Raw genomic sequence first — 142,874 nt, forward strand, 5'->3', positions numbered from 1 at the left:
TTGCCTTCTGGTAGTTCAATCCCCTCAGTTCTGACTACCTTCCCTCTCTTTGTTACCATCCGACTACACTTCTCCAGTCCGAACGACATTCCAATGTCATTGCTGTATAGCCTGGTAGTGTGGATCAGTGAATCGATGTATATATGTATATGTATGTATATATATGTATATATGTATATATATGTGTATATATATATATATGTATATATATGTATATATATATGTATATATATGTATATATGTATATATATGTATATATGTATATATATATGTACATATATATATATATGTACATATATATATATGTATATATGTACATATGTATACATATACATATATGTATATATACAATATTTCTCACAATGTTGTTGGGGGCCTAGGTAGCTGTAAAATTATGTACTCTTCCTTCAAATAATACTGCCTAGAGGGAGCATGTATAATGTAAACAGAACTACCACCAGCTGTAGCTCAGGTGGTAGAGCAGCTACAAACCGGAAGGTTGGTGGTTCGATCCCAGGCTCCACCAGTCTGCATGCCAAATATTCTTGGGCAAGATACTAACCCCATGTGAATGTGTATTAATGTTAGACAGTAAGCACTAAACAGTTTAGAAAAAGTGCTTGTGTGATTGGGTGAATTAGTTGTATAAAGTGCTTTGAGTGCTTAGAGTAGAAAAGCACAATATAAGAACCAGTCCTTTTACTTTGTAGTAAAGTCCTTATGAGACAGTTGTAGTTCCTTTCCTTTGACATTGGCCACAGTTCTGCTTGTGAGGGACTTTTCTACCACACTTTAACATTCCAGTAAACTGCCCATTACTAAGTTTCAATATAGTATTCTTTGAACAGACAATCTTTTACCTTCCCGGTTCACCCTCTATGTTTATAATCATAATTTGGACATGTCTAAGTATGTACTGATCTACACTGAGAGAAAAATAGAACTAATCTGTCTGAATAGAGATTTTCTCACGCTTGAGATACACTATTAACATGAGATTTTTCTAAGTTGTGGGCCAACTGTACAACTCAAAATACAAAAAGAAGTCTTGAAAAATCACAGTGTGTTTTACAGTTTGTCTGTGTAAATACATTCAAATTTCACGTTCTTAACTGCGTGAACATTGAACTTTTTATGAAATTCAAGGTTTTTTGAGGCATACTGTATGTGTGTGATTGTGACTTCTTTTTTGTAAGTAGTATTCCTTTTAATTTCACTACTTCACAAGCTCTACACTTATTTTGCCATCAGTCCAATGCCTTTCATTGTGTTGCTCGTGTGACTACACTCAGCCCTCTGTGGGTTCTTTTAACACTGGCTGTATACACCTGGTTTATATCCAGTGCCAGAAAATCTCCTGACATTTTATGTTTGTGGTTATCAATTTGAAAAAAACAAAAGCCCCCCAAAATACTGAACTCGGAAAAAAAGCAAAATAAAAATAGCAGCTTTTTCTTTAAAAAAAAAAGAAAGAAAGAAAAAAGAAGTATATACCTTCCAGCCCAAAACCACATATTTCCCTTCCCTTCCTTTTCGATCATTCCAGTCATTCCAAGCTCTTTCTAAATCCACACAGGAAGCTCGTCAGCGCTGGGAAGACATCTAGATCAGTGAGGTTTAGACTCTCATGGCGGCACTGGTAAGACCACCCGTAAGGATCAGATAAGTATATGTGGCAAGCCTGGCCTAACTCAGGATGGCATTTGGAATTACACTGATGTTAAAGTACCACCCCACCCCCCAAACATTCCCCACTACATAACCACACTGTTCCCTTGTAACAGATTTCAGCAGTTTTTTGCTCCCCTCTAGGCTTGTTTATTATTGTTCGAAATGACAGAGTGCAGAGTTTAAGGTGGAGGAGCAGGGCTGATGGTGGTGGTATCAGTGTGAGCCTGCTTTGAATTATCCTTACCTATAAGAATTAAGTGTTATGCCAAGAATTGGAAGAAGAGAAAATTGAGGCTACCTGAGGTCTTTGCAAGTACAGATATACTTGAAACCAATAACTGTCAAAGATAGATGGCAACTGTCAGTTCACACTCAAGGCGTTGAGTTTTAGGCCTGCAGCTCAGCAGGTTTATGGGGTTTTAAAAGCCCCATATCCTGACTGTGCCATCTGTCTGCTCATCTAACTGTCCTCAGTCTGATGGGCAATTTGCTACCCACGATTCTCCCACATGCCACCTACACAGAAACACAATGTGTAGAATTACTTTTTCCCCTTCTTGCCCTCAGTTTGAGCAGCTGTCAAAGACTCATAGTCTTCATGAATTCTCATCTTTTCTCTAATTTTGTCACAATTAACACTTCAGTGATGATTTACATCTCACATAACCACACACTTTGGTAAACGCTGACTGGACTTGTACCTACAGTACATAATGCTTTTCTGCTCATAATGAGAATACAAATTTATACTACCAGTCACTATTCCCATCTATTCCCACAGAGCATTTGATTGTATGCATTTAAACATACCTTTGGGTGTCATACTTGATAATACTCTTTCATTCCAGTCTCACATTAATTACATAACCCGGTCTGCTTACTTCCATTTACGTAATATTAACCGACTCCGTCCCTTCCTTACCCCCCATGCTGCTGCCATCCTTGTCCATAGTCTTATTACATCCCGTATTGATTACTGTAATTCCCTCCTATTTGGTCTCCCTAAAAGGTCCCTTCATAAACTCCAACTTCTTCAAAATTTTGCAGCTCGGGTCATAACATGCACTCCGTTAAGTGCTCATATTACCCCAGTTCTTCAGCAGCTTCACTGGTTGCCCATAGAAGCCAGGATAAATTTTAAAATCTTATTTCTTACACAGAAGTGTATCCATAAATCTGCTCCTTCATATTTGTGTGACCTGCTCCATATCACCACTGTTTCCCGCCCTCTCAGATCATCATCTGCTATTCATCTTACTGTTCCATCCTCACACCTTATTACTATGGGGAACAGAGCTTTAAGTCGCTCTGCTCCCCGGCTCTGGAACTCTCTTCCTCCTGCACTAAGAAATATTGACTCTCTCTCCGTATTTAAGACACAGCTCAAAACACATCTGTTTAAACTGGCTTATTCGCTTTAATGCTGATTTTATCTGTTGTCAAGCTCTGTTTTGTAATTTTAACTTATTTTATGTATTTTATGACTACTGTTCCTTTTATTAATTGTGTTTTTTGTAAGGTGACCTTGGGTTTCTGAAAGGCGCCCTCAAATAAAATGTATTATTATTATTATTATTATTATTATTATAACTATATTATTCACAGACACACACCCTATTTAACCAAATGATTTAATTTGAATATTTGCAATACTGACAGCAAAAATATAGGGTAAATTTATAGGGTAAAACATACTAATGAGATGCATTTGGTGAAACAGGACTTGTCCTGTTAGGAAACCATCCAGTGAATATCAGAATATATCAGGTTTTGATCATTCTCTTCTTTAAATTGTGATGATCTTTTGGGTTTTTAGAGCGAAACATGTTTCATTACTCTCCTGTATTAAATGTTTCCTAGATTAATAAGGCACAGGAAGCAACATGAATCCCATGTTTTAAGAAAAAAGGTGTGTATTTTTTAAAATAAAAAATTAATATAAAAGACTCAGGAAAAGCCTAGACTAAAAGTAAAATACTCCAAACTAAATAATAGCAATTCAACTGTCTGAGATGCTAGTTGGTAAGTTAAATAGCTTTGCCATGCCCCTTCTTTCACGTATCATATGGGGGGAGGAGGGTCTGTTTCAGACAGCATTAAATTGCACTATATTGCACTACTATTTTACACCATAATTGGCCACGTTTGAGCAGGTGGCAAAAAATGCACTTTAAAAGCTATGTTTCCACAACAGCAGCATCCCCCAAGATGCAAAACCTTTAGAGGATCTTATTGTGTTTTTAACACAGGAATCAGGATATGTTTGTGGATGGATTGACTTTAGTCTATTTTAGTCTAGTTTGTGGTAAGCCTGGTTTGTTGTTTATGGCTCTATCTTTTCTCTTGTCTCTTTCCCCTCAGCCCCCAGCTGGACCCCCTGAACCTGGTCCTGTTGTAGGTCTCTTACTGTTAAGAAAATTCTTCTTCCCCACCATCATGAAATGCTATGTTATCGCTGGTGCTTGGTGCTAATTAAATAAAATTACACTACAGTATTTTAGCTCATGGCAATTTTCCACAATAATTAATATAATTCCATTATATAATCAGTTTATTCACTTTAGGTCCATCATTTGGGAAATTGCACTTTCCCAGGACAAAAAGTTAACGTAGAAACATGGCTTAGTGGTGAGACTGGGTGGCACACCATTATCTCCAAAATACAAAAATGTAGCACATTACACAGACTCATACAGACACACACACACATGTTTTCATATCTTAGAGAGGTAATCTAGTTGACATAATGCTTTCCCTAGCTGCTTACCCTAACAATCAAAAATGAATGCCTAATCCTAACCCTCAGCCTAAACCTAACCATAACCTAACTGTAACCATGACACCTAAACCACATTTTGAGGCATTTTGTCCCAGTGAATGACTGTTAGTCCCCATAAGTATAGTAGCATGCCAATTTTCTGTCCTCACAAAGATGTCTAAACATGTACACACTAATGTTTTCTGTCCTGCAGCCTTCTCTGTTGTAAGTAATTACAGGCTGCTAATAAGTCCATTCTAACTGACATGGGATTAGGTGATGCCATGGGGTTTAAGTCAGTTGGCTTATCTAAGTGTTTTTCAGTAATTCCTCAGGAGATGCCGTTTGTATTTGTATTGACATGTGACCTACTTGGTACAGCTGTCTGTAAAACAATGGTTCATTCCGATTGTACACAGAAACCCAAAATCAAAGAATGCTGTGTTTAGTAAAATTATTTTTTTGAAAAATTCAGTTTGAGTGAAAGAGCAAAAAAGCAGTCTTATTAATCCCAAATGTTTTAAGAACCACTTAACTTTAAGTCTTTGAAAGAATCAAAGCGCAACTTGATATGGACTATAGCAACAACTGAATTTTTAGAATATCATTGCTCAGCAGCAGAAAGCAGCCCACATCTCTTTAGCAACATGAGGGAACTTTATCCCAGAGTTCTCGCTACACTGCGCCTGGGCAGAATGGTTCAGTTTCACTGCTGATTTAATAGAAATAAAACAAGATGGATTTGGGGATATTTCATTAATCTCCTGTCTCTTTCTTTGCAGAGGAAATTAAGGCAAATAAAGTTCAAACATACCTTGTTACCTCGTCTCTCCTCTCTCAGGCTGAACCATGCCAGGAGCTATTTTCGCTTTCTCTTTGGAAAATCAAGACCCAATTAGCTGGCCAAATTCCTGGCTAATCCCTCTGACTGGGTGGATGTGTATTCTGCTGCAGGTGTAAACAGAAGTAGAAGGGTTAAACTACCAGAGATTTATGCGCAGGCCTTCCCTTTAACACGCTCAAAAGCGGGAATGTCAAACATTCTGAGTGTTTTCTTTCTTTAAATCCAACTGCAAACTAAATCAGGGCATTCAATGTTCAGGCATAATACACTGCATAGGTTTGTCTTGTGAGACACACTTACTAACATGGCATTTGCGCTTTACTTTTCTGGTTTGATGAAGTTCATCCAGCCTATCAAAAAGATGCTATTTTACCAAAATGAACCACTCTAGCTATTTCTGGGATTAATGGGGGGTGACTGCAGCTCAAGAGGTAGAACAAGTCATCTAATCAGAGGGTTAGTGGTTCAATCCTTGGTTACGCCAGTCTGCATGCCAAAGATACTAATTCCAAGTTGCTCTCCGATGCATCCATCGCAGTGTGATTGTTAGATACTAAGCACTTAAAGAAAAAGAGCATAGAAAAACGTGCTAGTGTGAAAGCACTTTACGCACTGTGCAAAGTACTCAGTTGAAGTAAAAAAGCGCTGTATAAGAACCAGTCCATTTACCAAATGCATGTTACAAGCATCTGCATCTATTTTTAAGATTGCCCTTTGAATATTTTCCTGTAATATTCCCATTTTAATAATGTGATTTCACCTCAGATTTACACAGAGAAGAGCTCAGTTTCAAACTAATGTAGTTTTCATGTCCAAGATCGTTATTGTTGAGGAGACCAGCATTTTGCAGTAGAAGAGTACAAAGTGTCCAAATACAGGCAGCCAGGTAGACACTGGGAGCACTGCGCATTTGTCCCCAGGGTCAGACTGTGAGGCGGAGTCTAATGTAACAAAATCTTTGAGATCTGGCAAATTTTGAAATCAGGTGTTGCTTTTGAACTTTGTAATCACATTTTATCTGTTTTTTGCAAACACAAATTCCACAGAGCACCTTTAACCTCCTCAGACCTGAACTCTTTCATGGCATGCATTTTTAATTTTTCTTTGCTGTTTGGGCTGATTGGGACCTGATGAATGTAAAAACAAAGAATTAAGTGATTTTTTTCTTTTTTTTTAACCTGATTTTTGTTTCTGAGAAAAATGAGATCCACATATGAGGACATTTGCTTTAAATTTCGATAGAACAGTGGCAGTATAATGTCCTCGTAAGTGGATATCAAGGATTCAAGGATTCAAGGAGCTTTGTTGTCATTTGCATCACATGTTAACATGAGATGGAACGCAGTTATGTACACACATTGTCCCAGAGTTATAAAAAAACAAAATAATGAAGAAACACTTTTTTTTTTTTTTTTTTTTTGTATAAAGTAATAAATAAATAGTTGGGTTTAGTTTTGTGTTTTGTTTTTTTGTTTTTTTTAAACAAAGAGGAATGACAAGTAATAAAACAATGCAATAAATAATACTATAAGTAGAGTGCAACAACCTGAGTACCAGTATGGAGTATGGGTATAGAGTGTAGGTATAAATGTAGGTGTAAATAAATACTTTAGCAGCAAAGGGCATGTTGACCAGCATTGATAAAGTGACAGTGTCAGTAAGTGTCAGTAGTGATTAAGGTGCTACAATAGCAGTTCTTGTCCATTTATGTATTCAGAAAGTCTCACAGCTTCAGGAATGAAGCTGTTTCTCAGTCCGGTGGTTTGCCATTTGATGATCAGGCCGTTGTAGAGCAAAATTTAGTATTTTGGTCTAGACAACCCTAAAATGTGATGTTCATATATGTGGACGCTAGGTCCTAGGAGGTTAAAAATAGCAGTAGTTAGAGGAGCTCTATGTAACACATTTCAATTTTTATAATAAGGTTCATATTCAAGGTGTAGTAAAGTTACAACTGCCTAGCATGTTGGCTATTTCTGTGGACAACAAATGGTACTCATACATCTTTGCTTTTGGCATTATATGGTTACACACTGGCCAAAATCAACGATTCTGGAGTTTATACCGTTTTAATTGACTTAATTTCAGTTCAGACATTTTAAATATAGAACCTATTCACAACAGCAGTCACCTCAAAATGCTTAACATTGTAAGGTGCTATGATATTAGAGAGAAAAACCCGAACAACCAGATAAGCTGCACTTAATGACAATGGGAAGGAAGAACCCCCTTTAAGCTGCAACTTGTAATAGCTAGTTTGTAACATTAAAAGACAAATTAATTGACAAAATGGACAACAAAGTTATGAGATCAGCTTTGATATTTTCAGTGAATAAGCCGACTCCAAACAATATTTCGATGTGCGTTAAAGCAGGTAATCATCCATGTAAAAAGGCATGCATCAGGCAAAAGAAACACCGCTTGAATGACTTGTCCCCAAGCTATATCATTCATTAGTTTGTTAGTGGACTCCACTTCTAAGCTACAGTTAGCTAGTTTTTTCTGACACAGGAATTGCAAAGAGGCTTGGGACTTGAGCATGAGCAGCACATCCTTTGGATTTTCATGAAAAACACAAGACATCGTTCACGCTGAAACAGGTGTTAGAAAGAATCAAGAGAGTTGAGGAACAACTTGTATTTAAAGTTATGTCTGAAGCCATGCACAATAGCGATAGCATGTGAATATTTCATTGAGAACTGTATGAAGCACTCATTTATGATTTACAGGCATTACACATATCAAGTTTCCTTTGAGAAAACATTTGCAACACTGTGCTGCTTTTTCTCAGTTTAAATTTATCTGTGTATCTTACAGGTTTTTCCCATAAATGCATATAAAAAAAACCCTATTACATTAAGCATAACATAACCCAGTGAATTGCTTCGAGGCTATCTTCTTATTGAATTACAAACCTGCAATAGAAATCTGCAGCAGTTGTGTGCCAAGAACAATATACTGGGAGGGGTATATTTTAAGAGAGTGCAGTTTAAGGTTGAGTAAAAGTTTTAAAGCATTACCAGGCATTGTTTATTGCAACAGATATGCTTGCTGTAATGAAATGTTATGTTGATTTTAGGCATGAAGTGTTTTAAACAGGGGAGACATAGCAGTGAATTCCATCCATCAGACACAGACTCCACCACTTGCTAATAAGATCTGTTAAATGCCCATATTCCCGTTACAGTACATGAATATCTGCAGAGAACTGTATCTTTTGTGTGTTTTCTCTTCCTAAAACAACATTTGTCTACATATTTAAAATGCATTATTATAGTGGTTATTGGAATTATTCCCAAAACCAAGTTAGTAATTGAATTTTACACAGATTTCTGAAGTGAAAGCCTCTTTTCCTCCCTAAGACTGTGCTTGGAAAGGAAGTTAGGAAATATGGAAATTGACCTTGTAAACTCCTGGGAGACAGAGTACAGATTTCAAGCACTGCAGGGCAAGGCTCTGACAGTTTTCAGCTGCATGGGAATGTTAATATGTATTTCCAGGATTATTGAATTATGTGTATGACAAACATCTCAAGGAACATGCAGCATTAGCTTCGGGTTTATGAGGCTGGTCATCTCCACGCTCCAGTTACCCCTAATGATGGTAATTATGACATAGCTTAACTATAATACTGGATTGATTCTCAGGCTCCTGAATAACCCTTCTTGCTGGCAGGCAGCACCAACCCAAGCCCCTCCTTAGCTGCCCAACAAAGGCTACGTTGAGGCTGGTAAACACTTTGTGGTCCTTGAAGCGGGCTGGCAACCTGTGTGAGCGTTTTTGACCAAGGTTAATACTCTAGCCATATAAAGATGGGATTAAGGCCCAGGCTTACACAGTGACTAAGAAAATTGAAAGTTTTGAGGGAAATATGTGGCTAATTCCATTCTGTCATCAGTGGATATTAAAGACTTTTAGCTGCTGTGTCAAATTATTTGTAAATCACAATAGTGGCCCTGTTTTAAATCAGATTTAATTTCCAGGGGCAACTAGACCTGGAAGTATAAGGAGGGTATCATTTCATATCAGTTCCTCGGAAGACCTCGAGGTTTTAAAGGGAGTTACATCAATTTGTTGATAATAATATCCTTATTTTCTGCTACCTGATTTAGTTCATTTGCTGAAACATTGCGCTATGGTTTTCACCCATTTTCCGTGTCTTAAGGAAAATATGCAAGCTTTGCCAAGCAGCCATGGAAAAGAACAAAAACAAATTACAATGTGTCCAAAAATGAATCCAAACGTGTACCAGATTTTTTTCCTGCTGCAATGTGGAACCTGGCTGTTAAGCACCTGTACCGGATTAATGGGCGACCTCTATCGCACAACACGGTTAAGCTTTTAGATTGAGTTACACATAGGGGTGGGACCCAGGCAGGCCAGGTGCTGGCTGGGGAAAAAACATCCCAGATCTCAACAGTCTTGTTCTGTTTTAGAGCTGCTGTGTGCTCCCCTTTCCCTGCTGTTCTACGTCTTGCTAGTACGCCATCACACTTGATATTTATCTGAAAGTAGAAGAGGAAGCTCTGTGAATCACCAAGAAAGGGATGCTAGATTCTCAAGGCCAGTCCTAAACTCAACTGCACCTCTGCGAGCATTTACTAAATAAAATGCTGACTTTTACCGACACATTCATATTATCAGGCAGTGAGCAGTTATTTGACTCAGTATCAGTTATTCATTAAACAAAGAAGTAACTTGATTTTTTGTTTTGTTTTGTTTTGTTACCCGGCAGCCAAGGTGCTTTAATGTGCGGCTTCATTCACTGTTTTTGTGCTTTAAACTTACAGGACCAAGAAGTGACCAAGGAGTTTGTCACGAAAAGTTGTGCTTTAAAATCCATCACAGACATTTTACCTTTAGAGAGAACATGAGACAGCTTAGTTCACTGGCTGTGACAGATTGTGGCTGGTTAGCATTCACTAAGCAACTGATGAATGAAATGTAGGATAAAGAGAGGTGGAGCCTTAAACTGAATCCACATCCTGCAATTAGTAGACGAGTGAATGTTACTGTCTTAAAACAGGGCTGGTTGACAGCAGCCTATACCTTTAGTATAGAGTCTTGAATAAAATAATAGATGTTCATTTGGTGAAGTTACATCTCTGTACTTCCTAATTCAAACTCAACATGTTACTGAAGTATGTGAGCTCTTTCTTTGTCTCAGATTACCTGACTGATGTGCACGTGAAAATGCAAATAACAGTGAATGGCTTTTAACTTGCCTGTACTTTGTAATTATAGTAATAAAATACTTGTGGTGTGTACTTGCATCAATTTTAGGAATAGTGCAGGTAATATTACAGAGAATTCAAAGCTAGCAGGTGGCTAATCCACACAAAGTATTTCCAGCAGGGAGCTGTGGCTCATGCTGCATCAGTTTACCTGATTCTCACAGAATTTTCTGTTGGTCATGTGTGAAGGTGCTTTCACAACTCAGAGCTGAGACTTTCACCCAGGATAGTGGGATTCAGCTGGTCTAATGGAACTATAACCTTACAATATAAAGCGCCTGTCGTTGTATTTGTGATATTAATAAAACTGAAGGGAACTGAACAATGGGGCAATCAATTTTCCATTTCAGGGCTGAGAGTTAGGCAGTTTTTTAACTTGGCAGAGCAGCTATTGCCACTTTTATCTGGGCACCATTGATTTTGTTCGTAATGAAAACTGTTTATTTATTATTATTTTAAAAATGACTAAATATTTTACTTTCCTCACGTTTTGCAGCTCAGGTCAGGTGCAGGTCCTAATTTCCAAAGCATAGTTGATATTAACCATTTCTTTTTGACTTTCCAATAAGCACAGATCTTAGGCCAGTAATCTGTGATACAATTGATTACAAGCAACCCTGGATGCTTTCAATGACTGGGCCATTTACCAGAGCTACTGGATGCAGAAACACATGGTGAAATGCAGCTGCCTCAGAGCTGCTTCATGTCAACATGTCACCTCAGTCCTGTTTCATTTGGTCTCCATATCTCTGATAATCACTCGTCTGAAAATACTGCCTTTATGAATGAGAGTGTGTGATCAGTTTTTATTTTCCTGCTTTTTATGTTGTGGCTTAAAAATGTTGAGATTAGTTTAAAACAATCAGTGAATTAATTACAGACAGTCGACAAATCAAAAATAAAACCTGAACACTTGACCTTTGCACTTTGATGGACTGGTTCCTTTTAGTCTCTTTAGAAGGAAGGGGCACTGCAACTCAGCACAAAGTGATGAAACACTTTTATCCAGGTGGTACTAACAGGGGTTTGGATAAAGGGAGGGCTGGGTGTTGCAAACTCTTATTAGAATAAAACTTATTTAAAACTGTAACCAGACTCCTTCACTGTGACTGCCATATTGTTCTGGGCTATGCTATATCTCCTGATGTCTGTTTAGATTTTTGGGGGAATTTATATCTTTGATGTTTTAATCTTCTGATTAGCCATGGCCACCTTATGACTGCTCACCCACCTACCCACCCTCCTAATGTGAGCCCACAATCACAGTCCCTCCATGCATAAGGAATATGGGCTCACTGATTGTGTATAAAATGCTGTGAATCACAAACCATGGCCTTCGCAGAAATCAGATCTACCCCTAATTGAACACATATGAGAGATTCTGGACCAACGTGCTAGAGAGAGCTCTAAGCATGTTCATTTTCACAAGAAAATGTTGTTTTTCCTTTAAATTGTCACCCATCTGTCCCTTTATGCAAATGTACAAACGAATATACAAAGGATGTTATAACATTGTATCCTTTGTGTGTGTGTGTGTGTATGTATATATATATATATATATATATAGTGTTTGGCAAATCTTTATAAAACTGCACACAACATATGATCATAGGAGGAAACCTGTGGATTACAGAAAAGCGTCATGAAGTGAAATGCATATTGTAATGTCAGATGTGATAGAAGTGTAGGTGACATTTTCCAAACATTGCCATGACAATTCCATGTGGAACACTGGAAGACATCTGAAACTACTTTGCCGTGCTGTGTTAAGACAGGCCTGAGGTTTAAATTCTAGTGTGTTCAATCCATCCTGGCTGCATCTCTTCTGGCTTGTTTTGATAGAATAATTCTAGGTTCCATTATGTTCCTGCCACAGCCTGTAGAGCTGATTTGAATTTCTTATAATTCCAAAGTGTGTTAAGTAGCACCTCTTTGAAAAGAGGGGGGAGTCGGAGCGCATGTTTCAGACCTTCTAATGTGCAAATGTGTTTCTGATTCCTGACACGACACAAAGTCAGATGGCAGTGTGTGTGTGTAAGTGTGTGTTTCCTTGATCCCTCCATATGACTGGCTGCCTGTAATCAGTAATTACTGGGATTGGTTGATGGATTCTAGTTATAATGAATGATTGATGACTGCTGAAAGAGAGCGGCCAGGCCATTTCTGTCCTCTGACAGCATGACGTTAGCACTGAATTGAAACCATTTAAGTAGAAAATGACTGGACACAAGCGAGGGCTCAATAGCAGGTACCATGTTACCATTTTGGAAATAGACATGTTTGCATTCACCCTGTCTTTGAATACTGTGTATATTCATGTGCATCTAAAACCTGAGCTCTTGCCGCTGCCAACTGTTCACAAGTGTTCATAGGAAAATCAATCCAAGCCCGAGATTAACTTAAATGCTTTAAAAGTGTCTTTCACTCAAACAAACAAAAAACAAAACAAAACACTAATTTGTTTGTTTTCACCTCTAACACATGCTAAAAAATGACTAGAAAAACAAGTTAAACATTTAAATTTCCACTGTGTGGACATCTTTAATGGGAGTACTTTTTATACCGTACCTCTTGTTTTTTATATCTGTGGTGAGTATTTTCAGGCACACTGACCCCACAACACAATTGAGAGTGGCTTTCCTGAATGGCAGCATCTGGCAGATGCTACCAAATTTGTACATTCAAGTGGTAAAGGCCAGAGTCTGTCCAGATATTTATAAGTTATGCTAACACTTCATAAAACAGCTGTGATCAGGCCTGTGAATGTGACAGCAAAGCACCTCCTTTTGCAAGCTTGCCACCACACAACTCAAGTGTGTTACTGTCTGCACCCCAAATAGTGTTTAATGTTTAACTACAGTGTAATTAGGGAGGTTGGGCTACTCTGTGATATAGCCTACAAGAGTGATGAGTAATTACAGTCTAGGAAGGGGAGATACAGCCCACTCCTGTTTCATTATAATTTAAGAAAGGAAAATATTATTGTTTTTCCTATAAAAGATCTTGAAGGTATTTGTTACTACTTAAAATAACTAATTACAATGAAATTTATGTCTATATGCTTTTAAAATACTCCAAAGATACTCACTGCTTACTCTCCGTTCCTTTAAAAACTTTTTGAATCTATTTACACCGCACTGAAAATAACACCATGCATTCAGAAACATGACATAAATGTTTAGAAATTACACCATAAACCCCAGGCTGAATAATGAAGGGCTAACTCTGCTTTTACAAATCTAAGTCATCATACTGTCACACTACCACTAGGAGTCACCACAGTCAGGCATTTTAAAACCCATGCAGATGGACTTAACCCTGGCTGTATTTTTAATCGTTATCATACACTGTATTAAAATTTCCATCATATTTATCTATGAATCATTTTGGGTTTTTTTAGATTGAATTATGTACTCATCACACTTTTTATACGTGTGTGTATCACACATGGTTAGGTTAACTGGTAGTTGTGCATAATTATTAATGTGAGACTAAATGATGGTCTGTTAGCCTTGCAATGACAGCTGATCTGTTCACTGTGCATCCCGCTGCTCTTTGCCCAGTGACAGCTGGGATAAGTGGACGGATGAATGGATGGATTTGGCTGGGATGTAAATGACATGGTATTTTGTCTGAGCAGTTTTGCATAAAACTCTGCATGCACTGCACTCTCTGCACTGCAGGGTTGTTGGGATCCATTTAATGGTTTCAACTCATATTTGTGACGTTGTTTGACAAAATTTTTTACATGATTTCAATTTATGCAACACAAAGCAAAAAGTGAATTACAGATTTGTCTGGAGACTGGATTGTCGGGAAGCATCATTCATCACTTTTTTTTTTCTAGTAGGCCGGCTTTTTGTGAAAGGATTATTGTGTGTGCAACTTACTTGAAGCTCATGTGTGAAGAAAATGAGTGCTGAACAAAATGACATTTTGTGATTCGCGTCCTTTCATGTGTGAGGCAGATATTAAATTTGTGGTCAGGTTACGGGCACTTTGTGGTTTGCTTTGAGCAAAAGATGGTTTGCATCGGGTGGTGGTGGGAATGATGAACGGAGGAAGGGTGGGCTGCCTCCTTGAACCTAGCAAGTGGTTCTTAGAAACACATGGGTTCCATAGTGGATCCCTGATCCAACAAAAGGAACCAGACTCTACATGACAGATCTGACATGTACATATGTAACTGTGTGTGTGTGTGTGTGTGTGTGTGTGTGTGTGTGTGTGTGTGTGTGTGTGTGTGTGTGTGTGTGTGTGTGTGTGTGTGAGTGAGAGAGAGAGAGAGAGATTGAATTTACACACACACACACACACACACACACACACACACATTCCATAATATTCATTTGTTAACGCTGGTACTATGTGTGTTTTTTAGGTTTGTTTATGCATTTTCCTTTGAATTCACATCACTTATGCAATGCTGTTTACAGTAATTTTTCATTTTATGATTTATACAGTTATGGTAGAGTAACAGTATATACAGTGCAATGACAGTAATATACACTGATATGCCACAAGAACTGAACACTGATGACCTTGTTATTACACTACAGTGGGTTTCTTACCTTCATGTGGCTACTTTAACACACACCACACCCAAAAACGCTGTTTGAAACCACACAAATTGTTGCTGACCAAGTGGTTTCCTTAACCAGGACAAAAACAACACATGGACAGTTTGAGGAATGCAATAAACGGCTGAAGCTGACCCATCCTCCAAACTTCATCCATCCATCCATCCATCCATCTATCTATCTATCTATCTATCTATCTATCTATCTATCTATCTATCTATCTATCTATCTATCTATCTATCTATCTGATAATGTAATTATTCAGCCTTACCATATATTTATCACCTCTTGGAGGGAAGCATTAACAAGTTTGTCTGTTTTTATTTACCCTGTTTAAGCAGGTTTTAAAGATCAGGGCTCTGATATATAAAAGATGCATCTGCTATTGCAGCTTTGTGAGTCTTCTTCAGCTTCCATCTGCAGCCTGATTGACGCTTCTATTCACCTGTAAGTGCTGCCTTCACGGTGCTTTTCAACGGCTTTTAATTTCAAATGGACATTTCGTTTTGTGGCAATCCCTTTTGACTCGTTGCTTTCACTGCCACTTGGAAGTAGAAATATAGAAAGAAATGTGAAAATAATAACAGCACATGGTCCTGTTTTGCTCTCTCTCCCGGTCTCCTCTGAGCTAGAATCAAAGTGTGACTGTATTACAGAAAAGGCTTTCAGCCGCGGGAGCGTGTTTCCAGACCCAAAAAAGTCACACTGATTTCCCACTACACACAAAATCAAAATGTGTCACAATCAAATCAATCAATATCCACTTGAATTTTTTTTCATCTGGAATGTAGATAAGGAATGCATTTTATGTATTTTTTAAAAACGAAAAAAAAAAAAATCATCTTTTGCTTCTTATACTGTATATATGTAATAACCACAGTCATACCAAAGGCCTGACACTGCACACTGCTCGTGTACGCATGATAAAGAACAGAGTAAGTTTAGTCTTTGTCCTGTGAACATCCCCGTGTCCACATCGGCTCCTATCTAAGGTTCGCTTTGTTTTGGTTACATGGCTGATAGATTTCAGATCAAGTGTCATACTTCGAATTTCCCATGCACGCATGCTGCGGCGGGATGAAACGGAAGCAAAAGCTTTGAAAGAGCTTCTTTCTGGATAAAAGGCGCATTTTTTTTATAACATAAGATGCAGTTTTGGGGTTGTTGGCTCAGAGTGCTGCCGTGCACTTATCTGTAAAACAGCGTCCTCAGAGCAGCAGGTTGTAGTTTAAAGGTCAGGCTGCGGCTGAACGGCAGGAGTCAGCCTAGCCTCGCCGGCACGAGCCTATGAGGGCTGGCAGCAGCGCGCTTAGCTTTCACGATTTTTGCAAAACTGTCAAAGCAAAGAAGAGAGAGACACACACGGCCCCGGAAAAGCGCCCAAACACAACGTGACAAAAGAAAGGAAAATGCATCTGTGATCACAAACAGTGTCTAAAATGACGCTGAAGGACCAACGCATTTTATTTGCCTTTTTCTACTCTTCACGCGAATTGTTTTTACCTTACAGAAAAGCCATCGTGCTTATCCCAGTGTTACTGTACAGAGGTTTCAACGGAATATCTCTTTCAGGGAAATTTCGTAGTAGAAGGTTAGAGATAATAAATCAATCGTCTTAAATTCAATTGCTCTAAAATTAAGAAAAGAAAAGAAAAAAAGAAAGAAATTTTTTTTTTATTTCACCCGATATTTCAAACAATTGCAAAAATGTTAAAAAATAAACGTTTCTTTAAAAAAAAAAAAAAGTGCAGTGTCTTCGTTTTCCGAAACAGGCTGACATGTACAGGGGTATTTCATCCACATTTTTAAAATGCTGTAAAAACAATTTGATGGATGGTCTGCAGGTAAGAGGAGTGTAAACTTAGAACAGAGCTTGTGTGTAAACTGTGCGGCCACACAGTGCTAATCACCTCCGTATCTTCACAGCTCAGGCTTATCTGGCCGCCTGACAGCAGCATGTGCGAACATCCTGCAGAGTGTTAAATGCAATCATCGTCCCATTAAGGTCTGAGCTGGAATCCACGTTCCTCTGCAGCAGCCAGCGCCCGTTTCCCGACCGCTAAGTCTATGTTGATTAGCCATGTAAATACTTAATAAGTTCCCCTTTCCTTCACTGAATGGAAGCGATAATGGGCCGTTACCTTCGCCCGGTCAGGGGGAAAGAAAGACAACTATGGAGGAAAGCGCTGACTTCCTCCCCACGGAACAGCGAGGGTGGATAATGAGATGACCCCCAGCTTTAATACAGCGTGTTTAAGGGTGACATTTTCATTTAGTCATGCAGGAAGGCAGAGGAGGTAACAGGTAAAGCCCCGGTCACACTTTCACCGCACTCATGCGCACAGATTGTTAATCTAATGGTTTCTTTGTTGTTAAGTAGTCCTAAATGGGCCATTAGTGATAGATATTAATGAGCAACAAAATAACCGTCATGTCTGCTCACTGCTCGAGCTTTAGTGCTTTTCTTGCTTTGAGTCAGTAATGATGTCAGAGTGTCCAGAGTGATGGGCACAGCTCACGGAGACCGGTGCACTGGTTTTATGAGGACTTTGATCTGTGCTGAGGGGCACGTTGAAGCAGCCTGTAAACGCTGCTGTGATGTCCTGCACAAAGTCTCGCTGACACCGCGATAATCGGATTACTCTGTAGGAAGAGCCCCCGCGGCCCAGTGACACGTTTCTAAAAGTCTGCAAACACTCTGGATTATCTTAATTGAATTAATTCAATACACAGCTCCGTGGCGCGTTCACGCAGCAAGACGAGCGCAAGGAGACTTGTTGCTGTGACGTCAGCAGTGTATAAGAACAGCCCCGGACTCAGGCAGTTCCCCCAAACCTCCTGTCCGTATTCTCCAGCAGAGAGAGAGAGCACACACGAGTCCCGGAGCCGCGATGACGCAGTTGTAGCTTACGTTCTCCCGGAGCACGGAATCCCGTCAGTCCAGGACGCTCACAGCTGGTTCCCACTTTTCGGAGAGTTCCCGCCGCACACCGGTGTGATGCCCGCCGGGATGTTCAGCATCGACAGCATCCTGTCCGCGCGGCCGAGCTGTAAGGAGCCGCTGCTGCTTCACCGGAGCGGCCCGGTGGTGCTGTCCGCCGGCCTGACGGACTCTCTCTACACTGACTACAACGGACTGTATTCAGCCACGTGCGGGCCCGTGGCCCCCCCGGTGCAGCCCGTGAGCGGGAGCAGGATCGGATATAACGGCTACTACTACAGCCAGCTGCACGTCCAGGGCGCCGCGGCAGGGCCCCCGTGCTGCGGCTCCGTGCCCGGCCTCAGCCCGCAGCAGTGCCCCTGCATCCCCACAGGTAACACGGCCAGTCACAGAGTGTCACAGACTCAGCTAAGACCTACGCAGTGAAGGATCCGCCACGGGAACTTTTTTTCCCCTCACACTCTGTATTTCTCAGAGAAAGCATCTGTGGAGCGAAGTAGCTTCCAGGCCAGAGGGCCCATCAGCCTCTAGGTCAACGCGCGTAATTCCACCGTGAAGTAATTATTCGTTATTAATACAAATTAATTACAATCATGCGTAATATTTCATCGCTTGCGAGCACTATCTTACAATTAAGATTCAGTGTAAACACGCCTGAAATACGCGTTTGTAAAATTATTTCAGACTCCATGCTGCATTTCAAAGCTTTGTAAAAACTCGCAAATGTTCACGTGTGAAGTCTTTTTGTGAGACATTACTGTCGCTGCTGTTTCGCAATCAGGACGAATATCACCGACTTGTTCTGGATTCATACACAGGAAGCAGAAGCGCTCAGGCACGTGCGCGAGCTTAACTTTGAATACAGGAAAGACTGGAGCTGAGCTTTTCCATCGCTGGGATCTGTTTTGGTGTTTCCACACATTCTGTCATGCATAAAACAGCCTCTTCCACAGTTTATTTAATGTATTTTATTTTATTTTTTATTTATTTTATTTGTTTTGTTTTGTAGTAAAAAACGGAGTGCTTTTAATACGCCAAATAATTGAGTGTATATATAGGATTTCCACCCAGCCATGATGTGTGCTGTCTGTCCGTCATGCAGGCTATGACAGCCCGGGCTCGGTGCTGATCTCTCCGGTTCCCCACCAGATGATGTCCTACATGAACATGAGCAGCCTGTCTCGGACCGAGCTGCAGCTCCTCAACCAGCTGCACTGCCGCAGGAAGCGAAGGCACCGCACCATCTTCACGGACGAGCAGCTCGAGGCTCTGGAGGGCCTCTTCCAAGAAACTAAGTATCCGGACGTCGGCACTCGCGAACAACTTGCCCGCAAGGTCCACCTCCGCGAGGAGAAGGTCGAGGTCAGCGCTTTTATTTTTAAAAGCTATCTTCTTTCAAAGCTTTCACTCCACTCATAAACACACTCACGTGCAGTGAGTTCTAAAACCCGGCTGACACGCGCTCACAATGTTATTATTATTATTATTGAATAATAATAACAATAATTAAAGTTTGCTCACCTTTATTATTATTATTATTATTATTATTATTATTATTATTATTATTATTATCTTTTTTTGTTGCTTCAACAAAATTCACAAAAATCACTATGTTAGAGGTTGTATAATATTGAACAGAAATGTAATTTAATTCAATTTTATTAAATGTTTCTGTTTGCAACAGTTTATCTTCTGCCCTGATTCTGAAAACAAAGTCGATGCTTATCTACAATGTGCAGCAAGTAACACTGCTTCAAAGCAAAAACAAAACAATAACAACAACAACAACAACAACAAAACAATAATCATCATCATCATCATCATCACCATCACCATCGTGATAGTTATAGTAATCCATTGAAAACAATAGATTAAGAATAAGGGGCCGGAGACACTGCCAGGTGTGGCTGAGCTGTGGCCGTGCTCAGCATCAGTCGCCACACAGACACGTTCAAAGTGTGCTCTCTCTCTGTCACGCAGGTGTGGTTCAAAAACAGACGTGCGAAGTGGAGGAGGCAGAAAAGGTCTTCATCGGAAGAATCAGAGAACTCTCAGAAATGGAACAAATCCACTAAAACGTCCGCGGAGAAACCCGAAGAGAGTAAGAGCGAGGTGGACTCGGACAGCTGATAACAGAGCGGACCTAACACGGCCTCATCGGCTTGTCCCGTGGAAATCGATGTGGACCCCGAGACATTGTGGTGGTGTGGTGTTGCCATGTTGCACAGTTGTATATATATCTACATTTTATTATTGACTGTGTTCATTATTTAAATTTAATTTAAGCTGCTTTTGTAATGTTCCACACACAGGGATGAGACGCCCTCTGAACTGACTGACATGTGTGAATATATCGTGATGTTCTCTATATGTGATATTTGGATATTAAATGTTGTAATTCTATCATTATTATTACTGTTCTTTTGTCTTTGGCAAAAATAAGAGAAACGTATAAAGGACAGATAAATGTGCGCTCATTTAAACAGTGTGCGCTTTCATTCTGCGCTCGGCGGCAGAACCACAGACTGAAAAGAGCTTGTAAACAGGCTGTGAAATATAGCGCGAAGAAAACGAACGTTCTGGGGTTTTTTGTTTTTAGCTTCCAAAACGTCAGGGCGAAAAGCTGCTGCAGGCCTCCACATATAAAAGCCTTTATGTGAAAGTCAATGAAATGAAAGATGATTTTATTGTTATCACACCTGAACTGTGGCTCTTTTATGTCCCGCTGACGATTTGGGGTTTGTTTAAAACATCTTTTGGGCAATTAGTTAAAAAAAAAAAAACCCAGAACAGGACAGGTTAGAGAGGTCAGGTCGATCATTTTAAATGGAAACCGTGGAGAAAACAACCGCCAACAAACAACTGCAGCTATTTCCTTCATTTTTTTTAAACTTGGTACGTTTATTATCATTGACAAACCAACAACAACAACAGTCCAGAAACGTTTGGCCCGCTCAGCAGATCTGGATCAAAGTGTCAGTGTAAGCTGAAACAGAGGAGCAAAGAGACACCGAGCAAAGAGAAGGTATGAACGCTATCTGCAGAGTGTTGAAGTCTCTCTCTCTCTCTCTCTCTCTCTCTCTCTCTCTCTCCATATACATTGTAGAAAAAATATTATTATTATTTTATTTATTTATTTTTTTACAGTGCCTTTACATTTGCCCTCTTTATGGCCTCCTCTCGATTATTTCCCCCAGTTACAGGGCTCAGCTCACATTGAGCTCCTCATGTCGTTTAGAATGAGCAAACATGAGCAAATGCAGCTGCTGATAAACACAGCATCAAGGTCAGAAATGCCACATACGAGATAAAGGTCAATGTGATTATGAAATAGAGGGCAATGTGATTGCATCAATAAACTGATGCAGTAAACACACAGCTAAATATAATGATTCATTAAATATATCTTCATAGAAATAAAAGTGGCCAGATAAACGAATGGAGTCCGGGCCTCCACGCTTTCGCAATAGCAACTTAATTTTTCGATACAAGTGGAAAAACAATCAAGCTCTAAAATCGGGTTCACCTTTCTCTTTTCAAACACGTGTGGGACATCCACTGTCTTTAAAGTCATAATTCCATATCAAAATGGACTTCTCAAAACTCACCTCTTCAACAAAACCCGCAACCTTTAGCCTTCTTTCTTTTTCTTTTCTGTTTTTTTCCCTACTCTTGTGTAAATCGTCCTCGGGGTTCTTCAGAAAGGCTATACAAATATGTTATTATTATTATTATTATTAATAATAATAATAATAATAATAATAATAATAATAATAATAATAATAAAAACTAATAATAATAAAAACAATGATAATAATAATAAAAATAATGATAACAACTGTGTTGCGCTGGCTATTGCTCTTTTCACATTTTTCAGCTGGAGGCAACAAAATTAAGTGACCCGGACACTCCAGTATGCTCACAGATGAAGTCTGGCAGGTTCTGCTGGTTCTGGTGTGCTGGTTTGGTTTGAGTCTATGATTCTGAGCGATCGTCTTTAGGTGTAGGTATCATTCACGACTCTTTCCTTGATGAAAATGAAACAGTTGGTCACATGTTCTCACCTTTACAGTAACCAGAGCAGCTCTCACACATGTGGCGGTGAGCTCGGAGTTCTGTTTCCATCTTCTGAAAGAATGTTGCCTGTCGCTTCAGAGCAAATTTCAGCAGATGTGGACTATCTGTGCTGAGGAGTAGAAAGATACGGCGCTGGTTTTTCCTTTAGTTGGTTGCTCATTTGTATTGGAAAAAACAATCACGTGTAAACTGACACTTTTATATCAACTGTTAAATCTTACACGAATAAAAGTGTATTCATGAGTAGTTTAGCTTCTATATTTCTGAAAGTTTGTGTTTGTGTACAGCAATGGCGTTCTAAAAGCTATTAAAACTTTGAAATCCACACAGAAAAGACTGCTTGTGATTGCTGTTAGGTCATATTTATTAAAAAGAAAAATTCACACACTTTTTGTGTGTTTTGTGTTGTACCCTTTATTAAAGGGTTTGCGCATTTGTATGTGAAATTTCAAATTTGCTTTATTAAGTGTTCCTAATGAAAGGGTGTTGCATTGGAAAAAGTAGTCTCCATGGCATACTAGGGGTAAAGACTTCTGCTGCATGCAGGTTCTGTTGTAATATAAATGCTAGCACAGCAACGATGACACATTAAGTTAGAGCAGATGAACCAGTCCTTAAGTACATTATTTCTTTCTTATGAATTCAGTTTTCATCAGAGCTCTGCAGACCTGCTGCCTGACCGTCACGCTGTATGCTGTCTGTATCCAGAGGTGAGTGTCTGTGGTGTTTTTTCATGAACACGATTGATTGCAGACTCAGCGATCAATCGATCGCTCTTGATTGATTGATCGATCAATCCACCATCAATCAATCATCTTTCTGACACCATTTTAAAGGAAAATTACTATTAAAACAAAGGTGTTTAATTCACTGAGGACTGAAGTACAGCTGATGTTGCACGAGTTGCTTTATTTAAACGCAGATATTGTTTTGAGGATTTTTACAGATGACACCTAATTATTTGTCATTAACGTTCGCATACTTTCTCTAATTTGTGTTTTGTTCTGTTTGCTGTTCTGTCTTCTCTTTTCCTCTCCATGCCTAACCAGTCGTAGCAGATGCCTCTCCTGGTTCTGTGAGAGGCCGTTTGCTCTAAAAGAGGAATTATTCTCGCACCACACTTTCACATCAAGCTAGTCTGGTTGTTGGGATTTTCTCTCTAATATTGTAGGATATCCATCGTACAGTCTGGAGACTGGAGACAACTGTTAGAGTCAGCTGGTAAAAATAAAATGTAATTGAACTATATATCGACATTCAAACTGGGTAAGATTATTTAATTCCAATTTACATTAAATTAAATTGACACTTAACCTTTCCTTTAAAACTCCAAATACCTAACAGCAGGTAAAAGACTGAACTGAGGATTCTTGCAGGAATAATGAACCTAATACAGCACCAGTGTTATTTTACTTGCAGCCAAACTCTGCTGTAGTGCCAGCATAGATGGAGTCCTCCACCTGTGCAATAAACTGCTTTTATCCAAGCTATGGTTTTAACTACATATTTAAATTTAATTTATTATATTTCACTTAATCTCACTTTATTAGGTCCTACAACGGAGTGCAGAGTCACACTGTCCCTCTGTCATTTTGAGTCAATTTCTCCCCACTGACTTAATATTGTTTTTCAGCTTTTTGTATAGTGTTTTTTTAGCCACACGGTAAAGTCCTCGAGGCACTCAATCCTGTTTGTGCAGTTGTATTAGCTGGGACTATTTACTGAGTTAATGCTTGCCATGTGTTCTCATTTTAAAATATTACATGTCATCATTTTAAAATATTACATATCAAAGGGCACTCTGCCACTCATCCTGAAGCAGAGACATCAGCACACACATGTATCCTTATGCTCTGTCAGTGACCATAAGTGCTGCTTTTCTGGAGGCAGATGATATTGAAAGTCCAAAAAGAAATGTTCGATTTCACTGCAAAAATGATGGCTTTGTATTAAATGTCTTTTATTCCCCCAAATGTTTGTCTTTTCAAATAACATAAGAATTTATGTTTATATTTTTGCTATAATGCTCACTGTAATTTATTCTTGGTGCCTCTGAGAACTTCAGTCGCTAGTCTTATATTATGTCATTTTTGTCATAAACTAGGACCAAGTTTCAGTTTTCCAGAAAAGCAAACAAAAAAAACCACAACCACAACAAAAAAAGCCCTTTAAATATAATACTTTAATAATATGTAAAAAAAAAATAAAATTATATTATACTGAATTAGAATTTTGAAAATTAAAAAAAACATTATGTTAAAAAATGTAGTAAAAATATTGGCACAGTTAAAAATGACAAACAGATCATATGTTTTTATGCATTTATATAGTTATGAACTTGGAAGATTTGGGTTTAATGTTGCATTTTTGGTATAATTCATTTGCCAAAAAATGACAAAACAAAATAAATGAAGTTTAAGATGAATTTGACTGGAAGTATTAGAGCTATTTTTGCAGGTTTTAGACAGACATTAGCACAACAATTATGAAGTGAAAATCTGATATTGTGACAGCCCTAATCTAGACAGAAAAAGCAGTGAAGCTGTGAATCACTTCTTTTGACAACCAGGAGAGAAGCTGGAGTTCAAAGAAGGGAACACAGCTGGCATCAAGAGGAGCACAAACCCTCAAACTAATGAGTACACCACAACACAAACCACAATGTTCAGCTAAACAAGCACGTTGTAAATTAAGAAAGTACAATTTACAGTTATCAGATATCAATTTTTTACACTAATCAGAGCATGCCTAAACATGATGAGGAATCACATCAGGACAACCCAAAGCCTGGTAATGTAGAACAACAAATATGGTTTGAAGTGCATGTTTTTGCTGCCCAGATCCCATCAGTCTATTATACAAAATCAGCTCTAAAAATCATTGTGTTTTCATGGTTATGTTTAGGAAAGTCACACACATGATCAGGGAAAATTATTGCTTAGTTAAAGATTGCAAATAAGTCAATTTCTTTTTAGTTTGACAGAGCATATTTACATTTTCAGTATTTATGCAAATCTTGGTCTAACCTTGACCATTCCAACATGCAAGGACACACAACACAAATCTTCATCGCTGCAGCTCGTGACCTCTACGGTGTCATTCCTGTACGAAACAAAAACATGTAACAATCATATCTCTTTAGTGCATATAGCTCATATAATTGCCATTTTTATGAGTTCGGTCAGGTTTGGGTGGCAAGAAGGTTTCTGGTTTGAACCCCAGCTGAGGTCTTTCTGTGTGAGGTTTGCACGTGTCTGTGAGCCCAGGTGGTTTTTATTCCCCCCACTGTTCAAAGACAACATGTTAGGGTGGCTGCTGTTGAAATTTTTAGAGGATACAATTGTATACAATACTATAAGAATTTATGGTTACAAGTGCTTTGAGTTGTCAGTAGGACTTGAAAGCTCTACATAAATGCCATTCCATTAATCAGAATGAGAGTATAACGTGAAATTACCCAAACGCTGTCAGGAAGATGGTGTACAGAGAACCCTTTGTTCCCAATCTTAAAACCCTAGAACAAGGAACCATTAAGTTCAAAGAAAGTCATGAAATTAAGAAATCATGAAAATGTAAACATTTAAGGCAGCCTTTTAATGTTTTTAGATCAAACACCTTAATTTTTCTCTCTGTTTTTTTTTTTTTTTTTTTATTTTTTTTTTTAGATTTTTAAGTATTTTTATTACATACCACAACAACAGTTTGCTTATAATAATTTAGTTTTAGGTCAACTCAAACACAACTTTGTTTTTCACATCATTATCTTTTGTAGTCACTGAAAAGCACTGCCTCACTGTAATCACAGTCCTTTCAGCAATCACTGTAAAATAACAATAGCATCTTAAATTAATTCACTCTTGGTAACACAGCCAGAAATTCACTTTAAAAAGCTTGGTATTTTACAAAGAGAGCATAAAACATTTTCTGTTTCATTAACTCAGAGAGAAAACATCGCAGAAATTCAAAGCTTTAAGTAAAAAAATAATTTTATACCTGATGACCTGCCTCTTGCCCTATGACAATTGTGATTGTCTCCAGCACCCCAGTGACCCTGAACTGGGTAACTAGAAGAAGATGGATGGATGGGTAATTAGGTTTTCAGTGCCTAATCTAATTAATCACTTTGGGCATTTGTCTTTCCACCACTATAGAGTATAGCTTTTACTCGAGTAAATTTAAAAGAAATTAGAGATTTTTTTTTTAAATTCTCCATCTTTTTTTCCTAACATTATCCTAACTGTCCTAACTGTACATGAATTTAAATAATAAATTCATGTACAGACTTAAATGAAATGGATTACACTTAGTTATTTGCTGACAGAACAAATAAACAAGAATTTTCAAAGTTAGCATTAAACATTTTTCTGTTTTCCATTTAAAACAGAGAGCTATACATGGCTTTTCAATTATTAATAGTACAAAGTGGTGAAAAGTACCTTACATAGATTTTCTTGCCGATCTTGCTTTGATCAGTCTATCAACATTCATATGCCACACAGGCTCCCGTCAAAGAAGAAATCACCTTGCTTTGTGGTGGCTGTACTCAGATCATGAGGAGAGTAACATAGAAGCAGGCTGCTAAAGAGACTTTTTAAAAAACAGATTAGAGCCTGGATCAGTTCAAGCTCCCTGAGACTTGGCACCCGCACAAATAGTGAAAAACACCATCCCAATTAACTCCTTGTATGGACACCAGTGATTTATTAAGTACCTCTGTACAGAGCTCCAGTGAGATCCACAAAGCCCACAGCTAGAGCCATTTATCTTTTTTTCAGCTGCAGTAATTTTCTGTTTCACAAATTTAATGCAACCAGTTTTAAAAAAAAAACATTTTCTTTCTTTGACCTTTTTTATACTGTTCCCAGCACTTGGAAAAACAAAGGTGGAGTCCAAGAAAAATTAGGTATTGAGTTAACTTTCAGAGTAGATAAATCTTTACTCCTTGTGCAAGCATTTTAGGGGAAAAAAAAGAAGTTGTTTTTCATTTTTTTTGGATTCTGTGTAATTTTCTGTGGGTGAGCTGCACTTACGTAAGCCCAGCTGATGATGCTGAGGTCTGATTTATTTACTTTTTTCTAGTAAATACCACCACGTCTATAGTATCTGAGCCTGTGCGTGCGTGTGTGTTTGCACGTATACATACACATATGCATGCATACACATCTGCAGACAGTCAGACACATGCACAAGTGTGTATGCATTGTGCGTGCGTGGATGTGTGTGTGTGTGCAGATGTCTCTAAATGACGCTGTTAGTGTTTGGGGGTCTGGAGAGTTTTAGCAGTCCTGGATTTGGCGGCTGGACTGACAGCTCTTGGGTGGATTCCCTGCTCTAAAGATAGACAGGGGTGTTGGCTGCTCTGTGGTCCACGTCCAGAAACATTTGAGAAAATGGCCTCCCTCATCATGGCAGGCTCAGCCAGTCATAAATGAAAGCTAAGACAAATAATGCATATTTTTACAAAATGTAAACTTCCTCCTGTATTATTACCATATATCACTGGGATGACGTGTGGTTTGAAGTTTGTTTTTGTTTTTGTCCACGACTATCTTTTTGGCCTCTGGATCTTTCTAGAGAGCCTGACTCTTGAGGCCAGATTAAAGTTGGTTGGATACATGGCTACACATAAAGGCATGTACAAATACACAGTGGAAAAAGTCATACCACAGCCATTTAAATACCCAACATGTGGCTGCTCTATGGAGTTGCCTTTTCACTGTCTTACCATCCCTGGTTTTGCTTCCACAGAGATTTGTTGGATTAAAAGCGTTTTCCTTTCATTTACTTTATTGTGTTAGTTATTGGATTTACTGCAAAACCAATAATATTTCAGTTCAATTCAATGCAGTTGTATTTCTCTAGTGTCAAGTCACAACAACTCAAGTCAAGGCAGCTATCAGCTCAATATTTTCACCCTTATTTAGGCCATAGGTTACACAGTACTCAAATAAAACATGCTTTGGTCACAAATATTGTCTGCTGTTAATGCATAAACATGTCAGCATGTGTATGTGGCTGCAGCTCAGGAGGTATTGCAGGTCACATACTAACTGGAAGATTGGTGGTTTGAGCCCTGGCTGCTCCAGTCTGTGTGCCAAAGTATCCTTGGGCAAGATTCTGACCCACATGCTACGCATCCTCCAGAGTATGAAATAAGTTGAACTAGACATGTAAAATGTTGTGATAAGAGTAGAGCAGAATTATATAAGAACCCCTCCATTCAAGTGTTAGCCAGTGCTTGCACTGTTTAGACAGACAACATTGTGTTACTCATGCTGACATCGTGACACTACTTGTAGGTGTGCTACACTACCAAATAGCTGGATGTCCATTTAGCTGGTTAAATTTGTATTTAACCTTTGTACACAGAAACCAAAAAAATAACCAAAATGTTCATTCTGTTCTTGTAACAAACAACAAAAAATAAGATAAAAATAAATGTAAAAATAATAGTAAAAATAATAATAATAATAATAAAAAAATAATAACAAAAAAATTTAAAAAAAAGATATGCTGGATATGAGCGGTGACTTTGTCTTCTTCTTATGCACAATCAGTGCAGACAAGATGACTATTACAAATAGCAAAATCGAATTGAATGCAATTAAATCTAAACATGATTTATCATCTCCCTAGTCTGATATGTACTGATTTATGTCTTTGTGTTTTCCACTTTTCAGAGCTGTTTGAACTTTAAAACTGCCTTTAAACTATGAAATATAGTTATTGTGTTTTAGTTACTAGATGAGTAAAGTAAATATAGAACAGATGTTGGTGCTAAGCTTTTCAGTCAGTCAAAATGTGTTGGACATTTTCTGTCTAGTCACATACAAGGACTGAATTCAAGACCAGTCTTCATCATAGGTACCATAGTTTCCATTATTATAAAAAGAAGAAAAGTATCACCTTTACATGCATTAAAAAATGTCATGTGTCTGAAGAAAACAAAATTGCATCTCTGGGGCACACATGGAATTATAATTTTAGCTCTGTCTGAAAATTCAGAAAGGGAAAGGGAATTTATTATGTTTTACTCACTCTGTCCTGAAACCTCTTTTAACAGAGATTTTTTTTAGAGATTTCTTGGTCCAAGGAAGGATAAAGAAATGTACTTACACTGCAGATGTACACCCCACCACAAACATACATTGTATTGAGCAGCGTCGCAGCACTCCCCACGATTTACAAATACCAAAATGTAAGTATCCTTTTATTGGCCGAGTTAGTGCCCGTGAAACCCCTTAACTACTGTAATGTTCTTTCTGACCAGCCGTGTAATTACACTGCTTGTCACCACACAAATCACAGCACACCCGCCATCTGCTGACTTCAATTAGCCGCTCCCCCTGGCACTCCCGCCTGGCTGGCTTAAAATCACTGAGGAACCTTAAATCTGAGGAGCTATAGTGCAGGTCAAAGCCAGGTGCTGCCAATGCTCACTGATCTCTATGGTGGAGGAGGAGATTATAAAGCCTGTGACAACTCAGGTTTAAACCACCGTAAAAGATTTCAAGGTAAAGCCACGGTAATTCACAAGCCTCCAAAAGAAAGGTTCGTTCTAAAATGTGCATGCTGTAACCTGTAACCATAAATGAAAACTCTGTACTTTCCTGTCATTCTCCTCTTATTTTCCTGTCATTTCTATGTAGCATAAAACTCAACTTAAAGCTTGCTTGTGTTGGGTGATCCAACACTGCAAATATAAACTTTGCTTTCCCTGTTATCAATACATTATTGCTGGCTGTTTCACAGTGGATATTGACTGAAAAGTCTGCAGCCAATTCCTTCAAAGTGACAAAATAACTTTGACATAACTGAAAAAGGAGAGAAGGGACAGAAAAGACGCCATCAAAATATGTTACCGTGGAACTGAATCTCTTAATTTTATTTCCAAGTCACAATTCACAAGCTAAATGTTAATTTTTTTTTACATGCCTTTAAACGATCGAGATTTTTCAGTAATAAATAAAATTATTATTTTTGAATTTTCAAGCGCTTTACTTTATTATTATTATTATTATTATTACTACATCTTTAAAAAAACAAACCAAATGATACAATAAGTGTGTGTGTGTGTGGTTTTTCTTTCAGTTTGTGAGAGAAAGCCACTGGGATGAATGTCTGACCACATATCACCAGCTGATATTGCAGTTTAGAGGGACAGGTTGTGGTTTGGGGGCTGCAGGTTATATAGGGAGAGAGGCAGCAAGAAGAAAGGGAGATACTGATGATGAGTAGGAGGCAGAAAGCAGATTTAAAGAGATACAATGAAAGCCTCTCTAAGAGCAAAATGTGTAACAAGTTGATCAACAGAGAACAACCCTAAAGCATGATTTTTTTCCTAACACTTTGGAGGCTGAGTAAAAAAAACACAAGGTAAGTGTAAAAAGAGTCAAGTCTTAATCGTCAGATTCCACAGCAGCACAAACAAAGTGAAGCTGTTTTCATTGAAAAGCAACTGAAAAGCAAAGCAAGTATAAAAATATCAGAAACACTTCTTACGTAGTTTTCCGATTGTGGAGCCTAAATGCGTTTGCACAGTCAAGTTATGACGACGACTAGTATTCATAGTTAAGATTATAGCAAGTCTCCTGGAAAAGAACATATGTTAATGTAACGTTTAAAAGAAGAGGAAACCAGAGACTGTAATTTAATTTTCTTAAAATGTTTCAACGTGAAAAATACTAAGTGAACAGACAAAATTCACAGAAATGAGACCATTTTGAGAATTACCAAACACCACTCAACATAAAACCAGCTACTGGGTTTTCTGAGAAAGTAATTTCATTGCAAGTTGAAAAGTAGTGTTTTGCTGCCCTCTATGGCTGAAGGTTTCAGGTCTGTTTCCTCTCTGACCCATTGAGAAATAATATCCTCTGGGCAAAATGTTTGCACCAAATTTTGTTATGATCCATTTAGTCAGAACAGATACTGAAACTTGGTTTCCGGAGGTGACTGAGTTTGGGTTTGACCTCTGAAACCAGGCTAAAGTGACTAATTTGACTGCTTTGAACAAAAGTTTCAATATTTTTAAACACAAGTCTTGTTCTTCTCACCTTTTTATTTATAAAGTATTAAGGCTGAAAGAAATGTAGTATAACTGCCAGCCATGGCATTGCTGCAATACAACCGCATGAAAATACTCAATGTAAAAGATGTAACATAATTACAGCACTGACAGAACGAGCTGCAGAGCTTGCATCATTTTATGTGCTACGTGCAAAATTTGATAGTACAACAATGTGACATAAAATGTGTTACATTTAAAATTTCCTAACTTGGCTGTTCAGAGTGTAGGAATACATTCATTATGCTCTACTCACATCAGAAAGTTATTAAAGTGTAGATAACAAGTGTGACTCTATGTGACCACAGGAAGAAGCTGTTGCACTGCTGGGGCTGAAACCTAACCACCTTCAGTCTGAACTGAAGCATCATTTGCTGTTTGACTGTGAACAATCTTGTCTTTGTGTCAGCGAATATAAGCAAATTCTGTAATTACTGATGTAAAGCTCAAGGTTCATGAAAGAAGTCTGCGTGTGCACTGAAGACATACATGCTTGTTGTTACACTCTGTTGTGTTTATGGATCAGCGATGGTGCTGATGTGGATACAAATGTTGAACATTTTAATAAGGAGCAGATTTGAGGATTCTATGATATTAGTTTGGGTAAAATGAGGCTAAATGCATCAGCTCTGTGCTAAAAACAAAGCAGAAATGTTACTTGATTTTTTACTTGCTTTTTAATTCTACTTCAAAAATGAAAGCTAACAAAAATGTTTTTTATTCCATATTACATTATTATTATTATTATTAACTGACTTTTTTCATCATCATTTGTTTGACCCCTCACCCAGGAGCAATTTGCTTTGGGAGACCCTACCAGGGGGCAACAAAAGCCCCCCAACAATATAGCATCTGGTATCACAGTAGAAACAGTGATACCAATAAATTAATGTGAGCCTTGACCCAAACAAGAAAAGCCTGTAGCTCTTGATTTGCTGGGTACGTTGATAAATGACAATGTGGTGATTGAAGTGTTCTTGCAACTTGTCTGGGCCCTTGTGTTTGGCTTCTGGGGGTGGGTATTGCAGTTGTAGGTGTACATGCCCTGCTGACATCTGGGGGAACGCTCACCCTAAGTTCAATCCCACCCTTGGGCTTTCTGGGTTTTTAGCTGCTGCTTGCCTCTGTTACCAACATGATCCAGAAAAAAATTACCACAGCACCACCTGAAACTAAAAAGCAGCATGTTTATGTCAGCCCATCCTCCCCCCACCTACCTCGACTCTATAAGCAGGGGCTCACAGTAGATCACTTGTTTTTGACCCCAGAGTGTCCCCCCTTGTCCTCCTCCACTCTGTCTCCTAGTTGCTGAGAGCAAGGGGTAAATAAAACAATGTGTGGATTAATGATCATGTGATTTGATGGCTATGTTCTTCCAAGGGCCAGAGCAAACCGCTCTCTATTTACCCAAAGGATAAATCAAAATTATGGGCTGTATCAACAACAGAATTGCACTCCCTGGACACACACACACACACACACACACACACACACACACACACACACACACACACACACACACACACACACACACACACACACACACACACAAAACCCCAGAAAAAGATCATCAATGGAAAAGACTACACCATGAATTGCAAAGAGTCTCTTCTGTCTACTTATCTGATGATAGGTGCTTCTTCACATGCGAGAATGTGATACATTTTTCAGTTAAATGCACAGAAATTAAGAAAGCCACTGCTGCTTGTGTTACATAGAATTTTTAAAACACCTATTTAACCTTTATTTTTTTTTTATATAACTGATTATGTGTTTTTTAGTCCGAAAAATCATTTGCACACTTTATTTAGGGTCTGCTCACAAGTCTTTTTCCAAGCTATTAACCACCTTTCATGGTCTTCATCACTGAAGACATGGACTTTTTCCAGATTTATTTGTCACTTGATAAGAATGGATGAGGGGTGGGGGGTTCTGGCACATCAGGCACAATCTGTTCATATGATACCAGCAATTGCAATGTTTTTGTGTAGTTGGCTAGTATTTTGCAGGTCACAAGTAAGTCTCATATCTTTGCTATGTAGTCATGTCCCAAGCCAAAACCAACAAGTCAAGCCAAGTTCAAGTCCTAAACAAGTCAATATTTGTCCATCAGCTCATCTACACTGCCAAATGCACCTTTTCCTTCTGCAAAACTGGCTGACAAATTTACTCCACTGAGTGTTAGTTCATACTCCCCACACATTTATAACACTGTTTTTAGCATAATATTGTAATGTGACTCATTTGAGTCAATGAGTGTGAAAAAGGCCCTTTTCCAACAAGACAGTTCCATAGCTTCCACACAAAAAGTTTTATAGTAAATTAAAAATGGACTGGTTCTTATGTAGAGCTTTTCTACTCTGCCCGAAAACTCAAAGTATTTAGGACTTTGCAGTTACTAAGCCAGGAGATTGTTGGCAACTTTTATACACTAGCAACACATCAACTTTGAGTGTCGACGCGCTGCTACCACCTGGTGGCTGAGTTTCTGTGGTTCGTAAATATCTCCAATTTATAATATTAACACTTGTTGAGCATCTTGAAAGGAAGAAATTTCACCAACTCACTTGCTGCGGTGGTGACAGTGATACTACAGTACCACACTCGAATTCAGAAAGGTCTTCACAGCAACCCATTCTGTCACAAATATTTGTTACATTTAAGACTGCATGGCTTGGAACTTGAATTTATACATCATTGGCAATGGGTCTGAAAACACTGGAATTCAAAGATTCAGAGATTAGGAGTTTTGTCCCAAGAGCTAAAACTAACACAGAACCTAAACACATTCAAGCAGTTCTATAGCCTGTGTCTCAACCTCTTCTCCTGTATCAGAGAAAAACGCTTGTACTTGCAGATTCTCTGTATTAATACTAAATACAAAATGGTTGAGAGTCCCAGGTGTTTAAGCCCTAGTGGGAGTTCTCCCTTAAGAAGGTAGTTGACCCACTATTGATCATCTGCCTCATGAGCCAAAGTGTGAAAAAAGGCATGGGTCATTATCTGCAGAGGTTTCGAGTGAAACCCTTGTGAAACAAAAGGATACAAAATTTCTGGGTGTGATAATAGATAACAAAATCTGCTGGAAACCTCATATAAAGTATGTACAAGCTAAACTGTCAAGAAGTGTCTCCATACTGAGTAAAGTTAAATATTTTTTGCCTTCCAAATCACTCCGGGTACTTTACTGTTCACTTATATTGCCATATTTGGAATACTGTGCGGAAATTTGGGGAAACACATATAAAACTTCACTTCAACCAATATGTAAAATTTTAAAAAAAGCAATCAGGATAATTAGTAAAGCTGGATATAGAGACCATACTAACACCATGTTTTTGAAATTAAAAATATTGAAGTTTATGGATCTTATAAAATACAAAACGGCAAAAATTATGTATAAAGCTAGATACAATATGTTACCAAGAAATATACAGAGGATGTTCTATGACAGAGAAGGAGACTATGAACTAAGGGGTAAATTGAATCTGAAGATTCTTAAAGCACGGTCAAATGTTAAAACCTTTTGCGTAACTATTTATGGAGTAAAACTGTGGAATAGCTTTACTGCAGAATTACAGCAATGCTCAGGAATTGGCAAGTTCATAAAGACACTTCGAAAATTACTCTTGGAAGGATATGATATTGAAAAAGACAATCACCCATTGTATGTATAAATATGTCAACTCGTATTTAAATTATAAATATCGTGCCAGCCTTGTTGATATAAGTTTTCTTGTGTATTGTGTGGAATATGTGATGAGGAGAATTAGGTAAATATGTGGGATTAATAAGATGTTGAGCAGGGGTAGGAGTTAATAAGTATGTGCATACTTCTTCCTACTCCTTTTCAGACCAAACAACTGTTATCTCATGTTAGACGAATGTGTTTTATTTTATTATATTTTTCTTGTTTGTCTGTACAAATACGTGTGTGTGTGTATATCTACACATATATTCATATTCGTAAATGAAAATACATGTAGACGAGTATATATTGGGTTTTTTTTTGTTTGTTTTATTATGTCTGAAATAAATAAAGATACAGATACAAATACAAATACAAATACAAATACAAACCTTGCCTCACTGTATCATGTGACCCATTGAGATCAACTGATGCAAGATGTAAGTGGGCGTTAAGGAAGGGATCTTAAATCTCTATTATAGAGGTGGCAGACAGTTGGCGTCCTAAGGCACCTCCTCTGTTTATCATTTAGATGCAAGTGTAAATAAATTATCTTTAGACTAAAGACCTATGCTCAGTGTTTCATGTCTTTCAGCATGTATGTCCTATAGAGCTTCTCCTGAAGCTGAAGAACAGCTGCATCTGCTTGAGGCTGACATACAGGGAGTAATTACTAATTGACTTTTGCATTAGATTTGCTTGTCAGGCTGCCAACTTCTGCTTTAAATAACTAGTGGATGGATGTTTAGTGCTGAGGAGAGAGCATGCTCTGGATGCAGAGATGCAGAGGCATATTCAAATCACAAATGTTTAAACTGTTGTTAAAATCTTTGTCTACACAGGCTGCCTGTGCCCTCTTGTGGAATAAAGCTATAATTACAATGAATAAATGATCCGACTTGTGTAAATATACAACACCTGCCTCATTTCTCTCTTAGAGTGTTTCCTTATTTTTACACTTGTGATTCTAACATGTATATAAGCAGACACGACTAATTCCTATCATCAATCATGGGCTATTATACTTTATAGATGAGTATATAATGATCATAATCTTATGTCACTACAATTCCTCAGCCAGTTTCTTCTCACAATTTGCATGGATGTGAGGAAAAGTGTATGAAATGTGCTACTCCCTGAACAGAACCAGGCTCAGAGAGTGGCACAGTTTATCAAGTGCTTGTTTATACAATATAATACATACATTACACACTTATAATTAATTATACCATCCTCATTATCAAGCACTTTTTAACACACACACACATGTAAAGATAAAACATTGTATGTTTGCTTTCTCTCTTTCAGGTGCTGTTATCTCTGAGACTGTGTTTTGTTGCAGCACTTGGTGAACCGTTGTGCTCATCCCCTTTTTTCTCTTTATTCCTTTTTTCTTCCTCTCTGTCAGCTCTGGCATTATTACACAAGATATACATTAATGAGAATAATAAAAAAAAAACTTTGAAAAATAAATAAAAAGAATAAGAAACTGGGCAACAAGAGGAGCCTGTGCAGATTTTATAGAGCTCCTCTTAGCAAAGCAAGTGTTCTTGGCACATCAGGGCATTTAGATCATGACACTGCTAAAGCCAACAGCCTCCCACCTAAGCAGCTACGCTTCTTCTTCTCAGCAGGCTCGCCACAACTTAGTGCACTGCTTTTGTCCTTCTGGTGAAATAACATCATTGTTTGATTTGTTGTTACTTGATTGCTTTAAAGCAGGTTTTAGATGTATCCTTGATCCAACACAGCTGATTTAAATGGTTAAATTACTTCCTCAACATGTTTTGACATTCTCCAGAGTCCTGGTAATGAACTAATCATTTGATTCAGGTGTGTTGACCCAGGGTGATATCTAAAACCTGCAGGCCCTTGAGTTCCCCAACCCCTGCTTTAAAGGCACAGTCTGTAAAATTTCACAACTAGATGTCAGTAGATTGCAGACAGCTGAATTCTTTGTTAGTGATCTTAATTCATGTGCATAATTGTAGCTTTAGTGACAGCTGTACTACAAACATATTTTAGTCAGCCATGTTTTCACTAGAAATTTATTAGGAATAAAATTATCTTAGTGGGTATCTTAATATCCCCTCGGCTTGCTGCCTGTACGTTGAGGTTTCTCCTGGTGGATAAGAGTGTTTGTTCCCTGCACCATCAGGTCTGGGAATGGGTCCTGGTGGTTTTCTGAGCTTATACGCTGAACAACGGAACAAGAACAACTTCTTGGAGTTCCTGGGCGGGGTTTGAGGGTGTTCCACCTAGGGACTCTGTGATCCTACTGGGAGACTTCACGGCTCATGTGGGCAACGACAGTATGAACTGGAGGGGAATGATTGGGAAGAACGGCCTGCTAGATCTGAACCCGAGTGGTATTCTGTGCAAACCACAGTTTGTCCATAAAGAACACCATGTTCGAACATAAGGTTGCCGTTACGTGCACGTGGCACCAGGATACTCTAGGCCAGAGGTCAATGATCCATTTTGTAATCATACCATCAGATCTGCAGCCATATGTTCTGGACACTTGGGTGAAGAGAGGGGCTGAGTTGTCAACAGATTACCACCTGGTGGTGCATTGGGTGATGGAGCACATCTTCAACCTGAGCCTGAGGGGAGAGTTCCACAGCTCTGGAAAACCTCTTGTGTGGTACCAGTGCCAAAGACTCTACGTCCCAAGGACCTCAAGAGCTACAGGCCGGTGGCTCTGACATCCCTGATGAAGATCCTAGAGCGGCTGGTCCTGGCTCAGCTTCGGCCCCTGGTGAGCTCATTATTGGACCCACTTCAGTTTGCCTACCAGCCTAGAATTGGAGTGGATGATGCCATCATTCACCTCCTGCATTGTTCCCTCTCTCACCTGGAGACCACTGGGAGCACTTTGAGAATCATGTTCTTTGATTTCTCCAGTGCCTTCAACACCATTCTTCCCACAGTCCTGAAGGACAAGCTGGAGAACACAGGAGTGGACCATCACCTCACAACATGGATACTGGACTACCTGACCAGAGTACGTGAGAATTAAGGGCTGTGTGTCAGACAGGGTCATCTACAGTATGGGGACCCAACAGGGAACGGTTCTGCCTCCATTCCTCTTCACCATCTACACTGCAGACTTCTGCCACAACTCCACCCAGTGCTTCCTGCAGAAGTTCTCTGACGATTCTGTAATAGTTGGCCTCATCACTGATGGGGACGACAGGGAGTACAGAGAACTGACCCAAGGCTTTGTGGACTGGTGCTAGCAGATCAACACTAGAAAAACCAAGGAGCTGGTGGTACACTTCCACAGGCACAAAAATCCTCCAATGCAGCCACTAAACATTCAAGACATGGACACTAAGGCTGTGGACAGCTACAGGTACATTGGTGTTTATCTGAACAATAAACTGGACTGGACTCACAATTCAAATGCTCTCTACAGAAAAGGCTGTACCGCTGCGGAGGCTCAGGTCTCAGTGAAGGGCCCACTCCTGAAGACCTTCTATGACTCTGTGGTGGCCTCAGCCATCTTTTACGGTGTGGTCTGCTGGGGCGGCAGCATCTCTGCCCGGGACAGGAAGAGACTGAACAGGCTGATCTGGGGGGCCAGCTCTTTTCTAGGATGCCCTCTGGACCCAGTGGAGGTGGTGAGTGACAGGAGAATGGTGGCTAAGCTGTCATCCCTGTTGGACAACATCTCCCACCCCATGCAGGAGACTCTGACACCACTGAGCAGCTCCTTCAGTGGCAGGCTGCGGCACCCACGATGTGGGACGGAGAGATTCCGCAAGTCTTTCCTGCCAACTGCTGTCAGACTCTACAACAAAGACTTTACAGATGATCACACACACACACACACACACACACACACACACACACACACACACACACACACACACACACACACACACACACACACACACACACACACACACATCCAATACACCAAGACAGCCTTCACCCAGTCTCTGTAATGTGCAATAGTACCAGTGCAATTTTATTCGAACTTGTATAGTATTTTTATTCTATTTTGTATATTACTTTATTCTATTGGATAAAATATTTTATCCTATTTTGTATAGTATGTTGTTCTATTTTATTTTATTCTATTCTATTGGGGGTTTTTTCTTAATTTTTGCTGCTCCTAACTTTATACTCTCCACTTTCGGCCGTGACCAAAACATTTCCCACTTTGGTACTTATAATAATGGTTTATCTCATCTCATCTTACCTTCATCTGTTAGCCTCTGACTATATTTTTCCTGAGTTTTACACTTAACATAAAATTTGCAGTTCATTTATCTGAGCTTTTCAACCTAAAACAGCTGTATGCTCCGGCAACCATTGATCACTGGTTGATGAAAAGTATGAGGTAAAGCCTGGAAAGCTGTAAGATTATTGATCGTCTCGTTTAATACTTAACAGGTTTCAAGGCAATCTGAGTTCCAGATTTTCGGATCTACTTGACAATCACCCAGTGTGTCCCAAAAATGTGTCATTTGATCTGGGTAAAAGAAAAGCCAACACTAATCCAAAAACCGGTGTGATGTTTCATGAATTCACTTAAATGGCAGCTAACATGCATGTATAAATATTCAATGTTAATTTTCAGGTGAGCTGAGTACAAGGACAGCAGGATATGTTTAAAAAAGTATGGGGGGATAAAGTGTTATAATTTGTGACTGCAGTCTTCTCCTCTGACCCCAGAAATAGTGCGGTGTTGGCATCAGTTCTCATGTCTAATCTCCAACTGCTAAGTGAGTAATTGGAAGTGAGAGCTTATGTATTTTGGTAATGAGCTGACAGCATATTTCCACTCCTTGCCCCAAAGGTTTATCTAATCAACATGGTCACTCAGTTTCTCTGTTAGTGACAGCTCTCGCCACAATGACCATGAGAAAACAAAGTGTCAAACAGTGAAAAGGGTGTGTGTGTGTGTGTGTGTGTGTGTGTGTGTGTGTGTGTGTGTGTGTGTGTGTGTGTGTGTGTATTTTGGGTGGGCTTCAACTTCTCCCCCAACAGTGTTTCAACATCACTCCTTTTTGTCCGTCTGCAGCACTGGACAGGAAGCTGCACATGATAGATAACTTAGATGAATATGCTTAGTATGAATGCAACCTTTATATGTTGTGAACTGGAAGCCCCAAGTTCACAGACACATACCGCAACATTTAGTACTAGATGATGAGTGTTTTCGTGAGAAAAACTGGGGTGGCTGTAGCTCAGGAGGTAGAGCTGATCATCTACTAATCGGAAGGTTGGTGGTTTGATCAACAACTGCTCCAGCCTGCATGCTGAATATCCTTGGGCAAGATACTAACCCCAAGTTGCTCTCTGATATATCCATCAGAGTATGATTATGTGGGAATTTTAGATATAAAGCATTTACAGAGAAAACGCACAAGAAAAAAGTGTTTGTGAAATATGTGAATGAGACATGTCATATAAGGTGCTTTGATTGCTCAGTTAGAGTAGAAAAGTGCTATATAAGAACCAGTCCATTTACCAAAATGTCTATGGTGACTATTTAAGAGAAGAAAATGACTGCATGTGCATAGCATTGGGAAGCCTTTGGAGACAAGATTTAACATGCAAGATTTAAATTTCCAATCTATAAAAATTTACTTGCTGAACAGTTCTTACATTTAAAAATAACTTTTCATCTTCGTCTCTTTATCTTGCTTCTTCTATTAGTTTTGCATATTAACAATTTTCCCTTCCTAGGAAATACAGCAGCTGTATCTTTGACTAGCAGACACATCTGGTGACAAACCCTCAGTAACCATAAGTAACAGTTTGTGTTTTTGAAAAGTTTAATGCGAAGTTACCTGGCACTGAAACTCTTTGGTCACTCCTCTTCTGCAACTATCTAGATTCACACAAGTTTAAAAAATGATGTTTTGAGGCTGTAAAAAATGAAAATGTTCAATCGCAAGAGCTTCCAAACTAGGAGTATTCCTTCATGTTTATTATGCAATGAATTAGATACAACAGATCAGAATGAAACCGTCACACTGGCAATTGATTTAAAAAAAACACAAAACATTTGTGCTCGGTCTGTGTTCTTAAAGTGAACTGCTTGGGAATTCTTGTTGGATTAAGAATGCTAAAACTGAGAATACACAGAGCTCAGAGGTGAAAAGGCAAGTGGTACAATCAGGATCCTGTCTTTTTAATCTGTAACTCAAGCTGATGGGCCTATGTGGGAAATCAGCTTTGGCTGAAGGCTTCACGGATTAGACTCTATCTTCCATGCTCCCTCGGTCCCTCAAGGCCAGTGCTCCTGACCGCAAAGCCTCAGCCCCATATCTCCATTTAGGGATACATAGGCACATGAGAGGTCACAGTGGATTGTATATGGAGGTGTTCCATTTTAAATACCAAAACAATTTCCCTCTGGCCTGTTGAAAGCCTGTTTTGAAGGTCATCTGCCACTTGTGACATCAGTGAACCCAGAGTAACCTGCAAAGGGGTTTAGGGCTGCTCTGGACCTGCTGTGGGACTCAAATGCTGCAAACCATAGGCAAGAATGCATATAATACAGTTGTGTCATCAACATCAGAGGCTATCCCAGTGAGTGTTATATGTTTTCTGAAGTAATTACAATCACAGCCATGAGCTCCCCCCCCCCCCTCCCCCCCATTCGTCCTTGCAGTAATCTGGAGTACTGGCAATTGTACTGCTGAGGATCTGCTATCTGCAGCACAGGGCACCAACCCATGCGTGACCATGTGTAATATAATCAAAAAGTCAGAGCTGTGTTTTATACAACCAATCAGAGCCAATCAGTGTGAGCCCAATGTGTGATGGGAAGGTAGAAAGGGGAGTATAGGGTTTGCTGGGGCCCCAGTTGAGTGTGTTACTCATCAGTCTCCAAGGCACAGCGCTCTGTTTGGATTGCTGTGTTTGGATAAAGCAGATTGGTTTGCACTTAACCCTGTAATATATGCAAACTATTCTCCTGATAATACTCTTTAAGGCTGCCCAGTCACCACTGTGGCAGATACCGTAAACGTGACACAGCTTGAAGAAAAATGGCACATAATAAATTGTGACAAAGTCAATGAGTCAGGCAGAGTCTGTGTAGCCCCCCCCAACACACACACACACACGCACACACACACACACGCACATGCACACACACACACACACGCACACAAACACAGTTATATTTCCATTACATCATAGGGCATTTCATTGACCTATTTTTTTTTTACAGACTAACCTTTTTCTCTCTTAAACCAAGTTAATTAAAAAATGTATTGATTTATGGTGTGGAGGTTGTTTCTTGCATATCTAGAAGATGGATGTGCCAACAACATTGATGCGTAACTAGATTAATGTTCTCACAACATGAGCAATATAAGTAAGCAGATACAACACTCTCCTCTGTAATGTTTCCAGTAAGGATATAAAATATGGGATTGCGATTTACAGATGCCGGTCAAGAGTGTGTATTTGCATTATAGTGCACATTTAAAAATAAAATTAAGTAAAAATTGTTCAAGTTTTAAATTGCAATTTTCATTAATTTCTCACCAGACTTATATATAACAATAAAGCATACATCAAAATATTAATCATAGTATTCATTACTGCAAAAACACACAGAGAAGTCTGTATAAACAGTAACTGATGATAAACATGCTGGATTCTCTATGAGTCATGATAAATACAAGGGAAAGTAAGGCCCTGATGCTCCAGAGGAGACATGCAAATTAAACAGGCAAATAAATCAATTTTTTAGTTCAGTTCAATGCTAATGTATATATTTTTATTTAAATCACAGCAAAAGTCATCTAATGGCACTTTATATTGTAAAGGAAAGACCTTACAATGAGTCGTAGATGAAGGGAAATTGTCTTAGCATGGTGTGAGGGTAGAATGGAAATCAGATGGGTTGGCAAAATCAAAGCCGCTTCAGGTGTTACACTCTGGAGTATGTATTATATATGGTTAAAATACATCAAATGTAGGAATTATACACAGTAAAGACAGACAGGAAAGTATACTATTCTTTCATATGAACATAGTCTGTAACTTTGTTATTACCATATTTTTTGGGCTATAAGGCACACCCAAAATCCTTTAATTTTCTCAAAAATCGTCAGTGCGCCTTATAATCTGGTGCGCCTTATAATCTGGTGCGCCTCATAAGGCGCATTGAGCAAAGCAGAAAACAGACCCATTATAACAATAATAATAATAATGGATTGCATTTATAAAGCGCTTTACAATTCCACTATTCATTCACTCTCACATTCACACACTGGTGGAGGCAAGCTACAGTTGTAGCCACAGCTGCCCTGGGGCAGACTGACAGAAGCGAGGCTGCCATATCGCGCCATCGGCCCCTCTGGGGCGCTGAGTGCGCTTCATGGTCCGAAAAGTACAGTAGCTTTAGACCAAAAGATTCAACATTTCAGTTACATAACAAATTTGAATTTTGATGTTATGTACTGTATAGCCTATATAATAAATAAGCATGTAGTCCTCTGTGTCCCTCTGTTCCTGTCTTGTTATTGTCTAATCCGTATGTGTGTTTCCCGGTTCAGTTCAGTCAGCTTATGTTCTGTCCATCCAGTCCTTATAATAAACACTATCCACATCCTCAGCCAGCAAGTTCTGCATTTGGGTCCTCTCTCTCCACACTGATGCTGACAAAACTAGAGTGGCAGTAGGGGTAGGAAGAGATTAGTGACTCTACTGTGACTCTGCTGTGGTATAGCCCACCACAGCAGATCTGCCCCACCTACAATACTAGAAACAGTAAAATGTAAAAACTGCTATATGTACAAAGACATTATTTATTACTATTTGGTGTTATTCTTAAAAACCACATTTACTTTACCGTCCTCTGTTAATGATCTGCGGGTGCAGATCATGTGAGGCAAGGTGCAGACCCAGGCACAGACAACGCATGGAAATGGGGAACTTGAAAACAAAAGTGAGCCTTTTATTGAGTGTTGATAATAATAATGGATTGCATTTATATAGCGCTTTTCTAGACCCTCAAAGCACTGTACAATTCCACTATTCATTCACTCTCACATTCACACACTGGTGGAGGCAAGCCACAGTTGTAGCCACAGCTGCCTCGGGCAGACTGACAGAAGCGAGGCTGCCATATCGCGCCATCGGCCCCTCTGGCCATCACCAGTAGGTGAAGTGTCTTGCCCAAGGACACAACGACTGAGACTGTCCAAGCCGGGGCTCGAACCGGCAACCTTCCAGTTAGAAGACGAACTGCTAACTCCTTGAGCCACGATCACAAGAACACAAAAATAACCTAAACTGCAAAAGTACTAAGAAACCTGAAAACCTTAAAGAAATGAGAGGAGGGGAGCAGAGACTTGGACAAAGGGACAAGGGAAGTCTGAAACAATTTTTACACAGAGGGATGACAAGGAAAGCAACAAATTAAGTATAATGAGACAGGAGAAGCCACTGAACACAAAGCACATGAGACAAGGAACTGGCACCAAAGGTGGAAAGTAATGAATTACATTTATTTGTGTTACTGTAATTGAGTATTATTTTTGTGTATTTGTACATTTTAAAGTAGTTTTTAAAATCTGTAATTGTACTTTTCCTTAAGTATGTTTTTGAAAAAGTATTGTAATTCACTACATTTTCAATCACACCTGTTACTGAGTGAAAAAACATAGCGCTTTGGACTCGGAAATACTGCAGGGAATAATGGGTAGAAGAACAAACTGGCGCTAAGGTCAGAATAAAGATGGAGACGGAGGCCGAGGCCGCCTCAAAAGGGAAAGGACCCAAATGCTGGGCGCCGAACAGCACGTAAGTAGTTTCAGTGACAACGTTTATTTTCTCAGTAAGTGTTCACAATCAGGAAACTGGAATGTGAGTTTAACAAGTGCTAAATGCCACAATTAAACCAAAGGGGTTTTAAGCAGCCTGGGCTAAGTAAGCAATCTGGTTGTTGGTCAGTGGAAACAGCTGTTCCAGGGATTGGGCTGGAGGGAGACTCAAACTGGGTCCGGGGCAAGGGTCAGAGTCACTGTAAATAGAGTACAGACGTTCAGGTATGGTTCGAGCAAGCTATTCAATTCAATTCAATTCAATTCAATTTTATTTATATAGCGCCAAATCACAACAAAAGTCGCCTCAAGGCGCTTCATAGATACAGAGAAAAACCCAACAATCATATGACCCCCTATGACCCCCTATGAGCAAGCACTTTGGCAACAGTGGGAAGGAAAAACTCCCTTTTAACAGGAAGAAACCTCCGGCAGAACCAGGCTCAGGGAGGGGCGGGGCCATCTGCTGCGACCGGTTGGGGTGAGAGAAGGAAGACAGGATAAAGACATGCTGTGGAAGAGAGACAGAGGTTAATAACAGATATGATTCAATGCAGAGAGGTCTATTAATACATAGTGAGTGAGAAAGGTGACTGGAAAGGAAAAACTCAATGCATCATGGGAATCCCCCGGCAGCCTACGTCTATTGCAGCATAACTAAGGGAGGATTCAGGGTCACCTGGTCCAGCCCTAACTATATGCTTTAGCAAAAAGGAAAGTTTTAAGCCTAATCTTAAAAGTAGAGATAGTGTCTGTCTCCTGAATCCAAACTGGAAGCTGGTTCCATAGAAGAGGGGCCTGAAAACTGAAGGCTCTCCCTCCCATTCTACTTTTAAATACTCTAGGAACAACAAGTAGGCCTGCAGTGTGAGAGCGAAGTGCTCTAATAGGGTGATATGGTACTACAAGGTCATTAAGATAAGATGGGGCCTGATTATTTAAGACCTTGTATGTGAGGAGCAGGATTTTGAATTCAATTCTGGACTTAACAGGAAGCCAATGAAGGGAAGCCAAAACAGGAGAAATATGCTCTCTCTTTCTAGTCCCTGTCAGTACTCTTGCTGCACACTTTTAGGAGTCCTCATTCACTTCCGCAAGGAACCTGTAGTGGTGGCAGCAGACATAGAACAGATGTTCTATTGTTTCAAAGTCTGCCATGATCACCGGGACTTCCTATATTTCCTCTGGTTTGAGGACAATGACCCCACCAAGCGCATCACGGAGTATAGGATGACCGTGCACGTATTCGGCAACAGCCCCTCTCGCGCTGTTGCCATATACGGCTTGAGAAGAGCAGCTCTGCAAGGACAGGAAGACCAGAGTGCAGAAGCAAAGCAGTTTGTTCTAAAGAACTTTTACGTGGACGATGGTCTTGCTTCCTTCTCCACCAATGAGAACGCCATCCAAGTCCTGAAGGAAACCAAGGAAATGTTAGCTGATTCCAACATACGGCTACATAAGATAGCTTCCAACCACAACATAGTAGTGGAGGCGTTTCCACCTGAGGAATGTGCTAAAGAGCTGAATGACCTAGAGCTAGGTGTGGATCTGTTGCCTATGCAGAGAAGCTTAGGTCTCAACTGGCACCTTCAAACCGACAGCTTTACCTTTCTTGTCTCTCAGGAGGAGAAGCCTTTTACCCGTAGAGGTATTCTCTCCACAGTTAACAGCATTTTTGACTCATTGTGGTTTGCGGGTCCTATAAGTAGTCCAAGGCAAGGCTTTATTCAGAGAGCTATGCATTGAGCATTGCAATTGGGACGCCCCAATACCTGCTGTAAAAGTGGAAGTCTTGGAGAGACTCACTGAAGGCACTCAAGTAACTTCACATACCAAGGCCATACCTACCTGTTTCCCCTGCTTTCCACACGGCACAGAGAGTTATGTGTCTTTTGCGACGCGTCCACCATGGCCATCTCTGGCAGTTGCCTACCTCAGGGCAGTTTATGATGAAGGACACTGTCTTGTAGGATTCTGCATGGGGGAATCTAAATTCCCATACTGTGCCCCGTCTAGAGCTTTGTGCGGCTGTACTAGCAGTTGAGCTGGCCGATATCTTGAGGGATGGGCTAGATGTGGAAATCCACACAGTGAAGTTTTACACTGACTCCAGAGTTGTGCTGGGCTACATCTGCAACACCAACCGGAGGTTTTATGTGTATGTTGCTAACAGAGTAGCACGCATCCGGAAGTCTTCACAGCCTGAACAGTGGCACTTTGTCAGTTCAGAACACAATCCTGCTGACCATGGTACCAGACCAGTTCCAGCTGCACTGTTGAGAGATACAAACTGGTTTTCTGGGCCGATCATTTCTTGAAAACGACGAGCGAGTTGCACTTACCCCACCAGAGTTCTTTGAGCTCGTTGAACCAGACGGGGATGCAGATGTGCGTCCACTGATAGCAACCTTTGCTACAGGAGCTTCTGAAAGACAGCTTGGTTCACACAGGTTCGAGCGTTTTTCCAGCTGGAAGACACTTGTATGTGGCATAGCAAAGCTCATCCAGAAAGTCAGATCCTGTGCTAAGATCCTGGAGGGAGATTTGACAAAGGTAGATGAGCGTACACAGGCAAGAACAGTGCAGGGAGTGCAGAATTATTAGGCAAATGAGTATTTTGTCCACATCATCCTCTTCATGCATGTTGTCTTACTCCAAGCTGTATAGGCTCGAAAGCCTACTACCAATTAAGCATATTAGGTGATGTGCATCTCTGTAATGAGAAGGGGTGTGGTCTAATGACATCAACACCCTATATCAGGTGTGCATAATTATTAGGCAACGTCCTTTCCTTTGGCAAAATGGGTCAAAAGAAGGACTTGACAGGCACAGAAAAGTCAAAAATAGTGAGATATCTTGCAGAGGGATGCAGCAGTCTCAAAATTGCAAAGCTTCTGAAGCGTGATCATCGAATAATCAAGCGTTTCATTCAAAATAGTCAATAGGGTCTCAAGAAGCGTGTGGAAAAACCAAGGCGCAAAATAACTGCCCATGAACTGAGAAAAGTCAAGCGTGCAGCTGCCAAGATGCCACTTGCCACCAGTTTGGCCATATTTCAGAGCTGCAACATCACTGGAGTGCCCAAAAGCACAAGGTGTGCAATACTCAGAGACATGGCCAAGGTAAGAAAGGCTGAAAGACGACCACCACTGAACAAGACACACAAGCTGAAACGTCAAGACTGGGCCAAGAAATATCTCTGTGACTGATTTTTCTAAGGTTTTATGGACTGATGAAATGAGAGTGAGTCTTGATGGGCCAGATGGATGGGCCCGTGGCTGGATTGGTAAAGGGCAGAGAGCTCCAGTCCGACTCAGACGCCAGCAAGGTGGAGGTGGAGTACTGGTTTGGGCTGGTATCATCAAAGATGAGCTTGTGGGGCCTTTTCGGGTTGAGGATGGAGTCAAACTCAACTCCCAGTCCTACTGCCAGTTTCTGGAAGACACCTTCTTCAAGCAGTTCCACTTTTTGTTCACTTTTTCTTGCTGAGCCTGAGAGAGCACATGCCTGTAAGTAGTTGCTATATGTTGTGTAAGCTTTCCCGCGATAGTTATGCGTAGCAGTTTAGAGTTTTGTGTGAGAAATGGCCGCGATGCTAACACGTTAGCCCGTCTATGGGATTTCCGGACTCCCGGATGTTTATTGTGGCCCTGTTAGCTATCTGTCAAGCTAGAAACCACCCTAATGAGGGCAGAATAACGACCTCTAAAATTTAACAAGACCTGTGACGGATGACACTAACTGAGGTTAGCAGATCACTTGGCGGCAAGTAGTGGTGAATGCTGGTCTTAAATGCCGGCAGCTCAGTTGCTCGCAGGTGTGTGGTAATGCAAGTGCAGGGTGACTCCGCCCAGGGGTGGTGACCACGCTCCAGTGGAAAATCCCAGCACTCACCCGGACCATGACAACTAAATATTCCACAGTCATGTGTTAGTAATAGGGCTGCCACAAACGATTATTTTGATAGTCGACTAGTCACCGATTATTTTTGCGATTAGTTGACTAATCAGATCATGCATCCACTGGACCTAAAACGTACAGCTTACTGCACAAGCATGCATCTGCTCTTATATAACTATCATTAGCTTACAGCTTTAAGTGTGTAAGGTCTGTGCTAACTAAAAATAAAGACAAGATGATAGTTTATTAAATTTTAATGAAATTTGCAGATTGTTTCGGTGAAGTTTAATAAACTCCTTGCTATCTAAAATATAACAGGACACCGGAGTATATTCTCCAGCATCTCACACTTCTGATAATCAGTTGTCTGCTTGACGTTTATCCATCTGTGTAAAAACTATAACTTTAATCTCAGCCAAACCGATTTACTCAGGAACAAATAAAATACAAAAAAAAGCCAAACAATAACATTTTTAAGTTATCTAATTGACTTACATATATTTAACCTGAGTAGCGAAAGACGGCGCTGGGTTTGAAAACGATTTGTTGGGAGTCCGGTGTTCTCACGGGCTCTAGTGAGCCTTGCCCCCGGCTAGCTATCCAGCTAGTGGGTAACAGACGTCTCCGAAAACGTCAGAGCGCTTTTGAAAATATGTGGTGTCTTGATAAACTGAGCAGATATTTGAGGTTTATACAGTTACATTCTCGCCTGAAAATATGTTAAAAGTTTATTTTGTGACCCAGAAAGAATAATAAGAGTAATAATAAAACTAACTAGCTGCCGCCATTGTTGGAAACTGAGCAGGGCCGCGCTATGAATTCTGTGACACAGCTTCTTCTTCGGGGTTTAACAGCAGCTGGCATCCTTGTACATGCAGTGCTGCCATCTTCTGTTTCAGTCCGTTATTACACTCTTAAATCCTACTACTTATTCTTGCGTCTTTTGTGATCTTACAAAGCTTCAAACGACGTGTCGACTATTAAATCAGTCGTCGACAATTTTGATAGTCGACGTAATCGTGACTAGTCGACTAATCGTGGCAGCCCTAGGTAGTAATATTATAACAAATTTTATAACATTAATATATATAGTATATAATATTATAACAAACAGATCACAAAGTGGGGGTCTAGTGCACATAAGTCACCAACTTTCTGCAGAATCAATTGCTACAGACTTCCAAACTCCATGTGGCCTTCAGATTAGCTCAAGAACAGTGTGTAGAGAGCCTCAAGCAATGGATTTCCTTGGCAGCAGCTGCATCCATACCATACCTGCATCCGTGGTCTAAAGCATGCCACCACTGTACTCTAGAGCAGCGGTCCCCAACCCCCGGTCGTTTGGTACCGGGCCGCGAGAGTTGAGGCTCAGGTGTGAAATATATAGTTTTCAGGGTTTTTATCGGTTTTCAGAGTTATTTTGTTATCGTTTTTATCGTTTACTTGGTTTTCCTGGGTCTTTTCACGTGTGTTATGAATAAATCTTCTACCGGTACTAGTTTTATTTTGTTGTATTTATCCGCGACACCTTAAAGGCCGGTCCATGAAAATATTGTCGGGCATAAACCGGTCCGTGGCGCAAAATAGGTTGGGGACCGCTGCTCTAGAGGAGTGGAGATGTGTTCTCTACAGTCACGATCACACTTCTGTGTCTGGCAATCCAAAGGACGAGTCTAGGTTTGGTCATTGCCAGGAAAATGGTACTTGTCTGACTGCACAGTGCCAAGTGTAGTTTTATTGTTGGGGAGTTATGTGTAGAGTTATTTTTCAGGAGTTAGTTCCAGTGAAAGAAGCTTTTAAAGCTTCAACATACGAAGACATTTTGGACAATTTTATGCTCCAAGCATTGTGTAAACAGTTTGTAGTTTGCCTCTTTACCAGTGCACAAAGCAAGGTCCACACTGTAAAATCTAATTAGTTCCCAGAACTCAAAAAAATTGAGGAAACTCGTTGCCTCAAAAAAATTGAGTAAAGCTTAGCTAAAAATGACTAAATTAGAACAACTTATTTATTTTGAGTACTCTGTACAAGCTCATTTGTTCCCAGAACTCAAGAAAATTGGATCAAGTTTACGTAAGATGACCAAGTTAGGGCAACTTACTCATTTTGAGTACACTATACAGCCTTGTTAGTTCCCAGAACTCAAAAAAATTAAGGAAACTCGTTGCCTGAACAAAACTAAGTAAAGCTTACTTAAGATGACTGTTAGGACAACTTATACAGTGCAAGTCTACAGTATTAAGAATAACTTGATACTGACTGTACAATACTAATTGTTTACCTACTGACAAACATTTCAAGTTCAACTAAATGAAAAAACAATTTGTGGTAACCTGAATATGATTAAAAATAATTAACAACACTTTTTGTAACGATGTTAAAATCAGCCCAACTTTTATTTTCGAACACAACAAAGTATAACAGCCAACATACTGGACACTGTTCTGCTGAACAACAAACAATTATATTGCCATCACTGTTGTAATCTTACAATGAAACAAAGTCTCAGATGTAATTATTCTGAAAATAAGTTTAGGCCTACCACAAGTTTGTTTTGTACTTACATTACTTATATAATCAAAATAAAATATTTGTTGTTCTGTCACAAGTGCAGTCTCTGATTTAAACAACACATTTGTTTTGCATTCCAACACATGAGCTGGAATGTTGTAATATTTTAAGGATGGCTTGTTTCCAGTCCAGGCATTACTGCCTGAATGACTATCATGGATCGAGGTGATCCAAATGTAGGTGCAGAAGAAAGTCTTTAACTTCCCTTAAGTACAGTGTCACTGGATGTGGGTTGGAGATGCAATGAGCTTGAACCTGCAGGCGACCATCTTCACTGACCACACCATCTGTGACGGAGGACTCATCTCTCCTGTTGTCCTGCAAGCAAACAATCATATTTTTTGGAACATGAACTTAATTGCTTTCTTAAAACATTTTTTCTGCATTTGGTATAAACAGACTCAAATTTAGACAATCTCAGGCTCCCTCCCCACCGGAGAGGTGACATTCAGTGTCCCAATTGTCAGTCTGGATAGCCCTGACCACCACCCAACACACAATAATGTCATGAAAGCATCATTTTAAAAAGGGCTATGCAAACATGGCCAATAACTTTCATTCTAATGATGTGCAAAATGATTTGGGCACAAAACAAATTTTGTTGTTAGAAAACTTGCAGACTTCACTATATACAGTGTAGACCCTCTAAACTAAGTTTGGGGGATGTGATCTTTCAAGAAATGCAGACCAAACTGTTGTTGTTTGTTTACTTACACAGCATGTCTTGTAGAATTAACTGGAGTCACCAGCAACAGCATCGCGCAGTCATATCTCAAGTCTAATAACAGAAGACAGGAAAAGATCAGTAAAGAAACAACTTCCCCAAACCAAAGCACAAATAAAACAATAAGTAAAACAGGCTGATCTAAAGTATGATTAAAGTTCAGCCTGATTATTATAAATGTCACTGACAGTTGCTAATATATTGGAAAACCAAAATACTTACCACTGAGTTGATGTCTTTCTGTCCAACAGCAGGAGTACTGGTCCCGAGCCTCAAAGACAGTAAGAAGCAAGCAGAGGGAGAAAAAACAGAACATTTTTCAGAAACTGATTTGATCCTTAATGACTGTGCAATCATTGTAACATGGAGTTTGCTTATGTTGTTAAATAAAGGCTAGATTTGACATTAATAGATGCCACAGATGTTCAAAAGCTGCCACAAAGCATGAAAAAAATGGACGTCTCCGAAAACGTCTGAGCATTTTTGCAAATATGTGATGTCTTGATAAATCGAGCAGATATTTGAACTTTACACAGCTACATTCTCGCCTGAAAACATCTTAAAAGTTTATTTTGTGACTCAGAAAAAGTAATAAGTTTTTTAGCCGCGCTCCTCCGCCATTGGCCAATAAGTACGCACAGGCTCCGACAACCGCAGCCGACAAATGCCATCCTCCTTTTCCCCAGACTACCCTTTCTGGGTCACAAAATAACCTTTTAAGATATTTTCAGGCGAGAATGTAGCTGTGTAATGCTCTAATATCTACTTAATTTATCAAAATATCACATATTTGCAAAAGTGCTTCCACGTTTTCGGAGAGCTCTGTTATCCACCAGCGCGATAGCTGACCGGGAGGTCAAGGCTTGATAGAGTCCATGAGCACAGCTAACTCCTGGCTTATTGTTTTCAACCCCCTGCGGTCTTTTGCTACTCAGGTTAAACATGATATATATAATTAGTTAGTTAGTTAGTTATGGCTATGGATTGAAAATACCCCCCACACCACACCCCTAATGGCTGCACCTCCCGAAGAATTTTGTCTGGGCTCTTATCTCACTTTTTTATTTCAAACAATCAACAGAAAATTTCACCGACATAGTTTTATGTAAGGTTTTTAAGGGTGTGTTAATTTTTAAGTAACATGAGCCCAGCGGCAACAGCAACGCTAGGCTAACACTAACTAGCTAGCAAGATTATAAACTTGCTGCTAAACTAAGAGAAGCCACAAAATCAGTTTGAATAAGAGTAAACATTTACTCACCAAGTCAGTGTATCAGGTAAAGATTCACAGCAATGACAATAATCTCTTGAGCTGACGCTTCTCCAGGTTTGCTCAACATATTCCATAACAAATGCTGGCACAATGAACATGCGGACTGATCCAAGAGGGAGGAGGACGGTAGTGACGTGGCATTTTCAAAACACATCTTTCATCCTTCCGCACTGAGAAGCAAAACTTCCAGCTTATTTAGTTTTTCTAAGTTAAGACAACTCAAATAAATTGAGTTTATCAGCGTTTTGCATAAAAAGTACTTGTAACTTATTTAAATTGAGTTCTAATAACAAATTGATAAAAATTGAGTTCAGCTTATTTAATATTTTTAATTAAACACAATATTACATTTTACAGTGCATAAAGACATGATTAAGTGAGTTTGGTGAGGAAGATTGTGAAAAGTGCGCTTCTGGTCAAAAATTCCAATAAACACACTCCTAAACCTTGTGGAAAGCCTTTCCAGAAGAACTAATCCTGTTGTAGCTGCAAAGGGTGGGCTAACATCATATTAAACCTACATATTAAATCATATTTTAATGAATTAAAAATAAAATGTCACTCACATTTATATGCGTGGTAAAGCAGATGAGCTAATACTTTTGGCAATGTAGATAATGCTTTGTTAAGCAAAGTTGGCTCTGACTAAAACAAGTTAACAACATAGTCTACAGCCATCCATCCATCCATTCGCTTCCGCTTATCCTTTTCAGGGTCGCGGGGGGCGCTGGAGCCTATCCCAGCTGTCATAGGGCGAAAGGCGGGGTACACCCTGGACAGGTCGCCAGTCTGTCGCAGGGCTAACACATAGGGACAGACAACCATTCACACTCACATTCACTCGCACATTCACACCTAGTGGCAATTTGGATTATCCAATAGTCTACAGCCAAAAAGCAATATTATAAAAGTAATACATTAAACTAGGCAATAGTTTTTTGCTTCTATGAAGTTAGAATTTCTTATTGCAACAGACATGTTGCATGCTTCACTGACTGTCCTGTTAAATTCATTTCTCTTTTGACTTCAGCCTTTAGGTTGTTCTTTCTCTGTTGCTCTTCATCCTTTCGTTCCTTTGCAAGTCTCTGTTTCTCTTTCTTTGAGGCCTTCTTTGCCTTTTTCAACATGTTTACTGTGTAGTGACCCCCACAATTCTCCACAGTCATTCTGTCAATTTTCTCTAGAAGCTGCCTGATTTGTTCTGGGTCTTCCACTTCGTTATTGAAGACATGATATCTGCCATAGACACCCTCAATGAGCTCTTGAAGTCGTTAATTTTTTGAGATGAAATTTTCAGTAGTTTGTTTCTTTAGTTTGTCTCCATGTGTGAACAGAACTAGCGAGTATTTGGCTGCCTCTTTACCAAAAGTACTTTGAATCATCTTCACAGTGTCTTCCTCTTCTTGTGTGAACCTACCAAGCTTTAGGACCATCAGGAAGGCATGAGGGCCAGAAGCAGACAGAGAAATAGATATTTTAATTTTTTTAACACTTCTTCTTCAGTCACATTATTGTCAAATACCCCCAGGAGTGTCAATGATGGTCACCTTTCGACCTTCCACATCTCCCTGAGCTCTCTTGCACTCAGATGTCCAGGACGATGGGGACAGTTCAGACTAGAGATGGACCGATCCGATATTACGTATCGGTATCGGTCCGATACTGACCTAAATTACTGGATCGGATATCGGAGAAAAATAAAAAATGTAATCCGATCCATTAAATATCACGAAAGCACCTCACAAAACTTGCAACACGCCGTAACTCGCCTCAGAACGTTAGCACGTCGGAGCAGTATGCATCACGTGATAGAGCGGCTGTGGCATGCGGGATCTGTCGGTGGTCTGGATAGCATTTGGAGCTTCGCTAGCAACCCGGCATTTCATCTCCGACAAAGTTATCCCCGAGAGAAGTAAAGCAAGTGTGTAAGTCCATCTCTGAATGTTTGTAAAGCATTCCTGCGTTAAGCTTAACGAGCGACTGCCTCTTCTTGCTGCTACTTCAATCATGAAACTGCTTAATGATCAGCTGATCGGCTTTTCTGTCGTGAGTCCGTCTCTCTTGTTTGCCCTTGGCCCACTTTGCACCAGAAAGAGGAAACCAGCGGATAAACAACAGCAACACGTTTAAGCTTGATAAGCTGTTGTTAGAATTTATTTAATATTACTTTCTACTCCAGGATCTTTTTCTACGTAGCTGACGGCTTGTAACTGTGCAGGGGCGGATCTAGCAAAGTTTAGCCAGGGGGGCCGATAGGGCATGAACAGGGAAAAGGGGGCACAAAGACATACTTTTCTTTCTTATTCTCATTTAAAATGTCTAGCTTTTAATAAATAATTATCTGACACCCAAAGTTTTAATTTGATGTAAAAGGAATAGAAGTCAATTACTGTATATAGTGACTATTAAGTCTAATATATATACCCTAGTAAGATATAGTACTTTTTCCTTTGGGAAGGTACCATCTGTGCAGTCTGCAATTTTGTTGAAGAAAGATGTTGAATCTATTTAATATTTCTTGAAAAATAATTGATTTCTGTGCATTTTTTTTCACACTGCATCAAATTAAGGTTGATTACGTCGATTAAGCATCATGAGGTGGAGCATGAGGGGTGGTTCCCTATTTTTTATTTATTTATTTTTGTTGTTGCTGGGAGTTGGAACCCTATTAGTTAGGTTGCTTAATATTTACGCTAAGTACTCTTTAAAATACCAGAATAGGGAGGATGGTGTAGGTTTAAGTTTATTAGATTGATCAGTATTGCTGAACTATGAAATATTTTGTTTTGCATACAGGTATAACAGAATAGCTTTAGTGTAGTTGTTGTTTTAAACTTGAGTATGAACTTATACAAAATGCAGCAAGATATTTAAAAAAAACAGTTTTGTTGATTAAAAAACACTATATCGGATTCATATCGGTATCGGCAGATATCCAAATTTATGATATCGGTATCGGTATCGGACATAAAAAAGTGGTATCGTGCCATCTCTAGTTCAGACTGAAAATCTTTTCTTCCTAAGATGCTGTTTCCTGTTGCACTCTTCCCTCCTCCTGTTTTTCCCACCAAAATAATTCGTAGTTCATCACTCTTCTTCTGCTTCCTAGAACCTGCAGACATAAAACATAGGAACATCTTTTTTCTTTTTCAGTTTTTTTTTCTTTTTCTGCCGTCATTGTATAAAATATTGAACTTTAGTGTAGATTGTACAGTGTACAAGTTATTTGCTCACCATCACAGTGTAAGATAAAAGCTGGCCTTTCTAGACTGTCAAGCACCCAATTCTAAGAGACTGAAAAAACAATCTCCATAAACTAATAAAATATGAGTGCATAAATTGGTGCCGACCCTCATTAGCAAATAAGCATTTTTATTTTAACCTCTATCTACCAGGCCACCCACAACAAATCTAGGGTTACGTTACTGACCCTTTTTTTAAATCGTATTTTTACCTATTTGGAACACCCAGATGGAAAAAAAGAAACTTTAAATACAAAAACCCTAATGACACAATGTAAGCAACTTAATTTAAAAGGTTTTGTTTTCACCCTACAAGAACATGCTGACTTACAATTTCTTTAAAACATTTGTGTGTGTATAGAATAGAATAGAATAGAATAGAATAGCCTTTATTGTCATTGTACAGAGTACAATGAAGTTGGAGTGCCACTCCCTTGGTGCAAGATAAATAATAAATATAAATGTAAAATATAAAAAGTACAATAAAATAATCGCAAGTACTCAAACAATAGTAAGTACGATATATACAGGATAACACACACACACTGTGTGTGTGTGTGTGTGTGTGTGTGTGTGTGTGTGTGTGTGTGTGTGTGTTTACAACCCTTCAAAGGTCTGTGTGAGGTTCAAGCCTTGATTTTACTGTTGAAGTCCTTAGAGAGACTGCCAGACAAACATGTCTATACACCTATATACCAGGTTGAGCAGACAGTCACTCTAGGGCAGGGGTCTGAAACTCAAATGAGCTGGGGGCCACTGCTAGCACTGTCATCTCATTGGAGGGCCACTCAAGTGTTCGAGAAGTACAAAAAAACAAAACAAAAAATACACTGACAAATATTTATGAAAATATAGTGGGTTTTTTAAATTTTAAATATTGTATAACACAAAACTGCAAAAGTGAGTGCAAATCTTTTTTCCTTACTAGACCCCTGCTCTAAGGCAATCACCGATAGCCAAAACACAACAACCATATATCAGTATATCCATGTCCAAAAGATGAACACTGAACATTTTTGAATTGGGTTCAGGTCATTTAAATGGTGACACATATTTCAAAATAAATGAGTTTCTTCCATTTCAAACACCAGCATCAAAAGAATTAATTAGAATTAATCAGGAACTTTGAGTTGAATGTGCAAGTCCATTGTTGATCAACAGCAAGGCAAAATCCCCAGAATATTAGAGAGAATAGTATAGAGGCCTGCGGTCCCCAACCTTTTTTGCGCCACGGACCGATTTGTGCCCGACAATATTTTCACGGACCGGCCTTTAGGGAGTTGCGGATAAATACAAACAAAATAAAACTAGTACCGGTCTCGAAAAAAGAAGATTTATTCATAACACACGTGAAAAGACCCAGGAAAACCGAGTTAATGAAAAAAACGATAACAAAATTACGCTAAAAACCGATAAAAACCCTGAAAACCATACATTTCACACCCAAGTCTCAACTCTCGCGGCCCGGTACCAAATGACTCACGGACTTGTACCAGTCCGTGGCCCGGGGGTTGGGGACCGCTGGTATAGAGATTTCACATAGATAGCTACATCTCTCCTAGAGCTCACATGTCCAAGGTTGTGGAATATCGTACCAGCATGACTGGCTGGTTTCATGTTTGTGCTTGAACAAGCTTAGAATCAGAGATGGGCAGTAACGCGTAATCCGATTACTTTTTTCAAGTAACTTGACCAACACTGCTTAGAATGACACTTTTTCAATCCAGTCTGACAAAAAAAATACAAAATATTCCCAGAACAGAATTTATATAGATACTGATATTCCATTAGTGATTGTAATCATTTACAAATAATAGTGAAGTTATTAACAGTTGAGTATCTCTCACTTGTACATGTTCAAATTATTTCTCTAAGTATTAAAAAGTGATTAGGAAAGTCGTATTCTTTATTTGTGCAAAAATGTTTCTTGAGATGCAGTTGACCAAAACTGCCAAAATTTTCCTGGGGAATAATTTAATCCTCCAAAATCTTCATTGTATGTGGCAGCAATCTGAGACTCTCACTGCTAAAGCACCAACTGTAGCTCCAACAGCTGCTCCAGCAGCAATTCCAACTGCCAAACCTATCGGACCGCCTGCAATTCCAAGCACACCTCCAATGGCAGCACCACAGGCTGCTGCAACAGCTATTGCTGCTACAGCTTTATCAAGCTCTCTCTGCTTCTGTGCTTCCATCTCCTTCAGGAGTCGCTCTTTCTCCTTTTCTATGGCTGCCTCTGCTTTCATGAACATTGCATCGGTATAGTAACCTCCACCATTAACCGCAGTCATCTTGTCAATTTTGTCCAGGAGCTGAGAGATTTGTTTGGGATCTTTGATTTCATTGTTGAAGACATGGTATCTGTTACCACACTTTCGAATGATGGCTATGAGATCAGGACTTTCTGAAATAAAGTTTTCAATGGTTTGCTTCTTTAACTGGTCTCCATGTGTAAATAACACCATTGTGTATTTTGCTGCATCTTCACCAAAGGTGGTCTGGATCATCTGAACAGTATCTTTCTCTTCCTGAGTGAACCTGCCCAGCTGAAGAACCACAAGGAAGGCATGAGGACCAGGGGCAGACAGAGAGATGCACATCTTGATCCTATTCAATACTTCTTCTTGAGTGAAATTCGTGTCAAAAAGGCCTGGAGTATCATTGACAGCTACCTTTCGACCGTCAACATTCCCCTTTGCTTTATGGCATTCAGATGTCAGAGAGGATGGTGACAGTTCTGATTCAAAGGCCTCTCTCCCCAGGATTGTGTTTCCTGCTGCACTCTTCCCCACTCCCGTCTTCCCCACAAGAACAATCCTCCTTTCATCTGAATCCATGGCACCTTTGTACCCTGTTGGACAGAAACACACTGTTCATCATACAGTGCTTTGTTGTTCAGGGTGGCATGCACATGCAAGATGCAAAAAACGTCTTTTATATGCTGCTTAGAGATGGTGGTAACTCTTAAAGCTGAACCAGTGAGAACCTAATAAGAATCAATAAGAGAACTGATAAGGAAATTCTGACATCCAACAGGTGAAACAGCTCAGAGATTCTCAGTTTCAGTTAATATTGGATTTGAATGCTTATCTCTTGTCTTTGATAATGCCAAAATAAACAAAAAGATTCTAAAGAAATGTTTTGGGGGATTTAAACAGATTTCATGGGAAAAAGGCTTCTCTAGTATTCAATCAGAGTGCTCAAGCCCTGTGTGAAAAGTGATTGCTCCCCTTTCCAGAAATGGCGAAAACATGGAACCATGGTGAAGCTTCCCAGGGGTGTCCAGCTGACCAAGAGTGCAGTGATCACTCATCCAAGAATTCACAAAAGACCCCAGAACATTTGCCTCAGTTGAAGTCAGTGTTCATGACTCCACCAAAAGAATGTGTCTGGAAGAAAACATCTTGATGATCCCAAAGACCTTTTGGAAAATACTCTGTAAATGAGGGTGTATTGTGATAAACAGCTGAAACACCCAATGAGTTGGGGGTGCACAACTGATGATGTTTCGTATTCGTGACAAATGGTGGTTTACATTAGTCTTCAACTAACTGAAGAATTACATTACTGAAAACACCTAAGGTCAGTTAAAGAAAACTTGCTTCACCGACCCTGTGACAAAGTGGCTGGACTGAATGCCATTTGTCACTTGCATATACTGTTATTTTGTGTTCTGTTATCTTATAGTCAATCGTAATGCTTTAATTAGTGATGTGCGATACCACTGATTTCCTTTCCGATCCGACACCAAGTAAAATTCAGGGTGGTATCGACGATACTGATCCGATACTGATACTTTGTACAAAAACTTATTTTATTTATTGTATCTTTTATTGTATCTCAAATTATAGAGTCATAATGATTACAGGACATTCAATTAATTGTTCTTATCACTTAATAATGCAGAATTCATCATACAGAAATAAAAAAACTGAAGTTGTGCGCTATTTGAACACGTTGCCTGCCTGCGGCACTAAAGGACTCCGTGAAAGACGTCTGTCTCGCCCTAGCAGCACCTGTCCTGTCCCTCTCCTCTCCTCCTCTTCAGTTTGCCTCAACATACGCTCATCATATTCTGTGATATGATTTACTCTGAGGTGTTTGACAAGGTTAGTGGAGCTGCCACAACACCTTACTTTTTTGCCACATGTATCGCAAACCACACCTCGGCTGTTTGTGGATGTAAAATACGTCCGCACATGACTCCATTTATGCGCAGCCATTGTTGTGAGTGTGCACGCCAAGGGGCTGCAACACATTTATACAGCCATATTTCGCACATGACTATGAAAGGCGGAAGAGGAAGTAGTTCCTTCCTATGTAGACAATCCAAATGATATAGTTTCTTTCCATTGTGTTCCCGTTAATGGAACTGGCCTGAGGATCAGCTCTGAAAAGTCGAAGCTCATGCATGTCAGCTCCATGGACCCACGACGGGGGATCTACATCGGGACACAGCTGCTAGAAGAAGTGGAGAACTTACCTCGGTAGCGCGATTTCCCATGACAGCAACGCGGAGGTGGATGTCAAGTGCCGCACTGGAAAGGCAGCTGCGGTATTTCGGAGGATGAACAAGATCTGGTTCTCCCCGACCATCTCCCTCAAGATCAAACTCCGCGTGCTTAATTCGATCGTGATCTCAACTGCCATTTATGCCAGCGAGACTTGGAAGGTATCGGCCTGCACCAACACCAAGCTCGACGTCTTCCAGCAGCGATGTCTTCGCCGGATTCTGAAGATCCGCTACACCGACCACATCACCAACGAGGAGGTCCTGCGAAGGAGTGGCACAGTCAAACTTCACAACATCGTTGCATGCCAAAGACTCCGACTGGCCGGCCATATCCTCCGCATGGATGATGCATGGATTCCAAAAACAGCGATGTGCTGGCAACCCCTGGGCATTAAAAGACCACGAGGACATCCCCGCAACACCTGGTGAAGGTCCATCAAGACCTAAAGACATCGAACATATCATTGGAAGAAGCTGAAGCCCGCGCACAAGATCGAGCCTGGTGGCGTTCGTTTGCCGCCCGATATGCCACATAAGGCATGGGAGGATCTAAGTCTAAGTAAGTCCTGTTAAGGATAAACTACAAATTTACCCTAAATTACTAAAATATCAATATTTTAATGTGAGAATCGATTCTACAACATAAATGACTGGTATCGGAGGAATCGATATTTCAGTATCAATCAGCACATCTCTAGCTTTAATGTAGACACTGCACATGTAACCTTGGCTCTACATACTATCCCGGGTCTGTTTGTGGTAGCATTGTCTATATATTGAGGCGATCGTGGTTCAAGAGTTGGCAGTTCGTCTTGTAATCGGAAGGTCGCCAGTTCGAGCCCCTGCTCCGACAGTCTCAGTCGTTGTGTCCTTGGGCAAGACACTTCACCTCTTGCCTACTGGTGGTGGTCAGAGGGCCCAGTGGCGCCAGTGTCCGGCAGCCTCGCCTCTGTCAGTGCGCCCCAGGGCAGCTGTGGCTACAATGTAGCTTGCCATCACCAGTGTGTGAATGTGTGTGTGAATGGGTGGATGACTGAATGTAGTGTAAAGCACTTTGGGGTCCTTAGGGACTAAATAAAGCGCTATACAAATACAGGCCATTTACCATTTATTCATTACATCTCTGCAAATGTTCTTAAAGCGAAATGTCACTTCATCATTAGTTGATTTGAATCTTTCATTTGTTTATGTAGTTTGGTTATACTTACCATTGTGTGTTCCTTGGTGCAGGTCCTATATGTGAAACAGGTATATGGGAATGGCCGCCCCAGTACTTCCTGATTTTATAGGATATGATGTCACTGATCATATCAATTGGGTGTAACCAAATGAAGGGCTGTTTCTTTTGTGTAAAATTGTTTATTTCATTTAAAATAACCTCACGAGTCAAATTAAGTGAAGAGATTGACTTTTCACACCGTTTAGTTGGGTAAATGAGTTTGTTAAGTGGAAAAATGATTTTATTCCTGTTTCTTTGTCTAGACTGTGTTATTTAGCCTACCCTATATTCTCGATGGTAGAGGTTAATGAGGTTCAGATGTGAATGGAATTCTGTATAAAGCAGGTGAGATTTTGACTGTCAGGTTCTTATGTTTTGTGAAACATTTGTTGAAAGGCAATGCTAGAAAATAAAGAACACTTAAAAGTAGGGATGGGTATTGATAAGATTTTCACGATTCAGATTCCATTTTCGATTCTGTTTAACGATTCAATTCTTTATCGATTCTCTTATTGATTCTTTTAAAAAAAAGGAGAACACTAAGGCTGATTAGCTTAGAACTTTGTTTTATATCTTCCCTTTGAACAAGATAGAAATTTAGGAGTAGCATGGCCTTACAAACCCAACAGTGAGATATTAAGAGATCCTTAAGAGATCCAGTCTATGGCTCTTCAATGGGGTGTCACAGGGTCCCCGGGGAAAAAAATTGTAAATGTAAAATAATAAAATAAATATTCTTCTGTAGCAATAACAAAGTATAACATAAATTATTCTGTAACAATTACACAAGAATATCCAGTAATGTCCCTGCCTACAATTAAACACATTCCCTTACCGAAAATTTGAGGGCATCTGCTGTGGCAAATGGGTGCAAGCCTTTTACCACAAACTTAGTCACTGCTCGGTGACATTCGTCTATCCTGGCCTGAAAGGAGACGCTACCGGTAGACTGCAGCGACAACTGCCAGCGAGCGCCAGCCAGACTCTGTCTGTCTCTCTCATCATGGTCACCTAAATGCAGCACACAGTAATGGCAGGTTTTGTAATAAGGCAGATCACACTAACATAATATGCACTGTTAGTTGATTATTTACCTGCTGCATTAACGGGAGAGGACGTACAAATGTTACCGCTGCTGCTGGGTTGAGATTCACGAGTCTGGAGCGGAATTAAAATCACGACATTCATTTAAGGTCATCGCGTGTTTTGTGAGCAAATGCTTTTGCATATTCGTAGTGTTTCCTCCCTTAAATGAAATATCTACTATGCAAGTATTGCAAGTTGCCCTGTTGTTCTCGTAAAGTATGACCAAACTTTTTAGCGTTTGCGCTGCCATGTTTCCTGCCAGGTAAATGACGCTCCGCAACGTAGTGACATCATTCGGGGTGACTGGAATCGATAAGGAAATTGTTTGCAAAAATGGCAAACAATTCCAAGGAATTGAAACAGTGGGAACCGGTTCTCAACAAGAACCGGTTTTCGATACCCATCCCTACTTAAAAGAAACTTGAACAGTCTGCAGATGCTGTTTTGCTATCACTTTCCATGCTGCTTATGTTATGCTACCTCACCCCCCCCCCCAACCCATTCAAGACTTGTGCTAATTATTTTAGGGATTCTAAAATCTGGTCCTATCAAGCAACCCATTTAGTTGCTTCATATTTTTCCCATAGTATAGGTTTATCTTTCTTTGTAAAATCAGACAGCTGCTACTACACTAGTACTTTAATTAGCATCATTATCAGGAGGCTTAGTTTAAAAAGAAAAGACATGTTTTTCACGGACCATAATAACTACTGTTAGAAATTCTGAACCTAAAAATAAATAATGCTTATGCTAATTGGAAAGCAATAAGGATAACCCTGGCAGAGGGTCTGAGGGGGTGTTCAGACCTTTTTGTAATTTTATACAAACCCTTTTGGAAACAGTTTGGATTCAAAGAATTCTAATGAAGCATGTTTCTGTTCTTGTATGACAGCTTGTTCCAATATTAAACTGTAAAGATATTCACAAGTGGATTTCTTTCAGTTCAGTGGGTTTCTTAGATTTAGATTACAATCAAGTATTGATCAAATAAGAAAAAATCCCCAGCATGGGAAAATGAAGCTGACAAGTTTGAATAAAGTATTCCTTGTGTGGGGCTGGTCCTGCCCTGTCATAGATCAGCAGGACACAGCAGCAAGCTCAGCCAGAAGCTACACACAGCTAAGTTGATTCCTGAAAGGAAAAGAAAATGAGCTGTCCCCAGACTCTTCTTTGTCAGTGGTATTAAGGAGGTCCTCAAAGTATTCCTTCCACCGCCTGTCTATATCCCCAGTTATAATCAGTATTACCCCAACTGCCACTATCCACTGTGTAAATAATGCACTATATTCCCCTTCTGAATTGTCTGATGGTTTGCTAGAATCGCTTTGAGTCAGACCTGAGTTTCATGGCCTCGCCGAACTACTTTTGCTTCAGCAACTTCCTGAGCAAGTTCCTAGTTTTCCAGTGTTAATTCTTAGTTTCCATGTTCAGGGTGTTGGTTTGCTTTTCATGTGTTTATTTAATGGAGTGTTTTTCCCAGCAATAAAGCTACCATTTTAAGTTACATTTCCATGTTCGATTCCTGTATGTAGGTCCTTTCTCCTGCCTGCCACTCAGCGAAACATGACAACAGTGACCACTGGGTAATTTGTGTTATAAACATGGATAAACATTACTAATTTGTAACGTTGGTTGTATTAAGTGGTTGAGAGGAGGCCGCAGAAACACTCAGCAGGACACTCATGACCACACTGGTACTGGAAATTCCACAGTGTTCGTCTTTTAATAAACACACTCTTCACCAACCGCTGCTGTCTTACATGGAGCAAGCAGTGTTCATACAACCTGTAACATTACTTTGAGTTTGGGAGCTGAAAAAACGAGGTCCATCTCAGTCCATGTGTCCATGTGTAAGCACGTTTCTCCCACACTCTACAGAGGGCAGTAGCACATACTTGTGACATCACTAACCAACACTATTAACTTGGGTTGTCTTAAAGAGACATCACACAGTTGAGATTGTTATAACTTCCTAATCAGTGTATATGAATTTAATAACCCATCTCAAAATAGACAGTTTTTCTCTGACATCGTTGTTGCTATTGATAATCGTAGGCTACTACCAAACTGCTTCTGTAATTATGAGGGCAGATTTGAATATGGTTAATGGCAAATTCCTAGATTTCCTCCCAAATTCCAGTGTGTCTCTCATAACCCTATTCTGTCACAATTATGTAGCACTCAGAAACATGGCCGTTTTGAATTGTGCGCATGCGCAGTAACAACAAGTAGGGCAGCTTGATGGGTAGGACGTTTTGTCAGAACGCCGGCAACAGCGAGGAGGGACTCCCGATGACGACAATCGCCAGGTCACGCCTTTCCCACGGCGCGCACTTCCGTAAACAGCCCCGAGGACCGGGGGGAGAGAGAGAGAGAAGCAGACACGCACACACACACACACACTCAACGTGGACAGAACAGTAGACGACACAGACCCCAAATAGTAGTAATAATAATAATCATAATGATAATAAACACTGCTCACGGACCCCCGAGTCCTCCAGAGCCGGGTCCGTGACACAAATCGTGTTATTTTTATTTTTTAACAATGAATATGTCATTTGATGGTTTTTCCTCATTTCAGTCTTGTTTTTCAATTAGACTTGCTTTAATTTGTTTCACAATAAATATATTTAATAACCCATTACTTTACAAGTTCTCTCATTTAGAAGACTTCACTAAAAGGGATATTGTTTATGGACTCATTATGCACAATAGCAAAGATGACTTTCTGGTGAATGCTATAATCACTCTTTGTACATTTTAAATACACAGATCTAAACATACAAAGCTGGCTTTTGTAAAAAAATTATTTCATACTTTAAAGCCCTTATTTTATGAAAACAAAAGATGCAGTGAAACCTTTGAACACAACTGAAGAATGTGATTTAGTTAGTAAGCCCAAATTTACCCCTTTATTTTCTCTTCCTTTTTTTTTAAACTGAAAGCTAATTTCTTGTAATCACCTGCTCCAAAGGAATCTTGCAGGAGCCATGTTGTTATATATTAATTCTTGTTTTTGCATCAATAAAAAAAAAAAAACAACTAATGCAGCAGACAAATGCCTCACCGTTTTTCCCCGGATTTTAAGGGTGGGTCGTGTGTATCCTTAAAAAAATCATTGCGAACACTGTTTGAAGATTTTTTTTTTTAAATTGCGGACGTTCGTAGAACGAAATAAACGTTTAAAAGTAAGTACCGGTGTGACGGGTTTCAACGTCACGTGGCCGCTCAGCTGCGCTGTCATGTGATAGAGAATGTGCGCGCGCGTACAGCGTCTCGTCAGCTAGCGCTCAGGATGGACTGCAGAGAGTCGGCGTTATTAGTGTCCGTTCTCCTCTTGGCTTTGGATTTGTGCTCTGCTCAGAATTATGTCCTGAGCGATGACGGGGGGCTGGGAAGGGTTTTTGATGGAATTGGAGGTTTAAGCGGCGGAGGGGTGAGTTTGGTGTATTTTACTAGAGTACTTCCTTGTACAACACTGCCTCCACAGGAACAATCTGATCTATGCATGCCTGCCTGCATGTTTCTGTTTCTCTGATTAGCTTATTATTTTACTAACATAACATTTCTACGTGTGCCTTAATGTAGGCGACGTCTCGGTTACTGGTGAGTTATGCGGAGCCGTACCGCAGCCAGATACTAGACTTCCTGTTTAAGGTACGACAGAAGCAACTCATTCACACAGTTCAGTTTTAAGCACGGAAACTCACTGCTCTGTGTTCCTATTTTCAGCCAAACTTTGGAGCTTCTTTGCACATTCTGAAGGTGGAGATCGGAGGAGATGCGCAAACTACTGGTAAAGTACATTTAGTCACGCTACATTTCTGACAGTTTCTAATTTGTTACTTGTTACATTTCCATTTCTCTGCTGCCAGGTCTGAAATGCATTATGACCCACAGCTAAAGTCCAGCAGAATGACATAAATTCCTTTTTAACAAGGAAACACTTGTGACATCTGCTTCATATGGATCTTAAAGTCTTGTATGGATAGGATATTGGCTATAATTACCACATATTTTGGGGCTGGGGTCGTGATAGACACTTTGGATCATAGTATAACTTCAAGAATAAACTGACTCTCTCCATTTTTTTGGTATTATTGAACCTCTGACTTGATCAGATGGAACAGAGCCGTCTCACATGCGCTATGAAAATGATGAGAACTACTACAGAGGCTACGAGTGGTGGCTTATGAAAGAGGCCAAGAAGAGGAACCCAAATATCATACTCATAGGTAAGAAGGAACATTGTTTCCTTTTCTGTCTGATAACTTGACAGCAGTAAACCAAAACCAGTAGACATCAGAGGGAAAATGTCATAGTAGGAAACTGAGATTTAGAATCTACATGTGTTGTTACAAATGACCACTCCTGCTTTTCTTGGCATGAACACATTTGGTATTACTGGCAAACCTCATGGAATTTCTGCCAGAACTTTCCACCCATTTACTTCTATCCAGAGATTTTGTTGTATTTTTTTATTTTATTTTTTTTTTAAATTTCAATAAAGTAGTTTTGATATAAAGGTTACAATTCAATGCATGCAGTTATTTTATATGGAATGTAAATAATACAATAATATTATTGATATTATTAAAAACTTTAACAAGTCTGCTCAGTTTGTTGGATAGATGGTGGGGGTGATTGGAAATGTGACCAGATAGTGAAATTTATATAAAATGTAACACAAAAAGAATCATTGTCTTTTCTTGTGTGTCTGCTTGTTTTCATATAGGTTTGCCCTGGGCGTTTCCCGGTTGGGTGGGCCGTGGCAAGAACTGGCCCTATGACTACCCGGATGTCACTGCAACATATGTGGTGAACTGGATCCTTGGTGCCAAGCAGTACCATGACCTAGACATTCAGTATGTTGGGGTGTGTATACCACTTCTCAGATTAGAATGCAGCTCTGCACAAACCCACAAAATTCATGCAATAATCATCTCTACTTCAACACACGTAAATCTGTGTTGAAGTAGAGATAATTATTGCTTTTGTGGTCCTTACAAAGGCTGCTTCATCAAAAAGTGAATGCTTTGCAGCTTGGTGGCTTTTGGCATGTTTTGAACTTTCCTTTCATAACAGGATTATAATTAATTAATATAGCTATTAATTATAATTCTTTGTTACATTTCAAACACACACACATTCATTTTTGAGCTCTGGTTAAACTGTTTGAACATCTGACTGCTTGCATTATCTCTCAGTATCTCTGGTATTCTCAGGATTTTAATAACCAAAAGTAGTAATGGTCAAAACTTCTAAACACTAAGCAGTTATTTGCAGCCACCTAGTGACAGTAAATTCTCTAATGTAAGTCCTGTTACCAACTTCTGTATTTCATCAAATATAAACCAGGAATTGGAACAAAGATGGACCTCTAGTAACAGATGTGAATCTGGTCAATGTGACCAAGTGAAAGCCAGTCCACAAACACAGGGAGGAAAAAAGTAGTTCTGTTAATGTTAAATGTTACTTATTGCTCTCTACAGTAACTTACATGGCTTTGATTCATTCATGTTGTCTTAATCCTGTGCGGCTGTTGTTGCATGGAATTAGCCCTGTTAGAAAATGAAGGGTTTCTGTCCACTAAAGTGTGACTTTAACATGGTAAGTGGGAACATATCAAAACCTGACTTTGTTGTAAAATGTGACAGATGACATTTATTAGTTGCTTAGTACTGAAGGCCTGCCTGGAATATAAAAGCTTTACCACGTGATACTGGATTGATGGATTTGCCTTAGCAGGAAATTGAGCCTGCAAAAGTTTGTTTGCAAACTAAAATTCTCTTTCATCCATTTAGATCTGGAATGAGCGAAGCTTTGACATCAAGTACATTAAGGTAAACATAACTTACTGTTATCGTTCATTGTACTTTTGTCATAATGAGTATCCTGCAGTGTAAATTGAAGTAGAAAAACAGCCACTAACATTGAGTTGTCCTACTGAGAGATGCAGTGTGACGGTGTTTGGGATGATTTTAAAGCTCTAGCTGAGTTCCACTGAGAGCATGTCTTTGTCGCCAAAGGTGCTCCGGAACATGCTGGATAAAGTTGGTCTAATTGGTGTTGGCATCATCGCAGCAGACGGCGATTGGAGCGTCGCTAATTCTATGATCCTTGACCCATATCTTAATAATTCTGTTGATGTGATTGGGTAAGTACAGAGTCTCAAGAAGTTTGAAATGAAATGCTCCCACTGCGTAAATCATTGGACCAGATGGCACAGTAAAAGCAGAACTTTTACCATGTGCTATAATTTTACTTGAAGGCTATTTGGTGCTTGACAACTGATTGCGTAAATCTGAAATGTCCACTGAGTTTGGGTGCGTCTCTGTTAAAGCACACTCTTCTTCCACAAGTACCCAGCTGAATGTTTGTGGCTGTTATTCTGTTGGACTTGAAAGATAAAGTCGGAGCTGAATCATGTGTAGGTGTGTTGCTGCTGAAAAAAAAATTTCAGATCTGCCACATTTCTTAGGTGGTTTTAAAGCTGCATTAAAAAAAAATTTAAATATGAATATTGACCCAATACAGAAAGTAATCATAAGTGCTGAGAATTTTTTTTTATTGAATTTGGAGTCTAATTTGCATCTGTCTCTCCTGGGTGACAGCATGTTGATGTGCTACTGTAGGAAAAAACGAATGACTACAGTTGTGCCACACACTTATAAAATCAAGCACCTAGGCATGCAGGCTGCTTCTACAAACATTTGTAACAGAAGGGGTTGCTCTCAGGAGCTCAGTGAATTCCAGTGTGATGCCGTGATAGGATGCCACCAGGACAACAAGTTGTTTTTCAAGAGTTGGGTTCAGCCTCTTATTTCCAGTGAAAAGAAACAGTCCATAGATCACAGTTTTGAGCCATTTTATTGGTTTTTAACTCGGTGGGCGTGATTGCGGATGCCACGCAGTTGCATCCGCACTGCCCCACACACCACACCCCACTACAAACACATAGTGAAACACTGTCAGTCATGGACTGACCCATTAACATTACTGAAGCAGTGTAGGATCATCTTGACAGAACAGAACAAAAGGAAGCTTGTTAAGGAATAAAGGTAACCATACCAAATATCAAGAGTTAGTGTAAAAGCAGATGAAGCTGATCACCAGCCTCAATCCCTGCCCCCCTCAAATTCCCTTTCCTGGACACATGACTGTGATAGCTGGCCTGGTGAAGAGACAGCTGGAGTGAATGCATCTATGTTCCGTTTCCTAGTGTAATATAAAGAAAAAAAAGGAAAGGTTCAAGACTTTACAGTAACATTGTAGCATCAGAGAGCACCAAAATGTATCAAACATTATATGAAAGACTGGGAGCCATAACCTCAATGATCACTTATAATATCTTCTCTTCTCTTTTGGCTCTCGGCGAAGGCAGTCGCACTTTTCTCCTCTCCTCCTTCCCCTTATCTTCCCTGCTTAGCCTCTTGTGCCCTTGTCTTGTCTTGTGTTTTTACTTTTCCCTGGAACAGTCTCTCACAGTCTGTTCTCTAAAACCTAAAATAGAATTATGGATTTGATCAACTGGTCTCTGAATGCTATTGACACCCTTTTCTCAACGAGAAGTCTGGGCTTGGGAGAGCCCGAGTGCCCTGGAGGGACCTTCCCTGCCGGATACACGATGGACGGGTGGCAGACATGGAGGATCGTGTGCTTGGCGGGACTGTCGATCGAGGACGCTGAAGATATCTACCTATTCGGAACCATGGTAAAAGGGTTCTTGCTGATCGGAGCTGGCTTGGCCCTGGCTTATCGGAGAATTGGGAAAGCGGAACCGGCTGTTCAAACCCCCCCAAGGCTGCCTGCTGGGATTGAAACAGTGGGACGAGGCGCGACTTCTCAGAAAGAGCTCCCTGAATGCAGCATGGTTAAGATCTTGGAGAAGCTTACAGCTGCCGTGAATACTCAGAATAAGACCTCTGAGTAGAGCTGGGCGATATAAGATTTTTTCACATCACGATATGTTTTTTTCATTTCAGGCAATAACGGTATCTATCACGATATAAGCCAAATAACTATATTTGTAAGATTTAAATGTGCCGTTGCTCACAAGTAAAATGTGAAATAATCAGCAGCTTGTTTTGATTTAAATATTTATTTCCCATAATAAGTTCAACAGTGTAGATGTACTTAAGGAACATGAGACTTTTTCAGATAAATAAAGGCAAATATTGCAAACTACACAAAAGGCTATGGAACGCCAGGACTGCCATAATGAATTAATTAAATACACCATTAAATAATTAATTAAATGTGGCAATAATTAATTAAAATTGGAATTAATTAATTAATTAATTAAATAAATAGTTATGACACATGTAATTAATTAATTATTGACACATTTAATTAATTATTTATGTATTTCACATTTTAATTAATTATTGACACATTTAATTAATTATTTAATGATATATTTATTTATTTCATTTTGGCAGTCCTGGCGCCTGGCTCTCATCTTGAAATAATTTTATCTGTCAGCCTCACCCATCAAACTCAGGGGGCGGGGTTAACGCTGCCCATGCAGCTTCTCTAACATTTGATTGGTTGCCGTGCAAAGTAAGTCAAAACAGGTCGATCCTAGATAATCGATTGCTTGTGTAGACTTGGGGCAGCCAGGTATCCCAGAATGCAGATCAAATCACAGGCAGCAATGGTGGTGGTGTAGTTTTAAAATACCCCGTTTTTCTGTCACCAACTACACTTTCAACAGTGTTTTAGCCGCGAATGTCGCGCCGTAATCTTCACATGTCTGGTCAGGTTGTCAACATAGAACATGTTTGCAAAAGTGCTCAGATGTTTTCAGAGATTTCACTAGCTCTGCTAACAATTAGCATGCAGAGGGTTACGTTAACCGGTTTGTTTACATATTCCACTCTCCGTGTTCCACATGTTGCATTCGCAGATTCTCATTTTCACCGAACGATCGTCTCTTTCCGCCTGGTTTTGTGTCTCTGTGCTTCTGTAACATAAAGAACGAGCTGACATTTTTCTCACAAAACCAGCGATCAGCTCAACAGACCCTCAGTTTACCTGCATGCATCCTCCTCCTCATCTGTCAGCTGTTTAACACCTGCTGCTAATTCAAGAAACACGCCTACGTTACCTGGTGATAGTCACAGTTTAACTGGGCAGCCGGTGCTCGATATAAAGCAATGTCAGCGCATTTTTCTGCACAAGATAAGTAAATATAGTATTTTTCCCGAGCGCAGAGCTGCTGGAGCTTGTTTCCTTACAGAGCACTTTATAGGCGAACCAGCTTCCTCAGCGGCTGATGTCCAATCACCGGCACACAGCTTTGAAACCTCACCTGAGTTTTAGCTCTCAGTGGTTAAACGCTGGACTTCATTCACTCAGGTTCTGTCTGTCGGGTCACGTTTACTTCGCTGTTTTATTTACAACTGAGCAAATCGGTTTGGCTGAGGTTAAAGTTATGTTTCATAACTGCATAGTTTCACAGACGTTTAATGGTTCACTGGCACATGTGTTAGACTGAACTATCATCTAAATATAATATCATCTGTTTTTAATAGTTATTCAACTGTATTCTAAGCACCAGCTGTCTGTTAGAATGTGATTTTTTTTCTCTCTCTGTTGGCAGAGGTATAAAAATGCGCAGGAAAATCTGACGTGCATGGCAAACTTCACCGACGATATTTAGGGAGGAATAAACACACATCAAACATAAATGAACCATTTTTTTGCTTTTTCGGTCATGTTATGTTTAACTGTCAAAGGCTTGTTACAAACTATGAAACACATGGTGCAGACTTCTGGATGTTAGAAGAAAACTAATACTGCTCATGAAGGAGACTAAAGGCAGGAAGGTGTCCTTTAAAACTAAACATGTTAATAGGACCTCCCTATTTATATCATAGTTTATGATATAGCACATGTATTTCAGTAATAGCCTGCTGATTTCAGTGTAGTGGTGAACAGTCGCACAGCTCACGTAGGCGTTATCTGTGATACTCCTTAACTATAATTTATCCAAGTTAACTTCAGTTAACCATTCAGACAGTTCTTTTGCAATGAAAAACATAAACACCCATGCTGGTGTAGGTTTCCTCAGTGCCAGCTGTTAACATTATAGCTGCTTATGCAGTAACCATGGTAACCACGGACTCTGAGCGGCTGGATCGACGGAGGTCAGACAACAATTTTACATGTATGATCTTAAAACAGGACACAGCCATTATCCGTCCTGGCCCCATATCAAATGTGAAGGCAGACTGAGTCTATGTTTGACGTTTGTTTATATCTAATCTTCCTTTTCAAACATTTAAACAGCAGCGAGTCTGCAGCTGAGGGAATACAAACTCAAATTGTCGGAACAGGTTTGCTCGTTTCTTGGATTCATTTGGTGATTTATTAAATGTATAACTGTTATTCTAATCTGCTGCTGAGTCTCTTACACTTTTCTTTATGCTGTATATTTTCACGTCTCTGGAATAGTTGGCAGTTAGATAGTCAGCTGGGAAACTGTGTTAACTCATGGAGCTGAGGATATCGTTGATATCGTGGATATGCTGACCTCGCTCCGTGGTGTACAGGGCCGTTTACCCTCATGATTAATATTCACAATAAAAATATTAGCCGAACATCATGAAGTCTGTATGTGTGTCATAGTGTCGAACAACCTTTGTACAGTTAAAGCCAGCAGTTACTACATGACGGAAACACCACTATCTCTTTTATGCGTTTATACACAGGTCACGCTGATTACTGAACAAAAACCCAAAGATCAGATGTTAAACAGATTTATTTGCTCTCTCTCCTCCTTAAACATGTTTTTAATGTTAGTTATAATTCAGAATTGGCGACTGAAACACGTAGGACACATAAGAACATCAGGAAATAAAACACCGATAAATATAACCTCAGTAAAAGAAGTCAGCGGGGGTTATTACAGCTGTGTACCGGGGCCTGCGCTTTGTCGGTGGGATTGCTTGCGAGGCGAGCGGGTCTATCCCACGTTTTGCCGTGAGACTGGGCAGACATCTCTGAAATCATCAAAGCACTTTTGCAAAGAGGCTGTATCTTGACAAACCGACCAGACATATGAAGATTAAACCACTACATTCTCGGCTAAAAAAAATATTAAAACGGTATTTGGTGACACACAAACAGGGTTTTTCAAAGTTCAGTTCTGTTAGCTTCCACATGCCGGTTGTTGTGTGCTAGAAACAATGGCCACCAGGCCAAAGCAATGGTTTTGACTCGATCAGCGTTAACCCCGCCCCCTGAGTTTGATGGGTGAGGCTGACAGATAAAATTATTTCAAGATGAGAGCCAGGCGCCAGGACTGCCAAAATGAAATAAATAAATATATCATTAAATGATTAATTAAATGTGTCAATAATTAATTAAATATGTCAATAATTAATTAAAATGTGAAATACATAAATAATTAATTAAATGTGTCAATAATTAATTAATTAATTAAATGTGTCAATAATTAATTAATTACATGTGTCATAACTATTTAATTAATTAATTCCAATTTTAATTAATTATTGCCACATTTAATTAATTATTTAATGGTGTATTTAATTAATTCATTATGGCAGTCCTGGCGTTCCATAAAAGGCAGCCGCTAAAGCGTTTAAGTTTCAAAATAGAACAAACAAAACAGACTAAATTGTCAATTCCACTTAGAAACAAAATATTAATTCTAAAAATAAATCTTAGTTTGTTTTACAGAAGAACAGACAAAACTGACTAACTTTTGTCAATATCAAATAAACTGAGAACTAAAAGGAAATTCTCAATCTCTCCTTGTTGTATAGCTTAGCTTTTCAAACAGTTTTAACAGTTACTTTAGTCTGACAAAAGCCGAATGACGAATTAGCGCTTCCAGTCAGAGACTGAGGCTACGTCCACACGTACACGGGTATTTTTGAAAACGGAGATTTTTTGTTTTAAAAAATAATCCCGTCCACACATAAAGGCAGAAATGAAGGAAAACGCTGCTATGAACATGCCAAAGCAGCAAGTGGAGCTAGATTCCTAACCGTGCAGAAATGTTGGCCAATCAGAAGTCTAGAAGCCTCGGTGGGAAAAAGTAAACAAACCTGGGGCATAGAAGCAGAACCGAGTCGTATGTGTGTGTCACACTCGGTTGATTTTTGTAGTCGGCACACTCATTTCCTCCATTACCCGGGCGGTACGGTGGCTGGCTGCTTCCCAAACAAATACACATGTGCGGCTTGGGACTTGTGCTGTACGTAACTGTTGGGTCTGTGTTTCCACAAACCCCGCTAATTCTAGAGACTTATTCATCATGAAGAAAACAAGACAGTCGATCGATTATTTGCGCAAGGGAGGCCTCGTCTGTGTCCACCACGAAAATGACCCCCAGATCTGACCTCCTCCTGCTACCTTTTATTGAGAGTCAGTTCACACAAAACACGTCAGAACAAAGCCACGCCCCCTTGGTTCTAAGACAAAGCATTTTATGTATATGTGTGAACTTCTGTAAGAATGTGTGTGTGTGTGTGTGTGTGTTAGTTAGACCTCCTGCTGACCAAAGGGTCATAAACGCAGGAAGCCTACATCAAAAGAAGCAGATCTTCCAGATAGGATGTATCTGCAATAAAACATTACAGCCCCCCACCAGAACCTCGAGAATCTGGGGGGAAGGACACTGGAGTTTCATCAGTTAAAACACTGTACAAATGGTAAACATAAAAATGACAAACATCTAACAATTCAACTCTAACAGTAACAAGTCACGTGACGTGACGCTGCGGCTGTGATTGGTTCGGCTCTGCGCTACTTAATTTGGATTGGCTGTTCTTTTTATTTTTTTGTAAGAGGACAAGAGCGGCGAGGTCTATCGCGATAGTTTAATTTTTCTATCGAGAAAAAGTTATATCGCGATACATATCGTTATCGTTCTATCGCCCAGCTCTACCTCTGAGCATATATTGGATTACATCAAGGAGAAGATCACTCAGAATAACATCTCTGAGGGAAAGTTGGATTACATTGTGGAGCAGCTCACTGCAGTCGTGAGTAGGGATGGGTATCGTTTAGGTTTTATCCGATACTGGTGCCAAACTGGTACTTTTGAAACGGTGCTGGTGCTTAAACGGTGCTCAAACCGGTGCTTAAAGAATGGAGAACACAAAATTGGTCGAAAAACCTCTCATGTTCAGCTGTTTTTTGTTTTTTGTAAAACGATAACAATGTTAGCCTTTTCTGCAGCTATGGGGCATATATGGTATCGCTCTTGGATGGAAGCAGTGCTTAATCAATGGAAAAAAAACACAAACTTTGTCCAAAAACCTCTCATGTTTAACTGTTTTCCACTTTTTCTTTGGTCATTTTAGCCTTTTTGGCCAGGGTGAAGGGAGTATCTGCCATCAAACAAGAAGACAGCCGCATGTAGCTATGATGGTGTTTGCTAGTTCACTTTACTGCATTAGGTCAGCCTACTCAACGTAAATTACACACGAACAACATTAAGCTACTCACACAGAGAAGAACGGCTGCTGCTGCCATCATCATCCGTCATCATTTCTGCTACACTGGCAGGGCTAGGGGCCAGGACTCTCCTCTTCGGGTTTTTGGGGGATGTTGCTAACTCCGGGTCCGATAACAGGCGCCACACCCGCAGTAGATGTGCATGGTGTGAGGTCTCGCAGCAAGCTATCAAATACGGCGCATTTCTTGGCTTTTGAAAAAACCCGCTATGCATCGCCAGGTGTTTCATCGGATATGAGGTGTTACTTCCTTTGACAGTATCACAGTATCAGCTTAAAGCACTTGCAGGCTGCTGAGTTTGCATATTTTGCTGTGAAGTACAGCCAGACTTTTGACCGCTTCGCCTTGGGCATTTTTAATCTGTAGCTCTGCTCTAAAAGAACGTACGTACCTGGACCCGCCTACTATCCTCGGAAACGTAAAATGATTGGCTAGAATCTAAAGTGTATCACAGCTCAGGGGAAAAAAAGCACCGAAATAAAGCACCGAAATGTTCGCTGCTTTTCAGTCTGGTTACTACCGTTTATGTCAGAACTGGTGCCATCATGGCACCGGATACCGGTACCCATCCCTAGTCGTGAGTTCTCAGAATCGGCTATCTGAGCACAAGAATGACAAGACCACGGAGCGCAAGTTTGATAACATCATGGAGAGGCTCGCGGCTCTCCAACAGGAGATTGAGAGACCAGTGTGTGTTAAAGAGCAGCTTTGAAATTCTCATGAGTTGCTCGCATAAAAGAAAAATCACCATTTATTGCGGCTATCCCTTCGGCGCCAGCTGTGGGCTCAAGGCTGAAGCCGAACAAAAACTCCCTGATAACGACTGTGTTTAGACTGTTCCTTCCCATTCCATGCTAGGCCACCTGGGTTGGCTGGAAGACTGTTTACTTAGCCTGGCAGGCGAAGGACACTGTCTCAGCTGAACTATGGACATGCACACACATACACATACACTGATATGCACACACTCATCACCCCTCCCTTTCCAAACGCCTTCGATGGTTGTTCCCTCCTGGGGAACACGGCGGGTCTGAGCCCGCGCTGGAATGGTAGCTTCGGATTACTCCTCACCCCCTACCCAACCCTGTGGCTTGTCACGTGTTCCATAATGTTGTGCTGTGGACATTTATGTGCTTTTTTTGTGCAGAGGAGTTTTTTTGTTTCCTGTTCTCATGCTGTCCTTCCAGGAGCCCAGCATGAGTAGAGGTCTCTTTTTTTCCTCTTGTACTTTCCCATTGTAGTGTATATTTCAGTGTTTTTCTGTAACGCTACCGATCTCCGACCTGTATCCCCATGTGATGTCTGTGTTGTGTGTGTGTATGGTTGGGGGGGGGGGTCCCATTTCACTGCAGGGCAACCTGCATGTGGCGAATAAAGCCTTGATTGATTGATTGATTGATTGATAATAAATTGTCCCAAACATGGACAGAATCACTGAAATGTTAACTGTAGTCAGTAGTTTATCCCTCCTATTGCATCAAGTCTCTACAAAAGCATCTTTAATGCCACCAGTTTCTTGAGAAACTAGTTCTGGATATAAAAGTTTTATGTGGAAAGCAGCAAACATTGTATAGACAAATTCTGAATTGTGCTAGCTGTGAATCCGTCTTCTCTGCTGTCAATCTCCTTCTATGACTGTGACTGTCTGCACCAGCTGCTGCGATACACTCTGGATAAGAGTGGTCTGGAGAGGGTCAAGATCATAGCCAGTGACAACCTGTGGGAGCCCATTGCCTTCTCTCTGCTGCTAGACCCTGAGCTGAGCACAGCTGTAGACGTGATAGGGTAGGATCCTCCTCTGTCAATAGTTTGTATACGTAGCTTATGTTCTCTATCCTCAGCAGCTAAAACTTCAGCCAGCTGATGGTTGCTGCTTAAAAATGAACCACCTACAAGGCTTTAAATGGTTTGGCACCTTCATACCTTTCTGATCTTTTGCACCCTTATGTTCCATCTCATACTCTCCGATCCCAGGATTCTGGCCTTTTAAAGGTTCCTAGAGCCAGAAAAAAAAAACTATCGGGGAACATGATTTTTCTTTTCATGCCCCATTTTTGTGGAACAACCTTCCTCAAGATATTAGGCAGGCATCCTCTGTGGAGGTTTTCAAAGCTAAGTTGAAGACCCACTTGTTCACCCTATCCTACATGTCTTAATTCTTTGCCTTTTAGGTTTTTATTTTTATTTTTATCGTTTTTAACTTTTATTATGTTTTTAACTTGTTAATTTGTGTTTTTAACTTGTATTGCTATGCATCACTTTTATTTATTTATCTCTTTATTTTCAAATAGCTGTACAGCACTTTGTCTGAAAGCACTTTATAAGTTTATAAGTTGTTGTTGTTGTTGTTGTTGTTATTATTGTTATTATTATTATTATTATTATTATTATTATGTAAACTACTAGCAGTAAAAACAACATGCTTTTTTCTAATGGCAGTATAGCACAGAGTAGTTTGTTATTCTTTCTTTTGCGTTTAAACAAAGTGCAGCATTTAATACCTTCTAAGACGGATTTCATCCACGTTTCAGAGCCCATCACAGCACAGAAACAGCTTTGGTGGAGCTTACAAATGATCTTCTTATGGCCTCTGACAGTTGACTCATCTTTGTGCTTATCGTGCTAAACCTCAGTGCAGCGTTTGATACTGTTGATCACTTACCTTTCATGACCACGTAAACGGGGTGGTAAAATCAGCATTCTATCACCTCAGACGTTTAATGAAGGTTAAGCCCTTTCTTTCCAAGCGTGACTTGGAAAGTGTTATTCATGCCTTTATTACCTCACGTTTAGATTATTGCAATTCTCTTTTGTCCCGAATTCGAAAATATTGAGCAATGGAACAAACCAACAGAGGCCCAGAAGAGTTCAGTCAAACAATGATTTATTGAGTACACGCATGGGAAGATGTATACTGCAACACCAGCATCGATCTTCACCGAACAGCTCAGTTCAGAATGGTTTTATTCATGTCAGGGTTCAACCACTTCTGCGTCACAAATGAACATAACATACATCATTTACAGTAAATGGTCAATCTTAAACCCCTAAAATTAGACAAAGAAGTTCCTTTTTCTATCACACCTTCCAATTAGGCAATTAGTTTCAGACACAGACGGTCCCTGTGGGCTTGTCCTCTCCTTGACTCGTCTTCTGTCATCTGTCACTAAGCAAACTAAAATGCAGTTAGAAGCTAAATGAATTTCAGGCCTTCAGCCTGGCCTGTGTTTAAATCATGTGTGTCTGTAAGTGTGAATGCTGTTTATCCTTCTATTGCTCCAAGTCACCTACACAATATATTGTGAAGACATAGCGCTTCACAAAGCTTGAAACCTTTAATAGACTGAGCATCATCTCTGAATGAGCACAAATATGCAATGTGTGTATAAAGTGATTATAGCTGCACCTGTAATAAAAGGTTAATCCAATGCCAGTAGCTTTAATAAACATCTTGATGCTATATCAATGCTGTAGGTTATATTATCAATGCAATGTTAATGATAAAGAATATATTGTAGCAGTAAAATAATTTCTTTTATTTCCACACTTTTAATAGGGGTTGGGCAGGGCACTTTGTCACGCTTGCAACTAGTGCAAAATGCTGCGGCACGATTTTTAACTGGCAAAAGGAAATTTGACCACATCACTCCGATTTTGGCCTCTCTACATTGGCTTCCAATTGAATTTAGGATCCGTTTTAAAGTCCTTTTATTGGTTTTTAAATCTCTAAATGGTCTGGCACCTGTTTATTTGTCTGACTTGTTGAAGCCCCATGTCCCCATTCGTTCTCTTTGATCAGCTGAGCAGTTGTTGCTTTCGGTCCCAAAGTCACGGCTGAAACTTAGAGGAGACAGAGTGTTCTCTGTTGCAGCGCCGATGCTTTGGAATAACCTTCCTCTCCATATTAGACAGGCTACATCAGTGACAGTTTTTAAGTCCTTATTAAAAAACTATTTTTATTCCCTGGCCTTTAACTCTGTGGGTAACTGACATTTTTATTAATTTTGATGCTATGTCTGATTTCTGTTATTTTATTACTATATTTATATTTGTATTGTACAGCACTTTTTAAAGTGCTATATAAATAAATGATGATGGATTCCCATACATTTTCTATGACGGTCACTTTTGAACACCACAGATGTAACAAAATTGATTAAAACACTCAAAATTCAACGAAAGAAGTGCTCATCACTTTAATATGTTCAAGTGCATAGTGTGGAGGATGTCATAAGGCCTTGAGGCAATCGGATGTAAAACACAATATTTAGGAGTTTTTAAATTTGTAAATCGGTCTGATTTGACCCGAACATGACAGGAAATGGAGAGTCCTTTTCACACACTAAATTTAATTATGGAGTTCCACTGAGTTCTTGATATCCCTATGGCAGTATCATTAGAAGGCATAGCATACCACCAGTTCTGAAGTTTTGGCGCGAGATATGTGAAGACTTATCAAAGGCTACGTTCACACTGCAAGTCTTAATGCTCAATTCCGATTTTTTGATCAAATCTGATTGTTTTTGTCTGCTCGTTCACACTACAAATAAAATGCGACAGCAAACGCTCTCTAGTGTGAACGCTCAAAGCGGCCCTGCATGCGCAAAAGAAGATGTGGCACACAACGGGCTCTATTTAGACCCAGAGCAAACAGTATTGTTTGACTAATGGCCCTTAATATAAAGACTTCGGACTTCACGTTTCCCAAGTTTTGCTTTAAGTTATTTTGTTATTTACATAATAATGTAGATGACCTAATAATTATCCGTATTGCTGTTTTAGAGAGGAGCGGTGCTTCAAGGGATAGTTGCAGATTTCTGTCAGAATCTGCTGATTATGCAGTACAAATAAAATGTTAACGTTTCCCCAACGTTGTCTTCCCAGCAGTTTCACCGGATGGCCAGGAAGCGTTCGCGATGTCTTATCGAGCGCTTCTCCGGCGGTGATAATTGGTGTCTGTCTTGTGTCAGTGACGTAAAAAACGGATTTAATGCGACTTGACCATTCACACAGCAGTCGCTTTCTGAAACATCGGATATGTATCGGATTCAGTACCACATACGAAAGTGACCCAGATCGGATTTGAAAATATCGGATTTGTGCCGGTCACACTGTCATACCATGATCGGATATGGGTCGCATAGGGTCAAAAAAATCGGATTTGATGCGCTTTCGCCTGCAGTGTGAACGTAGCCAAAGTGTCTGAAATGTAACATTCCAACTTCCCCTTTAGTGTGTTTGTTGGGCAGCTTAGATAATGTCACTACAGATAAGAATATAGCCCATATGGCTTTCACTGCCGTATGCATAGCCAAGAAAACAGTCCTCATGAACTGGAAAAAACAAAAATAATCTTAATTCTAACCAATATAGAAATTATCTATTAGATTACATTAGTCTCGATACAGCCTCTGCCACCACATCAGATCAATTGCTCTGGGCTCCTTTGATTAGCTCCATCACCTAGGTGGGGGTGGGGGGTCATAGTTTGGTCCCACCTTCGCTGTAGTGATTGGTGTGGGGGTAGGGACAGGCTTAGGGCGTCGGGGGGTTCCCCAGGAGCATCTTCCTTGGGGGGCTCAACCCAGGGGTAGCGGTCATGGCCTATTAGGGGCTCTGTTGGCTCTTAGGTGACGGTTTCCTTGTGGCTGCATGCAGCGGGGCTAGGGGAGGGTCTGTGCTGACGGACGTGGGTTACTGACCTGGTAGCCTGGCTGCCCCTGGGTGGGTCCGGGACGGGCGTGAGGTTCTGGGGCGCTCCGTCTCTGGGCTGGGGCCTTGGCCGGGCCTCGGGGGCTTGGGTCCTGGTTGGTATGTTGCTGGGGTTGTGGGCGGGTGGGTGTATGGGGGCCTGGCCCTGGCGCAGGGTGCCGCATTGAGCCACCTGGGGGGCTCTTCAACTGGTGGGGGAGGTTGTTACATCTTGCAGGAGCTCTCCTCTCTTCAGGAACTCACTCTGCAGGAGGGGGAGATACAGGAGAGGTGGAGGAAGATCTCAGCCTGGGCATCTATTGTCTTGTGTAGTCTGGAAGATGAGTGGATGACGGGGTGGGTGCAGTTTTCTCTGTGGTGGGGTCAGATGGGCTGTCCTGGGCTCTGTGGGGCCGGGCGGCGCTGCTGTTCTGGGCCCCGGTCCGGATGGGCCTGGGCCCCCTTTCCCTGGCGGGTTGCGGAGTATGGGGGTGCCTACTGGGGTCAGCGGGGGAGCTGGCCCCAGGGAGGGGTCACTTGCCCCTCCCTTCCTTCCCTCCCCATCTCCAGCTGCCTCCCTCTTCCCGCTCCACCACAATCACCCACACATGCAGGGCCTTGGGGTAAAGGTGTGTCACCAGGGTGCAGGGGAGGCATCCCCCCTCTGTCCCCTTGTGGCTTCTTGTGCCTCAATTTTATCTCACAACTTAGACATTCACATTACTCACACTCTCATAACACATACATATAGGATCTTGGGGGTGGGCACGATACACGGACTCCAAAAGACCATCAGGGTGTACACCTCACCCCTGGCGTTGTTGCCCACCTGTCAATTTTAAATACACGTAGACACTGAGGGCTATCAGGAGGGGCTATGCGCTTACCTGCTGCTCTCTGGCAGGTAGCTCCATGCCCTCCTGGGTTTTAAATGCACCTTAGAACACACATGCATCAGCACTACATATGAGCGGGCGGAGGGAGGTTTTGGAGTCTTCTCACACCCCCGTTCTCTGCGACCTGCTGGAGCGGGGGGCCAGCAGGAGGAGTTGGCTGTCCGACTGGGGTCTGGAATGTGGGGCCTCCCTGCTGCTGCGGAGTCGGGGCGGTCTGCTTCTCCCCACCGCAGGGAAAAGGGTAACACCACCTGGGTCTGGGTGCAGTTTCCCCCTCCAGGGGCAAAGGTACCTAGACCCGGTTCTTAGAGTATGCTTGGGGAGTGTGATCGTGTGTACAGTGTCTCTCTATGTCTGTCTCCACGTTGGTTGAGTGTTGAGTAATTGCATATGAGAGCATGAGGGTGTGAATGGATGTTTGTATCTGTGTGTGCCTGTATGTCTGTGTCTATATGTCAGGTTGGGTATTAGACGCCACCTCTCTGGGGACATCTCAGGCCCTCTAAGGTATGGAGGCCTATCTCCCCCCACCACTCCCCCTGCCAGTGGCAGACGCCCTCAGACATCGGTGCGTTGGTGGTTCTTTGTGTCCGGGGATGGGCGCCCGGGTACACACCGGCTCACTCCTTGGTGGCTGCTTATCGGGGCCTGGAGCCTGGGGCTCGCTTTGGCCACTTCGGGGGTGGGGTGCCCTCGGCCTCTCGGCCTGGGGCTCGGTCACTCAGGCACAGCTGGCTGCCGGCGGAGCTCACGGGCGCGTCACTGCAACCCCCCCCCCCGGCTTCTGCTCCGCGGCTGCTGAGTGACCCCCCATCTGGGGCTCTCCTCAGCTCTTTCTGGGATAGTGGCGCAGCTGCCCCTCTGTTGGTCTTCCTTGGTCTCTTGTGTTCTGAGGGCCTCTGGATGTCTGGAGTCTTGATCTCCTCCATACCTGCTTCATGCCCTGGAGGACGGGGCTGTGGCTCCCCACACCCTCTAGCAGATCATTACATGAAGGAACCTTTTAAAAACAAGCGCGTCCATGCTCACAGGTGTACACACGGGTGCTCACACACACAAACTACACCCTTTTTGGCTCCTACCTCAAAGCACACTGTGCGCTGTCGATATTACGTGCTGCACAATAATGTTTAATATTTAGTATTTACTGTTATATTCCCATATATCATCGTGATGTTGTTTATTGTATTGCTCTCCTTTTATTCTGCTGTTTTTCTTTTTTCTTTCTCAACAGGTGATCTAGGTTATTGTATTGTATGTATTTTTTTTTTGTCTGCTTATTTAGTTGTTTTTTGTTTTTTTTGCCCTTTATCCCCGTCCGTCTTCTCCGCTGTTTTTTTCCCCCTCTTCCTTTCTCCCTTTTCTTTTCCTCATTCAAGTCTGTCCCATATCTAGCAAGTGAAAATAAAAAAATAAATAAAATAAACAATAAAAGTTGAATCAAATAGACCATTACGGCAAAGGCTGGGATGTTCAATTTGGTAAAGTAAATCCGTTGGGCATCTTTCTTGGCCTTTAGACAATAATTCTGGTGGCAAAAGAACCAAACAGGACAGGCAAAAAAAAAAAAAAGGCATAGCATACATTTTCACTGCTATGCAGATGACACCCAGCTTTATCTATCCATGGAGCCAGATCACACACACCAATTAGTTAGACTGTAGTAATGTCTTAAGAAGCTCATAAAGATGTCTCATACTGACCTTGATGACCTCTAATTTGCTTTTGCTTCTAGTATCAGAAAAATGGTATCTAACCTAGATGCTTACTCTGGATGGGATTACCTTGGCCCGGATGGCATCCTGGATTTAGGATAGGTACTTCTTCCACAATTGTAAAAAGTTAATCAATATTTGATCAGAGCATGTGTTCACTGTTCATCAAAACAGTGATCAGTAATTTTACTTATAACCAGGGAAGTACAGAGCAGAAACAGCTTTTTAATATTGTTCTTGTTCGTACCTTTCTGAACACTTTTAAGATTTAAAATAAACAAATATATAAACTTATTAAACAAAAATTAAAAGAATTTCAAGGAAATTGTGCAAATATTTGTCAGACAGCTGATAGATGTGTGATGTTTCCCTGTGGTCTGCAAGTCCAGGCCCAGAGACCAGACTGATGGATCTAAAACAGATATAACTAAAGTTAATCCAGTGGTTACCTGCACAGAGATAACCACAAAGCATAAAAAACTTAGCTTCTGCAAGCTAGGTGTGCTACGAGCTTGCTGTGTAATGTAATATAATATAAGATTTACACAGCATGATCAGACACTTGTTCAGACCAATGAGCTACTTACTAAAGATGTCCAGACTCTTTTCTTTCCAAGCTCCTTAGACTATTAAAGAAACCCTGTCACATCCTTCTCTTCTGTCCACTCCACAGATTGTCTGTTCAGGTTCATCTAGGTAATATTTCAGGCTCTCTAAACTCACAGTTAGTGGAGCTCTGCAGCCAGATGTCTAAGAAACAATTTTACCTTTCTTAGGAATGCTGCATGCTTAAATCATAGAAGCTATGTAACCACAGAAGCTATGTAATTAAATCATAGAAGCTATGTAATGCTATGTAATGCTGTGCAACAAGCACAGAATTACACAGCATCAATGGGACAGCAGTGCAGAGGATTCAGAGCTTGTCTTAGAATCCTCGGGTTTAAAATATTGTTTCAACATTAAAGTAATCCAGTGACACACCAAACAATAACTTGATTGTTCCAAGCTTTATTTTTCAAATTGTAACCAGATGCAGTTTAAAAATGTGATAGCGACAAAGAAAAACACTTTCTTCTTTCCATAACAAAAACTGAGAAAGGAGTCAAGGATTAAATGGAATTTTAAAAAATATATGATTTTTGTAACCGTATCATCCAATTTCAATAATATTATAATTCTTTTCTGTTTTTCTTGTTTTCCCCTCTGGTAAATAAATCAGTTCCCTTTCAGTCAATTCACTCAGTACACATAAGTATGGGATAGTTTGCCCTCGCACATCCTGGCTGAAGAAACCTTTATTCACGCCTTCAAGGCAGATGACCTGTGTTGACATGCACACAGCCCCGCCTGCACATATAACCCCTATCATCACAGACGTCTCTCAGTTCTTACGCTCTTCCCCTCGCTGAGAACACCTCTGCTGAGTTGGGCTAGCTATCTGCTGCTAGTTAGGTCCGTTGTCTGCTGACTTGAACTTAACTGCCACTGTTGGTGTTAGTCTCCATCGCTGGTTCCTGATGACAAGCCCGCTGGCACCTCTTCTTAACGAGGTCAGAGTCGCCACGGATTACATCCTCCATGCGTCCCGCTGTGCAGTGCTCTCCCTGGGCAGAGGGATGGCTTCGACAGTAGTAGCGCAGAGGCACCTGTGACTGACCTTCTCTGGCGTCCCGGATAGGGACAGGGCTGTATATCTGGACTAACCAGTGTCTGCGGCTAAGTTATTCGGACCTTCACTAGATTCAATCTGAGGAAGAAGCAGACAGAAGCTTTGCGCGACATCATCCCCAAACGTCAGGCGAAACCCAAACCCACAGTTACCTCTCACAGGCCCGCCGCTCCTCTGCCAACTGGCAAAAGACCGGCGCCCACTGCTGCAGTGGGTGTGCCGCCAGCGGGAGCACATCCTCCGGCCTGAGCTCCGCACCAGTCAGCCTGGAGCAAAGGACAACCCTTGGACCCCTGGCGGGACCCGACGCCCAGGAGGAAGCCTCAGCCCTCCTACAGTGGCTTGCAAAAGTATTTGGCCCCCTTGAACTTTTCCACATTTTGTCACATTACAGCCACAAACATGAATCAATTTTATTGGAATTCCATATGAAAGACCAATACAAAGTGGTGTACACTTGAGAAGTGGAACGAAAATCATACATGATTCCAAACATTTTTTACAAATAAATAACTGCAAAGTGGGGTGTGCGTAATTTATTCAGCCCCCTTTGGTCTGAGTGCAGTCAGTTGCACATAGACATTGCCTGATGAGTGCTAATGACTAAATAGAGTGCACCTGTGTGTAATCTGATTTCAGTACAAATACAGCTGCTCTGTGATGGCCTTAGAGGTTGTCTAAGAGAATATTGGGCGCAACAACACCATGAAGTCCAAAGAACACACCAGACAGGTCAGGGATAAAGTTCTTGAGAAATTTAAAGCAGGCTTAGGCTACAAAAAGATTTCCCAAGCCTTGAACATCCCACGGAGCACAGTTCAAGCGATCATTCAGAAATGGAAGGAGTATGGCACAACTGTAAACCTACCAAGACAAGGCCGTCCACCTAAACTCACAGGCCGAACAAGGAGAGCGCTGATCATAAATGCAGCCAAGAGGCCCATGGTGACTCTAGACGAGCCGCCTCATTTCCGCAGAGTCGTAAACAAGACTGTCAGCATCAAAGCAGCAGGAAGAAAATAAAGGTGCTATTGCAGAAAAGAGCAATACAAGTACAGCCGTTAGTTTGTTCAAAAAAAAAAGGGGGGAGGGCTTCATCCCATCCACGACCTGTGAGTCTTGAACATGTATCTACGAATGTACAAGGTCAAGATGCTAACACTCAGACAGCTCTTGAATGCGGTTGGTCCAGGAGATTGGTTTGCAACAATCGATCTAACAGATGCTTATTTTCATATGACTATACACCCGAACTACAGGCAGTTTCTGAGGTTTGCATTCGAGGGCGTAGCCTACAAATACTTGGTGCTGCCTTTTGGGTTCTTGCTTGCTCCTTGCACCTTTGCGAAATGTGCCGAGGTGGCGCTAGCACCCCTCCGAGAGAGAGGCATCCGCATCTTAGCCTACCTAGACGACTGAAATCTCGTAGCTTGCTCCAGAGAGCAGGTGGAGACTCAGCTGTCACTGGTTTTGTGACACATTCACACACTGGGTTTCTCTGTGAACTTTCAGAGCTCGCTAATCCCGAGTCAGCAGATTTATTTCCTCGGTTTAGAAATATGCTTGCTTTCCAGCCGCTCACGTTTGTCAGAGCATCGCTGCCTCATTCAGTTTCAGCTGGGACGCAGACTGCATTTCCAGACGATATTAGGTTTGTTGGGCATGATGGCATCTATGATCGCCGTAGTGCCGCTTGGACTTTTAAAGATGAGTGTTTCAGTGCTGGATTCTCTCTCATTGCCTGTGGGCATCGTGTCACCTCGGGAGGAGGCATGCTAGCTCTCCGTCCCTGGAGGAAGCCCAGACTGTTGCATCAGGGCTCTTGGACTGGGAGGGTGTTGTTTTGCTAGGTGGTGTCCACAGATGCTTCCCTAAGGGGGTAGGGAGCGCTGTGCGGTGCATCAGTGAGAGGGATCTGGTCCCCAGCCCGGTGCGAGCTGCACATCAACCACTTAGAGCTGTTAGCAGTGTTCTTAGCTCTCAAACATTTCCGTCCAGTCCTGGAGGGCCAACATGTCCTAGTCAGGACGGACAATTCAACAGTAGTCTCTTACATAAACAGGCATGGAGGAACACGCTCCTCTCAACTGTTGAAGCTGCCTCGCTCTGCTGTTATGGTGCAGTGTTCATTTTCTGTCTCTAAGAGCCATCCATGTTCTGGGTTACCTGAACTTGGGGCCAGACCTTCTCTCTAGCGGGGGGTCCTCTGGTGAGGGAATGGAGGTTGCACCCTTTGATAGTGGCTCAGATTTAGGATCTGTTAGGCAAGGCACAAGTAGATCTTTTTGCCTCCAGGGTAAATACTCACTTCCACATGTTTTTCTCCATAATCAACCACGATGCACCGTTGGGCATGGACACGTTAGCACACCAATGGCCAGACGTGCTCCCTTGTGCATTTCTCCCAGTGAAAATGACATCTCCAGTTCTGGAGAGAGTGCATCAGCAGTCGCTCTCTCTGATTCTAGTGGCCCTTTGGTGGCCCACAAGGTTGTGGTATGCAGAAATAATCAGCCTGCTAGCAGCGAGTCCTTGGCAGCTTCCTCTCCGCGGGGACCTCCTCTCTCGAGGCGCGAGGAGAAGTGGTTCATCCACGCTCGGATCTGTGGCGGCTTTATGCTTACCTGCTGAGAGGTCAAACTTGATTGCTAAGGGTCTGCCAATAAGTGTGATAGCGACAATTCAGAGCGTTAGGGCCTCATCCACTAGAGGCTTGTATGCTTACAAATGGTGAGCTTTGAGCAATGGTGCCAGGATTGCCATACTCTCCCATTTCAGTGCTCTATTGTGGTTGTTTTGACATTCCTGCAGGAGCTGCTAGATAAGGGCCTTTCATTTTCAACAATTAAGGTTTATTTAGCAGCTATATCTGCTTGTCATATTGGCTTTGACGGGGATGACACCAGATGCATCTCCCCTTGCCTTACGTTTTCTGAAAGGGGTTCACCGGCTGAGACCCATGCTTTGGCCCAGTGTCCCTGCTTGGGTCTTATCTTTGGTGCTGGAGGCCCTTTGTGGCCAACACTTTGAACACATTGAGACTTTGGATATGAAATTTCTCTCATATAAGATGCATTACTTCTCACTTTGGCTTCACCAAACACATGTCTGTGTATTGCGTTCAGATGCTGCCTTTTTTCCCAAGATCATGCCAGCATCTTATAGCTCAATGGAGTTTGAGTTGCTGAGCTTTTGCTCCCCTCCTTTTGCATCTGAGGAGCAGAGAGGGCTACATTCTCATTGTCCTGTGCGTGCGCTACGTACCTACATTGAGCATACTCAGAATATGCGTTTATGTAACCAGCTGTTCATCTGTTTCGCTAGTCCAGCCAGAGGTTCCACCAGGGGGATGGCAACTTCATGGGCTCTTTTGGGGTGCCTATAGCTGATATTTGTGCAGCAGCTAGTTGGGCATCACCACACACTTTTGTGCGGTTTTATTGGTTCGACATTAAAGCCCCTTCGGTGGCTCACACTGTCCTTTCTGCTGGGTCTACTGCACACTAAGGTGGTGGTGGTCCAATTCCAGTTCAGTGGCTGCTCTGCGGGGTGTGTATATATCTTCCATACTTATGTGTTGTACCTCGCTCCTCTCCTTCAGCTCCTCTCCTTCAGGGAACAGAAGTTATAGACATAACTGTGTGTTCCCTTTCAGTTGATTCACTTGGTACAACACAAGGTGGCCCCACTGAGCAGTTTGGCTCGGTGAAGAGCGGCTATCGAACTGAGGGATGTCTGTGATGACAGCGGTTATATGTGCAGGCGGTGCTATACGCATGTCATCACGGGTCATCTGACTTAAAGGCGTGAATAAAGGTTTCCTCAGACAGGACACGTGAGGGCATGATATCCCATACTTATGTGTTGTACCTCGTTCCTCTCCTTCAAGGAACAGAAGTAATAGTGATAGGTTTGTAGCATAAACCTATTCGCTGGAACGTTAAGGACAACTTACTACAAAGCAAAAGCAAGACACAAGTAGGCAAAGTTCTTTGTGTTACTCATGCATGAGGGAGGCCTGCCTGGAGCCAAGTGTCATTCCACCCACTTGACCTCCGTCAGACTCTCAGCCATAGCACTTCTTTTATTGTGGTTACATGAATATACATAGGTTCATTAACATATGACGTCTACATACACACAAAGAGTACCTTGCCTGTGCGTTGTGTAAGTGTGTTTGTGTGTGTGGTGGGGGGGGTCAGTGTGTGACCCCATAAATGACTTCCCTAAACCTGCTGGTCTGGAAGTCCAGCAGATCATCTAAACAAAAGGCACTTAGACTTAAACAGATATACGTGCGTTTGCTATACCATATATCAGTAAGAGCAGATATAACCTCTCTCCTGACCTTAAGTTGTGTGTGCATCCCAGAGTGCTCTGGGATGCACACAGAGTGTCCACAGACTACTAAGGATCAAACCTCTACCAACACGACATTGATTATAAAACTCTAAGCATATACAGCGGGGAAAATAAGTATTTGACACATCAGCATTTACATCAGTAAGGGGATTTCTAAGTGGACCATTGACACAACATTTCCACCAGATGTTGCCATCAAGCCAAATATTGAATCCATACAAACAAATCAGAACATTGAAGTATACAAGTTAAACCATAATAAATAAAGTGAAATGACACAGGGAATAAGTATTGAATACATGAAGATAACAAGGGGCAAAATGACATAGAAAGCCAGGAGATCACCTGAAATCTGTCAGTATTGATAGAGAAATCCTGTCCCCTATCAGTACTAATTGATATCAGCTGCTTTAGTCCTAATTGATGGCCTATAAAGGCTCCTCATCACCCAGAAGGCACACAGGAAAGACTTCATGATGGGTAAAAGCAAAGAACTCTCTCAAGATCTTCGTAATCTTATCGTTGAAAAGCATCGTGATGGGAATGGTTATAGGTGCATTTCCAGAATGCTGAATGTTCCTGTGAGCACTGTGGGGGCCATTATCCGGAAATGGAAGGAGCATCAGTTCACCATAAACCTGCCACGATCAGGTGCTCCACGCAAGATCCCTGTCCGAGGAGTCCAAAGAATAATCAGGAGAGTTCTCCAAGAGCCAAGAACCACTCGGACAGAACTTCAGGAAGACCTTGCATCAGCAGGTACTGTTGTTTCAAAGAAAACTATAAGCAATGCACTGAACCGCCATGGCATCCATGCACGCTCACCACGCAAGACTCCATTGCTGAACAAAAAGCATGTCAAGGCTCGGTTAAAATTTGCGCAACAGCATTTGGAGAAGCCTGTGGATTATTGGGAGACTATAGTATGGTCAGATGAAAGCAAAATTGAACTTTTTGGCAGCCATTCTACACACCATGTTTGGAGAAGGAATGGCACTGCTCACCACCCCAAGAACACCATACCAACAGTTAAGTTTGGGGGTGGTAGCATCATGGTTTGGGGCTGCTTTTCAGCAAGGGGTACTGGCAGACTTCATATTATTGAAGGCAGGATGAATGGAGAGATGTACCGGGACATTCTGGATAAAAATCTGCTGCCATCTACCAGGAAGCTAAAAATGAAAAGAGGGTGGACATTTCAGCAAGACAATGATCCCAAACACAAGGCCAAGGTAACAATGAAGTGGTTTCAAAGAAAGAAAATCAAGTTGCTTGAATGGCCCAGTCAATCACCTGACCTAAATCCCATAGAAAATCTATGGAGAGAACTGAAGATTAAAGTTCATAAAAGAGGCCCAAGGAACCTTCAAGATTTAAAGACCGTTTGTGTGGAAGAATGGGCCAGAATCACTCCTGAGCAATGCAGACGACTGGTCTATCCATACAAGAGGCGTCTAGAAGCTGTAATCACCAACAAAGGCTTTTCTACAAAGTATTAAATAAAGTGTGTTCAATACTTATTCCCTGTGTCATTGCACTTTATTTAATATGATCCAACTTGTATACTTCAATGTTCTGATTTGTTTGTATGAGTAGATATTTCTAAGCATAAATGACAATCCACTATATAACCTTGACAAATAGACATAACTGTTTGCTTCACAAGCTATAAAATACAGGCTTTACAATCTGTGACTGTTTGATACTCAGCTTTAACTCCTTTTGTAGCTACTTTTGTTTTTTGTTTTTTTGCTGTATGGGAACAGCTTGAATACAGAAATCTGAACTGTGATCACCAAGTTTGACCTTTTGTATGTCCAGATGGGACTATTCCAACTCTCTTTACTTGGGCCTCCAACTCTCCCTCCTTCAGCGCCTGCAATTAGTCCGAAATGTGGCAGCATGCCTCTTAACTGGCACTAGAAGGCATGAGCACATCACCCCTACCCTCGCTAACTTACACTGGCTTCCCGTCAAATATTGCATTGATTTCAAAATCCTTCTGCTCACTTTCAAAATTCTAAATAACCTGGCCCCTAGCTACCTAAGTGATCTCCTTGATCTGTACAACCCAAAGAGAGCACTAAGATCCTCCAGCCAACTGCTCGTAATGCAGCCGAGGTCTTGTTTAAAAACCAGAGGGACTTCCGCTTCCGGCCGCATGGAGTGAAGTAGTGGGTGCGTTCAGCTCCGCTTATTATTTTTAAATATTGCATTTGTCCAGACTACTTAATTCTTGGTTAGCTGAAGCCACGCTAAAATGGATACTAAGAAGACCAGAAAATACACACAAAAGACCATAGACATCGATTCGACCATCTCGAGCGGGGAATATGGCGAAGCAACTAAAGCTAAAGCTAATGCTAATGTGGAGATGGGGGAGGAAGCGCCTATATCTGTGGGAACGCTGCGAGCAGAAATACGTGCAGGACTGAAACCGTATGAAGACAGTTTGGACAGCATTAAAATCCAGTTGGGTAGTCTACATAAAGGAATCAGCAGTGATATATCTGTGTTGCGAGAAGAAGCTCAAGCAGATATTAAAACCACCCGAGACGAACTCATGGGAAAAGTTGAACAGCTGTTCACTATGCAAGCAGAGGCAGCGAGCACACAGAAAGAGATGGAGAAGTCCCTGAGTGACACGACTGACAGGCTGACAACACTGGAAAAGTCCTATATGTCTCTAAAGGCAGACCATCAGAAGCTACAAGAAAAATGCACTAACTTAGAAGATAGAAGTCGCAGACAGAATATCAGAATAGTTGGTGTTGCAGAAGGCGCAGAAACGAATAACATCACCGATTTTGCCGCAAAGTTTCTGGCGGAGGTCCTCGGAGCAGACAACTTTGACTCCCCTATTGTTATTGATCGAGCTCACAGAAGCCTTATCCCCAAACCACGCAGCGGGGAACGACCGAGGCCCATTATTATCTGATTGCACTACTTCACAGACAAGGAGAAGATCCTGAGACTGTCTCGTAATAAAGGAAACTTACACTTCCAGGGGTCTCCAGTTTATATTTTCCCCGATATAAGTCCTGAGGTTGGGCGGATGCAAGCAACCTTCAATCAACTGAAGCAGAAACTCCGCAGCGCTGGCATCCAATACAGCCTGTATTATCCAGCCAAATTGGTGATTACGGCAAACTGCTCCAGATACACGTTTACCGACGCCCAAGCGGCTGAGAAATTTATCTTGTCCAACAAGCTGATCACATTGGAAGATGAAACTGAATAGGAGGCGCTGGCCAGCTGATCGAGAAAGACATTACTGGATGGTCACACTCACTGACTGAGTTGATAAACTCTTATTCAGGTGAAATATATTGTTATGCTGTTGAGGATATTTTTACATCTTCTTCCTTTCTTTGTTCTGTTTTGAGAGAAGGAATAAGTTTATAGAAGGAGAATGAATTAGAATGTGTTCGCAAGAAAATTCATAGTTAATATTTAAATTGATTAATATTAAGGTAATTTAAGTTACAAGATGATGTTTATTCTCTTACCAATGTAATCTCTTCTTGTATGTAAACCATCATAATAGGGATTAAGGGTAATGGCAGAGCCTGAACTACTTTTTTTTTTTCCCTTTATTTATTAATTTTATTATTATTATTGATATTATTATTACTGTGAGTGTGCTTTATCAAAATTAAACTGGATAAGAATAATATAATTCTTTAGGAGCTTAGTGGTAAGTCAGATGCTCATATCTCTCTCTGAGTTGAGACTTAAATACTTTTGTTGTATGGAGTCCCCTCTCTGTCCAAGCTCTGTTGGAGCGCTTTGGTCAGGGAGGAGCAGAGAGGAAGTAGGGACTGTTTTTGTGGGGTTTTTTGTTTGGGTTCTCACCTGCACTTTTGTTTGTATTTTGTTTGGAGGCCATTTTATTAAAAAAGGAGGGGGGAAAGGGTTTAATTGGGTTGCAAATCTTTATTTATAAGTTAAATAGTGGTTATTGATAATTATAAAAACCTAGTAAATTTTGTGTCATGGAATTGTAAAGGACTCAATAGTGCTGTTAAGCGGGGCAATATTCTAGCACACCTTAAAAAACTGGGGACAGATATAGGATATTTGCAGGAAACCCATTTGAGAAATCAGGATCATCAGAAGCTACGTAGCAGATGGATTGGGCAGGTATTTCATTCTAACTTTACAGCTAAGAATAGAGGTGCAGCCATTATTATCAAAAAAGGGATTCCCTTCATAGCGTCAAAAGTATTATCGGACCCTCGTGGACGTTATATCATAGTTACAGGGAAACTTTATAACAATCAGGTTACACTAGCAAATATTTATGCCCCTAATGTTGATGATGCAGGTTTTATTAAATCATTTATATCCTCTTTACCTAACATGGACACCCATAAACTGATAATTGGTGGCGATTTTAATTTCGTTTTGGATTCTAGTCTTGATAGATCATTACAAAGATCAGTATTTAAATCAAAATCTGTGAAAACTATTCAAGAATTTATGAAGACATATAAACTGATAGATCCATTTAGAGCTATTTCCCCTAACTCTAAGCAATTTTCATTTTTCTCTTCTGTTCATCATACTTATTCTAGAATAGACTTTTTCTTAATAGATTATAGATTTCATACACAGATCCAAAGTTGTGACTATAAGGCAATAGTTTTATCTGACCATAGTCCAGTATTGCTACAACTAGCAAAAGGAGATAGAGCTACTGCACCAAAATGGAGATTTAATAATGGTTTGCTGTTAGATAATATCTTAGTAAATGAAATAAAGGATCAAATCAAGCTATTTATTTCAATAAATGACACACTTGAAGTTACGAGATCCATACTATGGGACACATTAAAAGCCTACTTGAGAGGCCAAATTATCTCATTGAGTAGCTATAGGAATAAGCAACGAAAAGAAAGAGAGTTAAACATAACAATGGAACTTTTAGAAATAGACAAGGAATATGCTATCTCTCCTTCATCTAAACTTTATAAAAATAAGGTCTCATTGCAGACAGAACTTAAATTGCTTTATACAAATGACACGATAAGATTACTTACACAACTTCAACATAAGTACTATGAACACGGGGAAAAAACAGGTAGTTTACTAGCAAGGCAAATTAAAGAAGTTGCAGCTTCAAGACTGATTACAGAAATAAGAACTAGTGCAGGGCAATTAACAACTGACCCAAAGAGAATTAATGATGTATTCCGAGAATATTATAAAGCACTTTACTCTTCAGACTTAAAAAAAGATCCAAACATAATCGAAAGTTTTTTTGATTCTATTCAAGTTCCATCTATCAATATAGAACACAAACTATTGTTAGAACAACCAATAACATTAAGGGAGATAAATCAGGCTATTCAAAGTATGCAGTGCTCAAAAAGTCCCGGTCCATATGGGTATAGTGCTGAATTCTATAAGACCTTTAGTGAACAAATTTCACCCGTTCTTTTGGAGGTATATAACGAAGCTCTAACTAAAGGATGCTTACCTTCAACCATGTATGATAGCACTATCTCTCTAATCCACAAGCCTGGTAAGGATCCTTTGGAACCTGGTTCGTACAGACCAATAAGTCTATTGAACGTAGATAATAAAATATTGGCAAAAATTCTGGCTATGCGATTAGAGATAGTTCTCCCAACAGTTGTGTCAAAGGACCAAATGGGATTTGTAAAAAATAGACGGTTATCTTTTAATATTAGAAGGCTATTCAATATTATATATACACATAATACTTCTGATCAATCTGAAATACTACTCTCATTAGATGCGGAGAAGGCCTTTGACAGGGTTGAGTGGGATTTCCTCTTCTCGACCCTGTCAAAGTATGGCATAGGCCCTAATTATATCTTCTTTGTTAAGCTGCTTTACACAAAAGGCCTAAGGCCTAAGGTTAATACAAATAATATATCTTCTAGTCCTTTCCTCCTCCACCGCTCTACAAGACAAGGGTGCCCTTTGTCCCCATTGCTATTTGCACTTGTCATAGAACCTCTTGCCATTCAATTACGCTCTACAAAAGATTATAAAGGAATAAGGAGATTTGGTGTAGAACATAAGGTGTCTCTCTATGCAGATGATTTGTTGCTATATATCACTGACCCTACTAAATCATTGCCAAAAATTATGACAGTTTTAACTGAATTTGGGAAAATTTCTGGATACAAAATCAACTTAACAAAAAGCATATTGTTTCCGATTAGTTCTTTAGAAAAATTAGATAGCGCTACATTGATCTCGTTTCCTTTTACAATCTCAGATACCTTCAAATATCTTGGAATAACTGTAACCCGTGAATTCTCTGGCCTTTTTAAACATAATTTTATTAATTTATACCATCAAACTGAACAGAACTTGGAAAGACTGTCTTAAACTGCCCATCTCGGTTGCTGGCCGAGTAAATTTCATTAGGATGAGCACTTTACCCAAATTTTTATTTATGTTTCAATGTATCCCAATATTGATCACAAAAACTTTTATTAAGAAAATAGACCAGTTAATCTCTCAGTTTATCTGGAACAAAAAGACACTCAGAATAAAAAAGATATTTCTCCAAAGAGCCAAGATTACAGGAGGAATGGGGTTGCCTTGTTTTCAGTTTTATTATTGGGCCTGTAATATACGTTGTATGTCATTCTGGGGCGGGGAACATAGACCTGATTGGGAACGGATGGAAAGTATGACTTTTTTCTCCAATACTCTTAAATCTTTGGTTCATTCAAACTCAGATCTGGGTAAGCATAAATGTAAAAATCCGGTAGTGTCTGACTCACTAAAAATTTGGTCTCAAATTAGAAAGCATTTTCATTGGCGTCAATGTTCAATCTTTACACCATTAATTCATAATCAAGCATACACATTGCTCTCAGGATCAACATTCCAGCTATGGATTTCCAAAGGGATACACACAATCAAGGATCTGTTTATTGATAATCTTTTTCCTTCGTTTCAACAACTTCAGCAAAAATTTTCCATAGAAAACAGAGATTTTTTCAAGTATTTACAAATACGTCATTTTATTAAAGAAACGTTTCCATCCTTTTCCAATGAACCACAAAAGCTAGTTTCAGATGATCTATTCTTAATGAACCCGCTAAAGAAAGGAGCTATTTCTAGGATCTACAACCAACTTTTGCAAATAGACAGTACAACTACATTGGACCACTTGAGAAATGCTTAGAGTGAAGAACTGGCTACTAACATCACTAAAGATCAATGGACTAAGGCACAAGAACTGGTTCACTCCACTTCTGTCTGCTGCAGGCACGGACTACTACAATTTAAGGTCTTGCATAGGCTCCATCTGTCTAAATTGAAGGTTTCAAGGATGTTTCCAGGGGCTGACTCAAGATGAGATCGATGTGGCCAGAATTCTGCCTCATTGTCACATATGTTTTGGACATGTCCTAATATCGCTACCTACTGGTCTAAAATATTTAAAACTTTGTCTGATATTTTTAGAAAAAAAGCTCCCCCCAGACCCAGTAATGGCACTATTTGGTGTAGCTACAGTTAAAAACTTAAATAATAAACAAATTCGTGCTCTGAGTTTTATAACATTGCTTGCAAGACGCCTTATACTCATTCTGCTTTATTAAGAGACACAATGTATCATTTACAGTTGGAGAAAATTAAATTTTCATTAAGAGATAATGTTAAACAGTTTTACCTAATTTGGCAACCCTTTATAGATTACTTTAATAAGTAAAACTGGGAGGTATGGCCTCCTCCCATATCTGCCCCAAGATTATATATATGGGTCTACGCAGGTGTTGTTTTTTTTTTTTTTTTTTTTTTTTTTTTTTTTTTTTTTTTGGGGGGGGGGCGGTTCGTTTGATTTGGTTTGTTTTTTTTTTTTTTTTTTTTTTTTTCCCTCTCTCCCTCCTTTGAATATACTTATTTAGGATAATAAATGTGTATGTATAGACATAGATATGATTGTTTATATAATGGTAATTATATTTTATGTAAAAAGGATGGGGAGAGGAAGGAAGGGAAGGGGAAAAAAGAGCGGAGGGGAAGGGAAAAGGGAAAAAAAAAAAAAAAACTATGTCAATGTAAATGAGATATATACTTTGTTGCCTGATTTGAATAAAGAAAGGAAAAAAAAAAACCAAAAAAAAAAACAAGAGGTGACCATGCCTTTGACATTACCGCCCCTAGACTCTGGAATAATCTCCCCGTTGATATCCGTAAATTGGAATCAACTCAGTCGTTCAAATCATGCTTAAAACACACCTGTTCAACTTGGGGATGGCAAGTGTCCTGCACTACACCATGCAATGTAATTTTAATTGTAACTGTACTACTTGTTCCTTGTTCTGCCCGCATTGCGGTACACTAGTCTTTCAAATGTGCTATAGAAATTAATTTTGACTTGACTTGACTTTTGTATGTGGTGATCAGGGCTCACTACCCGGGTACCACCACAATAACAGAGGCCCTGAAGACACAGAAGAAGCTGTGGTCGTCAGAGGACTACAGCACCTTTAACAATGAGGTGGGAGGAGGTTGTTGGGCTCGTATCCTCAACCAGAACTATGTCAATGGACAAATGACTGCGTAAGTTAAAAAACAAGCAGTACATGCCAGCAAAAATATTAAGCATTACACAGAATGTTTTTAAATTTATTGAATTTTAATCAGTTTGATGGTAAGTTTATTTTTAGTTAGAATAAAGTGTAAACTTGGTGAATACATGCTTTGGACAGACTGTTAAGCCTTAATGTTGAACAATGTGGTTAATATGACTGTGATCCTTCCTCCAGCACCATCTCCTGGAATCTGGTGGCCAGTTATTATGAGGATCTCCCATTCGGCAGGGACGGGCTCATGACAGCTGAGGAGCCCTGGAGTGACAACTATGTGGTCGAGTCTCCAATTTGGATCACGGGTCTGCATACAGAGACAGATAGTTTGAAAATGTGTTTCAGATCAACATAACATTTCTCATAATAGCAAAGTTATTAGAGAGTGGTCAGTGGTCATAAAGGTCAGCAGTGTACTTTTAAATCCAGAAATCATGACACTAACCCTTAAGGTTCTGAGTAAATATAATTCATTATGTCACTGCATTTTTAGTGTTGACTGTATGTTGCATACTGATGGGGTAGACTGCATGTAATTAGAAGACATCTCACTTGTGAGACAGATTTGATGGGTTGGCGAAAGTTTTGGCATGAAAGCAATCTGATTTTTTTTTAGAAGTGAATTAGTTTGGTAGTTGTTAGGTCTGGCTGAGTGATTGTTTTGTAACCCTTTGTTTTCAAATGTTTTCCTTGCAGCCCACACCACACAGTTCACCCAGCCAGGATGGACCTACCTGCAGACTGTTGGACATCTGGCACAAGGTGGAAGCTATATTGCCTTGACTGATGGGAAGGGAAATCTCACTGTTGTCATAGAAACAATGGTAAGTTAGTTACACACACACACACACACACACACACACACACACACACACACACACACATGAATGCTCCTTTTAACAAAGCTTTTTGTTTCCTTTATAGACTCACAATCATTCAGTGTGCATAAGACCTCCACTACCTCCCTTTAATGTAACATCCCAAAATGCAACTTTCTGGCTAAAGGGGTCTATTGTAAGTTCATGTTATCTTCTTGAATCTTGCTTAGAGTTTCTGACTTGTACATCTCTCATGTTCAAGATTATTTATTTCTTCTTAGGCATCCATTAAAGAGCTCCAAGTGTGGCGGTCACAGTTTGACTTTAAGACGAACAAGCACTCCTTTTTTGAGAAACTAAAACCCCTGAAGGTGCTGTTTACACTCTGAAGAAAGATGCACCTCAGTGATATGTGGGCACCAGTTTGTCAACTGTAACACTGTCTTTATATGACATTAGCTTGTAGATGGCTCGTTTACCCTGAATCTGGCTGAAGACGAGGTTTACACACTGACCACTGTTAGCACAGGAAGCAAAGGCAGCTATCCCGACCCACCTCCCTCAGCTCGCTTTCCTAAAGTGTACAAGGATGACTTTGATGTTCGTAAGTTAACCATGTGCATGAACCCAAAACTCACCGAATTTTTAACGTCCATTAAAATGACATAAAATGTGACCTTTATTTTAAATCTGCTTCTGTGTATGTATAGGAAGCCCACCTTTTTCAGAAGCTCCATACTTTGCTGATCAGACAGGAGTGTTTGAGTACTACATTAACCTGACTGATCCTGGACCTCACGTTTTCACCTTAAGACAGGTTCTAACAGAAAGGCCCATCACATGGGCAACGGATGCTGATCAGACCATTAGTGTCATCGGAGACTATTACTGGTGAGTAGTCCTGTGACTACTATGATTACCTTAGTTGGGTTAGTCACTACTATCACTAACCCAACTAAAGTAATTCATGGGGTGTCTGTGGCTCAGGAGGTAGGCAGACACACACAGACACACAAAATATTTTTTTTTTTCTCCACCCTGTTACATTGTTATTTTATACAGGCAGAGCCTGACAGTGACATGTGACGTCTTCATGGAGAAGATGAATGCTGGTGGTGTGTTCATAGCAACCAGAGTGGATAAAGGGGGACAGTCAATCCGCAGTGCTAAAGGAGTCTTCTTCTGGGTGTTTGCTGATGGCACCTACAAAGTTACCAATGATCTTGGTCAGTACAATCTGTCTCTGCTCCAACCTTATATAAGAGTGATCAAAGATGTCCTACCATTAGTTAATGATTGAGTCTTAAAAAATGATCAATCTGTCTTTATTAATGGGCTGTGTACCACAGGGTTTTGATGTTCCACTAGTTAAACCATTACTTACAAAGCTATCACTTGATCCCGCTGTCTTAGCTAGTTCTAGGCCAGTCTTCAACCTTTTGAAAATTGGCCTAACATTAATATTAGATTTGTCAACTCTTTCTCAAATTTTTGAAAGAATAGTCCTAAAACAAGTAACTGATCATCTACAGAGGATTGATTTTATTAAAAATGATAATAATACATTTTATTTAAAAGGCGCCTTTCAGAACACTCAAGGACACTGTACACAGCAGAATAATAAAAGTAACATTAAAGCATGCAGTTTACGTAATCATAAAAACATAAGACATAAAACAAATATAAAATTAGAATAGTTTCAGTCAAGTTTCACAACTTATCAAAGTACGGAAACAGCATTAGTTAAGGTTGCACATCATCTCAGTACAGCGTTCCATACTGTTGCCCATTAGTGATGGGATTTCCCGCTCTTTTTAGAGATCCGGCTCTTTCGGCTCGGCTCACTAAAAAGAACCGGCTCTTCAGGTTGTTTTGTTGCTTTAATTAATTTATTATCAACAATAATATAAAATTATGCACAAAAGGAATTACTAATGTAAAAAAGTGGTTTTATTTATATATGTTTATATATAAATATATGCGGTGGCCCCTAGAGACAAAGCACGTGCAAACTCTAAAGCATATACAAACTCCAAAAAGCACGTACAAACTCCAAAACACATTTCTAGCGTTAACTGAACTTCCAAAACAGAGCTACCTAGATCACTTAAATTACACAATTGAAAGCATATGTGTATTGTTTGTGTATTTATAGACAAGCACTCACATATATTCAAATAGTTTTTTTTAAAAAAAGTTCATTTACCTGTTTCAGCTAAACGGGCTGGCCTCGTTTCACGGTGACAGAAATGCAGCTCTGTGCGGTAAGACTCGCGGTGGCGGCTTGTGTGTTTACATCAACGCGAAATGGTGCAAGAACTCTGTGCTAGTTTCTAGTTATTGCTCATCGCTGGTGGAGTTTGTGACTGTTAGATGCAGACCTTTTTATTTACCACGGGAATTCACCACGGTTTTCATTATCGGAGTGGCGCCGAACTTTCTCGGGCCATCAGAGAGGCGAAGCGCGCACACGCCCAGAGAATCCACAACCACTTCAAGGACAGTGGCGACACACGGCGCATGTGGCTGCTGAGCATCAACGGCTCCTCTGTGGAGATCGTCGACAGCACCAAATTCCTGGGCAGCCACCTGGAGAAGGACCTCGGCTGGTCCCTCAACACCAGCTCCCTGCACAAGAAAGCCCAACAGCATCTCTTCTTTCTGAGAAGACTGAGAAAGGCCCAGCTTCCACCACCGATCCTGACCACCTTCTATAGAGGAACTATCGAGAGCATCCTGAGTGGCTGCATCACTGTCTGGTTTGGGAACTGTGCCATATCGAACCGCAAGACCCTACAGCGGATAGTGGGAACAGCAGAGAAGATCATCGGGGTCTCTCTCCCCTCTATTGAGGACATCTACACCACACGCTGCATTCGCAAAGCCACCAGCATTGTGGCTGATCGGACACACCCCTCTCACACACTCTTCACACTCCTGCCATCTGGAAAAAGGTACCGAAGCATTCGGGCACAGACATCCAGACTGTGCAACAGCTTTTTTCCACAAGCCATCTGTCTCCTCAGCAAAAAGGGACTGGACTGATAAACACACACACACACACAAACATTATCACTCAGCTTAACTCAACTACCTCAAAACATTGAGACTGGACTGACTAATCAACACAAGCGCAAACACACTGACCTACACCACCAAACTATCGTACACACCAACCTGTAAATGCTCTTTTGCACAATATTATTACTGGACTTTTTGCACTAACTTCTTTACTTCCTAATTTTTGCTGCTACACTAAGGAATGTTTACTGTTCCTCCACTACCTCAACTCATCATCACAAAACCTTATTATGTTACGTTGTGTTTTTTTGTCACACTGTCACTTTGCTGCTCTTGTTTGCACATTTACACGTGCACTTTGTTGTCTGCTGTCTGTTAACAAAAAGAAAAAAAAAAAGTCTTCCTTAGATAGTTAGTTAGTTTTTGTTAATTTATGGTGTAATTTATGTTAGGTCAGTCTGTCTTGTCTCTGCTAGCCAGCTAACTAGGCCTCTTAGTTAGCTAGTTTAGTGTTTTCTGTTAATTTATGTTGTAAATTTATGTTGCATGTAGCACCTTGGTCCTGGAGGAACATTGTTTTGCTTCACTGTGTACTAACTGTATATGGTTGAAGTGACAATAAAGCCAACTTGACTTGACTTGACTTACTACCACACACCAAATCCGATTGTTGATACTTCCTGGCTTGTGTAGCCACTAGGTAACAAAAGCTCAACACTGCGCCCTAGCATCCTGGAGCACTTCTGTTGTCTTTTGTATGTGCTTCAGAGTTTGTACATGCTTCTGGGTTTTTACGTGTTTTGGAGTTTGTACGTGATTCTGAGTTTGTACGTGCTCCTGAGTTTTTTACGTGTTTTGGAGTTTGTACGTGCTTCTGAGTTTTTTTTACGTGTTTTGGAGTTTGTACGTGATTCTGAGTTTGTACATGCTTCTGGGTTTTTATGTGTTTTGGAATTTTTATGTGTTTTGGAGTTTGTACGTGCTTTGTCTCTAAGGGCCACCATAAATATACTTTATTTATTCACTCCACATAAAATGTAATAAATAAATCATATAATACAAAAACCAACTATTTACATTTTAAACTTTTAACAATTTAAATTTTCAGCTTTTTCCTTTAAACAATTTTAAAGTGAAACAACACAAAACACTGCAAACCACAACACAATTAAATATAAATTAAAATATGAAAACAAAAAGAGCTTGCATATTCTCTGTCATATGGGCCTGCATGAATAAGCTTTCTGAATCCGTTATCATCCGCAACTGAAAATAGTTGTGGATGATTACTATACCTTTCTAATGTGACGTTATTGTCCCTGGCTCTCTTTCTCTCCCGCTCTGTTCCTGTGCTACTGCAAGTGTAACTACTGCCCCTCCCCCCTCTTCCCAGCGCAAAGTACAAGCCTCGCATGCGGAGTGAAGCGGAAAAAAGGTGCGAGAGAGAGAGAGAGGGTGAGAGAAAGAAAAACAACCCCACGGCTCGCGATAAGGAGCCGGCTCGCGTCGTTCACTTCAAAGAGTCGGCTCTAAGAGCCATTTCGTTCGCGAACAACACATCACTATTGCCCATAATATTCTATTAATCAAAGTGTTTTTATTGAGTTTTCAGAAAACATATCATTCATACAGAAAAGCTCGAACTCAAGTCCTACAACACAGTGTAAGACAAAACTATACCCAGACAGAGAAAAGAGAGAAAAAATAAAAATAAAATAAAAGGGGGGGGGGGAGTTGCCAGTTATGGAGTAGACGGAAACTCATCTTCCGAATAGGAAATGAAAGGCTGCCAGACCTTAAAGAATTTCTTGGTGTTGCCCTGTATAGTAAATCTGAGATGTTCTAATTTGAGGTGTGCCATCACCTCCTCCACCCAGCGTTTATGGGATGGCGGTGTTGCCTTTATCCAGTTGAATAGAATCAATCTCCTAGCCAACAATGAGGTGAATGCTATTGCCTTCCTCTGAGAGGCTGTTAGTTGAGTTTCCCTCAGTGCCACACCAAAGATGGCTGTCAGAGGCATTGGTTCCATATCTTTATTATAAATGAATGAGAATGTTCTAAAGATGTTAGCCCAAAAGTCTTTCAGCCTGGAACAAGACCAGAACATGTGGCATAAGTTGGCTGGCACCTGTTTACATCTGGGGCAGGTCGGATCGGCCCCCTGGTACATTCTTGCCAGTTTCTCCCTTGACAAGTGGAGTCTGTGTAACACCTTGAACTGTATCAATCCGTGTCTTACACATACAGAAGCAGAGTGTACTAGATCTACAGCCCCTCCCAGTCAACCTCTGAAATGTCCAGCCCCAATTCTTCCTCCCATTTCCTTCTTACATTGTCCAGGGAGGGGGAAGCCACATTCTGAATATTTGCATATAGCGTGGAGATTGTCCCCTTAGCAGTCGGATCTGTGTCCATCAGCTCGTCTATCCATCCGCTTTGTGGAAGCTCGAGGGAGGGGCTGAATGACTTTTTCACAAAGTCCCGAACCTGGAAATATCTAAAGTAATTAGTCTTGGAGGAGATTCCATAGTCCTTTTCCAGTTGAGCAGCAGACATAAAAGTACCATTTTTAAAAAGATGTTTGACACATTCCACCCCAGCTCTATGCCATTCCCTAAAGGCTGTTCCCCCGAGGGCTGGGGGAAACAAGTGATTTCCATAGATGGGAGCAGATAGGAGGGCGTTTCTGTTTTTAAAATGTGATCTGAATTGAGTCCAAATTTTCAAAGAATTAGATGCCACCGGGTTGTTTGTGTAAAGATGTTTGCTCAAGGGTAGAGGAGCGCAGACCAGGGAGCGCAGGGACACTGGGCTAGAGACATACCTTTCCATATGAACCCATATTGGGGTTTCATCCTCATCTAACTCTTTGACCCAAAATAACAACTTATGTATATTAGCAGCAAAATAATAGTGCATATAGTTCGGCAGAGCCAGGCCTCCCTCTTCTTTCTGTCTCTCAAGAAACTCCCTTCTTATCCTGGGGACTGTTTTTTTCCAAATAAAGGCAGACGTACATTTGTTCAATTTCTTAAAAAATTATTTAGGAATGAAAATCGGTATCGTCTGAAATAAATAGAGGAGCCGTGGCATTATATTCATTTTAACAGAATTTACCTTCCCTGCTAATGATAAGGGGAGCGATGCCCACCTTTCCATATCTAATTTTGCTTTGTCCAGTGCAACTTTAAAGTTATAGTCCAGTAAATCTTTATACTTACTAGTTACATTAACACCTAAATATGTGAATCTATCCTTATGTATTGCAAAGGGATAGGCCCGGAAAGAAAGTTTCCTCGCCTGTTTATTAATGGGGAAAAGAACACTTTTGTCTAAATTAATTTTATAGCCCGACACCCTCCCAAAATCTTTGATAATACCAAGGGCCACCGGGATACTAATGGCAGGGTTTGACAGGAAAAGGAGGAGATCGTCAGCATATAAGGACAGCCTATGGTTTTGTGTCCCCCTTTGTATCCCTACCAATTCAGCAGCCTGTCTCAGCATCATCGCAAGGGGTTCAATTGCCACATCAAAGAGCAGGGGTGACAAAGGGCACCCCTGTCTTGTTCCCCGGAATAGAGAGAAGGGTTCAGATATGATATTATTCGTTCTCACCATAGCCTGGGGGCTCGAATAAATTATTTTAATCCACGAGCAAAATGTTGGACCAAAGCCGAATCTCTCGAGGGCCGTAAATAGATAGTAATACTCTATTCTATTGAAGGCTTTGTGGGCATCTAGGGATATCACAATCTCTGGCATAATGTTATCTTCAGCAGTATATACTACATTGAACAGACGGCGGAGATTGCTGGAGAGTTGTCTACCTGCAACAAACCCTGTCTGATCAGGATGTATTATCTTACTTATAACAAGCTCAATTCTAGCTGCCAGTACTTTGGTCAGTATTTTATAATCACATCCAAGTAAACTTACTGGGCGATATGACTCACATTTAAGTGGGTCCTTATTCTTCTTAAGGAGTACAGAGATCAAGGCCTGTGACATTGTTTGGGGCAGAGCTTTTTTTTATCAAGAACTTCCTTAAATACTCTGCAAAGCAAGGGAATCAGTGCGGGAGCAAATGTTCTATAAAACTCACTTGGATACCCATCAGGGCCCGGTGCTTTTCCTGTCTTCATACTCCGAATTGCTTTGTCTATCTCCGTGGCAGATATGGGTCCCTCTAACCTATCTCTATCTGCTGCCTCTAGTGGTGGTATTTCAAGGTTTTCAAAAAAAATTCTTCACTCGGTCCCTATCATTTATTTCTGAGGTATACAAGTCCTCATAAAAAGATTTAAATTGATTGTTAATCCCCTTCTGATCTATAATTTTATTACCCACATTATCTCCTATCTCTACTATCATACCAGCAGCTGCTGATTGTTTCAGCTGGTAGCTCAGGAGTTTACCGGCGCGCTCACCATGCTCATAGAGATCTTGTCTTGACCTAAGATATGAATCCTTCTCGCGCTGACTTGTCAGAATGTCATATTCAGTCTGGAGCAAAATCCTTTTTCTATGCAGCTCCTCAAATGGAGTCATAGAATTTGCCCGGTCAACTTCTTTTATTGCTTTCATTAATTCTGTGGTACGTTTCATTCTTCTTTTCCTTTCACCAGCACTGTATGAAATGATTTGTCCGCGTATATACGCTTTTAATGATTTCCATAAAGTGCCACTGCTTATATCAGGAGTATCATTAAGATCCAAGAAAAAAACTATTTGCGAATTGATGAATTCTTTAAAATCATCATCAGCCAACAATCTACTATTAAGACGCACATCCTCTGAGGTGGTGTATAGTCAGGGAATTTAAGTTTCAGTGTGACCGGGCTATGGTCAGATAGTACTATACCAGGGTATTCTACATTCATTACCATTGGGGTCAATTTATTGTCTAACAAAAGATAATCAATTCTAGTATAAGTTTGGTGTGGCGGGGAATAAAAGGAGTATTGTCTGGTAGTCGGATTTGCATACAGCGGGGAAAATAAGTATTTGACACATCAGCATTTTCATCAGTAAGGGGATTTCTAAGTGGACTATTGACACAACATTTCCACCAGATGTTGCCATCAAGCCAAATATTGAATTCATACAAACAAATCAGAACATTGAAGTATACAAGTTGGATCATATTAAATAAAGTGCAATGACACAGGGAATAAGTATTGAACACACTTTATTTAATACTTTGTAGAAAAGCCTTTGTTGGTGATTACAGCTTCTAGACGCCTCTTGTATGGATAGACCAGTCGTCTGCATTGCTCAGGAGTGATTCTGGCCCATTCTTCCACACAAACGGTCTTTAAATCTTGAAGGTTCCTTGGGCCTCTTTTATGAACTTTAATCTTCAGTTCTCTCCATAGATTTTCTATGGGATTTAGGTCAGGTGATTGACTGGGCCATTCAAGCAACTTGATTTTCTTTCTTTGAAACCACTTCATTGTTACCTTGGCCTTGTGTTTGGGATCATTGTCTTGCTGAAATGTCCACCCTCTTTTCATTTTTAGCTTCCTGGTAGATGGCAGCAGATTTTTATCCAGAATGTCCCGGTACATCTCTCCATTCATCCTGCCTTCAATAATATGAAGTCTGCCAGTACCCCTTGCTGAAAAGCAGCCCCAAACCATGATGCTACCACCCCCAAACTTAACTGTTGGTATGGTGTTCTTGGGGTGGTGAGCAGTGCCATTCCTTCTCCAAACATGGTGTGTAGAATGGCTGCCAAAAAGTTCAATTTTGCTTTCATCTGACCATACTATAGTCTCCCAATAATCCACAGGCTTCTCCAAATGCTGTTGCGCAAATTTTAACCGAGCCTTGACATGCTTTTTGTTCAGCAATGGAGTCTTGCGTGGTGAGCGTGCATGGATGCCATGGCGGTTCAGTGCATTGCTTATAGTTTTCTTTGAAACAACAGTACCTGCTGATGCAAGGTCTTCCTGAAGTTCTGTCCGAGTGGTTCTTGGCTCTTGGAGAACTCTCCTGATTATTCTTTGGACTCCTCGGACAGGGATCTTGCGTGGAGCACCTGATCGTGGCAGGTTTATGGTGAACTGATGCTCCTTCCATTTCCGGATAATGGCCCCCACAGTGCTCACAGGAACATTCAGCATTCTGGAAATGCACCTATAACCATTCCCATCACGATGCTTTTCAACGATAAGATTACGAAGATCTTGAGAGAGTTCTTTGCTTTTACCCATCATGAAGTCTTTCCTGTGTGCCTTCTGGGTGATGAGGAGCCTTTATAGGCCATCAATTAGGACTAAAGCAGCTGATATCAATTAGTACTGATAGGGGACAGGATTTCTCTATCAATACTGACAGATTTCAGGTGATCTCCTGGCTTTCTATGTCATTTTGCCCCTTGTTATCTTCATGTATTCAATACTTATTCCCTGTGTCATTTCACTTTATTTATTATGGTTTAACTTGTATACTTCAATGTTCTGATTTGTTTGTATGGATTCAATATTTGGCTTGATGGCAACATCTGGTGGAAATGTTGTGTCAATGGTCCACTTAGAAATCCCCTTACTGATGTAAATGCTGATGTGTCAAATACTTATTTTCCCCGCTGTATCTCCATGGATCGAATATACCATATGTTTCACAAAAGGAGTTAACGCATTGAGCAGATTTACTTAGCACACTAGGTGTTGGGCTAGAGCGGTCCAGAGTTAAATCTAGGACACAATTCAAGTCTCCCCCAAAATCAAATTATTTGTGTCCAAATTAGGTAGTAACGAAAACAAATCCTTAAAAAATTGAACATTATCCCAATTGGGTGCGTATATATTTGCCAACACTACTGGCATATTGAATAATTTCCCAGCTACAATAACGTATCGACCATGTTTGTCTTTTATGGCAGTTGTTTCTATGAATTGTACATTTCTGTGTATAAGGATGGCCACTCCTCGACTCTTACTATCAAAATTTGAATGATAGATCTGGTTGAATCCCCCCCCCTACACAGTTTGAGGTGGTCACTGTTTAACAAATGTGTCTCTTGCAAATATACTATCTCTCCTCCCTGGTCTCTTAAATATGAAAAGATCTTACTCCGTTTAGCCGGTTTGTTGATCGCCCTTACGTTCCAGCTCATCAAGTTTGTGCCCATTCCGCTCACATCCATGTTTGGTGCCATGCCAGGAGTCCACAGCCCAACATGTCCACTACGCTCCTATGTCGTCCACTATCTGGATCACATCCTGAAGGTCTGGCAGCAAGAACAGAAAAAATAAAGGGACGGTGTCTGGGAAAAAACGGGGAAACAACACACACACACATACAAAAGTAACACACAACACATTGCATATATGAACATGAACCCAAACACAGTGCTCTTTAACAAGCACTCTCGTGGCCAACCGGTCCACCATCTCCTACACCCCAAGCCTACCGTGTGCGGCTCCGTGCAAAATATCCCATGGTTCTAAAAATATAATATCACCCTCTAATCTACCCACCTCCTAAAAGGAGGGGGAAAAAAAAAACAGTAGGGGGAGCTTGTAGCAAAAAGATCTTTGAAAATAAAATCCAGTAATACAAAAATAACGTGTAAGTAGTATAAAGCAGGGCCACATCATTTCTTAAACAAAATATTCAAATATAAAACAATAAAATGAGGTGGTACTTTACCAATATTGCAAAATCTAATCACCAATATCTTTCCTGAGACTAAGTCCTTACACCAGTGTAGCCCTTATACTTAGCCAAACTCAGACCAGCCCATATACTTCACCCGGGAGTCAGCGTCTTCTTGATGAACTCCATGGCGTCTTTTGGGGTCTCGAAGGTTTTCGTTTGTCCCCCTTCTGGTGTAATCACCAGCGTTGCCGGATAACGGAGCCCATATCTGACCCCCCCCCGCAGGTATGCAGGAGGCTCCTTGCTTCTTTGAAGGCTGCTCTCTTGTTGTTTACTTCCTGGGTGTAGTCTGGGAAGATGTGAATCCGTCCACTCCGACCTTCTGGCGTTCTCTCCATTTCCCTCGCCTTCTTCAGTATCTCCTCCTTCTCTATATAGTAGTGGCATCTCACCACGAACGCTCTCGGTGGAGCCCCGGCTCCGTCTCGTCTCGCGCCGAGTGTTCGGTGTGCTCGGTCAAGCGTCTGTGTCACTGATAGCCCCAGTTTTTCTTTCAGCAGTCCAGCTATGAACTCCGGCGGCTTCTTGCCTGTCTCAGCCCCTTCTCTTACCCCCACGATGCGTATGTTGTTGCGTCGCGATCTCGCCTCGAGGTCTTCACTACGTCTCCTCAGCTTCAGCATCTCCTTCTCCATTTCTTTCAGTTTCGTCTCCATGCTGGTTATACTGTCAGACTGGTCGTTCAGCGTGTCATCCACTTCTTTTTTCCGCGCTTCCATCTCGTTAGCCAGACTGATGGACGTCTCGCTTATCAGCCTCACCTCCTCACGTAGCAACTCAAACTGAGCTTTAGTGTTATCTTCCACACTCTTAGCCCACTTTTCCATCTCGGCTTTGGACTCTTTTCTTCCTTTTTCTATTTCCTCTTTGCATCTCATGATCTCGGTTTTTGTCTCCTCTCTGTATTTTGTAATCCCAGCATTCGTTTTTTTTTTTTTATCTCTGACATCATGTCTTGAGCCCACTGAGGCATGTTGTCGACGTGTGCTGGGCTAGCATTGGCTTTGCTAGCTGCGGCGGCAGGGTTGCTATCCGCATGCAACTTTTCTACGCCGGCACGGGTCTGTCGGTTGGACATTTTCGGTCATAAATTGCCCCGTGAGCACCCTCGTTCACTCCAAAGCACGAATCGTATTAAACGAGCTTCCTCAAAATGGTAGCAAACTGGCGATATCACTATTTTGACTACCTTTACACGGAGCCTCTGCACGCATGTCTTCACACGGCGAAGCACATCCGGAAAGCCGCCCATAATATTCTATTACAGCAGTTAAAGCATGTCGTCCCTCTCTGAAACAGCAGGATGGGTGTTGGTGTCCCTGTTTTGTTGGTCAAAGCGGGCAAAAAACTGGTTTAGGGTGTCAGGTAAGGTGATGTCCGGGGAGTTTGTTTGTGTGCGACTGTCCTTGTAGCCAGTGAGTGTCTTGATCCCCTGCCACATGTTTCTGGAATTGTTTGTGTTAAAGTGTTCCTTGATGCACTGTTTGTATTTCCACTTGGCTTCTTTTATGCGTTTAAGCAGAGATTGGCGTGCCTCTTTGTTGGTCTCCTGATCTGAAGGCACTGTCCCATGCTCTTAGTAGGGCTCGCACCTCACTGTTGAGCCATGGCTTCTGGTTCGGGAACACTTTAACAGTCTTTGTTGTTGTTACACTCTCGCTACAGAAGTTGATGAATGAGAGTACAGCAGATGTGTGGCCCCACAAGTCTGATCCTTCTGCAAATGCACGCCAATTCATGTTATCAAAACAGTTTTGTAGGGCAGTGGTGGCTTCCATGGTCTACTCTCGTACTGTTTTTACAGATGGTTTTTTGTCTTTGAGTTAGAGGTTTAAAGGGAGGGATCAGGGACAGAGAGAGATGGTCTGAGAGTCCAAGATGAGGCAGTGGGGTGGCTTTGTAAGCATCTGGGATGTTGGTGTAGACCTGGTCAAGTGTGTTGTTTTCGCTTGTTGGGAAGCTCAAGTTTTTAAAGAATCCAGGCAGGACAGATTTCAGGTTTGCATGGTTAAAATCTCCTGCCATGGTCACAGCGCAGTCCGGGTGCGTTGTTAGCTGTTTATTAATGGAGCGCTGGAGTAGCTCCATGGCTGACTGCACTGCAGTGGTTTGAATTACATTCATCTAATACAGGGATTGCAGAATTATTAGGCAAGTTGTATTTTTGAGGAATAATTTTATTATTGAACAACAACCATGTTCTCAATGAACCCAAAAAAACTCATTAATATCAAAGCTGAATGTTTTTGGAAGTAGTTTGTAGTTTGTTTTTAGTTTTAGCTATTTCAGGGGGATATCTGTGTGTGCAGGTGACTATTACTGTGCATAATTATTAGGCAATTAACAAAAAACAAATATATACCCATTTCAATTATTTATTTTTACCAGTGAAACCAATATAACATCTCCACATTCACAAATATACATTTCTGACATTCAAAAACAAAACAAAAACAAATCAGCGACCAATATAGCCACCTTTCTTTGCAAGGACACTCAAAAGCCTGCCATCCATGGATTCTGTCAGTGTTTTGATCTGTTCACCATCAACATTGCGTGCAGCAGCAACCACAGCCTCCCAGACACTGTTCAGAGAGGTGTACTGTTTTCCCTCCTTGTAAATCTCACATTTGATGATGGACCACAGGTTCTCAATGGGGTTCAGATCAGGTGAACAAGGTGGCCATGTCATTAGTTTTTCTTCTTTTATACCCTTTCTTGTCAGCCACGCTGTGGAGTACTTGGACGCGTGTGATGGAGCATTGTCCTGCATGAACATCATGTTTTTCTTGAAGGATGCAGACTTCTTCCTGTACCACTGCTTGAAGGTGTCTTCCAGAAACTGGCAGTAGGACTGGGAGTTGAGCTTGACTCCATCCTCAACCCGAAAAGGCCCCACAAGCTCATCTTTGATGATACCAGCCCAAACCAGTACTCCACCTCCACCTTGCTGGCGTCTGAGTCGGACTGGAGCTCTCTGCCCTTTACCAATCCAGCCACGGGCCCATCAAGACTCACTCTCATTTCATCAGTCCATAAAACCTTAGAAAAACCAGTCTTGAGTAGGGATGGGTATTGATAAGATTTTCACAATTCCGATTCCATTTTCGATTCTGTTTAACGATTCGATTCTTTATCGATTCTCTTATCGATTCTTTTTTTAAAAAAAGGAGATCACTAAGGTCGAATAGCTTAGAACTTTGTTTTATATCTTCTCTTTGAACAAGATAGAAATTTAGGAGTAGCATGGGGTGTCACAATTGTAAATCTAAAATAATAAAATAAATATTCATCTGTAGCGATAACAAAGTATAACATAAATTATTCTGTAGCAATTACGCAAGAATATCCAGTAATGTCCCTGCCTACAATTAAACACATTCACTTACTGAAAATCGGGGACATCTGCTGTGGCAAATGGGTTCAAGCCTTTTACCACAAACTTAGTCACTGCTCGGTGACATTTGTCTATCCTGGCCTGAAAGGAGACGCTACCGGTAGACTGCAGTGAGAACTGCCAGCATCTGAGCCAGCCAGACTCTGTCTGTCTCTCTCATCATGGTCACTAAATGCACAGTAATGGCAGGTTTTGTAATAAGGCAGATCGCGCTAACATAATATGCACTGTTAGGTGATTATTTACCTGCTGCATTAATGGGAGAGGACGTGCAAACGTTACCGCTGCTGCTGGGCTGAGATTCACGAGTCCGGAGCGGAATTAAAAACACGACATTCATTTAAGGTTATCGTGTGTTTTGTGAGCAAATGCTTTTGCATATTCGTAGTGTTTCCTCCCTTAAATGAAATATCTACTTTGCAAGTATTGCAAGTTGCCCTGTTGTCATCCGTTCTCGTAAAGTTCTAACCAAACTTTTGAGCGTTTAAGCCGCTTAGGCGCCGTGTTTCCTGCCAGGTAAATGATGCTCCGCAACGTGGTGATGTCATTAGGGGCGACTGGAATCGATAAGGGAATCGTTTGCAAAAATGGCAAACAATGCCAAGGAATTGAAACAGTGGGAACCGGTTCTCAACAAGAACCGGTTTTCGATACCCATCCCTAGTCTTGAGATATTTCTTGTCCCAGTCTTGACGTTTCAGCTTGTGTGTCTTGTTCAGTGGTGGTCGTCTTTCAGCCTTTCTTACCTTGGCCATGTCTCTGAGTATTGCACACCTTGTGCTTTTGGGCACTCCAGTGATGTTGCAGCTCTGAAATATGGCCAAACTGGTGGCAAGTGGCATCTTGGCAGCTGCACGCTTGACTTTTCTCAGTTCATGGGCAGTTATTTTGCTCCTTGGTTTTTCCACACGCTTCTTGCGACCCTGTTGACTATTTTGAATGAAACGCTTGATTGTTCGATGATCACGCTTCAGAAGCTTTGCAATTTTGAGACTACTGCATCCCTCTGCAAGATATCTCACTATTTTTGACTTTTCTGAGCCTGTTGTTATGGCCCGTCTAGGCGCAGCCAGACCACAACATAAAGGGTGATCCATCCCCGTCCAACCCCAAGCAGCACGTCACACACTTAATACTTTGTGACGGTGATTTATTTACAATAAGTGCAGTTAAACAAAGGAAGGGAGCATATCATAACTTCAGGGTGAACCCAAGGCCAAAACAACAAACAAAAAGTAACCTATCTCAGGGATAAACACAACTTACCTACTCAAAAGAACTAAACCAAACGACAATCACTTTCCTCCCTGCCTAACAAAAACAGGAGAAAACTGATCAACCAAAAAGGCGGTCCACCCCTACATGCTCTTACATTAACATAATATTTGACACAGTGAACGGTCTGCCGGTTGGGTTGGGCCGAGGATGAATGAATTGGCAGTCCCTGGCGGTCTCTTCTTATCCGCTGCCTCCCAGTCCTCAGCCAATCGGTGTGAGCCATCCACCCTGGATGCACCAATCCCGGAGGAGCACCTGGACACTCAAATTCACACACAATTACGGTCACAGTCGTAACACTGTCAAGTCCTTCTTTTGACCCATTTTGCCAAAGGAAAGGACGTTGCCTAATAATTATGCACACCTGATATAGGGTGTTGATGTCATTAGACCACACCCCTTCTCATTACAGAGATGCACATCACCTAATATGCTTAATTGGTAGTAGGCTTTCGAGCCTATACAGCTTGGAGTAAGACAACATGCATGAAGAGGATGATGTGGACAAAATACTCATTTGCCTAATAATTCTGCACTCCCTGTAGACTCCAATTTTTCCTGTTAAGGAGTCGTCTTCTTCATACAGTAAGGTTAATTATGGAGTTCCACAGGGCTCTATGCTTAGGCTAATTGTATGTACATTATGCTTGCTTTCTTTAGGAAGTGTCATTAGAAGGCATATCATACATTTTCAGTACTATAGAGTAGGGCTGCACTATTTTGAATAAAATGAGAATCACGATTTTTTTTTGCTTAGAATTGAGATCACGATTCTCTCACAATTTTCTTTTCCAGTATAAATATTTCTTGTGCTTATTAACTGCACATCAACTTCGGAACAGTTGAGACTGAACATAACAACAATAAATAAACATAAAAACAACAAATGTCTCACATTTTGTCGTTGCCGCAAAACGTTGTACTGCTTGAAATTCCGTCTCCACCGTTGCTCGACACTGTGTGTATAGAGCAGGTAGTGCAACAATAGAAAAATAGTTGCGGGACGGCACTGTGTAGCGTTTGTCTAGGGTGTTGATCATTTTCCTAAATGCCTCGTTTTGCACAGTGTTGATGGGAGCCATATCTTTGGTCAGGTGATAAGTAATAGCCTCCGTAATTTCTTTGTGCCTGCGGGAGTTCGACGGGTATAGGGAAGCGCTGTATAAGGTTCCCGTTATTGATGTTTTGTTATGGCAAATGCAGATGGACCCATGAAGCAGAACGCACGGAGGCAGAGTTGCGGTGAAGACAGTTTATTTACAGTGAGGGGGAGGTATTTACAAGGACAAAATATATACAACAGTGTATGAATGGGGACGCGGAGCCAGGATGTGCAGGTGACGAAAACACACACAGGTAGTGCACTCGATCTAAAAAAGGAGAGGGACGAGAATTAGGAGGGTCTTGCCCGATAACCAAGAAAAGCTTAAAGTAAACTTTGCAGAGAGTTGGAGAGCTTACTTGATACTGTTTGATGCCAAAACCTCCAGATGAAAAAACAAACCAGTCGAGGCAAAATCCTAGGGCGCAAACAAAACTCCTTACAGTCATCAAAAATAATCCAAGGGCTCCAGCAGGCAGGGGCAGAATTTCAGACGCTCCAAAAAAACGCCAATACTCCGACACTAGTCTTCTGTCAGGTAGCTCCTAAAGAACACTTCTGAGGAAAGCATCTGATGAGTAACAGGTGTGCCAGGTTCAGTGACTCACTGCCCCGCCTACCTATACAAAAAGGGAGGCACCAAAAAACACATACAGACAAAAACACCACATAACCAGAACCCAACTCCTAACATGTTTGGGTGGTTGACCGGGATGGATTTTCTCCAGTCACTTTCTCGTCATCCCTGACGTGCTCTCGGTTGTTTTTTCCCTGCCACTTTTAGCAGCCAGCTTCTGTATCACGTGGTATAAGGCTCCGCCCTTGTCATTTGTTGAGCAGGAAGAGTGAGCGCTTGTTTTCATGCAGATTATGTCCCGGATCAAAATGCGGTACAATTGTCGTCGTCCTTTTTCTTTTTTTTAAAAAAATCGTTGTTATTTGGAAATGAGATTGCACATAAGTATGAATTGAGATCGCGATTTTCTAACGATTAATCGTGCAGCTCTACTATAGAGATGATACCCTGCTTTATCTTTCCATGAAGCCAGATGACACACCAATATAGTTAAACTGCAGGAATGTCTAAAAGACATAACGAGTTGGATGACCCCTAATTTCCTGCTTCTGAATTCAGATAAAACTGAGGTTATTATAGTCGGCAACAAAAATCTTAGAAATATAGTACCTAACCAGAGGCTTACTCTGATTGGCAGTACCTTGGCCTCCAGTAACACTGTGTGGAATCTTGTAGTTGTTTCTGACCAGGGCATGTCCTTCAGTGTGCATATTAAACAAATATGTAGGACTACTTTCTTCCATTTGTGCAATATCTTTAAAATGAGAAATATCATGTCTCAGAGTGATGTTGAAATTACAGGTTCATGCATGTATTACTTTTAGGCTGGAATACTGTAATTCATTATTATCAGGATGTCCTAAAAACTCCCTGAAAAGCCTTCAGATGATCCAAAATCCTGCAGCAAGAGTACTGACAGTACTGACAAAGAAACTTGAGGCCACTGCTGTTAAGATTTGGCACTGTATAAATAAAATAGAATTGAATTGGTTCATCACACTTAACTCCAAACTGAAAACCAAAATCATCACTTATAGTCTTTTATTTCGTAGACAGTTTCTCCATAATTTCCATAGTTGGACAGTTTGTTGTTTCTGTGCCTCTCATCACTGTTCTTTTGTCAACAGTTGGCGAGACTGTACTTGCAGAGGGACAGTCTGGTACTGAGGTACATAGCTGGTACACCTTGTCACTCACTGTAAAAGTAAGTAGACACTTTTTACTATTTCTAATGTTTCTTTATACTCTCACTTCTTCCACTGTTATGATGATTAAAGGAGTTTGTAATCCAATAAACCATGTTAGGATTTGGAGATTAGATCAACTCAGATTAGCTGCTGTCATTATCAATAGTATTTTGAGTCAGCATCTAAATCACATGAGAGATTTAAGATGATGTATTAGCAAGACAGAGCAAAAAATCTGCCTTTTTCCTACTTGGATTTTATGTGGAGGTTTTTTTTTTTTTAGGTGATTTGTAGATTTGTAGGTGTGTTAATACAGTATGTCAAAATCAAGAAATAACAGACGTCACACTTGAGGTTGTACTGAAAAAAGGCAAGGTAAACAGTTTGTGATCATATATGAAGACAAAATAAAAGTGAAGGATTATAACCTTGACGACACAGTTAACTGGGGCAGTAATCAGTCCTGCTTTCTGGTAGCTGTGCAGGAACAGTCCTTTCTGGTGTAGGTTATTGTGTTGACACACTGTAACTGAACATTTCAGCAATATGCCTGTCTTGTCACAGCCACATTAATTTACGAATTAGCCTATGAAAAGTCTACCTTTTTGCACGGATTTGAAAATGTAAAGATGTTTTTCTCTTTACTGTAGGGACAGTATGCATCAGGGTCACTGAATGGATACCCTCTGTGGAAGAATGCTGTGATACTGACCCCAAAGGCTGGCTGGGCTGCCATAGGAACACGCTCATTTGAACTGGCCCAGTTTGATAACTTTGCTTTGGTGGCTGAGTGATGAATTAACTTTAAATCATGATTTACACTATGCTGAATGTCCTGATTCATTTATGGACTTGATTAGTACTTTACAGCCGATAGCTTCAAGCATAATAATGATGTTGTGTGTATAATTTTGGGCGATGTATTGACAGAAATGGGTTATAGTATTTAATTACCATGTAATTATGCATCACTGTGTTTTTTATTGGAATGATCCTGTCATATCACACCTCAGTCCTGAACAGAAATTAATGTCTTTCTACAGCTCACAGCCAACAAAACACTGGTTTAAGACCTTTCTTTGAAGAGATGCCAAGACTTCAAGATAAGGCTGGAATTGTTTTGGGGTATAACTTGTAGTGAATCGTGTGTTTGTAGCACATCAGAATCCATCACACTTGTACAGGATGTGCCTTATAGCCTGGTGTTAGAATCGAATGACCATATTAGTATTTGGTGTTAGCCGTGTAGTTGGCTTGTCACTACCATAGGAGCATCCCTCAGTTTCCTCAATGGGCTCCACCCCTCATTTGTTGCATCTGTTTTCAAAACAGCTAAGTTTCAACACACCACGCTTCTCGGAAATAATACTTAATGTCTTGGTGGTTGCCTCCATCTCCATCTTTTTATATACAGTGTATGTGGAGGAAAAAATATATCATATGGCACTGAATCCTGGAACTTTGTTTGATGTGATTGTAAATGATTTTATAGTTTGACTTTATATTGTCTTAACTGCTTTGAATAAATCAAATAGAAAGCCAACCACGAGTGTAGTGTAATCCGTGACTCCCCATTAATCATGTCTGCTCCCTACTCCCATATAGCTAACTGCACAGTCACCTGATAACCTAAGACGGCAACACAAGCACTACATTTTAATTTACATTCATTAAAATCAACTAAATTTAGGGTTACTTTCAAGTTACTCTGCAGCTATTTTCATTGAAGAACCTTACACACACAGAACAAGATGGAAAAAAAGTAGCAACAGGTGCCTCTGTTTTCTTGCAGTTTGCATAAGGCTTCATGACACAACAATAAACAAGGCAGCGTTCCCCACTAAAACGTATAATAATATTAAGAAAGCTCAGAAGCTGTTAAAAATCGTGGGATTAAAGTCAAGGATTTAGGTTTAGGTTAAGCTCCATGGGCGTAAACGAAGTTTTATTTTTTATTTGGGGTGGGCAATTTAAGGTATAAGGTTTCAAACCTATATTCAGACGTAGACAGCATATTGAGTGGGTTGTTCAGCACGTACCACATTGCATCTGGCAGATCTGCCCTTTATACTAGTAAATGGACGAACTTTATAAATTGCCTTTCTACAAAGGTATTGCTCATCATTCACACATCACTAATAACTAATAATAACTAATAACTCCAATTTCCTTGGCAGCACCTGGAAATTGGAGTTATGGCAGGCTGCACAATTTCCCCTCTGGCATTTATCATGGCAATGGAGTTGGTTATGCAGGCATCCCAGTGGGTAGTGGGATGTGAGAGACTCAAGAGTGGCCTTCGTCTTCTACCCATTAGGGCCTACGTGGATGACATGACCATCATTACAACAACAAAACCATGTACTAGGCGATTGCTACAGAAGCTCCAGGAAAACATAGAATGGGCAAAAATGGAGTTTAAGCCAAGTAAATCTTGCAGTATCTCCATCATAAAAGGAAAACTGACAGCCTAGCAATTCTATATCAGTGGAGAACCAATTCCAGCAGTCTTAGAGAAGCCCATAAAGAGCCTGGGATGGTGGTATAATGCAGACCTCAATGATACGTGGCAGCTAGAACAACTAAGGCAGATCTTGGCTGATGACCTCAAGCAGATTAACAACACTGCACTCCCAGGGAAACTGAAGCTCTGGTGCTTCCAGTTTGGGTTATTACCCAGACTACTGTGGCCGCTGACAATGTACGAGGTCTCACTCAATCATGCCAATCAACTAGAGAGGCTAGTGAGCTCCTACATTAAGAAGTGGCTCGGACTTCCCAAATGCCTCAGCAGCGTTGGACTCTACAGCGACGGGATACTGTCATTGCCTATCCCTAGCCTGGTTGAGGAGATTAAATGTGCAAAAGTAAGGCTTGAGATGTCACTCACGGGCTCCCGGGACCCCATAGTGAGAGGCACTGCTCCCACCCTAGCAACGGGGAGGAGGTGGACCGCAGCCACATCTGTGCTACAGGCGAAATCCGCTCTTCGGCACTGTGATGTGGTCACGTCCAACAGGGTAGAGGAGGATTTGGCCTTGGCGCAGTAACACCTCGGTGGCAACAGGCATCTGTAACTGATGGTGGAGGAGGTGCGTCGACAGGAGGAAACAGCCAGACATGCCAGAGCCATCGCACTGGCCAAGCAGGGTCGCTGGATGAATTGGGAGAGTATGGAAAAGAGGAAACTCTCATGGAGTGAAATCTGGGGCATGGAGTCTAATAGACTAAGTTTCATCATCTGAGCGACATACGATGTGCTACCTTCCCTAATAAATCTGCAGCTGTGGTTTGGAAAGGACCCATCCTGTCCCCTGTGTACAGTCCCAGCAACACTCAAGCACATCTTGGTTGGTTGTAGGACTAGCCTTACTCAGGGCAGATACACATGGGGACACAACCAGGTTCTCAGTTGTTTAGCCGAGAAAGTTGAGTGCAAAAGAAAATCCATCATCGCTCAACCTTTCATGAACCAAGAGCAGCTTCAGTTTTCATCAACATTTGTCCAGGAAGGAGACAAGCCGAGGACAAGCCCCTCAACCCCAGACCTGGGCCCGCTGAAGGTTGCCAGGGATTGGCAGATGCAAGTGTACTTGGATCAGAGGCTAATTTTTCCCACAGAGATCGTAACAACAACTCTGTGACCAGACCTCGTCCTCTGGTCTAACTCTCGAAAACTTGCGTACGTCACTTGGGCAAAATGGCAAAAAGGCGCCGGTGAGGTCTGCTGCAGTGCTGGATGCTCTGCCCCAACTTCTCCACTTTTTGCGGTTTTTCGTCACTTTTTGCTATATCTGCCATAATCTTGCATGGGCATCATGCAAAACACACAAATTCGCTACAGTAGAGACACTCTGGTTTCTATTGGTCTACAATACACGAACATTTCACCATGTTTAACTCCAGACCCAACCTGGCCAAAGGAGATCCTGAGAGAGAACAAAGGACGCGACCCTAAGCGACGGCCTCGAGGGAAACGAACCGGCATCAGGAACAGGCTACGGGCTCGTGCACACCGCGCACCCATGCCCAGTATCCTGCTAGCCAATGTTCAATCCATCGAGAACAAGCTTGATGACCTCAGAGCCAGAATCAAGTTCCAGAGAGACATTTGGGACTGCAACCTCCTCTGCTTCACCGAGACTTGGCTGAACCCAGCGATACCAGACCACGCCGTGCAGCCGGCGGGGTTCTTTTCGGTTTACCGCATGGACAGGACAATGGAGTCGGGGAAGAAAAGAGGTGGTTGAGTGTGTTTGATGGTGAACAACAGATGGTGCGACAGCACAAACATCTCCCCACTCACACGCTCTTGCTCGCCCAATGTGGAACTTTTGATCATTAAATGTCGCCCTTTCTATCTCCCTCGGGAATTCACTGCGGTCATTGCCTGCACTGTTTACATTCCGCCTCACGCGGACTCGGACACTGCCTTATGTGAGCTGCATGAGGCTCTCACACATCAACAAACACTTCACCAAGATGCTGCACTCAGTGTTATGGGAGATTTTAACAGAGTGAATCTCAAACGGACATTTCACAACCTTCACCAGCACATCAACTGCCCCACCCGGGGCACAAGGACATTAGACCACTGCTACACCCCGTTCAAGAACTGTTACAAGGCTCAGCCCCTGCCGGCATTTGGAAAATCGGACCATGCCGCCATCTTCCTCATGCCTGCTTACAAACAAAGGCTAAAGCAGCAACCACCAATCAGGAGGGAGGTTGCTCGCTGGATGGACCAATCAGTGGCCGCGCTGCAGGACGCACTGGATGACGCACTGGATGACGCAGACTGGGACATGTTTCGGCACAGCTCTGATGACATCAACATGTTTACGGAAGCGGTTGTGGGATTTATCGGGAAACTAGCGGACGACACAGCAGAAAGAACTATTATCGGAATGTTTCCCAACCAGAAGCCGTGGGTGGATAAAAACATCCGTGACGCTCTGAGATCACGCACCGCTGGCTACAATGAAGAGCTCGTCTCCGGTAATATGGACCTTATACAAGGCTGCGTCCTACAACGTGCGCAGTGCGGTCAGAAAGGCAAAGCGGAGCTACGGGGAAAAACTAGAGTCACAGCTACGACAGTGCAACTCTAGGAGCCTGTGGAAAGGACTGCGGACTATAAACGACCAGCTTCTTCAATGATGAATGCCGATGCTTCACTGGCTGATGAGCTGAACATGTTTTATGCTCGCTTTGACGCCGCAGCAATTAAAACAACAAACGGCTGCGCACGCTCGGAGTGCACCAGTGAAGAAAATGCATTTATCATCACAGAGCATGCTGTGAGGAACACCTTCAGGAGGGTGAACACCAGGAAGGCAGCAGGACCAGATGCAATCCCTGGCCGGGTCCTGAGAGCCTGCACTGACCAGCTAGCACCGGTGTTCAGGGAGATCTTCAACCTTTCCCTGGCCCAAGCAGTGGTTCCCACGTGCTTCAAACAGTCCATTATTGTTCCTGTTCCAAAGAAACAACAGCCCGCTTGCCACAATGATTACCGTCCAGTAGCACTGAATTCAATTGTGATGAAGTGTTTTGAAAGACTGATGAGAGATCACATCACTTCTTCACTTCCTGCTACCATCGACTCACTTCAGTTTGCTTACCGGACTAATCGTTCCACAGACGATGCCATATCTCACCTGCTCCACACATCCCTGAGTCACCTGGACACTGGCAGAGGGAATTATGTTAGGATGCTGTTCGTGGACTATAGTTCAGCATTCAACACAATAATTCCCTCTAAGCTTTTCACCAAGTTGACGGATCTAGGACTCAGCTCATCACTGTGTCAGTGGATCCTCAACTTCCTCACAGACAGACCCCAATCAGTGAGGGTTGGAAAACAAGTCTCCCCCTCCATCTCACTCAGCACTGGAGTGCCTCAGGGCTGTGTTTTAAGCCCCCTGCTGTGCTCACTGTACACTTATGACTGTGTAGCCACATCAGACACCACCTCCATTGTCAAGTTTGCTGACAACACTGTTGTTGTGGGCCTGATCTCCAACAACATCGAGACGGCCTACCTGGAGGAGATTAGGAACCTGGAGAACTGGTGCCAGGAGAATAACCTCCTCCTAAACATCAGCAAGACTAAGGAGCTGATCGTGGACTTCACTACAAAGCAGGCGAGGAATTACAATCCCGTCATCATCAGTGGCACGCCAGTGGAGAGAGTGGACAATTTCCAATACCTGGGTGTCCACATCACTCAGGACCTGTCATGGTCCTGTCACATCAACACCCTGGTTAAGAAAGCCCGTCAGCGTCTCTTCTTCCTCAGACGACTTAGAGACTTCCATCTGCCACTGAAGGTGCTCAAGAACTTTTACTCCTGCACCATCGAGAGCGTCCTGACGGCAAACATCTGCACCTGGTTCGGGAACAGCACCAAGCACGACAGACGAGATCTGCAAAGAGTGGTGCACTCGGCCGAACGCATCATTCAATCAGAGCTCCCTGACCTGCTGTCCATCTACACCAAGCGGTGCAAGACCAAAGCTAGGAAGATTATGAGATTATAGATTATAAATTGTAAATACTGTAAAACTTTTTTCTGTCATTTAATGGTCGGGCATTGCACAGCTACAATCATTTCACCCCCATGTCATACTGTGTATGGTTGTGTGTGTGTGACAAATAGAATTTGAATTTGGGCAGCTAACGCAGTCAGCTAACCATGAGAGAAAATAAATATTCCGCTCTTCTTTGGGAAGAGAGATATTAACTCCTGTGAGCACCACTTGATGGAAAGGGTTAGGAATGTATGACTGAATTAAATGATCTGATTTGTATTTTTTGAATTGAATTAAAATCTTAAAAGTTTTGAAGTTAAACACTTGGGATGTCTCAGAACAGAAGTGTTAAATAACACGTTGTTACTGTGTGCTTCATAAAGAGAAGGACTGCTGCCAACTGAAACTATGTTGCAGGCATCCTTCTATGCTTGCTTCCTCCCGATGCATTCGGCGGGTCAACTGGACCAGTGCAGAGATGCTGCAGGACCAGATGCTGCTGTCTACACCGGCCCCTGTTGCTTGCCATGTTTTTTTTTTTTGCTATGCTTGCTCCCTCCCGATGCATTCAGCGGGTCAACTGGACCAGCACAGAGATGCTGCAGGACCAGATGCTGCTTTCTACACCGGCCTCTGTTACTTGCCATGGTTTTTTTTGTTTTTTTTTAAATGGCGTAAAAATGTGAAGACCCATGTGCTTTTTGTGCTGAGCAGTTTTTGTTTTCTGTACTCAAACTGATCTCCTACCAGTCTGGGTAGAGTTCTTTTTTTCCTCCTCCTCTCCCCTATTGTTTCATTGTTTATTTTTCTAAAAGTTACCTGTCTCCCCAATGTTGATGTTTGTGTGTATGGTTGGATGATACACGTTCAAAGCAACAAAAGACAATATCAAACACAACTCCACTCTACTTAAATATTGTCTAATTAACTGTCTGAAACTATTGTACTGGCTGGACTACAATGTGGGATGGAAGAGGCTGAAAGAGGTATTCTGCAGGGCAGACATACTGGAGAACATTTTCACATCTTGGCTCATGTGATTAGGTAGCAGATCATTATTGTCCCTCTTTCGGGGGATACTCCCATAGGGATTAAATCTGGGACTCTCCACCACTTGAACCTAGAACCATACACGGTCAACTATTTTAAAACAGCCAAGGTGGTTCGAGATTATTGTTTTTGAATCATACTTAACACTTAACATAAATACTGTAGGTAGCAGAAATCTCAATGTTCAGGAATGATAAAATAATTTGATTGTATGTCAGCAAACTAAAAAATAGCAAGTTGGCACAAGTTGTTTCACAATTTAGAGCTAAGAACAACCTGATATTTCCTGAGTGAGTTGTCCCACTGACAAACATTTCAAGTTCCACCGAGTACGCACTATGAATAAGCTGGTCTAACTTAGCAGTCTTTAGTACACTATGCTTAGGTTTTCTAAGGCAATTTCTTTGTTTCTGTCTTTCTGCCCTCATTAGTTCGATGTCTGGATCAAACTGCCTCAGCCTACAGTGTGTGTATGTGTGTGTGTGTCTGTATTGCCTCTTTATCCTGGTCTGTTGTGTCTGGTATTCATTCATCCTCAGTTTCTACCTGCCGGGGAACAGCTAGCGGGGACTACGCTACCTTCGGCTGCACCAGTTACAGTGGCCTGGCTAGCTACAGGTGAATCAAAGGTGCGAAGCCTTCAGAGCTGCAAATTTGTAACCAGTAGGTATACTTGTAACAAATGTTACAAGTATACCTACTGTTAAAGGAGGCTGAGGAGTAATTAAACATCGGACACAATGAGCAGGGAAATGCAGGAGGGACAGGTGAAGAGGCCATGCTGCTAGCGAGTTGGCTACAAGCTAAGCTAGCAAAACAGTAAAGACACAGAGTGTAGCACGTAAAGATTATACTATGAAAAAAAGAAGGTATCTAAAAGCTTTTTAATTAAATTGCTACGCAGATAAGCTACCCAAAAACACCACTGTGTGTTTGTGCATGAACAGGAAGTGATACTCTACCACAGAGAGAGCAAACACCAAGTGACAGCGCCACCAATTTGCTTTAGCTACCTCGTTGTTGCTTGGTTTCGCCAACTCGGTCATTTATGGTTTCTTATTTTAAGTTGCTGATGTCCCAAAAAAAAAAATCCCACTTTGTGCCCTTTGAGAGGACGAGGAGACATGGTTTATCTAGCCTGCACCTTTCAATAAAGGAAAAAAACAGAATAACATGTTGACTGACATGTCAAGTTAAAAAGCTGGTTCAATTCAGGATTTTGGTCCTTCCCACTCATGTGATGATGATGCGTGACATCACACACTAATCAGGAAATCAGCTCAGGTGCTTTGAATAAATTAACTAAAATCAGGCCAGTCTCAACAGCCTGTACTACTGTGTCAAGTGAGCGTTAGATAAACTTTCCTTTATCATGAGAAATCTGGGTTCATCAGTCTGAGCAGACTGTCAGCAGATTTACAGTGGGGCAAAAAAGTATTTAGTCAGCCACCGATTGTGCAAGTTCCCCCACCTAAAATGATGACAGAGGTCAGTAATTTGCACCAGAGGTACACTTCAACTGTGAGAGACAGAATGTGAAAAAAAAATCCATGAATTCACATGGTAGGATTTGTAAAGAATTTATTCGTAAATCAGGGTGGAAAATAAGTATTTGGTCAATAACAAAAATACAACTCAATACTTTGTAACATAACCTTTGTTGGCAATAACAGAGGTCAAACGTTTACTATAGGTCTTTACCAGGTTTGCACACACAGTAGCTGGTATTTTGGCCCATTCCTCCATGCAGATCTTCTCGAGAGCAGTGATGTTTTGGGGCTGTCGCCGAGCAACACGGGCTTTCAACTCCCGCCACAGATTTTCTATGGGGTTGAGGTCTGGAGACTGGCTAGGCCACTCCAGGACTTTCAAATGCTTCTTACGGAGCCACTCCTTTGTTGCCCGGGCGGTGTGTTTTGGATCATTGTCATGTTGGAAGACCCAGCCTCGTTTCATCTTCAAAGTTCCCACTGATGGAAGGAGGTTTTGGCTCAAAATCTCACGATACATGGCCCCATTCATTCTGTCCTTAACACGGATCAGTCGTCCCGTCCCCTTGGCAGAAAAACAGCCCCATAGCATGATGTTTCCACCCCCATGCTTCACAGTAGGTATGGTGTTCTTGGGATGCAACTCAGTATTCTTCTCCCTCCAAACACGACGAGTTGAGTTTATACCAAAAAGTTCTACTTTGGTTTCATCTGACCACATGACATTCTCCCAATCCTCTGCTGTATCATCCATGTGCTCTCTGGCAAACTTCAGACGGGCCTGGACATGCACTGGCTTCAGCAGCGGAACACGTCTGGCACTGCGGGATTTGATTCCCTGCCGTTGTAGTGTGTTACTGATGGTGACCTTTGTTACTTTGGTCCCAGCTCTCTGCAGGTCATTCACCAGGTCCCCCCGTGTGGTTCTGGGATCTTTGCTCACCGTTCTCATGATCATTTTGACCCCACGGGATGAGATCTTGCGTGGAGCCCCAGATCGAGGGAGATTATCAGTGGTCTTGTATGTCTTCCATTTTCTGATGATTGCTCCCACAGTTGATTTTTTCACACCAAGCTGCTTGCCTATTGTAGATTCACTCTTCCCAGTCTGGTGCAGGTCTACAATACTTTTCCTGGTGTCCTTCAAAAGCTCTTTGGTCTTGGCCATGGCGGAGTTTGGAGTCTGACTGTTTGAGGCTGTGGACAGGTGTCTTTTATACAGATGATGAGTTCAAACAGGTGCCATTCATACAGGTAACGAGTGGGGGACAGAAAAGCTTCTTACAGAAGACGTTACAGGTCTGTGAGGGCCAGAGATTTTCCTTGTTTGAGGTGACCAAATACTTATTTTCCACCCTAATTTACGAATAAATTCTTTACAAATCCTACCATGTGGATTCATGGATTTTTTTTTCACATTCTGTCTCTCACAGTTGAAGTGTACCTCTGGTGCAAATTACTGACCTCTGTCATCATTTTAAGTGGGGGAACTTGCACAATCGGTGGCTGACTAAATACTTTTTTGCCCCACTGTAGCTCCAACAAGTCAGCAGTGTGTTATTCACTACTGATGTTTCAACTTGTTGCTATGAATTAAACTGACGTTCTCATCATTCAAGCCTCCCAAAATTGACGGTCCTGCCTGTGTTGCTCGGGATAAAACATTCCATCGTACAAATACAGAAGAGTAGTTGAATTCAGTTTTATTTATATAGCGCTAAATCACCACAGAGAGAGTTTTATACTGTAACCCTAGAGTTATACAGAGGGAAGGAAAAACTTACCAGCTAGAGGTGGCGAGCGGGCCGCGAACATGCATGATAGTGGAAATTCTGAATAAGAGGATGTAGCGAACCGAATAACCAAGGAAGTCCAGAAGATCACCCTCTTTTACTTGATACTGATCAAGTAAGCAAAACTCTTGGCACAGAAACTGATTCTGACACACATGCTGTGTTCGAATTCGATGCTCATAAGGACACTACCTACCTACGTCACAAGGTAGTGTCCTTAGACGGACGGGTAGTCAGGAAGTGAGCAGCTGTGGACAGCCCCCTTTTTTTCTCCATAGAAACTTTATTGAACAAACAATGAGTATCTAACATAACAGATGGGCTGTGGACAGCCTCCTTGCCTTCAGCTCCGCCCTTACTTGTGTGTTTCTCTGTTCGCTAGCGCCACAGCGCGAAAACTTCAAAATGGACCCAGAAATGTTGCTCCGTTGTTTGGACAATTTTAATTCTCAAGGAGCTAGAAAAACCTTATTGTCGTTGCCCGCACGACAATAAGGCTCATCAGATACAATCATATCCAGGTAAAATAATTTCCTTTAATCTACACGCATTTAGGAATTACTTAGCTAATTACACGGATAATTGAATTATTGCCGGTGTTGTGCCAAAAAGGTGTTCGCCTGGCACACCTGATTTCCAATGTTTCCGTGTGTAATATGTGTAATATCTTTCTGTATGTTGGTAAATAGACTCCGGTGAACGGGGTTTACTAAGGGGTTTATATATACAATAATTACCTGTTGTTCAAGTATCTTTATAACTCTGGTTATAATGTAGGTACAATTGATACATTTGTTGCGCTGTCTGCTGTCCTTTTGGCCAGATTACTCTTAAAAAATAAATTTCCAATGTCAACAACATTGTTTTTGAACTGGATAAATAAATAAAAATAAATAAAAGTCATTGCCAAAAACTGATTGCAGCTTCTACCTTGTTACAGGAATGTTGCTGATGGCTCAAAGTGACTTGATATCATTAATGAGGGATGCATTTGACATATGTTTTCACGTATTATATTATAGACCAACAAGTTATTTATATATAGCAGGTTAAATACAAGCAATCAGTTTAGGGCAAAAAACAGAAATCAGTTTTTGGCAGACGATAATTTTTTGGCACAACATTGGTCATTCTTACACATATACTTTATCATATAAAATATATAAACTAAATATCTTTGGAAGCGTATAGAATCTAATCTTTTGTTTGTTTGTTTTCTACATATCACTTTATCAAACTGTTGTCTGCTACAGAGTTTCCGTGTTACACTGTGTGGTCGGAGGATGAGGAGGAGGTCTCCATTTCTCCACCGGTTCCTGTTCCCTCGTCTAGAAGGAAGCGACACCACCGTCACTCCTCTTCTCAGTCATCCGTCCAGCAACCTGCCTCCGCTGGAGGGTCCGAGGGGCCCATCCAGCCTCCTGCCTCCGCTAGAGGGTCCGAGGGGCCCGTCCAGCCTCCTGTTCCCACTGGAGGGTCCGAGGGGCCCGTCCAGCCTCCTGTCTCTGCTGGAGGGTCCGAGGGGCCCGTTCAGCCTCCTGTCTCCGCTGGAGGGTCCGAGGGGCCCGTTCAGCCTCTTGCCTCGTCAGCTGGGGGTCCGGGAGGACCCAGCCAGCACATCCCAGTGTCTGCTGATGGTTCTGGCGAGGCCATTCAGCCACCACCGGCTCCACCGCCTGCAACCTCAACATCCACTCCGCCTGCAGCCTCTGCAGCTCCGCCTGGTCTGGCCTCTACAGCTCCGCCTGGTCCGGCCTCTGCAGCTCCGCCTGGTCCGGCCTCCGAGTGTTCAGCTTCGTCTGCGCCTGAGGTCCCCATGCCGTCTGGTCCTGCTCGTCCTGTCCGGCCGTTTTCCAGGCCGATGACCGGACGTCGTTGCCGTCATGGCCGGCCTCCTGACCTGCTCGGTCGCCGCCGGTGCCTCCCGCCCGGCCGGCCTCCTGGTCTGCTCCGTCGCCGCCTGTGCCTCCCACCTGCCCAGCCCCCTGGACTGTTTTCTGGGCTCTTGGGCCGTCAGTCTCCGGGCCGGCCCCCTGAACTTTGTGTGGACTGTTTTTTCCTGGCCGCCTGCGCCTGTCGTGAGCCTGTGTTTTGTTATGTTGCTTTCCGGGCTCCGTTGTTTGCACTTTTTTGTGGCAGCCACGAGTAAGCCACCCCTGCAAACCCTGTGGATGGACAATGCAGTGGACAGTGGGAGGAAGCATCCTAAAGCTCTCTTTGCAGACCACCCTGTGTGATTCTCCACTCGCCAACAAGAAAAGACAAACCGCAGGTCTCAGTTGCAGCACCCCATCCATGTCTGATCTTTCTCAGCAACACTGCCAGAGACTTCCTGTAATCTATTACAGTTGTAAAAGAAATGGTCCAGGAACAGGTCACGCAGGTTAATCCTTTGTGAACAATTGTAAATATTGTTTTTTGATCTTTAAATACTGTTGGTGTATTAGAAATATTCTTGTTTAGTTGTTATTGTTATTTACTTTATTGTCATCAAATAAATATCCATTTAAAATTGTTCAAAGTTAGCGTTATGTTCATACATGTTAAAAATGCCTATAAATCAAATTGAGTACAGTGATAATTACTGTTTGTTGTATTCAATTTATTCATAACATAAAACTTTTAAACTAATGCAACACATATAACAATGTAAAAAAAAATATTCAAATGAATAATTTTCTCAATACATAACTTATTTTAGAACTAATCTTTCTAGAAGTAAAAAACAGTCTGTCCATCCTCTCCCTGCTCTCCTCTCCTCAGCCTCAGCCTCTCTTTGCTGCCTCATGTCCTCTCTGATGAGGTATAGCAGCTCATCATCCCTGTCTCTTTTCCTCTTTCTCCCTGTTGTAGGGAGCTTCGTCAGCTTCGTCATCGCTGTGGTTTTGGTCACCCACTGCTGTGCTTGGCCCTGGATTGTCCTCAGGGAGAGAGGACATTAGGACAGGAGGCTTAATGGAAGGCATCTGTCCTATCACCTCATCCATGAGGGCAAACCAGGTCCAAGTAGCAGCAGTGGGCTTCCCACTGACTCCCTCTCCTGAGCCTGGATACTTGCAATCCTAAAGGCACAGGAAATCAAAAATGACAGTGGGCAAATAAAAACACCACAACAACTATTAGTAATTGCACATTTATTAACTTGTGTTCTTAAGAATTATCTTCTTGATAACACACATACGTACTTTGTATTTTTTTTTTTAAGTTATCCCATTTCTTCTGGCCTCCAAGGGGGTGACTTTCCCCTGCAGGCCCATCTTCTCCAGAATTGTCCTGATCACACACAACAAATAAGAGAAGAAAGGAAACCATGGCAACTATGTTAATCCCTAAACCCAAATGTTTTCACAGCAGAACACCAGAGGAATACCGTCTGGACATCACAGGTTCTGTACAGCAGCGGTCCATGAGTCGTTTGGTACCGGGCCATGAGAGTTGAGGCTCCGGGGTGAAATTTATGTTTTCAGGGTTTTTATCATTAAGTCGGTCTCCCTTGTTGTAGTTGTGTGTCTTATTTTGAAAGAAATATTTACACATTACCATAGCGACCAGAGAGCATTAAGCGGAAGAGAGGGGGATGTTACTCTGGCTCATTTTCAGGAGGACGCTGCTACTAAAGTTACACAATTACACAGTACAGTCACATTTATTATTATATTTACAAAATACCACATTTTTTGTCTTGGTCGGATCATTTTATGTGGTTGTATTTATTCCGCGACACCTTAAAGGCCACTCCGTGTCTGACATAAACCGGTCTGTGGCGCAAAAAAGGTTGGGGACCGCTGCTGTACAACACATATCTATGCAGATGCCCAAATATTAACAATACAACTGCTATAACAATTTAAGTTTTGTACAACCAGATTTTCATATACTTACATTTGAAAGTGTTTTCCTCTCCCGCTTCGACCACCATCGTTATCAGAAACAAATCTCCTCTCCCCTACATCGGACCCATCCTTAAAATTCGGGGCGAAGTAGAATGCATTTGTCGCCACATTTTGAGTACTCTTTGAATTCGGACAGCCTTCGTCGCGTCTCTGTGACGTCATTGCCTCCAAATATGGCATTGGCGCATACATTCAGAATCAATACAAAATATCATTAGATTTTTTTGTTTGAAAAGGAGTAGGCAGAATTATTTGGCTCTACCCCCTCAAGTTTTACCTCTCACTCATTTAATTTTCTTTTAGTCTTAAATTAAACAAAGTGATTTCAATGTTGATTCAATAGAAGCACCTGATATTGAAACAATGTTTAGTCAATGTTTCCTTGCTATCTGGGTTTACACATACAATCTTTTTTACACACACACAAATGCTTTTTACACATACAAATCTTTTTTACACACACAAAAATTCTTTTTACACATACAAATCCTGGAAATTGGAGGCTGCAGATGTCACCCATCACTATACTGTACCCAAAAGTGTAAAACATGACAATTCCTATTCCCACTAGGTGGCACTGTCACGACCTTTGGGAGAGATTGGACATTGTGTTTTTGAGTGACAGCAGATTACTGCTTTTTGGCGAGTGATTGAAACTCCACGTGCCGCCATAACTACCCCGTTTCCCTGAACGTAAAAATCTTCGCAATTTAATATCACAAAAGTCTTTAGATTCAGCACACTGGAGATCGCGTCAATCCGATGAAATCCCTTGGAGGAGTTCGTCATAGAACGGTGCCTGAAAAGAGGGGAAAATGTCGCCAAAATTACACATTAATTTCAAAATGGCTGACTTCCTGTTGGATTTGGGATATTGCTCCAAGAGACTTTTTTGTACATCTTGATATCTTCTATAAGCTTACCAGGGCCCTGTTTCAGGAAGCCGGTTTAGTGGAAAAACTGAGTAAGTATACCCTGAGTTAACGAAAACTCTGGGTTTTCGGTTTCACAAAGCGAGTTCAGATGAAGCCTCAGTGAGTCACCATGACGACACACTCCGTGAAGCTAACCTGCCCCCTAGCAGGTTTACTTCAACTAACCCTGACGTTCTCCGCCTCTTTGTCGGAAACCTGACTGTAGGAAGTGTCAGACATGGCGTGCTCCTTCCTTGAAGAGCCAGTAGATGTTGAAGCCCAAATTCTCCGCAGAGCTCTCCGCCGGGAGAGAGTGATTAGAGCGCGTTCGGACATTTTATCATTTCCTGATGATTTCCTGTGTGAACGTTACCGTTTTTCAGCACAATCTATAATTTATTTGAATAACATCCTCAGGCCTAATATTGCTCATGTGACACATCGCGGACATCCTCTCAGTTCTGTACTTATTATTTGTATTGCACTTCGGTTTTTTGCAAACGGGAGCTTTCTGTATAATATTGGTGACGCTGAGCACGTTTCCAAGGCTACCGTCTGTCGGGCAGTCAGGAATGTTACAGTTGCACTGAAACGTCTCGTGTACTCGTTTGTGGTGTTCCCCGGTCATAGACCCACAAGATTTATCAAAGAGGGATTCCACAAAATTGCAGGTAGCAGGATGAACGAAACTTAATTCATGATGTGGTGATACTTGGACTACTACTTAAATTTTACATTTATTCTCACGGTTCCCAGGCGTGATTGACTGTATAGATGGCACTCACATTCCAATCATTGCTCCTTCAGTAAATGAAGGAGACTATGTGACCAGGAAGTCTTTCCACAGCATTAATGTACAGGTACATAGTTCCCTGTAGCATTTCAAACTAACAAATTATTTCATTATAGTAATGGATGCTAATTTGTGTTTTCTGCACTGTGAAGATCATATGTGATGCTGCCAACATTATCACAAATGTGGAAGCCAACTGCTCAGCCTCTGTGAGTGGTGGTGGTGGAGGACCCCTACCTGTTTTTCGGGCCTCCGCTTTTTTTTCTGTTGGCTATAACGGGTCACATTTGAGCATACAGAGTAAGCAAATATGTACTTGTAATGTGCTCAGATAATTTCAATAAGTGCTTACAGAGGGGAAATTAATGTAGCCTCTAACTGCAATTGATTTACATCGGACAAACAGACCAAGCACTATGGCTCATAATACAATTACACCTTACCTGTTTGGACTATATTTTTATATTTCATTTTTACTTGCTGCCAGGAACGTTTGGGGCCTGTTGGGTTGCACCTGCGCTCAAATCACATCACAAAATCAAATGTATAAAATAAAAAATAAAATATAATAAAATAACGTGTTAAATGGGTGGAAATCCCTAGATCAATGTTTAAATTAACACTCACGCATTGACTCTGTCGGCTTTGTTTTGCCATGCATGCTCCCTTTCTTTCGCAGCTGAGGCTGTGTTACTTTTTTTCCGCGGAATTTGCATGTTATCGGCATATGCTGCCATAAGAATTTCGGCCTCAAGCGCTGTAAAATACATTGACCGCGCCTTCTTTCCCTCCGTCTCCATGGTGACTCGCTTAATCTGTGCTCCACTAATCAGGGCTTTATGTATCCTCATGCGCGCGCTTAACTTGGGGTTAAAGCAACTCCGCGTTGACTGAACTACTTGTTATCAGCCTTTCTGAAACCGAATATTCCGAGTTGGACAGTTCGGGGTTACTCAACCCTGAGTATCGTTTTTCACTCTGAGTTTTCTAAACCGGCTTCCTGAAATAGGGCCCAGGTTTCAGACTCATACATAAAACACAGAGCAGGGGCTGTTGTTTTGAAATTTTGTAGGGGGCGCTGTGGAGCCATTTCACGCTATTCAATGAAAATGATCAGATAACAATAAAGCCTTCATCAAATTGGAGGTGTGGGCCAAATTTCAAGACTTTTTAATGTTTCCAAGCCACTCAAAAGCCACTTCATCTTTCATGGTGAACTGCATTGCCACCAGGGTGCGCCGTTCAGTTTAAAGTCACAATTTTCGCACTGAAGCATCATGAGGGACTGATGGTGATATTCACCGCTTTTGAGGTGTCTACGATGAACCTGTGAAAATCAGTACAACAAAGTGTAAGACATGACATTTCCTGTTGCCAATAGGTGGCGCTCTGCATATTACTGACAATGGGCACATCAATCTGTTCAGGGCTGGTCTGACATCACGCCTGTAAAGTCTGGTACTGATCAGACTGGATTTCATTGAGTTATACTAATTTGTTTCTTCATGGCGAGACATGAAAGTTCGCCATGCTGCTGGGGTCACACCCTTTCGTGAAAACTCACAGTTTTCACTGTAACCCAAGACCAACTCCTTAAGGCTTTCCTGGAGAAATTTGAGGCTGCAGATGTCACCCATCACAATACTGTACCCCAAAGTGTAATACATGACATTTCCTGTTCCCACTAGGTGGCGCTGTCCTTGATATCAAATATGGCAGTTGAAATATGTTCAGGGGTGAAGCCTTATCATATGTGTGCTCTTTGGTCCGGATTGAACAATGTATGACAGAATGAGAGGCAATAAGATTTTCATGGCGAGTCATCGAAATTCGCCGTGGCGCCACGGCCTCACGGTATTGTGAAAACTCAAAAGCTCCACAATTTAACATGGCCCAGGTGTGTAGTTGACACTGAACAAAGATGAAGCTTATACGACCAAATCCCAACGAGGAGTTCGAAAAAGTTCGAGGCATGAAAATGGCAAAAATAGAGCCAAAATGTCACATTCACTTCCATATGGCGGACTTCCTGTTTGGTTTAGGACATGGCAATAATAGACTTTTTTGTGTGTCCCTTAATGATAGATATGGGTGCCAACTTTCATACATGTAGGTCATACCCACCTTCCCTCCCCATCTCCAGCTGCCTCCCTCTCCCGCTCCACCACAATCAACCACACATGCAGGGCCTTGGGGTAAAGGTGTGTCACCAGGGTGCAGCGGAGGCATCCCCCCCCTCTGTCCCCTTCTGGCTGCCTGTGCCTCAATTTTATCTCACAACTTAGACATTCACATTACTCACACTCTCATAACACATACATATAGGATCTTGGGGTGGGCACGCTACACGGACTCCAAAAGACCATCAGGGTGTACACCTCACCCCTGGCGTTGTTGCCCACCTGTCAATTTTAAATACACGTAGACATTGAGGGCTATCAGGAGGGGCTATGCTTACCTGCTGCTCTCTGGCAGGTAGCTCCATGCCCTCCTGGGTTTTAAATGCACCTTAGAACACACATGCATCAACACTACATATGAGCGGGCGGAGGGTGGTTTGGAGTCTTCTCACACCCCCGTTCTGTTGCCTGCTGGAGCGGGGGGCCAGCAGGAGGAGTTGGCTGTCCGACTGGGGTCTGGAGTGTGGGGCCTCCCAGCTGCTGCGGAGTCGGGGCGGTCTGCTTCTCCCCACTGCAGGGAAAAGGGTAACACCACCTGGGTCTGGGTGCAGTTTCCCCCTCCAGGGGCAAGGGTACCTAGACCCGGTTCTTAGAGTACGCTTGGGGAGTGTGATTGTGTGTACAGTGTCTCTGTCTCCACGTTGGTTGAGTGTTGAGTAATTGCATATGAGAGCATGAGGGTGTGAATGGATGTTTGTATCTGTGTGTGCCTGTATGTCTGTGTCTATATGTCAGGTTGGGTATTAGACGCCACCTCTCTGGGGACATCTCAGGCCCTCTAAGGTATGGAGGCCTATCTCCCCTCCGCCTATCACCGGCTTCTGCTCCGCGGCTGCTGAGTGACCCCTCATCTGGGACTCTCCTCAGCTCTTTCTGGGATAGTGGCGCAGCTGCCCCTCTGTTGGTCTTCCTTGGTCTCTTTTGTTCTGGGGGCCTCTGGATGTCTGGAGTTTTGATCTCCTCCATACCTGCTTCATGCCCTGGAGGACGGGGCTGTGGCTCCCCACACCCTCTAGCAGATCATTATATGAAGGAACCTTTTAAAAACAAGCGCGTCCATGCTCACAGGTGTACACACGGGTGCTCGCACACACAAACTATGCCCCTTTTGGCTCCTACCTCAAAGCACACTGTGCGCTGTCAATATTACGTGCTGCACAATAATGTTTAATATTTAGTATTTACTGTTATTGTCACGGTCTGGGGGGCAGACCGTGGGGGATGTTGGAGAAAGGACCCAAACGCTGGACTTAGTGGAATGAACAGTGGGTTTATTTACAGTGAGGTAAATGTACACCACACATTAAATCTCCAAAAGTGCTCCCTCGACTCCCGTGACGTGTCTTCTCCCAAGTGCCGGTATCCCGTGCTCTCTGCCCCTGTGCCTTCACACACCCCGTGTGTCTTGCAGTCCTGTGTTCCACTCTCCTGAGGAAAAACACAGACACAGCCGTTATGGCACCAACTCCAGCAGGCATACACTGACCAGCACTATAAACACTGACATGGGGTCTAACTCAACGATCCTGCGCCGGAGGAAGCTCCATCGCTCTGTTAAGTAGCTCCCCCGACGATCCTGATCAGAAGCAGGTGTGTGGGAAGCTAGGCGTGACCAGCAGCTGGCAGGGCCACACCCATCAGGCCTGCAGGTGGCTGTCCTTCATCCTCCAGCCACACACACACACACACACACACACACGTACGCACACCAGCATGGAACACAAGAGCACAGTGCAGCAAACATACATCCAATACACTAATAACAATAAAGGTCCACACTGTTCACGAACCCTGAGTCCCCGGAACCGGGTCCGTGACAGTTATATTCCCATATATCATCGTGATGTTGTTTATTGTATTGCTCTCATTTTCTTCAGCTTGTTTTCTTTTTTCTTTCTCAACAGGTGATCCAGGTGATTGATATATGTATTTTTTTTTTTTTGTCTGCTTATTTAGTTGTTTTTTTTTTTTTTTTTTTTTTGCCCTTTATCCCCGTCCCTCTTCTCCGCTGGTTTCTCCCCCTCTTCCTTTCTCCCTTTTCTTTTCCTCATTCAAGTCTGTCTCGTATCTAGCAAGTGAAAATAAATAAAACTAGAAAAATTTGCATGTCCTGTGAAAATGCAGTGTGGATGCTTTAAAGCTGAAGCTGTATGCAAAAACTAGCTGAAAAAGCTGAAAAGTTGCAGAAATTGTAAAAACTTTGCAGAAGCAAAGGAACTTTGCTAAAATGGAATAACTTAGCAGAACTGCAATATCTTAGAGGAAACATAATACTTGGCAGAAATACAATAGCATAGCAGAACTTAGCAGAAATATTGTAACTTACCAGAAACATGATAACTTCTCAAAAATACAAGAATTTAGGAGAAATAGTATAAGATAACAGAAAGAATATATTTAGCCAAAAATACTTAAGCATTACAGAAACACTATGATTTAGAAAAATAGTACAACAGAGCAGAAAATACTGTGATTTACCAGAGACACTGTGATGAACTATGAATATTGTAATTTTAAATCAATACTATGTTTTAGCACAAATACTATAATTTGACAGAAATACTATATTTAGCACAAATCTTATAAAATAGCAGAAATAGTATGATTTAGGCACAATAGTAATAACTTAACAGAAAAATTGGAAAGCAAAATGGACAGCTGAAAAAATGCTGAACATGCTAAGGGTCCCCTAAAATATACTTGTTAAATGAAAAAAATTGGCAAAAAAAAAAAATAACAGCCACACAATCACAAATATGGACACATATGGAAACACACATGCACAAAAGAGAGACACACCACAAGATCCAATTCAGTCAACCAGTCTAAATATATTGAATTTGAATCTTACAATGAGATCATCCCATAAAAGGCTCCTCTCTCTCTCTCTCTCTCTTTCTGTCTCACACACAAATACACACCACACACACACACACACACACACACACACACACACACACACCCACACAGTACGAGAAGAGAAGTAAGTTTTCTAGCTCCAGTCAAGCAGCTTTGGAGTCTGCTGAATTTGAATCCACCAATCAGAGAGCCTGTGCAGCTTTTTCCCCCGCCAGAAAACGGTGCACGCAAGCACAGAGAGAGCACAGGATTTTTGCAGTCTATTCTCATAATGACGACTCCCTCAAACAAATGACCATAATTTCCTAACCGTAGGGGCTAGAACGGTCATTCTTACACAGTTTTGTTCAGAAGAGATGGGGAATCTTAAAGTGTTGACAATTTATCATTAAAATATGAATTATTAAAGATATATGACTTCTAACGCACCATAACTGAGTAGAGCAAAGCAAAAACTGCCTTGACTTGCCCTCAAACAACGCTTCGTAACTCTAAATCTATTTGGAGTATCAATATCATTCTTGCACCGTAAGAGACAGCAGGCTTTGGTGAACAATCATGGAAATTTTCAGGTCTCTGTGGAAATCCATTAAAAAGATGTGACGAGAGAAAAAAGTGGTTCATTTCCAGAGTTTGAAATCTGAAGAAAATCTGAGCGAAGGACGAATTTCCTACCCTCAAACAAGTTTAACTCATTTCAGAACCGGTAATAGGTGAGAAAATAATTCTTGAATTGTGAGCGTCAGGAGTGTCTGAAGATATACTGGGACAAGCCTTATGTCTTAACTTTGCTTCGTTAAGGAGATATGACGATTCGAATATGCCTCATTACAGAAATCAAGCGGTGATTTTGAACAAGCTCTCCATTGACTTTCTATGGGAGAGTTTTGCGACTTGTGTTGGTCTGAGGAGATTTGCCAAAATTCTATAAATCCCACAAACAATGATAGTGACATTTTCAGAAACCCAGCAAAAATACCTAAGTTTCGATGTATAATTTGTGGAGTTGAGTGAAAATTGAGCAAGTAGCAAGAAGTTGTTCGGACATGAAGAGAAGACTGCAAAACCTTCAGTGGCCACACTGGAAGCCAAGTGCATAGCAAACCATAACAACACATGTATTTTGTGAAAATCACAATTGTGCACTCAAAACTTAAGAGGCATAAAAGTAAAACGGTAAAAGATTTGAAAAAGCTGAATCATACCTGAATAGCCCAATAATTGAGAACATTTAAAGTTTGAATGGTTGTTCTACGTGAAAATATGAGGAATTAGTTAAGTTTCAGAAACAAGCAAATTTTAGCAGAATTGCAGAAGTTTTCCCATTCTTTCAATGGGACAAATTAAGCTTAATATTTTAAAAGTATAATAGTGAAAAATACCAAAAGACATAGCAGGAATTAGCAGAAATAGCAGAATATTTTAAAGTTGAACGGTGAAAAATCGGCTGAAAATTGTGGAAGTATAGTTAAGTGCCAAAAGTGTACGGAAGTCCCAAGAGGAACTCAATAGTGTGGATGCTTAAAGCATCCACACAATAAACAAAAGGGTGGATCAAATAGACCATTACGGCAAGGCTTGGGGATGGTCAATTTGGTTGAAGTAAATCCGTTGGGCATCTTTCCTCGCCTTTAGACAATAATTCTGATAACAAAAGAACCAAACGGGACAGGCAAAAAAAAAAGAAACAAAAAGCAAAGTGCTCAAAACAAGTTTTGTCACAATTTTGTTTGAGCTAAAATTGCATTCACTGGGCTGAGGGCAGCACGAAGAGTAGTGCTTGGAACCGTGGACGCTCGGCGGATTTCCTCTTCTCCGGTTCTGGAAGATGAGAAAGAAAAAGAAATTGAAAATCAAAGATTTAGAAAGCAGATAAATCAGTGTTGTTTCTAATAATGAAATAAAATGTAGACAATTATCTGTACAATTGTGTGATTATTTTCTCCTTAAAGAAGCTTTAGGAGCCATACGAGTTGTTCCTTTTTGACTAACTGGGTTGGTTTAAATGGACTCACTGTATTGGTGCACGGGTGTGGGGCGTGTCTCATGGGTGTGGTAGATGATAAATGGGGTTGCACTCACCTGTTCACAGCACCTGATGTTGATGGCAGAAAGGTAGGGTGAGCATGAGGCAAGACTTTCTGTTGACCGCAGCTTGAATGATTTTGACTGTAACTTGATGGTTTTTGTATATTTGTGCACTAATTGATGCCATAGGCCAAATTGTAAGTTGGCATAGTAGTTAGTGCAGTTATTGGAGAGTTTCAGTTATTTGTTTGTGCAGTCTGTGCATTTGTTTAATAGTTAATCCCATGTGCTGATTTATATATTGGACAGTTGCATGTGGAATAAAAGGAGCAAATGGTACAGAAGTGTATTTTATGTGTTTATTGTTGCGCGTCATCTGTGTCCTCATGTTTAGCCTGCCGCGGCCATTGGTTGGTTGAGCCGCAATAGAAGCAAAGAGTTTCAAAGTGTTTCGTAATCGCAAAATATCAGGGGACAAGATATAATCACTGCCAATTCTTAAATCTTGTCTTGATAAAAAAACATTTCTTGGTTTTGTGGTCATACTCGTTACACATTTTTTGCTCTAGATTGGTTGTGATGTTACCACCTTTTTTGTATTTGTTGTTTTTTTGGGGGGGGGAGGGGGTTAGGTTAACCGGTTTGTTTACATATTCCACTCTCCGTGTTCCAGATGTTGCATTCGCAGAT

General features: G+C 41.2%; 3 protein-coding genes and 1 long non-coding RNA gene across 5 annotated transcripts; 2 read left to right on the plus strand and 2 right to left on the minus strand.

Annotated features, from left to right (window-relative positions):
* The first annotated feature begins 17,875 nt into the window (after window positions 1-17,875).
* On the plus strand, window positions 17,876-20,428 carry gsc (goosecoid). The gene is made up of 3 exons (XM_040049158.1): window positions 17,876-18,398; window positions 19,128-19,387; window positions 20,006-20,428. The coding sequence occupies exons 1-3, from the start codon at window positions 18,083-18,085 to the stop codon at window positions 20,153-20,155; spliced, it is 726 nt and encodes a 241-aa protein (XP_039905092.1). The 5' UTR covers window positions 17,876-18,082; the 3' UTR covers window positions 20,156-20,428.
* A 30,775-nt stretch (window positions 20,429-51,203) lies between these two features.
* LOC120744651 lies at window positions 51,204-53,220 on the minus strand. Its single transcript, XR_005698421.1, has 4 exons — window positions 53,117-53,220; window positions 52,078-52,126; window positions 51,846-51,909; window positions 51,204-51,449 (listed from the first exon to the last, which is right to left on the minus strand). It is a non-coding gene; the product is annotated as an uncharacterized LOC120744651 (long non-coding RNA).
* Window positions 53,221-58,272: 5,052 nt separating this feature from the next.
* On the minus strand, window positions 58,273-60,098 carry LOC120744638 (GTPase IMAP family member 9-like). The gene has a single exon (XM_040049152.1). It carries the CDS (start codon window positions 59,205-59,207, stop codon window positions 58,362-58,364), a length of 846 nt encoding a protein of 281 aa, XP_039905086.1. The 5' UTR covers window positions 59,208-60,098; the 3' UTR covers window positions 58,273-58,361.
* Window positions 60,099-66,439: 6,341 nt separating this feature from the next.
* On the plus strand, window positions 66,440-120,194 carry galcb (galactosylceramidase b). Of its 2 annotated transcripts, none has more exons than XM_040049144.1 (17): window positions 66,440-66,627; window positions 66,780-66,848; window positions 66,924-66,987; window positions 67,313-67,426; window positions 67,927-68,066; window positions 68,996-69,034; window positions 69,221-69,348; window positions 99,419-99,574; window positions 99,781-99,905; window positions 100,297-100,424; window positions 100,525-100,614; window positions 100,700-100,789; window positions 100,878-101,022; window positions 101,129-101,309; window positions 101,481-101,644; window positions 118,592-118,668; window positions 119,302-120,194. In XM_040049144.1, the coding sequence occupies exons 1-17, from the start codon at window positions 66,487-66,489 to the stop codon at window positions 119,443-119,445; spliced, it is 1,995 nt and encodes a 664-aa protein (XP_039905078.1). In that variant the 5' UTR covers window positions 66,440-66,486; the 3' UTR covers window positions 119,446-120,194. The 2 variants fall into 2 exon arrangements, with proteins under 2 accessions (XP_039905078.1, XP_039905077.1); XM_040049143.1 differs by lacking the exon at window positions 69,221-69,348 and adding an exon at window positions 78,337-78,467.
* Window positions 120,195-142,874: the final 22,680 nt, after the last annotated feature.

The sequence above is a fragment of the Simochromis diagramma genome, unplaced genomic scaffold (genome assembly GCF_900408965.1).
Source record: "Simochromis diagramma unplaced genomic scaffold, fSimDia1.1 OVJJ01000426.1, whole genome shotgun sequence".
NCBI classification, from domain to species: Eukaryota; Metazoa; Chordata; class Actinopteri; order Cichliformes; family Cichlidae; genus Simochromis; species Simochromis diagramma.

Excerpts from the sequence above, each read along its gene's own strand:
- galcb (XM_040049143.1), top strand. The coding sequence starts at position 66,487 with ATGGACTGCAGAGAGTCGGCGTTATTAGTGTCCGTTCTCCTCTTGGCT. Across the intron at positions 78,468-99,418 it reads ACAGCTGTAGACGTGATAGG|GGCTCACTACCCGGGTACCA; the intron begins GTAGGATCCTCC and ends TGTGGTGATCAG. Across the intron at positions 101,645-118,591 it reads CAAAGTTACCAATGATCTTG|TTGGCGAGACTGTACTTGCA; the intron begins GTCAGTACAATC and ends TTTTGTCAACAG.
- LOC120744638 (XM_040049152.1), bottom strand. The coding sequence starts at position 59,207 with ATGGATTCAGATGAAAGGAGGATTGTTCTTGTGGGGAAGACGGGAGTG.
- gsc (XM_040049158.1), top strand. The coding sequence starts at position 18,083 with ATGCCCGCCGGGATGTTCAGCATCGACAGCATCCTGTCCGCGCGGCCG. Across the intron at positions 18,399-19,127 it reads GTGCCCCTGCATCCCCACAG|GCTATGACAGCCCGGGCTCG; the intron begins GTAACACGGCCA and ends TCCGTCATGCAG. Across the intron at positions 19,388-20,005 it reads TCCGCGAGGAGAAGGTCGAG|GTGTGGTTCAAAAACAGACG; the intron begins GTCAGCGCTTTT and ends TCTGTCACGCAG.